Source organism: Mixophyes fleayi, chromosome 5 (assembly GCF_038048845.1).
Source record: "Mixophyes fleayi isolate aMixFle1 chromosome 5, aMixFle1.hap1, whole genome shotgun sequence".
NCBI classification, from domain to species: Eukaryota; Metazoa; Chordata; class Amphibia; order Anura; family Limnodynastidae; genus Mixophyes; species Mixophyes fleayi.
In genome coordinates this window covers 233,513,012-233,648,120 of record NC_134406.1, presented here as the reverse complement: position 1 = coordinate 233,648,120, position 135,109 = coordinate 233,513,012, and the positions used below count along the sequence as shown (strand labels likewise).

The following is a 135,109-nucleotide window of genomic DNA, read 5'->3' as shown; positions in this document are numbered from 1 at the left end:
CACAGAGGGGTTAAAAAATGGGAAAGCAGCATGTCAGAGGGGTTAAAAATTGAGGGGGGAGCACAGAGGGGTTAAAAAACGGGAAAGCAGCATGTCAGAGGGGTTAAAAAATGAGAGGGGCACAGATGGGTTAAAAAAATGGGAAAGCAGCATGTCAGAGGGGTTAAAAATTGAGGGGGGAGCACAGAGGGGTTAAAAAATGGGAAAGCAGCATGACAGAGGGGGTGAAAAAATGAGAGGGGCACAGATGGGTTAAAAAACGGGGCAGTATGGCACAGTGGGGTTAATAAACAGGGGTCAGCATGGCACAGTGGGGGTTAAAAAATGGTGGGCAGCATGACACAGTGGGGTTACAAAGGGGGGGGGGGAGGCATGGCACAGTGGGATTGAAAAAGGGGGGGAGCAGCATAGTATAGTCTGATGAAGGGGAGCCAGATGAAGGGGGCAAAAACAGCATGGAGGGCACAGTGTGATCATAGGGCATGGCGATGATGAAGGGGCACATTATTGTAATATTGGAGCTGGAGGAAGGCCTAATTATTAATCGTGGGTGCTATTGATTTAACGCTGGGGCTGGCTGTAATTTTCTAAATGTAGCCATTTTTTTTTCAAAATAGGTCCTTCAACATTTCTGGATCCGGACAAGCCACAACTAAAGAAAGCAGCAGCCACAGGTGGAGAAAGTGAGAAGAACAGGTAGGAGAGAGCAGCACAGTGTGTGAAATGTTGTGATTCTAGTAGGGACAATACCAATTTTTGGTGAATGTTGTGTCCAATGTAAGGTGTAGGCCAAGACTGAACTGTTTGTGTACACACTGCATTGTTTGTATACTACCCTGTGGTGGTAGATGTCCTGAAAGTCAGGAGTGCTTAAACATATGTGACGCTCCGGCGAATTGAGAGCCTAGTGGTTTTTATGTTAGCCACGCCCCAATGGCACGTTTGCCACGCCCCCAAATGCATGACCGCACCTCCCAAAATTTTTGCACTGCCGTTTGGCTAGCCACGCCCCTGAATATATGACCATATACCTAATCTTGGCGGCGCAAAAAAATTTTGGGGCTTACTTCACTATGAGGGGGGCCCCATGAATTTGTTGTACCCGGGCCCTGAATTCTTCTTGGCAGCCCTGGTTGCAGGATAGAAAACAGAGAGTTATAGTAAATGGAGTACATTCACAGGAGGGGAAGGTTACCAGTGGAGTACCCAAAGGATCTGTACTTGGACCAGTGCCTTTTAATATCTTTACTGTTTGCATTGCAAATGGTATTGAAGGGAAAGTATACATTTTTGCAGATGACACAAAGATTTGCAATAGGGTAGACACACCGGAAGGGGTAAAACTAATGATTGATGATCTAGGTCAAGAGAGTGGCAACTACTGCCAAAAAATGCAAAATCATGCACTTGGGTCTCAAAAACCCAAAGGCTAAATATAGAATTATTGGCACTATAATGGAAACTACTGAGGAGGAAAGGGGTCACTATTTCAGGTGCCCTAAATGCAGGTAAGCAATGTAACAAAGCAATGAGAAAGGCAAGTCAGATGCTTGGTTGCATAGGGAAAGGAATCAGGACATTTTATATAGCAGGCAGGGCCTGATTAAGGGTTTCTGGCCGCCCTAGGCTAATACGGCGGCAGCGCCCCCCCCTCCTCCGAATATATAGGTGTATAGGAACACTCCTGAATATGAATGTTCAGGTGTATTCTCCAGCATTCAAATTTAGACAGATTGTGCCATTGTCTCTTACCTGTTCTTGCTCTTCTCTCTTGCAACTTTGTTATCCTCTCGCTGGCTTCTGGAAAGTTGGTGTCCTGTTTTGAAAATGCAAAAATGTATTATAATGCAAACCCTGAATGATTAGGCCCTTTAGTTAAAACAAAACACTCTATTATGGCCAGCTTAAAGTACCCCATTGGACAGGCATATATAAGCAATATCTGAATATTTGTTGTCAATCAAATACAAACCTCTACCAGCCCCATCTCACTAATATTTAGTATTCTAGTGATTGCTGAGACCAACCCATGTGACCACCGACACAATCATGAGATTCTGCCCCCCAAAGCTGCTCTATTTTTTAAATACCCCCTGCAGCCATTTTCCTTAACCACAACCCCCCCACAGCCATTTTCTTTACCTCCCACCCTGCATCCACCCCCCTTGCAGCTATTTTCCTTACCTCCACTCTGTAGCTATCCCCCCCCCCCGTCACATCAAAACTCCCCCAGTCACATATATCAGCCCCCCTCCTCTGCCCTCCTTCATACATATCAACCTCTCTCCCTCCCTATAGATTTTCATGGCAGCACCCCCCCCCCCCCTCCCACCCTATAGATTTGTATGACAGTCCCCCTCTCCCTCCCTATACATATGCATAACAGTCCCCCCTCTCCCTCCCTATAGATATGCATAACAGTCCCCCCTCTCCCTCCCTATAGATATACAGGGTAGTCCCCCCTCCCTATAGATATGCAGGGTAGTCCCCCCCTATAGATATGCAGGGTAGTTCCCCCCCTCCCTATAGATATGCAGTGTAGTTCCCCCCCTTCCTATAGATATGCAGGGCAGTTCCCCCTCCCTATAGATATGCAGGGCAGTTCCCCCCCTCCCTATAGATATGCAGGGCAGTCCCCCCCCTCCCTATAGATATGCAGGGCAGTTCCCCCCCTCCCTATAGATATGCAGGGCAGTTCCCCCCTCCATATAGATATGCAGGGCAGTTCCCCCCCCTCCCTATAGATATGCAGGGCAGTTCCCCCCCTCCCTATATATATGCAGGGCAGTTCCCCCCCTCCCTATAGATATGCAGGGCAGTTCCCCCCCTCCCTATAGATATGCAGGGCAGTTCCCCCCCCTCCCTATAGATATGCAGGGCAGTTCCCCCCCTCCCTATAGATATGCAGGGCAGTTCCCCCCCTCCCTATAGACATGCAGGGCAGTTCCCCCCTCCCTATAGATATGCAGGGCAGTTCCCCCCCTCCCTATAGATATGCAGGGCAGTTCCCCCCCTCCCTATAGATATGCAGGGCAGTTCCCCCCCTCCCTATAGATATGCAGGGCAGTTCCCCCCCTCCCCATAGATATGCAGGGCAGTTCCCCCCCCCCTCCCTATAGATATGCAGGGCAGTTCCCCCCCTCCCTATAGATATGCAGGGCAGTTTCCCCCCCCTCCCTATAGATATGCAGGGCAGTTTCCCCCCTCCCTATAGATATGCAGGGCAGTTCCCCCCCTCCCTATAGATATGCAGGGCAGTTCCCCCCCTCCCTATAGATATGCAGGACAGTTCCCCCCTTCACTTACCTGTAGTTGTGCCGGCCAGCGTCGCTCCTCTCCTCAGATCAGCAGATAGGAAGTGAAGACGTCCTGCTTCCTGTCTGCTGCACAGCAACAGGCAGCCTGGCGACTGGCTGTGTGTTGCTAACCACTGACCACCAATGCTTTTGATCGTCGAGCCCTCCACCCCCCCGCGGCTACCCCCCCCCCCAGCGGCGACCCCCCCTCCCCCACCCCGAAAGAAAAAATGAATGAAGAAGAAAAAAAAAAAGAATGAAAAAAGTAAATAAATACCCGCAGAGCCGCGCCCCCCGGGACCCAGCGCCCCAGGCTGCAGCCTGGTCAGCCTAGTGGTTGATCAGGCCCTGATAGCAGGAGAATGTATGCTCAGAAGGCTAGAGAATTGGTCTCGGCAAAGTAAGCAACTGTGATGCTGGTGCTTATCTAATTAGGAAACTGCTATTTCATTTAACAAATTGCTTTAGGTTAATTATAAGAATACCAGACAGAATGCAGATTTCAGGAAAGCTCTGTTGAAAAACTTCATGTATGAAGGATCAGTAATCGCTTTGCCTAAAAGCATCTACTGCTCACACAGCAGCAATTAAAATACATCAACAGCAAATCTACAATGGTTTCGTTAGGTCTAGATTTTTAATACCTGATATGGGAACAGTGCATTACATTTTCTTTTTATCAGAAGCAAAAGATCTCGTGGAACAAGTTTGTTTTCTTTCCAAATGACTTTATCCCATGTAAATATTTATAAATGTGCAAATATTATTTGCAGTGAAAACAAGCAGAAATAACAGAAGTGGGTGTTAATGTATACAAATAGAAAAAAAACCATTTAATATCCCTTAACCATGACTACCAGTTCAACTTGGGACCCGTTCCTGGGACCACCCATGCTCACAAGAAGAAGTTTCCCCTTCTCCTCCCTGAATAATACTCACTATCAGCAATAATTGGAATCTGCATCCCTGGTCTTGAAAGGTTGTACCTGTCTGCTACTGTGATATGTAGAAAAATAGTTCTATTCTAGTTTCTGAAAATCATATTCTATTTTGACCTTGGTGCAAGTTCTACAACGGTATAAAGAATAATTGTGTGCTATCAAAGAATAAGTGAACCAATCTGGCATCAATATAGTAAACATCATAACATGGACACATATATTTGTAAGCCTCATTATTGTAAAATGCACTCAATGTCCATTCTATTAGGTACACTTACCCACCTGAATAAAATGTAGTGCAAACCTTATGGCACTAAAGTGGATAGCACACAATATTCCTGCTATGTGAAAAAATAAATATGAAAACAATTACAAATAAACCATACAGTTAGGCTGCTTCTTTCTTAAATACCTTTTTCAAGTGTATATCTAGAAGAAATAATTTAGATAGCAATAAGTGAATCCAATTTATATCCACATACCAAAACAAAGCAAAAGTGTAGCTTATCTGAGAATTAAGAGTTCAGGGGGTAAATGTATTAAAGTGCAGATTTTGCAAGATAGGGACTTTGCAGGTGAAATTTAAAATGGCAATGGCTTGTTAAATTTCCCCTGCAGAGTGATCGAACATCTGCGACGTGCAAAATCCGCACTCTAATACATTTATCCCCAGGTGTCCTCTTCAGAAACCCATATAGAACTTGGTCTTTAAAGCAATCATGGTGCTGTTCAGCTTAAAAAGAATAAGGTATAGCACAGTTTAATAAGTATGAAGGGGTGCATAAGAATCATGAACATATGCGTACCAAAACGAGCATGTGATAAAGCTTGAAGGAAAACTTCTCATATAAAAACAAAAAATGTAATATCCACATAAAAAGATTAGCAGATTATGCGTACATTCAATGTGAAACATCAATGCTTATCTGTATGGAGTTCACAGTGAAGATGTTAAAAGCAGGGAAACATCCCTAGCCAGAAAGAAGGATCCCGAAATCACTATAAAGAGATCCAGACACCAAATAACATTAAGTCCAGAGTGTTGCTCCTATGCGTTTCGTCTGGACGACTTCCGCGGGGGGTGTAATCCAAGTTCATGAAAATCTCCAATATAATTAAAGTGCATAGTGTTAATGTATTTTATTTCCTTCACATTAAATGACCCTTGTGTGTATATGTGTCACTGTAAATTAACCCAAAATAAATACACGGACACGTTAATAACTTTAAGTAACTTTAAGAGGCTGACTTTAGGTTACGTCCTGGACTGGACCTCATCTCCCCAATAATGGGCAGGTGAAAGCCGTGAAGGAAACCATGGCAGGACAAGACAGAGAAAGAAAGTTGGAGAGGGGGTATGGAGGAAAAGATGGATAAAAGGAGTGAAAGGAAAAATATAAAAATATAGGAGAGAAAAAAAACAAAAACAAAAAAACAGTGGGAAAATCAGAGAAAGGAGAAATCTGACAGAAAAATTGAAGGATATAAAGAGAGGGAACAGATATGAGAAGCAAAAGACACTAAAATGGTAAAGAACCACTATAAATATAGAGATACTACTCCTGCAGCTACTTTCTATCAGAAACTGTACAGGAATCCAAAAGACCCATATTCCCCTTCAGGGATAATATAATAGAAGTTCTAGGACACATCCCAGAGGATTTCTATTGGCTGGCCGTGCAGACGAATTTTTAACCCCAAATGGGTAAGTGCCTGACAGAATACATAAACACATTGATTGAATATTTTTCTGTGCGCTCCTATGGAACTTTATGTTCCATGTATGTATTGGACGTGTTCTGCAGTGTATACACACACAGACAGATAGACAGACAGAGAGACTAGGGTCAATTTGATAGCAGTCAATTAACTTACCAGTATGTTTTTAGAGTGTGGGAGGAAACCAGATTACCCGGAGGAAACCTAAACACGGGGAGAACATACAAACTCCACACAGATAAGGCCATGGTCGGGAATTGAACTCATGACCCCAGTGCTGTGAGGCAGAAGTGCTAAGCACTTAGCCACCGTGCTGCCCCATTGCTGACATTCTCGAAAGTTTCAGAATCACGTGCCTGTAGAAAACATATAAGCCACAAGTACAGATGTGTTTTAAATTAAACTAATTATGCTATGAAACCTAACTGCTGCTGGACTTTACATGCTGACCACTAAGGTACTGTAATAGGAAATATTTTAGAGCATGATTTAGCATTAGAAATAATACATTAGCTGGTCCCTCCATCAAGATTCAATAACAACAACACACAATCTTGTTGAATTTTAAACATCCATGTGGTTTGCAAACTATTAGTAAACATTTCTGTTTCCTTCTTATTTGTTAAACATCTTATTATCATTAACTGTTTATACCTGTGAGCTTTGTAATAACATGTATTCAACATTTACAGGGCTGAAAAAGGTAATGGGAAGAAGAAGATCTGGAATAAAATCAAACTATACCATAGGTTATAAGTCTGGAGGCCACCTCCTCCATCTTCTCCACTGATTATACCAGTTCTTTTCCATCATGATTATACCATCCATGCACAATTTACACAGACCCTACTTCCAAGTTACTTGCACCTGTCCTAATGCACATAAATGCCAAAGTTAGGTAGGGATGGTGAAATATGGAACACAAAATGCAGAATGTGCATTGCAGCAGGGAGGCACAGAGTGACTGCGGAAGGAGATGGCCTAGCAGTTATGGGAAAAGGTTCAATAAGCTTGTCTGCTAGCTTAGGAGAAGGACGCCTAAAATTAAGGTTTGCTGTAGCTAGCCAAACTTAGTGTCTAATATTATAAAGAATAGTTGAGTATCAATATTAGCTTGTGTTTTAAAACTGTCTTTGGAACTTGAGAAGAGTGGTCTTAATCAGGGCCGGTGCTAGGGTCCATGGCGCCCTAGGCATTTTTACAAAATCGGCGCCCCCCCCCCCACAAAATTCGGCGCCCTCCTCCTCCCTCCTCCCCCCTCACCCCGTCTTTCCTTACCTTGTCTCACCACCGCCGCCTCTCTGCTCCGTCTCCTCCCCTCCACTCACTGACACTAGTAAGTGGAGGGGAGGAGACGGAGCAGAGAGGCGGCGGTGGTGAGCAATAGCCTCTTCCCCCCCTCCCCGTGCATCTGAATGCTGTGTGGCGGCCGTGACAGGTATGGTCAGCGGTCGCCGCACAGTTTTAAAGTCATTTACCATTCTGTGGCGCCCTCCAGAGCCCGGCGCCCTAGGCAAGTGCCTAACCTTGCCTAATGGGAGCGCCGGGCCTGGTCTTAATATGCCTAAAAGTATATTAAAGGTTTTTTATGAAGATCTCCTACAGCTGGAGGAAAACATCCAGACATCAAACAAAGAATGGATTGTTGATGATAACCATAATTAGTGAAAACAGACTTTGTTTGGTAGAGTGTTATAATATGTTGTTATAAGCAAATTCTGCAGTAGGGAATAGATCTTAGATATTATTATTATTATTACCATTTATTTATATAGCGCCACTAATTCCGCAGCACTGGTACTCACATCAGTCCCTGCCACATTGGAGCTTACAGTCTAAATTCCCTAACACACACACACACACACACACACTCTAGGGTCAATTTGTTAGCAGCCAATTAACCCACCAGTATGTTTTTGGAGTGTGGGAGGAAACCGGAGCACCCGCAGGAAACCCACACAAAGACGGGGAGAACATACAAACTCCTCACAGATAAGGCCATGGTCAGGAATTGAACTCATGACCCCAGTGCTGTGAGGGAGAAGTGCTAACCACTTAGCCACAGTTACAAACATTTCTTACCTTCTCAGTCTGAACATTTCACAGCTGGTGGAAGGCAGAGGCTCGTGCAGAGGGCTTTCCAGAAATGGGGCATAAACTGAGTGCCCTTTTCTGACATTGTACTTTCCGTGCATCCATGAAAGTGCTAAAAGTGTGTTAAGAACAGTTGAGCCCTCTGTGGTGCCGTAGGAAATTTAGTCTCAGAACAAAATGAAGTCACAGAACCACCACAAATATAGTGTTGAACCCTTATGAATATGGCGACTATTATAAAATCCACTAATATAGCCTGCCAGGGATCGAGGGACACTGGCTGTAGAAGGCCTGACTGCCTGTTTTAGTTTTTTTATGAAGTCGTAGAACTTGAAATTGCAGGGATTGTGTAGAAAATAAAGGTGGAAGTGCCAGGTCAAACATGTGTCTGCTTGAATCTAAAGTTCAGGATATTGGGTGCGTTCCATAGGTAAAAATTGAGCTTGGTAGGTTGCTTGGGCGACTTTGGCCTTGAATGCCTGAGGACCTTTCTTTCTGACACAATAAATTAATTTTGGGTGAACGGTACTCCAGAGTTCTCAAATTGATGAGAAAGGGCATCCACTTTGGATTTTATCTACAGACCGTGATTCTGGTCTATAGGTAAAAATAAAGGTGAATCATATGCAGAAGAAGGCCCATCTCACCTGACGGGATTTTAGCCTTTGTACAGCCCTAAAATATTTTAGATTGCGATAATCTCTGTAAATAGTTTGTACACCTTCTAGTATATATCACCACTCCTTGAATGCTAAGCAGACGGCTAGTAATTCTTTGTCGCCTACTAAATAATTGTGCTCTTCAGGCAGAGCTGCTTAGAAAAGAATGCATATGGGTGCTTAGATATCTTCTCTCTCTGTCAGAGATTGAATGGCCCTTACAGCAATTTTCAAGGCATCTACCTCTAGAATAATAGGCTGAGCGAGATCAGATTGGGCAAGCATCGTCCATGATAACCAAATGCCTTAATGGGTTTGGGCCGTGATAGACTCAACGGGCCTGATTCATTAAGGATCTTAAATGAAGAGGATCCTTATTTCAGTCTCCTGGACAAAACCATGTTACAATGCAAGGGGTGCAAATGAGTGTTTTGTTTTGCACATAAGGTAAATACTGACTGTTTTGTCATGTAACACACAAATACTTGATAGCTTTTTTGTACACTGAAATTTAAAGTTGATATGTGTGTGTTACATGAAAAAACAGTCAGTATTTAACTTATGTGCAAAACAAAACACTCATTTGCACCCCTTGCATTGTAACATGGTTTTGTCCAGGAGACTGAAATAAGAATCCTCTTCATTTAAGATCCTTAATGAATTAGGTCCAACTATCTTAGAGAAGATCCATATAAGCTATTAATGATAATTAGCAAAACCGATGAATCGCTGGACTGCTTTTACATCTGTAGGGCTTGGCTAGTCTCCTTCGGGTGAAATAATGTGCTCAAAATATTCTATAGTATTGACCTCAAATTTGTATTTTCCAGGTTTGCTTACAGCCTATGTCTTCTTAGATATTCAAACACTGATCTAATGTGCATTCTGAATTCCAAAAGTGTGAATAGATGAGAATATCATCCAACTAGACTTAGATATCATGGAACACATCGTTTAAAAAATGTTGGAAAGTTGCTGGTGCATTCCTAGTCTAAAAGGCATGATTAGGTGTTTGGTGTGCCCATATTGGGGGCAAAATTATGTTTTCCAATTGTCTCACAGAAGAATTGGACCAAGTTATAGACACACCTCAGATCCAGCTTAATATAACCTATTATAACATGGAGCTTTTCAAATAATTTTGCAATAAGTGGCAATGGGTAAAAGTTTGAACTGCTATAGACATGGCAAACCATCACAGCAACTGATTATCTCTGCACTTATTTTGCTCGGCTTATACATTATGACATTGCCTGAGCATGAGACCTCCATCCCTCTTGTCCATGAATAATATAGATGTTCCTGTTGGTGAGGTAGGAGAGTGAATAAATTATTTGCTAAGGCTGTCAGGCTGGTATGTTAATAGGAATCAGCAGGATAGCTAGAATATTCCCAGAATCACTGGTTCTCTGTTTCCTGGGTCCTAACACAATTTGTGGTCACAGATAGGAAGGTGGACAGGGTTGTCTGGAAGCATCGTCGAGCGTTATGGCTTGTCAATTGGTTGGTCCCCTCGGTCTTTGGAAATGGTTCAATGATCTTGTTTTACTGGTGTCTTTTGGTAGGCACTGTTGGGTGCAGTAAACTGATGTGAAGGACATTGTTTTCTGAGTCCATCTTATGGCAGGGTAATGCGTGGCCAACCATGTCATTCCAAGAATTATCGGGAATTTTGGCTAATGTTCCACATCCATTCCAATTAATTATTTATTTATGTACAGATCTCTAAAGGAATTGGAACCTTTATAGCAACTACAAAAGGTAGGTGGCATTGTACCGTCAACAATGGCAACTGCAAATTCTTTTTCACGCACTGTAATCAGTCACTTAGGACTAAGATACCTGACCTGTATGCAGCCTTTATATGGCCCTCACTCCTACCAATCTTTGCATTAACAAAGTTGGAATTTTGTTTCTCTGCTGATGCTTCAAAGAATTTTGTTGTGATTGCCTGTTTATCAACATTGGCTTTATCTCTTACAATTCTACATTGTCAACCAATTAACTTTGGCTTCATTCCCTACGATTCTACCTTCTCCAACAAATCAACTTCATTTCTTTTCCTAACGATCCATTCTCTCACGACTAAATGGCGGGTGGCCATAGTGTGTTTTTGGTAACTATCTCAGCCAAGTAGTTTTCTCTTGGGAGCAATCAGCAGAGTGACAAATTGTCTAAACAGGCACAGTTCCTGATGCAATAGAAGAGTTATAAATTGTTTCCAGTGGAATAGATTCAATCTTTGTCCTTGTGGGAATTTGATGCCATTGAATGAATTCCTTATTGAAACACAGGGATTGATATTTGACAAGTTCCAGGCCCCTCGCATTTAAAGAGTCTGGGTCACAGTGTTTCTATCTTCTACTTAGCCGTTCTTCATGTGGGTCAGTCGAACAAGAAATGCTTTGGGATAGTGCTGTAAAGGTTATGATTCCGTTTTCCTTCTGCCCTTTCTTGGTTAGTCAGTGCACCTTCTGTACCCCAAATATGTATTAGTTCTGGCTCTGATACTTCTATTCCAGACCTTTGTTATTTGGAGGTGACATGGGAGATGCCTTAGATTGCTGCTCTCTGCACTTCTTCCTACACTATTCTTTAAGATGAGAGTCTATGGTTATGCATAGACCCATGAACTTTTCCAGTTCCTTGGGGGAAGGCTAGTTCATCTTTTATGTAATCATTGAGCCTTTACTGGCCTTTGAGCCTTTACTGATACTGGTGATGCCTAGTTAGTATATTGCATTTTTCGTCCTACATCCAATTTCTGAATCCTATGGTCTACTTCCGGACAGAGCATTGCTCTTAGTGGAAATTGGAAAAACTGCTTCAGCTTGTGGTTGCCCTACAGGAATCACTAACGGACCAACCGAAGGCCTTCAAAAACTGTGATAGTGAATTCAGAACTGACTCTTGTCATTTTGATAATAGGGTAGCCCAGGACAAGGCATTCCCCTTCATCAGGGTAAACATCTTTTGCACCTGAGTGTATTCATAGTGTAAATATGTGGCTTTAGTTAAAGTATTGTGTCACACATTGAATATATTGGCATGATCCCCTCTATATCAACTTAGGCTTAGATTCACTAGAGTCACTGGTAGAGTCATTGCTGGTAGTGCAGGAGTTGCAGCAGTTACAGCCTGCGCAGCTTGCAATCTATATGGGTTTGTATGGTGGTACACTGTGACTACAGAATTTGAATAGTTTGCACCAAGATCATTTCAGGAAAAGCTGCAGATGTTTTTTGAAGCAAAACTTCTTTGCTGGAGCATAACGATTTCCCCGGTACACCAGTGGGCCAGTCTGATGCTGCTCCCTCTTACATATACTCTGGAAAGCTCCAGCGGCCATTGCCGCATCCTCCTGATGGCGGGCGCCATCTTGCTTTCGGGTCTGTACATGCGCAGATCCGTTCTTCTGTTTCACACCTCCCCACTCGCCTTCTATTGGTCCCATTTACACACCATTGCCCGCCCCTAAATTGTGCACCTACCCCTGACTTATGCACCCATACAACTGTGCCCATCCTTGACTTGTATACCCATACCCCTTTGCCCTCCCCTGACTTGTTCTCCCATACATCTGTGCCCACTCCTGACTTGGGTACTCGCATACCTGTGCCCTGCCCTGACTTAAGCACCCACACAACTGTGCCCACCCCTGACTTGCATAACCATACACCTGTGCCCTCCCCTGACTTGTGCTCTCATATATCTGTGCCCTTATCTGACTTGGGTACCCACATACCTGTGCCCTGCTCTGACTTAAGCACCTACACATCTGTGCCCTCTCCTGACATGTGGGACCTGCACACCTGTGCTCTGTCCTGACTTAAGCACCCACACAACTGTGCCCACTAATGACTTGTACACCCATACACCTGTGCCCTCCTCTGACTTGTGCTCCCATACATCTGTGCCCTTATCTGACTTGGGTACCCGCATACCTGTGCCTTCCTCTGACTTGTAAGAAAAGTATCACTTAAAATGCGTGTGTGCTTGGCACACACAGACACAAAATTGCTGGCTAATGCTTAGCAGGAATGGATTCCATGAGCTCTAGACAGATGGACAATCCGAAAGCGTATGTGGAGATGAAGCCAAATAGTCAGAACCAGATCAGGTGTCATACATGCCAAGAGGATCAGATTCCAGAGGATCTTCATACAAAGCCGAACTCAATGTACAGCGGTTTAAGCAGACTGAGCTTTCAGGAGCGCTGAAATCTGTCAGTCTGTGCAGGGCATGGGCTGCAAACAGGAAGTGGCTGATAGGATAAACTGAGTATGCTCCAGGCAAATTCATAAGGTACAAGCTTTCCAGGATAAGAGCTGGGATAAGCTGCTGCTGCGGTGGCTTGCCAGAAAGTAGCACAATCCCTAAATCTGGAAGACACAGGGTTCAACTCTAGTGGAATCCTTCTGTGTTTTCTGGCATAAATCTCTTCATGTGCATATACACAGAGGATCTCATTAAAGGTGAGATGTACTCCTGTTTGCATAGTGATGCCTTGCACTGTACATGGTCATAATCTATACGTATGTAACTATGGCTATTCATACCTGTAACTTTATGATTCCTTACAGCTGAAGAGGTGTGACGTGACAAGGGAGGTTTGTGCTAACGCTGGCAGTAAGGGTACATTTGAGCAATTGCGTACGGATTCAGATAAGATTGACAAAAATAGAATGATTGCTGCATTTTTAGACAATTATCTCACATAGCATAAATAATAAAAAGAAAATATCCTTCTTAAGTGACTCTCGCACAAATACTTTATGCATTATCCCATTAAAAGAATTTGCACAGTGTCTCGTATTTTAAAAAGAACATCTAAAAGTCATTATGGAAATGGATCATTTGCTCCCAAGATAGTTAACGTGCCTCCTTTTATACACTTACTCCTCCCATCTTGTGTGTAAAACAGGCATCTCAAACACTGGGGAGAAATATTGACACAAATGATTCACACTGTGACACAATCAATGACTCTGCAAGATGTACTACCTATATAAGAGGAAGATCTCTGTGAAACCTAATCTTTCATTTCTGGAGTTCTAAAACAGCTGGAGAACGGGACATTAACCAGATACTACTTCACACAGTAAGTTTCCTTTTCACTAATATTTACAAAATAATGAGAATTTCTTCTAAAATATTCATATTTAAACCTATATGCTGTATGTCTGAAGGATACAGATACTAAAAACTAAGTGGAAAATTTTAAATGTCAATATTATCCAGTTAATACAGGTATTGTATTTGACATGTGGGTTAATTTAACTAATTAAACATTGTAAGTGCTTTTCAGAACTACAGTATAGATAACGAGTACAGATAATCTACAGATAGTAAATAGTAGTGCAACTTTCAACCATGTTCTAATTTGGTCTCCAGTAAACACTGAAGAAAATCTTTATTATTTAATATTCACTCATCTTAAACAATATTTCCTAAGTATCACTCAGAAAATAGAAAATATATAGTCGGAATATATTCATTGCCTGGATTATATGTTTTGTATTAAAATCATTGAAAAGCATTTCCAGAAAATATTAAAATGAGATCAAAGGAATAAAAAAAGTGCCTGCAAAATATAAACAACTCTCTCTGCAATGTTATTAGGTATGTATGTACAGTATATATGTAAGTATATATGTATAGAGGTGAAAAAAATGTTCTAAAGAAAAATTGTTTATTGTTAAATAAACAAAACATTTCTATGTATACAAGTTAAATAGGATAACAAAGTCCAATTATATTTTGATACAATCACTTAAAGTGTATTTTTGAATATGAAAACAGTTCCTACTCCAAATGGTATTCATTTTTTAAATCTACTAAAATGTTCATTATTTGAACATTATAAAATTAACTCTAACAGACACTTTGATATAAGTTTACTCTATCCGTCTTTTTATTTTCACTTGTGTACAATTGTTTTATACTCTGTTCTTATGACTTCAGTGATAATTATGTTTTTTTCCAGTGGAGAACAAACATTCATGCCTATTAGTGTTATGACTACAAGCTGCTGAAACGGCACAGATTTAGTGACATAATGTAGTGTGACATGTAAGATTCACAGTGTTCTACTCTGACTTTGTGATGAATGCAAAAAAGAAAAGTTAAACACACGTTGTAGCCATACAAAATGTGTGATAAACTGACTATAATTTCTGCTTAAAGGCAAAGACGATTTGCTGGTACCTGGTACCGATCAGGCTCGATAAAAACTTCCCTAGTTCTTCTCCCCTTTGTGGGAGGGGATGTCAGGATCCAGGCTCATCCTCTCATATTTGGTGTACCTGCCCGGTCTTGCAGAGATTCTGGTGACATGTCCACTCTTTAGCTAACACTCTCAAAGCCACTATCAGGGGAGGACTGACAAACTTTAGCCCAGGGGGGAACAAGACCCAGCTCAGCAGCCTATTAGGAATATTTTAAAGGAAAAAAAATACAGGTGGCCCAGTGACCCAGCCCGGGGGGGGGGGGGGGAGATGCCACTATTCTCCTGTGTCTACAACAATATGTTTTACTTCCACTCCCAGACCTTCCGAAACAACTTATCTATCTATTACTTGTCTATTAGCTAGTTCTTAGAAAGACCAAAACTATGCAAAACCACTATGCAAGCCCTTAGGACAAAGATTTTGCTCAGCTATGAAATGGAGCATATGACTAGTATCCAAAGAAACTTGACTGTTACTTTTCTTAATACTTGGACTCCTTGGTCTCAATTTTATATCATGTCTTCCCTTTACCCTTAGTTTTGTTATGATCATTGGTTTATCAGCTCTACTCTTTTGCTTTTTTACTAATTCTGTTTCACCAGAGGGATCCCCTGCCTCCCTATCTTTCTTTTCTTACCTTTCTTCATCTTTCCTTCCCTTCTACTTTGACAAAAAGCGAAAACCTTGCTCATTTTTTTCTCTTCCCTCATTTTGGTTCTTCTTTCTTGATTGAGCAGTGTTTGTTGCTGATTATTGATAGTCATTGTTCCTAGCAACTCTGCTATTATTGTTACTATATGTTGTGCCATCACCTTTTTGTTTTTGCTTGAAGTTCTCAATAAAATATTTATTTTAAAAAAAAAGGGACAAGACGATACAGTCTTCAAGATAAATATTTGTTTCCTGAATGTGTAGTGCGGCTCTGGCTGCTGAGATAAACAAGGGTACGGTAAACGGATGCGAAAATAAATATCATTATGCCAAATTAGACTACATGTATTTGCGTAACTTGAGCTAAGCCACGGTGTGTTTTTTTAAACACATCTCGTCCATTTACATGTGTCTGACACTCATCTATGCAGAGGAAATGTTACTTTTATATATACAAACACATACACAAATGGATATCAAAAACATATCACGTGCATAAATAAATGCAATATGTTTTTTATGTGCTTTAAAATGAGCATTTGAAAAAATGCATTTCAAACACCAGTGAGTAGATATCTTAAGCCAGTGGATTCCAAACTGTTTCAGTTCAAGGCACCCTTAGGGTCTCCAAAATTTTTTCAAGGCACCCCTAAGCCAAAATAATTACCAAGTAGTCCCCTGCCTTGCTTACCACTGGCCCTGGCTGAGGCACCCCTGTGAGATCTCCAAGGCACCCCAGGGAACCTAGGTGCACAGTTTGGGAACCACTGTCTTAAGCCATGCAGTCTGCTATGTCATAGTTTGGCCAATGGGGGCACTGGTTCATTACAGTATATGCATATTATACCATTTTACATGCTGCATGGCAACTTCAGCTAATGTTGATGCATACAGGTATGACTATTATAATTAATGATAAAATGTTTTACTGCGTTTTCATGTATAAAAAGTCAAATTATTTTTACCTATGAAAATGGTATGAAAGGCTATGATATGTTTTACAATCATACTCTAATGTTTTAGAAACACACTGTACAAAAGTATTTGTAAAACCAAGAAAAATGTAACTAAGCCGGTGCAGAGGGTGGAGAGTAATCAAATATACAATCAAATATATAAAAATATCAGTACCATACATTTAAAACATTAGTTTTAAAAAGTCAAGGCTGCTGCTACTTAAGAGGCTGCCATTAACCTCTCTCTAAAAATCAATAAGAGACCAACACAATAATAGCAACGCTCTAGACCCAATAAATTCTGTCAAATACAGATGGCAAAACACAAAACAGTGAACGAACTGCAAACGGTAAATAAAACAGATCATTAATTTATTGATAACCCATAAAATATCATATATTATCTTATAAAACAGAAAAGAGATGCAATCACCATATATTTTCTTATCAGAGAATCTAATAGTTCATAACCGTATAGCAATAGTATTAGTACGGAAAATCTCTTAATCAAAAGATTCCTTTTAGCTCCAGGTGTTAAATTGAAATCAGATCAATAGTCCGTTGGAATAGCTTATAAGCGGCAATAGAAATATCTTCACTGAAGCATAGATGTATTAAAATAATGTGGTCAAAAACTGAAGCATGCACAAATAGAGGAGAGTGAGTTACTTTGTATTTACCCAGATCATGGGATGATTCGAATAGTACTCATAATTCTGGCCAGCGGTCTCACCCACATGTGGCCACCTGAATTACTGTTTCTCATCTGCTTCCTGTATTGCAAGCTTTAGCCATATAAAGGAACAAAACTCCTGTCATGGAACTACAAACAGAGCCTGGCTAAGTGTGGTATATCAGATTCCTTCTTAATACAAATTACAGCTTTCTCTCATCGGTTCCAATATACTCTTCTGACGCGTTTTGTTCTAAGTGAACTTTTTCAAAGCATATAGAGTATGTGAGCAAACCTCCTAATATTTAGGTCTCCAACCAATAGAAATTCCTTTTGATCCAAGTTTTAGGCAACATCTGTGCTCTCCCTTTGCAAATAAGCCATTTTTTTGCAGATAAGCAGTTTTTTCAAACATCATATTCTTTGATTTCATTGTTGGTGATTCTAAGACATATTACATATACATAGGTTCGCTAACATAAACTATATGCTTTAAAAAAAGTATACAAGTCAGCTCAGGTAGCATCTTGGATGTGTTTCAAAAAATCAGTTGTAAGATATATGAAAGCATTGTTGTACTTTACAGCACAGCCAAACTGTACTAAGAGTGAAAATATGGCATAAGACCGGCTTAAAACAATAAAAAGATTATCTGAAAAATCAGATAAGGATGAAAAACATTACATTGTTGTGTTTTGACATTTATTAAATAAATGTGAAGCCTCCACATCCGTTGTTTAACCCTTAAAAAACCCAATATTCTTTGCTGCAGTAGTTGAAATGGAATTTACTAAAATAGTAATATGAATAGATGGCCTCGACTTGATATAATATAGGTGCAACACTAATGAATTAAGTATACCGGCTGAAGAGATCAATATCCAAGTGGCCAATCAAAGGTGGTTACATAGTTCTGCTGATGGTCTTATCATCACATATCTCCGTATCCTTATATCTCCGTATCTCCAGTAGGACACACAATACTATATAAGGTCCCATATATTCTATCCCTGAAAATGTCTCTGCTACAATTACTATTCTCTTTTCACTGTTAGCCCATTGAGAGATAAAATCAACGGGAATTCCTCTTCTCAAAATACACTTACCCTCTGCTTTTTTCCCTTTTGCACAGGGTAGCAGCACCATTGAAATTTTTATCCTAATTTGGCACTTTCATGCTTATTGAAATGTATTTCTTGCAATTAGAGAATCTACCCTTTGGGCCTTCACAGATGTTGCATAAGCTTATATCTTTCTATAAGGAAATGCACCCCTTAAAATTTCAGGATACAATACAAAAAAAAAAAACAGAGGAAAGTATTTAATAGGTTACAAAGAAATTGTAGTGCCCATCTGGAAACGTAACCATATATTTCCTTAGGTGAACAGTTAGACAATGCACACATTAAGATTTAGGATGCATTTTCATTTTTGTTTTTAACGGCACATATCTTGCGATACGTGTAATTCAAAATTTGATCGCATGAAGATACATTTAAATTGCATTAAGATGTGCTTTAAATGTATCACAATGCAGCAGTATACTTGATGAACTTAATTCAAGAGCCTTGTTTTGTTAGCAGGTTTATCGACTTTGGCATCGTCCCTCACAATTCTATATTTAACAATCTATCTCATTCAGCTTCATCCCTCATGATGCTACCTTCTCCAACCCATTAACTTTATCTTTGTCCATCACAGCCCTTCAATCCCCTCAGGACTAAGCAGTTTGGCCGGTTGTGTTGTATCTCTGATAGTTACCCCAGCCAGGTGATTCTTTCCTGGGAGCATTCAGCACCATAACATTTTGAGCACTTTGATGAGGCTATGCAGCTAGGGAGATTTTCTTTGCCTGATAACGAGAGACCTCATCACCAAAAGACATGAGGAAGTCTATATTGTGGCCACTGAGTCCACTGGAAGAAAGAGTGCCCACAATTGGAAAAAACCTGAGTCATCGGGAAGCAGTTCTGCTCACTGAAACAGGAAGCATGCCTGGTGAGCATTGGGGCAATTCTTCCTTTTATGTTTTTCAATTTAGGATGCCAACTCCTTCTCCTGGGGGAATTTGCTCCGTAGACACTGAAGCCTTCTTGGATTCTAGAGTCATGAAAAATATCACAATTGGTACTGTACCTGCAAAATGAAACTACCATTGGTTCTGAAGACCAGCCTTATGGTCATAGAAGCTGTGGATGGATGACCCATAACATCAGCATTGTTAACCCACAAGACTATGTGGGTGCTAATATGTGTTGATTTCAGTCACTGATAGCTGATCTCATTCAGCACCATCCACATCATGTAGAGCCCAATCTTCCTGGTTTACCATTGGTTCTACACATACAGTGACTGTGACTACTAAGTGACTGATTGGAGGGTTAAAAGATAGACAATGCGGTCTGACGGTAGCCAGGGTATGGTCTAAAATTGAGGCTGAGGGTCTGGGATTGCTCTCTTTATCTTCTCTCCTGTGGCTCTCAAGAGCTCATCGCTCTAAAAGATTGTTGCTCCATCCAATAATCGCACACTCTCTATCCATTTGGGACTCATCCCAGAAATCTGCCTTGTCTCCCCATCCCTCCCTGGTTATTCCACTATTCAATTCTCCGGAATTTCCTCCAGGACTTCATCATAGCGTATTCCAGCCGTGGTATTCACGGGGAGTCATTTACCTTAATCATCTAACCACCTCTGCAACTTTTCCTCAGTTTTCTGAAATTCAATCACATATCCACATCTCCTCAAAGCACTTCTACCAGTTTTTGCAGCTTCGCCACTTTCATAGTGTTGTTAAAGATCGCCTTTTATCCCGACCTCTCTCCACATTTGAAGCCCTCTGTCTATGCCAATCTTCAACCAAAGGTCTAATTTCAACACTTTACTACAAACTTGCCCCCTCTTCTTCAACTTTTAGAGCTCCCCATGAACTGGCTTGGGAACGGGACTTTGGTGAGGAGCTCTCGGAAGAGGAATGGTCTGAGATATACGAGAATGCCGCCTCTAGTTCCATCTCCGTTAGAATCAAAGAGAACGTCTAGAAACTGCTATACCGATGGTACTATGTGCCTTTGTGGCTTTGCAGAATTCTCCAAGACTCATCTGATCGATGCTGGCGAGGGTGTTCCCAAGAAGGCACATTCCTCCACATATGGTGGTCGTGCCCAAAACTATCAGGCTTCTGGGCTGAGATCAAAAGCCTGATTAATTCAATTCTTTAGGTAGACATTCCACTGGAGCACAAATTCTTTCTACTCCCTTTGGGGGCTCCCTCGGCATCCCGACACAAGAACAAATTGATTAAGCACATTGTTTCGGCAGCTACTTGCCAAATAGCGGCAGATTGGCGTAAGCAATCTCCTCCCTCCTTGCAGTCCATAATTAATAGAATATGGCAGACTCAACGGATGGAGTATATGACAAGTATAATTCGGAACTCTTCGAGAGCTTTCACCAAGGTTTGGGACCCATGGTTAGCCTCCTTTCAAGCATGCCCACCGTTTACATAACCCAGTTCTAACACCTTATTTATTTATTTATTTTTTCTTGGACCTCTTTCCCCTTACACTGGATCTAGTTACTTCTCTTCTCCTTCCTTTTCCCTTTCTTCTTTCGTTCCTTTCTTCCTCTATACCCTCTCTTTCCTTCTTTCAACAAAAACTACGGGTCACTCGCTATTGTTAAATTTAAAGGTTCGGTTGACTTAGCGTTTCAAATGTTCTACACTGGTAGTTGATTTGGTTACTTCTTATTTATTTTTGATAACTGTATTCACTTTGTCAATAGTTCTTTGTTGTTATCTTGACCTTGCAAAATAAAACTTTAAAAAAAAAAAAAAAAAAAAAGATAGACAAGTGGGATGAGTCATGCCAAACCACTTACCAACAACTAGTAAAAGCAGCAATGGTATATGCTACTACCAAAAGACTCCTTGACTAAGTCCAGACCAGAATGACTGTTCCTGGAGTACTTTCACGGTCACTAGGAGTCTTGACCCAGAATTTACCAGATGTAGCTTAACTCAACCAGAGGCACGGAGTCTAACACAGTGGCTGGTCTTCTCCAGGAACTCCCGCAAGGAAGTATGGGTTTTAGCGGCTTCCACTGTGCAGGTCGCGGCCCCCTGGAGAGTATGGTAAATAGACTGATACAGCTATACACAATGAGAGCAAGGACCCCCTTGCGCTGGATTGGAAGAGGAATGCCAGAAGATAGGTAGTCTCTGAGTAGTAGGAATAGTAACGACACAGCGAGAATCATGCCCAGTAGTACTTGGGAATGAGAGGTTCTGAAGTGCCTAGAATGCAGATAACTGTAACAGACGGATACTTCACCACTGAAGGCAAGACTATACAAGCAGCCAAATACAAAGTAGCAGGGAAGTCAGCGACTAGCAGGTATACTACAAAAGCAAAGTAGAAACTTAGTCCCGGTAATAAATAATATACATGGTAGCGTGGAACAGTCTGCGGCTGGCAGGTATTACCACTGGCATGGAGTAGATTTGTCCAGGTGCAGGTAAGATACGAGGTAGCGTGGAGCGGTCTGCGGCTGACAGGTTTTACCACTGGCGTGGAGTAGAGACTTGTCCAGGTGCAGGTAAGATACGAGGTAGCGTGGAGTGGTCTGCGGCTGACAGGTATTACCATTGACGTGGAGTAGAGACTTCATGGAAGGAATCCTCAGGCAGGAATGAGGACCAAGAACAGGCAAAGGCAATAGGGCAGCAGGTGTGTTATATAGTGAGGAGAAATTAATTATCCAATGAGTAGAGGAACAAGGTTTTAACAGTCTGTAGGTCTGCACATGCGCAGACCCCTGGTCAAGATGGCGGACGGCCGCGGCGCAAGACAGGCGCCGGCAAGTCAGGGAGAGACCTAAGTGTTGAGCCAGAGGAACTAACAGTCCGGTGAGTGACAAGTACCAAGGTTTCGGCAGGGTCTCTGGCAAAAGGCAGAGACAATATCGCCCCGCAGAGAATGGAACTACCCATTGAGGTTCATCATGGAGTCCCTGAGAAGTGTAGCTTTCTTTTTAATGGCAAGGAAAGATAGTGCCATATTAGCCTGAGTTGTTAGCCATAAAACTGCCTTGACCAAACAGGCAACTCTTAAGGGCACCTAGGCTCCCCATGCACAACAGTGACACCTTAAACTGTCTCTTCATCTCTGCACCCAGACTCCCGACCCCAGTTTGGCCTATACACACAAAGTTGGTGCATTAGAAAGTGGAACAGGAGCAAGGCTCTCGCAGACTGACAACAAGGATGTCCTTCACACATGTGCTTCCATTTTTTGGTTGAATTGGATTCAATTTTAGAGGGGTTAATGGAAGCAATAAACTCACATTTCCCATTTTAGAATATGTTTAGAATACTAGGTGAGCACCAGTGATTTTTTAAAATATTTTTTACTTCCTATATCCTCACCAACCACAAGAACCTGCAGTATATTCAGGGGGTGAAGAGGTTAAACTCTTGGCGAAACTGTCCCAGCAGTTCTCTTCTAAACGATCTAAAGCCATCATACCTATAGTCTTGTTTCTTGAAATGACTGTCTCTTATGAGTTACTGGACTGGATCCAGGTAGGAGTGGAGCACCTGAAGGCAAGATTTTGTCCTTGCTGGCTGCCAGCAAGAGTTACTGTAATGGGGATGCTACTTACAATTGGCAGAAAAAAAGTGGATTTGGTCCTCCGGTAATTCTGGTGGTTGACTGTAAGGAAGGATGTTGCCTTCATCATCCAGTCCTCTAGACCCCTGATGCCCTTGCCCATTTCATCAAGGCCTTGTCTCTATGGACTTAATCACTAACCTACAGAGCTCCCAAGGTAACACCACCATCCTTGTGGTAGTGTATCACTTCTACAAGCAAGTCCACTTTATGGCCTTGGAAAAACTGCCATCAGCACTCCAACCCCCCTAAATCTTCACCATATATATCTTCCTGCGGCACATGCTTCTTTTGAAGATTGACTACTACTGAGGTCTCCATTTCATGGCTAAGTTTTACAGGGACTTTTCCAACTGGCCGGGAATTTCACTCCACTTCTCGTCCAGGAACCACCCCCAGTCAAGTGGACAGATGGCGTGTGCTAACCAATCTCTCAATCAGTTTCTTCAGTGATGTGTCTCAGATGCCAGGACAGCTTGTACCTACTGCTTGTGTGGGCAAAGTTCTAACAGAACTACCTGGTGCAATACCCATTCTACATTAAGCATGGTTGCCACCCTCTGTTCTTCTGTTTTTCTCATGCCCCCTCTGGGGTTCCAAAGACAATGATGTGCAAGATCTTCATGGACTTTGAGAGAGGTTGAAGATGGTAGTAGCTAGCCAAACATATTTTGCTAACCAGAGGAGACAGAATGGGCCAGAACCTCAGTGGGCAATAAAGTGTGGCTCTTCAGATGCAACATTACTCTGAAGATGCCTTGAAGGACCTGAAACGATGGTTCTTCCTCTTTAGAAGAGGTATGCATCATCCAGAGCTTTTGAGCAGTTCATCATTCTAATATGATTTTTTTTATTTTATTCCAAGTATGGATTACATTGGATTAAAAACAGAAGAAGAGTACAATTAATTGTTCTTTGGGGAAACATCTTTAGTTATAAAATTTTATACAAGGGGTACCACAATTAATTATAAAACTTTACATTCTTTATGGACAAGTGGTTAGCACTTCTGCCTCACAGCACTGGGGTCATGAGTTCGATTCCCGACCATGGCCTTATCTGTGTGGATTTTGTATGTTCTCCCTGTGTTTCGTGGGTTTCCTCTGAGTGCTCTGGTTTCCTCCCACACTCCAAAAGCATACTAGTAGGTTAATTGGCTGCTATCAAAATTAACCCAAGTCTGTGTGTGTGTGTGTGTGTATGTTAGGGAATTTAGATTGTAAGCTCCAATGGGGCAGGGACTGATGTGAATGAGTTCTCTGTACAGTGCTGCGGAAATGGTGGCGCTATATAAATAACTGATGATGATGAAACTAGCAGGGGCAATATGTATTCTTTGAAACTAACAAGGGCCATATATTTAACTATTTAAGTAACAGGGGCCATATTATTTTATTATATAAGCAATGGGATCATATTATTCCTTTATAGAACTTACAGGAGCCATATTATTCATTTATTTAACAAGGGAGTAATATTATTAATTTATTTAAGAAGTGGACCATTATAGTTGAACATATTTACCCTGGTACCCACCTGCAAGGGGTACCAGGATTGGCCCAGTGCTCCTTAACATTTCGTCAGGGCTCGATCATTTGTTTGGTCTCCCCCTAGAGAACTGGCTTGATGCTGAGTGGACTGGGATGCAAAATAGTTTAGGTGGTAAACCCACATTGTTTTCCATCCGCTTTTACTAGGTTGTTAGCCCTAACCATCATGTAGTTTGGCCTAAATATCATGTAGTTTAGGGCTTTAAAAATGGCCACACATTGTCACTTCCAGTCTCTACTGTCATATCATAAAGTATATAGCCTCTTTGTGTGTCTGTGGGGGGAGAGTGCAGGGAGTAATTATAGACATTCCTGAGAGTGCATACAGCATTCATTAGCCTATGGCATAGGCTAATGAATGCTGTATGCATAGGCCCTATGCCATACAGTATATCAGGTAGTAATTGTATGACTGACAGCAATATGTTTATTCAGATTTGTAGTAATCGGTTGCTTATGTTTTAGTAGTATAGCAAATAATAAAAGTTATAATAAGCTAGGCCCCTCATATATCTTACTTAGAGATGTGAGCAAATATTTGATTTGCTGCTGGAAAATTACTTGTGTTATATGAATATTCTACCAAGGGATTAGGGACTCTTGTATCAAAATAGAGAATAAATGTTTACTCACTAAGAACTGATAAGAGAAGGAAAGAGTACAACCTTTGACCTTGTGAACTAAGTGTGATTGGAAAGCAACAGCTGTTAATGATGTTGATAGCTGCTGGCTTGTGCTACCGATATAACTATTTCACTAGTTCTCTTCAGCAAACAGACAAACTAGACCTATCCAATCTCTCCCTTTGGCTCTGTGACTTTTACCATCAGTCTTCACCTGTCCTGTAGTTTGCCTAATAAAACTGTTTTAAGTTGATTCTTTACTGTTTTTTATTTGATTAATCAGCTTAATCTGTTGTATAACTCCCTAGTTGCTCGATTGGTTTGAAAGACAGTGCGCCACAAGCCTATTTTTAAGTCGTTTCGCAGAAACACAAAATTTGTTGGCAGAAAAGAATCTACAGGTCCATCTATCTTTTTTGTGTGTTTGTTTTTTATTTTTTTTTGTTTGTTTTGGGTGTTTTTTTTTGGGGGGGGGGGCGTTTTATTTTAATACTTTCAATGTAAGTATATTGCTGTACATTTGTTCTCTCTGTATGAAAAGCTATAACATGGGGGATAGGAGGACCAGCTCTGTGATTAAGCACATTAAGCCTGATTCATTAAGGAAAGCAAAAAAAAAGTAGTAACTTTGCTGCTGGAGAAACCATGTTACAATGCAAGCTGTGAAAATTAGTTTATTATTTTTGCACACACTGGCTGCTTTATCATGTAGCACACAAATACTTGATAGCTTTATTTTTCACACTGAAATTTAAAGATGATCTAGGACATACCGTACCCCAACTATAAATCTGTTCCAACATTGTAAATTTACCTCCACCTCCAAAGCAACATAATTTTGCCAAGGTGCAAAGTTACTCCTTTTTTTGCTTTCCTTTCTTTAATGAATCAGACCCATTGTCTGTATAAAATTAAACAGAAAAACAACCTCAGAATCCTGATTTGAGTCCAGCTTCAGCTCTTTGTGATGTTGGACTAGTCACTTGGGGCCTGATCTTGAGTTAGGAGCAAAGCAAAAAAAAGGAGTAACTTTGCACCTGGGCAAAACCATGCTGCATTAGAGGGGGAGGTGAATTTAAAATGTAGGGATAGATTTATATGTTGGGAAACGGAATGTCATAGATCAACTTTAATTTCACTATAAAAATAAAGCTATCAAGTATTTGTCTGCTACATGAAAAAACAGTCAATTTGTACCCCTTGCATTGTAACATGGTTTGTCCAGGTGCAAAGTTGCTCCTTTTCTTTCCTTTGCTCCTAACTCAAATTCAGGCCCTTGGTCTGCTTGTGTCACATGTACCAACAATAGATGGTAAGTTTTTATAGGCAAGAAAACTGTGACAGTGACTCTATTTAAAATGTTACAAAATAATACTGTACCTATAAAATGTATTAATTTTAAAATAAGTAATGTTTAAGGACACAGAGAAGTGATACTATGCAAACTGAAGTTAAATATACGCTAATGTATGAAGTGCAAATATATTAGGTTGGAATTACAATAGATCACTATTTTATATAATGTCACTAGTGGATATTTCAGAGAGATTGACAGTAAATCACACATTTAACAATAGAACTATTTATTTCCCCAGACTTCTCACAGTATCATAAAACAAACTGACAACACAATTATGTAACTCACTGTATCGGGAAGTGAAGTGGAATGCCTGTAACACAGTATTATTGCAATATCCAATAATAAACAATGGCGCTATTATAACACACATATATTTCCACTTATCACCCTGCTCTAGTTCTTTGGTCTAGGCATATTTATCTTCTAGTTAATATGTAATGTGTTCAAGTTACTCATAGTGATTTCCTTCAGGGGGTGTATGGTGCATATTAAATAAAACAATAAACATAATCCAGGTGTAAACTATGATAATGGGAGACACGTATGAAAACTAGTACATATAAGTGTGCAAAAGTTTGCTGTAACCAAAAACAACCAATCAGATCTTTGCCTTTATTTTATCAGCTATACTAGAGAAACTATGCAGTGTAATTGGTATAGGTTACATTACATTTTTGCTTCTTTGCCCCGGTGGACCAGTTGACCCTAATTATAAATATATTTTCTGCACCCTTACAAACTCAGACACTTCTAAACTGTTTTGGTGACTGGGAAACATGTCATCATATTTGAAGAAAACCTTCCCACAATCCGGCCAAAATCAAGAAGAGTAAATATGGTAAATATAGCTCAGCATGTCAATGCTTAAGACCAGGTAGGAGGATTACGCTACCCATCCACTTGGCAAAGTCTGCCTTTTCTGAGCTGAACATTTTCACATGCATCATATAAAATGATGCACATTGCTTTTTGTTAAATGACCTTTATTGCCTTGTAAACAAAAATCAATGCTGACCATTTAAAGAAAAAACATTTGAACAGATAGAGTTACTTTTCATTTAAGTTTAATAGTCAATGGTCATCAATGTGAAAGTTCTATTGGTTATTATACCTGTGGAGAGGAAATTGTATATGTTTCTTTCAGCAATGCCCACCAATTAAAAGAAGCTGGGTTGCAATGAACTATGAAAGAAATGAACATTTCGGTTATGTGACTGAGAAGTACAAATGATCCAATCACATTTGGGAAGTAATATCCCCAATAGTTTTTGAACTTATACTAGAATTAAATTTATAAGACTATCCAAATGTTGCAGACTAACACATTTTATACCCAGACCCTTAATGGCTGTCCTTCCTCTGGATGTTAAAGTCTTAGCAGTGTAACCTCACTAACACTTACAATGAGGAAATTGCTTCTGCTTCTCACACCCCAAGAGGATTTACTGGATTCACATATACCTATTTTCCAATAATTACATTTAACAGCAGGAAACTGGCCAGTCGGTGTGCTAATTGGCTATTATTTCTCTATATTTTTCTTTTACATCCTGCATGTTTATAAATGTTTAAAATAACATCATGCAAGAAATATTTAACATGTTGGTTCTACATAATCCAGTCCATATCTTGCTTGGTAATAATTAAAGTGAATGTCATGTCAGTAAAATATCTGTGTATTAAATCAGATTGGATTTATCTTAAGTTACTTCATTAATATATAACAGTATAGATCAGTGTTGGCTAACCTGTGACACTCCAGGTGTTGTGAAACTACAAGTTCCAGCATACCCTTTCAGCAATAAACTGCTATATATTGGCAAAGCATGCTGGGACTTGTAGTTTCACAACACCTGGAGTGTCAGAGGTTAGCCAACACTGGTATAGATCTTCATTGCAGGACTACGCTTCTTTTGTCTCAACTTATACATGTAAGTTCTTATCTAAAGCTGAATCAGACATAAATAAGACCATAAATGGATGAACACTGTGTTTATTCCACATAAAGTAATATCACATAACTATTCTTATGCAACCATGTCCAGCAATAAGGCATAAAGAGGTCTTTTTTAATTAATATATGTCAATAGGACTAAATTTCTATCGTCAGATATTGCAGTAATAGAAAATCACAGATAGCTATAATTTACTATTAAATCCGGAGCGATACTCAGTTCCTTGGAAATACTGACCTGGAGGAGTAGGAGTTAACTTACTGCTTCCCCGGGCTAGTATGAGGGAATATGCGCATACATGACCTAATGAAAGCAAAGTACTAAAAATTTAATTTGTAATATATATATATATATATTTCTGAGAATAAAGCAGTACTTCATTCATTTTCTTCTGTTATCACTATTCTGAGATACTTGCGGTGATGATCCCTCGATGTAGAGGGCTTTTCGTCCTATAATAAATAGACTCAAAGGGCTAGATTTACTAGACTGCGGGTTTGAGAAACTGGAGATGTTGCCTATAGCAACCAATCAGATTCTAGCTTTCATTTATTTAGTATATTCTGCAAAATGACAGCTAGAATCTGATTGGTTGCTATAGGCAACATCTCCACATTTTCAAACCCGCAGTTTAGTAAATATTCCCCAAAATGTTTGATTTGAGGATTTGGGTTTATTTTGAGGAGTGCTTAATAAATACATTGTTACTCATCAACTGTTTTCCCCACTGACATATATTTATTTTTCATGGTGTAGCAAATAATGCAGTTTGGTTGTTATTGTGGATGGAATTGATCTCTTGTGCACCTGTATGTAAACTATTTGTTACTTCAATTGGTATAAGAATACATGATCCATTCAAATTCAAACAGTGTACTATGTATCAAGTGTTGCTCTCCAGCTGCCTGAAGTTTGTCGTTTCACAACAGTTGTTGAGGACCTCTGGTGTGTATTATCCATTAAGGATTTATAGATGGATTTATACATATATTTTGACCTAGTCTGATTTATATTAGCTAATAGAATATTTGCCACACTGCTTGTTTTATATTGTATTAGACTGAATCAGCAGTAAACCTGATTTATGAAGGCTATGGGATGTGCAGGGTAAAACACTTTTGTTTGGCTCCTAGCTGGTTTAAACACAATAAGGTGCACACCTAGGGGTATATTTACTAAAGTGCTGGTTTGAAAAAGTGGAGATGTTGTCTATAGCAACTAATCAGATTCTAGCTTTCATTTATTTAGTGCATTCTACAAAATGACAGCTAGAATCTGATTGGTTGCTATAGGCAACATCTCCACTTTTTCAAACCCGCAGTTTAGTAACTCTAGCCCCTAGTCTACGCTAATGGGAGACACTTCTGTAAACTAGAAGTGGGCCTGGGTTTTGTAGAGAGGCGGAAAAAGTATACTCTGTAAAAGTATGAAAAGTCATTCCAGCCTCCTACCACTTTAGAACCAACCATTTTATTTAATAAAAGTTTTCTATGTTCCTCCTAAAATACTGCCTAATCTTGAGAGTGAATTGGGGGAGTCAGTCTTTATTACATGTGAATCTTCTGTTCATTTAAAGTTTTATTTTGCATTGAGGAAAGTAACATAGTAACATAGTAACATAGTTGAAAAAAGACACCAGTCCATCAAGTTCAACCTATTTTGCATCTCCTACGATCTCTCTCTTATATTTGAAATTGATCCAGATGAAGCAACTGCCAATTTGTTTGAATCAGGAAAGTTAAAAAAATCCCTACTGATCCAATATTGCAGTCCTATTTTTCCCTGGATTCACTACTATCGTTCATTTTAATTAACGGTCATAACACCGGATACCCTTTTCCGCTAAAATTTTGTCTAACTCTTTCTTAAACATATGAATTGAATCTGCCATCACAACCTTCCCTGGCAGTGAATTCAATATCTTGACTGCCCTTACTGTAAAGAACCCCTTCCTTTGCTGGTTGTGAAACTTCCCCTTCTCTAACCTTATGGATGTGACCCCGTGTCCTGTGTACAGTTCTTGGGGTAAAAAGTTACCATGAAAGTAATCTGTATTGATTGTGATCTCTTTCCCTTTTTAAACAATAGCACCACATCTGCTATTCGCCATTCCCTTAGTAATGAGCCTGATGAAATTGAATCCATAAAAATTAAGACTAGCGGTCTAGCTATTTCAGGGTTTAGCTCCCTAAAAACCCTTGGGTGTATGCCATCTGGACCTGGAGCTTTATATAGCTTAATTTTATTCCGTTGCCTTTGAACTTCTTCCATAGTCAGCCAAGTATTAATTAATGGTACATTTGCATTTCCATTTTTATGTATTATTTCTATCATTTGTTCCTCTCTAGTAAATATTGAAGAAAAGAAAGTGTTTAATACCTCTGCTTTTTTCTTATTATCTTTAATCAATCCATCCATCTCACTTCTTAGGGGTCCTATATTGTCTTTTTCAATCCTTTTGTCATTTATATACTTAAAAATCTTTTTAGGGTTTGTCTTACTTTCTTTTGCAATTTCTTTTTAATTTTCTAATTTAGCCAATCTAATTCCCTATTTGCATGATTGATTACATTCTTTGTAGATACGAAAGGACTCCTCAGTCAATTCAGACTTCCTTTCTATTTCTTCCCTTACCTTTTTATTTAGCCACATTGGTTTAGACTTAATTCTTTTACATTTGTTTGCCATAGGAATGAACTTATACGTGTATATTTCCAGCAACATTTTAAAGACAGCCCACTTTTCTTCTGTATTTTTTTCCTTTAAAAATTACGTCCCAGTCTATGCACTTTATAGACTTCTTTAACATATTATAATTTGCCTTTCTAAAGTTTAAAGTCCAAGCTGATCCCTCATACTGTTACTTTCTGGAAACTAATTTCAAATAAGACCATATTATGATCACTGTTTCCCAAGTGCTCCCTTACTTGTATATTTGATATTATGTCTACATTATTTGTTATTACTAGGTCCAGTATAGTCCAGTTTCTAGTTGTTTCCTCTACTATTTGGGATATGTAATGGTCTTTTAGCGTGCTCAGAAACCTGTTGTCCCTAGCTGTATCAGAAGTCTCAGTACTCTAATCAATGTCCGGATAATTAAAATCCCCCATAATTAAAACTTGACATAGTTGTGTAGCCTTTTTAATTTTCTGTAGAAGTTGGGCTTCCTCACTCATACTAATATCTGGCGATTTATATCAGCAACTTCTCTGAACCTTTTCCTCCACTGGATATTTCCACCCACAATGCCTCTATATTATCGCCAATACTCTTGTAAATAACTTCCTGTTTTAACACTGGCTTAATATAAAGACATACTCCTCCTCCTCTCTTATTTACCCTATGCCTCCTGAAGAGAGTGATGCCCTCCATGATCACTGCCTAGTCATGTGTATCATCCCACCATGTCTCAGTAATACCTATAATATCATATTTCTTGTTCATTGCTACTAGTTCTAACTCCCCCATTTACCTGTCAGGCTTCTTGCATTTGCAAGCTTACACTTAAGTCTATTGCCTCCCTTCTGTATTCATTTTTGCTTTGATATGACTGTTTTTCTTATTGATCTCCTTATCGGCTATGCTTCTGTTTTCCCCCTCTCCACCCCCTTGACTCTTGTTAAATTCCCCCTTACTACTCTCAACATCTATCTCATAAATACTTGCTTGTGCCTAGACATTCTTGCACGGATTAAAGCACACAGCAGCACCACAGAGGTTTTTGCACTGTATCTTGGCCATTATAGATATGTTTGAATGATAAGATATTACAGTATATAATGGATAACTTTTCAAGATTGCAGCCATTCGTCAGTGACACATTTGCTAGGTGCAACATATGGGTCTCCACCAGGAAACTCAGAAACTAGCTTTAATCGGCTTAAACTAAAATGGACTAGTTGCAGTAAAACAACACATACATAGCCCCCATTCAGGACACTCCCTCACTTCTTGGCTCCTCTTTGTGAAATGTTCTGATGCATAGTCCACAGTCTATGAAGTGTTTCCTCAGCCAGTCACTGGGATTGCTCTGTGTGGTTCCATTTATGCAGGAACAAGACTCCCTCCTGTCTCTAACTGGTCACTACAGCAGTTTTGTTTCTTTGGAATCCACACCTTCCAGAGCGCCTGTCTGGCAAATTTCAACTCTTGGGGAACAGACCACTTGCCTGTTTCCCACCAACTTGTCTCAGGCTTTGGCCTACAACTCCTCTCATCTGTATCCTGCATTACACACCACAGCTCCTTCATGTGGCTGCTTCCTGAGCACTATATCAAGCTCCTGATGGTGGAATCGAGTTTTACTGGGACAGACATCTTGTCCATCTTCAACTGGTCCTCTGTCTCAGCTTTCCTGCCTCTTGCTGTACAAGCCAGAGGTCCTCTACTAAGTAGACACTGCTGGGTGTGGTGACACACATTTCATTCCTGCGAGGTACTGTTCAGGTGGCGAATTAGCGCCAGCTATCCTTGTAATGACCTCAATACATATGACTGAATGCATTTCTAATTTAAATAAAAAAGGTTTCACCCTGTAGTGACTGTGAATGCAGGAAAGATTTATTTAGTAGAAAACAGTAATTACACAGATATATATATATATATGTATGTATATATTTTTGGAATTGATTCAAAATGACAGATAAAGTTTGTGTCTCATATACACCCTTAATAAAAAAAAGGGTTACAATAATCAATATTATTAATATTATATCAATCCTCTATGAAGCATTAATTACTGAGGAGATATTATATTTTCTTACTGCAAAATGCATACATCACAAAAGCTTTTGAAAATATAGGTAAAAATGTACAGCTAAATCAGTAAGTAACTTGTTTCTATATTCAATATATATCATACTTGCCAACTCTCCCTGAATGTCAGGGAGACTCCCTGAAATACGGGTGATCTCCCTCATTCCCTGAAGAGTCTGGCATTCTCCCTGATGCTGAGCCAGTACAAGATGTGGTTTGGCTTCGCCATCTGTGGTATGATGACACAGTTCAGAAATTGTGTCCTATGTCCATGTATTGATGCCTATAGAGCTGGCCATTTTCATGGAGACCACGATTTAATCAAAGACTGACAGGTAAGACAACCTGATTTCAGTAATGGAGACAGATATGTAAAAGACAAATGTAGAAGACACTTCAGTCTCCAGAGATTCATTAACTGCTTTTCTTTAACGCATAGTTGCCTACTCTCCCGGAATGTTCAGGAGACTCCCGCATTTCTGGGAGACCTCCCGGTTCTCGCCCCGCAATAGGTAAGTTGGGGACTGGGCTTAATGACACAAATATCATGCCATATTAGCCCCGCCCCCTGCTGTAATTGATCAGAACTGTGACAATCGTTTATGTAGCATGACAAAAAGGGTGTGATTTGTCAAGCCCCGCACGCCCACCTACCCCGGGATCTCCCTGAAGCCAATGAGGAAAAGTTGGCAAGTATGATATATATATATATTTTTTTTTACAAGTCTTAGCAAGGCTGTAAAAGTAAACCACTTCCTGAATTATTGCACATTTGAAAGCATAGTAATATGTGCAAATACAATGCTTAAAACAGGGTATAATATAATTAGCTAAGTGGAGCTAACAAATTTTGTTGTTGGTAGATCTGATAGATAGATAGATAGACAGAGATAGATTGATAGTTAAATAGATATGTGGTAGATAGATAGATAGATAGACAGATAGATAGATAGATAGATAGATAGATAGATAGATAGATAGATAGATAGATAGATAGATAGATAGACCACTAGATTGCTTTTATGAGCAGGGACTTCCTCAACATTTGCTTTTTACTTCTGCACTTCTTTTTTCTGTGTTGTATGTTCCTGTTTTATTTATGTTCTATTTCCCCCACTGTCCACATCTACGGAGCTTTACAAATCAATAATAATAATAATAATAATAATAATATAACTATGTAGTCATTGCTGTACAGAGTGAAATGTACATTGCAATATGGCAGACCACACTTAGGAGTCTGTACAGTGCAGTACAGATTACTCTGCTTTTAATGTAGTAGCACTTGCAATGAGGACCGCAGACATAGTATAAGAGTCTTAGCACACAGCATGCAGAGCCTGTCTGTACTCGCTTCCGAAGTAGCTCACAGGCTGATGTGTTTTTTTTCTCTCTCTTTTCACATCTTGCCATCTAGGCGGGGATATTGCAAGGAGTGTTTCTGTAACGCAACCTCCCATTTCAGCCACATTAGAATATATACAATAGCATGTATTGTACGTTTTATATCCAAACAGAAACCACATGGCCGTTTAAATAGCTTTCGTCATTTTTCCCTGCTGGCAGCATCCTCAGGACTCAGAAGTTGGAGGTCAAGTAGAAAAACACTAAGGAATATAAATAAACTATTGGTGTCAGTTCAGGCTGACTGCAGACACACGCCAAGAGTGCAGGACATCATTTTATACATTTGGTTAAAGTAGAGAACCTGCTTCTTTTCTTGCAGAAAGAATAAAATAACATTTTCTGAACTGGGCCCACCTACAGTGCCAATATGAAGAAGTCTATTAGACGAATGTTTCAACCAGCAGGAGAAAAGGATGACGGCCCATATGATGGGGTGATCCTGCGGAGTGACAGTTGCACCTCAGTGCAGGAAGACCCACAGTTGATATTTAAGGTATGTGATTGGAAGGTGACACTGACATGTGTGTGTGGAGTCTAACATGATAATGTATGTACATAAAAGCTGCTCTGTACTAATAACATTCACAAATATAAGAGTTTGAGAGCTAAAGATCTTAGTGATAAGACTTAAATCATGGAGAAGATTTTCACTATTTAAATCAGACTCACTGTTTTTAAATCTAATGAATGACATTGCAAAACGAATTTATTGTGCTGAGGCAGATATAACACTTAACTCATTTTATAAAAATAAATTATTTACATGTAGTGAATGTTACAATTTTCTTTCGTACTGAAACAGTTTGTGTTGTAAATTTAGTTGCTTGGATATTAGTGTACCATACTACAGAGATGGGCCCCAATATCATGCTATACTCCAAGGTTCTACTTTGTTTTGTTCTCCCTCTACTTTCAGTTTGCAGTTTTGAAAGTATTCCAGTAAAATTCTGTTACTTGTCGTACAGGCTGCAGTACTGTACATTGCCAAAAGTGGGCTAATTTTTTTTTTTACTTTTATGTCATTATTTCTTCTAGTTATGTGCAGTATATTTGCACAACTACAAATGCACATCATTTTTCAAAAACAGATGTCATATACAACTGTCTAAATATAATTATTACATAATATCTGTATTGCTCAATGTTACTGATTATGCAATCGTAATATGTTAAAGGTCTGCATTTCATTGTAAATTGATTGTTTTTGCTCAGTTCTTATTAAAATTGAACAGTAAAACCAAATATTTCTAAGACTAATGCAGATCTCCACTCAAAATGGAACATTGGAGAGTTTATTTAGCCATTAATAATAATATTTGGATGTTTTGTATAAATTATTGCTGAAAAGTGCGGTTTTATAATTAGTGTTTTTCATCGATGAAAACAGGATTGTACAGCAGGCTGCACTTTAATCGGAGCTGTCTGCAAATTGGAGACAACTTTAATGTACTATTTAAATGTGTTCAAAAATGTAATTAAAATGTATCATTTATATATATTAATAAAGAACTGTGATTACAAATATGGAAAACTATTATGTAATAGTAATAGTAGTACATTGTTATTCTTGGTTATGAGAAATAACTGCTCTGTGTATACAACTGTAACCAATACATATAAGAAATCCAGAAAAGATGAAGCAATGTGTTTCTTAGAAGCTTCAGACCCGCAGACCACCTGGCTGGGATCTGGTGCACTTACCTCTGTGCCCCTGCCTTCCCTCTCTCCGGCACTGAGCTGTACATAAGACAAGGCCAAGTATATGAAGAAAAATCTTCAGCTGGGATTTAATAGACCTTCATCTTCACCTGCCAGTGATGATTTTTTCTTTGTGCAGAAGAAGGATAGCTCCTTACGATCTTGCATTGATTACCGTGGGCTGAACTCTATTACCATCAAGAACTGGTTTCACATTCCTCTGATGACTGACCTTTTTTCGACCGCATCAAAGGCACCCAGATATTCTCTAAATTTGACCACCAGGGGTTTACAATCTAATCCGAATCCGTGAGATGAGTAGAAGAATGCGTTCAGTACTGGAGATGATCACTATGAATATCTTGTCATACCTTTCAGGCTTTGTAATACACCCGCAGTCTTTCAGAGCTTTGTGAATGAGATCTTCAGAGACCTGCTCTACTCCTGTGTGTTCGTTTACATAGATATTTTCATTCTCATCTTCTCTAAGGATCTCTATTATCATTATTTCCAGATTTCCAAGGTTCTCTCTAGACATTGTACGAATCAACTGTTCTGCAAGATGGAGAAATGTTTGTTTGAATCCACCCACATGCCCTTTCTCGGGTATATTGTCTCTGGTTCAGGGTCATGAATGGACCCGGAAAAAGTCTGCACTATATTAGAGTGGCCTTCTGACCCTAAAGCCATCCAGTGATTCCTCGGGTTTGCCAACTATTGCAGACAGTTTATTCAATGCTACTGCACCCTGGTTGCCCTGATAGTGGTGCTTATCTGAAAAGGAGCTAATACTAAAGCCTGGTCCTCGGAGGTTTTAGAGGGCTTAGACTTCCTCAAAAAAACCCTTTTCCTTGGCTCCTATTATCAGGCAACCTGACACCTCTTCTCCATTCTTTCTGGAAGTAGATGCCTCAGCAGTAGGAGTAGGGGCAGTTCTCAAAGGTCTTCTTCAAAGAAGCTACATATCTGTGCCTTTTTCTCACTCAAATTCCTTCTGGCAGAGAAAAATTACCCCTTTAGAGATAAGGAACTTTTGGCATTCTTTTTGGTACTCTTAAAATGGAGATATCTTTGGAAGGTTCCCTGTTCCCAGCTACCATTTTCACCAACCATAAATAATTTGTTGTATCTCTAAACCACCAAGTGTCTCAATCTCTGCCAATCCTTGTTCTTTTCCTGTTTTGACCTTCACATGACCTTCAAACCCAGATGCAAGAAGAAGAAGACGGATGTCCTCTCCCAGGCTTTCTTCAATGAACAAGACCTGGGGGAGTCTAAAAATCATCCCATTCTAGACCCCAAATGCTTTCTGCCTCAGTGACCTCCTCTCTCGTTCCACCTCCAGGCAAGGCCCTTGTTCCTCAGAATCTCAGGAAGACGCTACTTTGTTGGTGCCACTCCTCTCATTTCGGCAGTCATGTAGGGTGCTCAAGACCACAGAACTCGTTTCCCGAAACTGCTGGTAGTCTACTCTCCACTTCAATAACAAGTAGTTCATCTTGGCTTGTAATATCTGCACCCAGTACAAGACTTCCCATTAATCCACCTGCGGTCTTCTACCACTACTACTCCCTGCTGGACCTTGGTCCCATATCACTATGGACTTTATAACTGACTTTCCTCCTAGAAAGAAGTTTGATACTGTTTGGGTGGCTTTCCTTCTGCTTCTGTTTTGGTTCAAACCTTCATTAAATAAATCTTCCAACTCCATTTCTGTTCGGTTGAAATTGTCTCCAATCGAGAAGTCCAATTTGTCTCTAAATTCTAGTGAGCCCTTTGCAAACTCTTTAGCATTTCTCTCAGTTTCTCCTCTGCCTATCAACAGGCAAATGGAGAGGGTCAATCAGGATCTTGAAATGTTCATTAGGTTGTATTCTTCTGCTACTTAAGATAACTGGTCCAACCTTCTGTCCTGGGCCAATTTTGCCCACACCACAACGCTCTTTTCCATGGGTCTACTTCTGCAACACCCTTCTCTATTGTCTATGGTCTCCATCCCACCCTCCCCAAATTCTCTGCTCTCCTCACCACCCAGGTTCCTGCTGTTGATGCCCTACATTTTGATTTCATCACCATACGGACTAGTTTTTAAATGTCTCAAAAGTTAATTTGACCGATACAAATTCTTTGTGGACAAGATGCGCCGAGCCTCTCCTGCACTAAAGGTACCACCTTAAAAAGGGGGGAACTGTCATGCACTGGACCCACAGACCACCTGGTTAAGGTCCAGAAAGCCTACCACTGTGCTCCTGTCATCCTTCTCTTTGGCACTGAGCACCATAACTCACTCATGGCGCCCGACATATTGGAAACCTTTTAACTCCTTCTCCTCCCAGCCATTGGTTTAGGCTTAACTTAAGGCACCTGAATCCTTTCAATGGTACCAGATTTTTGAGTATCTCTGTCAGCACAGATGTGGCTCGATGTGGTTCCCTTCATCCTGTGCCTACAGACTATGCACCACCTGTGATCCAGCTCCAAAGCTTCACAGCTTACTTGTACCTCAGTTTGCTTCTGTGCCTGCAAACTATCTAACCACCTGTGATCCAGCCTCAAAGCTTCCCAACTTACCTGAATCTCTGTTCAGTTTTGTGCTTGCAGACTATTGCCCCTTGTGGTCTCCAGCTCATAGGCCTTCCAGCTTTACCTGGACATCCAGATGTCTCCTCCTGCAGATCACTTTAACCGTCTGACATCCAGTTTGCGGGATTCATAGCTTCACCTGACTTTGACTCGGCTCCGATCTGAAGACCTTCTCATTCTCCACCATACTTGCTTGTCTCCAGTATTCTCCAACTGGTCTCACTTTGGGACCCGCTCGGAGAACTGCAACCTGTTGGGGTCGAAGCCGCAAAGTTCATACATCCTTGTGGGGGTAGCTGGCAACCACCTTTTGTTTTGTTAGACTCTGCGCCTCCCAGTGGCGTAGTGTTAACCCAAGCAGACCACAAGGGTCTGTCAGATTCCCTGAATTTGTGACACCAATAAATTACCATGGGTGGAAATCCATTTTATTTTGTCGATATTTGCTCTTTACAGGCACACCAGAAACAAGTTTGAAAAAAGATAAGTTTGAATTTCAGATCAATTAAACTGTTCTCCTGTCAGTTGATCTACTTATATACTACTTTCTTACTGATGTATTACAGAGGATGTGTGATTTCCCAGATAAGGATGTTTTACATATTGCCTTGCACCCTATCTATGATCTAATAAGAATGAAGACCCACACTGCTCCCTTCATCACAGAGAAACATGAAATATATCTGCAAGCTGTGTGCAGATGGCGATTGGCTCCTATGGAGATGGAGTCTTGCTTGCTCCAAGGTCAGACACAGTGCACAGGGTGCTATGGAAAATGGCCTTTATGGAAAATGGATGGAAAATCACAGGTGCTATTCATGCCTGTGAAAATGTAATCATAGTGTTGTATGTAAAAATAAAGGTGTTGTATTAATTATATGTATGCATACATACAAACAAGCATTACATTATAGTCAATCTTCAGTGTTAACCGATCCAATGGTGGCACACATTAAAATGCAAACGGCTGTACAATATTTTTCATTATTGTCTTTTTTTTGCAATGGATAACTATGAAATGCAGTGTGTCCCTATGTTTTGTGTAAATGTTTCCTTACAAAGCAGAAAAAAAAGATAAATCTATGGCCTATCCCAAGCCGGATCATCCATTAGCAACCTAGACTCCTGCACAGAATGCGAGCCTTGATGGAATCAGGCCCTTAGAAGTACCATGTTGGATAAGCCCTCCAGCACTTATCTCATCATTCTTTCAGAAAATATGACATTTATTATATTTGTATTTAGCTTTATATCTCTGTTTTAGTCAACTAAGCATAATGTAAATAAAAAACTTTGGCAAAAATAAATAAGTTCATCTTTGCAGAAAGATATCAGAAACCAGGCGTTTAAATATTAACAGTAAAGATGACATAACAGTTATAGGAATATTCATCTTATTGCAATAAATATACACATCCAAATTAAAGCATTACTTCCATCTACTTCAAATTACTGCATTTGTCTTGTACAGATAATATAAATAAAAACGTTGACAGAAACAAATAAAGTTAATCTTTGCAGAAATATATCAGCAACCTGGCTTTGTAATATAAACAATAAAGATGGCACAACAGTTATAGGACTTATCATCTTAGTACTACTTCCATCTACTTAAAATTAATAAAGGAATAAGGAGGCATTAATTATCTCAGATGTCAAACCCTAAATAGTATGAACAGCAAAACATCTATATGAATGTGACTTGGTGACAGCTTTCCCAAAAGGAGCTCTGTATCTCCTCAAAAATACGGTAACAGTAAAGGTAAACAGCACAAGAGAAAGTGGTTTAGAATAGCAATAATAAGAATTTATTAAAATGTTAATACAATTAAAGAAAAAGAGATTGCAACATTCATAGACACAACCTCTGAATAAATACACTGCTATAATCAAATGCAGCTAAAGATGGGTAAGGCTTTCTGTATTATCCCTGAGTAGTCCCATATACGGCCATTAGGTCTGGCTATATTGGGATAGACTGTTCTCTTTGTGTTATACCAGCTTTGTTGGTGCATTAATATATCCTGAAGGATTCAAAGTTTGATAAACTTATACAGTTAGTGCCAATCATTTCTTTTGCCAATCATTTCTTTTGTCTCCTTTTATTTAACTATATAAACATTTTAATAAATTCTTATTATTGTTATTCTAATTCTTATTATTGTTTGTGACAAGGTGCTTCTCATTTCCTTTACTGTTACTTAAAATGAATGCATAATCTAGTACAGTAACACGTTTTCTTTCCTATTTTGGGAAAATTGATTTGTAAACTTGGAACTATATACAACAGTTGGTCAATATGACAGTAATTGTATATGCATCTTACATTGTATATAAACATAACGAGCATTGTTACTGTAACCCAGATTATTCAAGAGGGTAATGTGTGCCGTGTCCGGAGTTTCATATTGAAGTTTCCTGCAAGTCTGACAGCTAAAGATGAAATAGAGGGGACCCCACTTCATTATGCTTCAAAACATGGCAATTTGGAGCTGATGTTGATGATTATCAATGAAGCTTCTGATGAAGGTAATATATTTATAATACCTTATATAATGATATAACTATTCATATTGTTATTCATTTATGTGAAGAATAATTCTAATACGTGTTAGGCAATAAACATAAGTTTTCTGTGCAAAATAAATGCCAATGCTAAGCTGTGACGTTGGAACACACTAGTAAAGTTATTGTATATGTCAATTGTTGCACACAGTTGCCAAGATTCTCCTCAAATCTGGGGTAGTGTAAATCCATCTACATGTGCGGCCCTCTAACCTTCAAAAGGGCAGCACATTACTTTCAATCGAAGTAATAAATAAAACAAAACATGTAATCAAAGAAAACATATGCACTATAAAACACTCACTTTTCCCACATGCAGCTCAAGCCCACTACTCACCTCTGATAGCCCTCACAATGCTCACTCACCCAAACGACCCCATATACCCTTTAGAGCCCAATTTAGCCCAAATCACCTCTCATACCTCTAACTTGCCCAAAAACACCCATCATCCTTCACACTCACTTTTAATAAGAGTTGGGGCTGCAGGTGAAGCTCAGGGGAGCATAAGTCACAGAATAAGAGCTGGGGCCAATGGGACATAAAACAGAGAAATGGGCCCACGAGTCAAAAAGCTGAAAGGAGCTGCGGACTGAAGATCAAGGCTTGGGCCGCCTGTTGCCCATCACTGCTTTATTGGCTTTGCTCCTAACACTAAATAAGGTCCTCTGTTGTGCAATGTGGAAAGCATAGGGGCTATTAATTTGATAATATATAAAATATATATAATATAATACATATAATATAATATAATTATATAATACATATAATAATATTATAACATATCCTATATAATTTAGAATATACAATATTGAATATATAATTCTTGGAGTTCCATGACCTGTATAAAGGTGACAGGTCTGCTGATTACCTTATAATCTAGAGTACAGGATTAATTATGCCCTATATGTTTGTGCCCAAACTGACAGTCTAAGCCATGTCTCTCAAGAGTCAAATGTCTTTATGTAATTGTTCAGCAGAACTAAAAAATCTTGTTCAGCTATGGAACGACGTCCTTCGAATCTTGCAGTGTGTATGCGCTCGCTCATGGCTGTCTGCCCAGAGAGAGAGAGAGTTAGCAACCTGTCACTGTGTCTGTGCAGCAGAATTATGTTTTATCTATTCTACATTTAAATGTTATTTCATATAGGTATAAATATCTATATTTTACAGTTCTATTTTATTGACACTTTAAAAGTTCTGCTGGGGGATCAGCTCCATAGACACAGACCACTATCCAGCTACATGAGTTTGCCCCGCTAATAGAGTGTAGCTGTCACATTTATCTGAAGTTCCTTATCTCATATTACCATCTGCGTTGAAATTAATACACTATATAAGGAAGACATTGGCAATTATTGAAAACACTGAAAGACACAGGCTCTGCCTGATGCCATGTACCCAGCTGTAATAAACATAAAAGAGTTTTCAGTCTCTTTGCATTGTTTGTTCTTTGCTATTGTAGGCTAAACGTCTCTTGCTAACTAGGCTTAGGTATAAGCCAGTATCTAGATTCTACTGTAGACCACAGACACTACAGCCCCAGAAGTAATTCTGTATATACTGCATACACCTTCTATATGTGCAGGCCAGCTATAGATACTAACAACAGATATAGCCAATAATAACATTTATCCGTCTTCTGTTTCTTGTTTTCAGTCCTCGATGTTTTGGATTGCAAAGGTCGTACGCCGCTACATTATGCTGTGATGAAAAACCAGACGGACAGTGTCAAAGTACTTCTAAGCAGAGGAGCGGACCCGAACATACTGAACTACTACAGAATGTCTCCTCTGCATTTGGCCATTCAATTGCATTACAACAGTGTTGTTGAGGTAGTAAATATAGCCAGGCTTCTTCTAGGAAATACACATTTTCTAAACTGGTTTTAATAATTGAAAACTGCTTTCATCAGTCATGTCCATATTGATTCATATATCTATGCAGCTGCAAATGGTTAAGAACTAAGGGCCTGATTCATTAAGGATCTTAACTTGAGAAACTTCTTATTTCAGTCTCCTGGACAAAACCATGTTACTATGCAAGGGGTGCAAATTAGTATTCTGTTTTGCACATAAGTTAAATACTGACTGTTTTTTGATGTAGCAAATAGGGATAGTGGCTGCCAAAATATTTAAGAACCTTTGCGCTGTTACATGGCTTATTTGCCAAGCCAATGCATACTTAGTTGTTGTTATGCCAAATCCCAGTTAAAAAAAAATTATATGATCTTTTGCCAACTTGTTATGTAGCTCTTGGTTTAGGAATCTGAATCACAGGTAAACAAATATTCTAACTGTAAAATGTTTAGTGCCAAAAACCTCCGAACTTTCTTGAAAATTTTAAAACACAGACATGACCCATATTTCATAACAAATAATGGGAACGATAAATAGAAAAAAAAATACTATGGGTAGGACAAAATAAAGCTTTTCCTCATTTAGCGGAACATTGCAAAGCGTTTTCATCATATAAAAGGACATGTTTTTAATGCTACCTAAGAATGTGTGTTATATGCTACTTTCAATGGAGTTCCATCTGCTTGACCTAGACACACAAGAGATCACAAGGACAAAAGGTGCACCAAACGATCAGCATTATCTCAAATCCAAATTTAACAGTGTTAAACAATATGCTCAGATTTAAATTGTGCAGTCAAGTTTTAAGTGGGCCACACTGCTGACTCATTGATGTCTATATGTATAACAATAATTATATGTTCTCTTTTAGGTACTAGTCAATCATAGTACTACGAATGTTAATCTGGAAGGCGAGCTTGGGAATACACCAATTATGCAAGCGTGCTCTAGAGATAATTCCGAAGCCCTAATAATGCTGGTAAGTTTATACAGTTCATAGTAACTGTACTATGTATTCAATCATACGAGCCACTGGACTGTAATAAAGTGTAAAATATCTATAATATTTCTGCCTGTAGATTCAGAGGAGATGTAGCACAACATACATAAACATATATTTATATATTAAAAAAATAATAATACACTAATAATCAATCACTATGCACATTAGTAATAACAAACACACAGAACTGCAATTTATTTTTATTATTAACCTTTATTTATATAGCACCAACATATTACACAGTACATTGCAGAGCATGTTTAATCAGTCACATATTGCTGTGAGTCAAACACGTCCACACTAACATTAAGAGAGCTGTATGAATGTAGAGTCTGGGAGGAACTTGGAGCATGCAAAGGAAATCCACACCAAAATGGGGAGAACATACAAACTCTATAGAGATACTGCCCTGGTAACAATGGAGCTCCAGCACTCTGAGGCAACTATGCAATACAATACAGAAGTAATCTGCCTTAATTTACTTAGTGGTAGTTTCACATCTTTGACTTTTCTTGGCTGTTTTTGGAAAATACCAGCAATTTGGTAAATTAAGGAGATTGTGATTAACTGAGAGACAGCCATCCATACTTGCTAACTCTCCCGGAATGTCCGGGAGACTCCCGAATTCTGGGTGAGTCTCACGGACTCCCGGGAGAGTATGACAGTCTCCCGCATCTGCCCACTTCCTAGTGAAGTGGGCAGAATTAAATACAAAATGCCGCGATTCACCAGGAATCGCACCCCATGATGTCATACGCCAAAATGATGCGATTTTCGGAGCCCCGCCCCCTGCACGATTTACATGGCAGACTCTATCCTTTACCCACATTAAGATCTATATTCAGATCTTAATACAGGCAAAACTGAGACAGAATATTGTCACAAAATATTCATCTCTGGTTGGGGTTCATCAGTTTAGGATAGAGGTGAAGTCAAGTGCTATAGAGACGACTTCACTGAGGAGCTGAAAAAGGGGCACATTGTAAATGTCGCCCTAATTTTATTTAAGCGAGGTTGTCCTACTACTATCTAATCTTTTAGAATTAAGTCTGATCTTTCTATGACATGGAAATAAGTTATATTTCCAGCAAGACATTATAAAAAGGGAGGGATACACAGCAGTTAGCAGGATATTGTGTTATGTTTATGGGTGTATTGCCAATAGAGTTATTTTGCTAACTTACCAACATAAAAATGTATCTCGTTCCTGGGCAGAAGTTACCAAAAAAAGTTCTGCCACACCCCAAGGAAAGACAAGTCTGTAGGTGCATGAAGATAGCAAGTTCATAAAATCAGGCAGCACGGTGAGAAAAATCTGGGAAAGGGGGTCACGTACATAGAGCCAACATTAGGATTCTAACTAAGATGCTATAACCGGAGAACTAACCAGATAGACAGAAATGGATACATAGGCAAAGCTCAGAATGGCTCAGTAGGACGGTACATCACTATCTATATTCCAGACAACACTAGTGTAATGATGTGACTGAATGGCATGTTTTTATATGGGATGTAGTGAAGCAACTGTCATCAGTAAGGAAAGAATAGTCTTAAGGATCAATGTGGATGGCATAACACAGAATGCTACTTTGGTATCCCCAAGCATCAAAATAAACTTTATGGGCCTGATTCATGCTAATCAACCCAGCTACATGCTAAGCAGCTTGGTCAGCATGCTCATTCTCCCACTGCTGCTACTGGTTGGTATGGAGAGACAGTTTGATGCTCGTTATGCCATTATTGAGCTGTCTCTCCCCTGGGTGAAGTGTGGAAGTGGAGAGGACAACAGTTCTTTACAGATTTGTAATAGACTTTATTAAACACAGATATGACAGTTCCTCTTTGATAACTACCACATCTCAGATTTATACTGTATATAGGACAGAGTATTTTTTCATTCACTTAATATAATTCATGTACAAAGTACCCTCAGTACATTAGTGTTTGTGTTTGTCTTGCAGTTTAATCATGGGGGAAAGCTGTGCAAAAGAAATAAGATAGGATGCTTTCCAATCCACATGACTGCATTTGCAGGGTCTTTAAGGTGCATGGACCTGGTTCTAAAGAAAGGTATTTAATAATGGCCATTGACTCTGTATTATCTGTAGTTGGCAAAATTGGTTATGTATTTTCTTACCATTGTACCGTTTACGTTTCAGGAGAAGAATATGGATTTAGCATTGAAGACCACATCAATTTCACAGATAATGAAAAAAGCAGCCCCCTCCATGTGGCAGTTCAAAACGGACGCTTGGAAATTGTGAAAGCTTGCATAGGATATGGAGCAAAAATCGATCTCAAACAGGTAGTTGATATTTCTCCTAAAACAAACGTAAAGGGTTAAATAAAATATGATTACTGTAAATTGAACTGAATAGTTTAGTTTTAATAAACATCAGCAACAGTGTTTGTCAGGTCCTGAGTAGTAGTCATTTATGAAATATGAACTGACAGTCTGTTGTTACGACAACCAGTGCGGGATAAACTCATAGAACAGGTAGAAGAGGTCTTCTTCCCCTTTAGCAGCCGCCTTTCCCGTAGAGACTGGTTATGCTCCCAGGTACTCAGATGCCCCCAGGACTTAAACTAAAAAGAGTAGTACAAGCTTATGGTCACACGGCTGCGCACAGGTACAGGAGGTTACACATGGAACCGAGGCAGGCCAGCAATCTGCAGACTGGACTGAGAACCGGAGGAGATGTCAGGTACCAGCAGGGTCAGGGTCACAAGCAATGGTTCAGAATCCGGGTACAGGCAATGGTTCAGGATAACAGGTAATGGTTCAAAGTCCGGGTACAGGCAATAGGTCAGGGTCACAGGCAATGGTTCAGAATCAGGGTACAGGCAATGGATCAGGATCACAGGCAATGGTTCAGAATCCGGGGACAGAATCCGGGGACAGACAATAAATCAGGGCTTTTCCCTGTAACAAAACACCAGCCTGATAATTAATGCCTAATTAAAATAATTAATTAGCCCACAGGCTGACACTAACGCACGCGCCTGGCTGCTCTGTGTTGCCGGGCCTTGCTCACAGGACATTTGGCGTCCGGCCATTGCCCTGGCAACGCCCTGGCAATGCCCGGGGCCGAGAAACCGGAAGTGACGTCCTGGTCATCATGGAGACGGCCGGGATGGCAGCAGCAGGGGACTGAGAGCCGCGGCCGGTAACATCTGTCAGCAAATCATAATAAAAAAAAGTAATACTACAGATGGAACAGGGTTTGTTTTAGTGAACGGTGGTCCAATTCTGTCTTGTACTCCTATATATGTATGGACTGACTCGTGATAATGCTGTCAGGCAGGGCACATAGATAATTCTGAAAACTAGAGAGATTAGTCCTGATATCACCTGATTTTCCAAATATTGTCACTGTTCAGCTCTATTTGAGTACATGAATTAAGCTAAGTGCCATACTTAATACTTTGCCCAGCCCAGGAAAGTGAATAGTTAACCAGGGAGGCTCTCCGAGTTATTGGTTATTGTAGATGTCATATGCAACTAAGCAGATATAAGCCCATACGGCATTTTGGGGTCCCAGCAGGACCCCCAGGCCCTTTAGGCCCCAGAGTGATTGCTACTTCTGCTACCTCTATTGTTATGACACTAAGTTTAGAATAAAAGAACCTGTATTTTGTTTTGGTTACCACGCGTTTTACTTTGCAGAATGATAACGCAACAGCTCTTCATTTTGCCGCTACACAAGGAGCAACTGAAATTGTCAAATTTATGGTCTCGTCCTACACTGGTGAGAAGACAATTGTGGATTTGCCAGATGGAAATAATGAAACTCCACTTCATAAGTAAGGAAGCATGATTTACAAATTGGATATTACAGACATAAATTGCTAATCAAAAAGAGATGCTCTTAATCTGTAACAGAACCAAATGATCTTCTACCATTTCTTATAAAATATTTACAGAAAGTATTGCAGCTGTTACCCATTATCATTCCTGTTTTTCTTCAGTAATATAAAAGTAAATTAAAAGTCTGGTAAACAAATCTAATAACTGTTGGACTGCAAAACATTAGATGGAGAGTTGCAATAAATTAATAAATAAAATGTATCAAAGGGTAGATTTATATATGTACTTTGAGCATTTACTCAAAGTACCTATATGTTATGTGTACTTTGAGCAAATGCAATTCCAAATCCTTAGCCGCTCACCTGACCCGTTTCATTTATCCACCTGGTTTCCAACACTGTAAAAATTGTTTGTTAATTTCAACCCACCAAATATTAACTTTATTAACCTTGCTTAGAAAGAGCTGAGTGTAGCTTAAATTAAGTAATTAACTTTATGGTCTAACTTGTCATAAATTGCATCTCCCTGTTAGCCATCTGTTTCTTTCTCCCCCAGTCATTTTATGATTATATGTGGAAATACTAACTCGGTAGCACAACAGCATTGTTCTTCAAATAAATTGAATGAGTTATTGCATTTTGTATTTCCTACAAAGACTTAAATAATATGAATGTAGGGCCTGATTCATTAAGGAACTTAGGCAAGAAATTTCTTACTTAAGTCTCCTAGACAAAACCATGTTACAATGCAAGGGGTGAAAATTAGTTTTCTATTTTGTACATAAGTTAAATACTGTCTGTTTTTTCATGTAGTACACAAATTCTTGATAACTTATTTGTACACTGAGATTTAATGTTGATATTTGTGTGATACTTGAATAAAAACAGACAGTATTTAAGTTATGTGCAAAATCGAAAACTCTTTTTCACCCCTTGCATTGTAACATGATTTTGTCCAGGAGTCTTACGTAAGAAATTTCTTGCCTAAGTTCCTTAATGAATCAGGCCCGTAGACTTCATTGAGTTTATTAAAATGAACCTGTCACCTACAGACAGTGGAAGCATCCTGCTGAATAATATTCATGAAATCTGGCTAGTATTTGTGAGGTACGGCTTCCTAGTGAATTCATAGATTGCATTCTCATGAATATTAGGCAACAATATACAAGTTTCTTCTGTTGTACGAACACATCAATATGTGTTGAAATAGAACATGAAAATACTAGGTCAATATCTTAATGGGTAGAGAACTAGTTGAAGAATATAATGGGTAGTTATAAATGGAGCATATTCACACTAGGCTAGCGTAGTATTCCGCAATGATCATTATTGGGCCCTGTCACTTTTAATCTTCATATTAATGACCTTGCAGAGAGCCTAGAATGGAAGTTGAACATATTTGCTGATGACACCAAGCTATGTAGGGTTATTAAGACAGAGCGGGATAGTAACTGGCTACAGAAAGGTTAAGACAAATTAGTTAAACTTGCCACAACATGGCAGATGATATTTAGTGTAAATAAATGCACATAGGCTATGGCAATAACTATACTACATACACAATTAATGGATACAGTTAGAGAAACCTGAGATGGAGAAGGCCTTAGGCACAAAGGGGGTTAGCAGCACACAGTACTAGACAGTTGGCTGGTGAATAAAATCCAGGGATGCATAAAATGGGATAAATGCACCTTATGCAAACATTGTATTACCATCATCATCATCACCATTTATTTACATAGCGCCACTTATTCTGCAGTGCTGTACAGAGAACTCACTCACATTAGTCCCTGCTCCATTGGAGCTTACAGTCTAAATTCCCTAATACACACACAGACCCAGACTAGGGCCAATTTGTTAGCAGCCAATTGTTGGAGTGTGGGAGGAAACCGGAGCACCCGGAGGAAACCCAAGCAAACACGGGGAGAACATACAAACTCCTCACAGATAAGGCCATGGTCGGGAATTGAACTCATGACCCCAGTGCTGTAAGGCAGAAATGCTAACCACTTAGCCACCGTGCTGCCCCATATTACCAATGTATAAGTCACTAGTAAGACCACATCTTGAATATGAAGCACAATAACGGGCATCTCACTGTAAGGTGTGTTTACTAAATTGGCACCTGTCACATTAGAGGTTGTGTTTTGCCTTTCTCTAAATACACAGTTGGAAGGTATGAAAGGTTGAACTTGAGGACCTGCGTCTTTTGCCAACTTTACTAACTGTGTAATCGCGCTGCACCCATCATTAAATGAATGAAGTGTACATGGGAGGTAGATTTTATTGGAACTTCCCCATTCCTGGTGCAAGATTAACATTGACCAACACATCGACTAACACTGATGTCCATTTGCCACAGCCATCATGCTTTACTTGGACTAAAAAGTGGTCATCTTTATAGTAGAGGAATGTACTATATCTATTACTTATGAAAAAAGTTTGGAGGATAAAAAATAAAAATATTTAGAATAGGATGTGACTTGGAAGAGAGATGCAAAAACTATGCTTTGCCCGAATATTAAAGGATTGAGAGACATATTTTTAATTAAATCAATCCAAATATTGGGATTATTGACTGGTGAATAATAGGTGGATATATACATCCACCCCCACATATTCTCAGTCATCTTATTCTACAATATGAGGATGCCTGGTTACAGCCGTATACCTGGGCGGTTGCTGCAATCCTCTGCAGATGAAGGGTTGTTCTGCAGTGTTGGACACGGGGGTAAATAGGACATATGAAAAAACAGGGACATACAAAGCAGACAAAATAAATGCAGATATGAAAACAAAGGATAGGGCTTGCCCTGCTCCTAAGAGAGCTTACATTCTAATTGGAAGAGGGCCCAGCTGAAACAAGAAAAGTGAGTGTGGCTCAGAGTGGAGACTAGAACATTTGTGAGGGTGCATTAGTGTGGGTAATGTAGGTAGGAGTAAGCTATCCATTTCATGTTATTCAGTACCTGTAAATTATTACTCAGAGGATGATACCAGTTTACATAAACTATTAAATAAAATTTAAAAGCCCATCACCTACACGGGGTGGAGACAGCCATTTTGTCAGCTGGGCCAGTAATCAAGCGCTACAGAATATGTTGGCGCTATATAAATAAATGATGATGATGACGATAATCATGGGAATGCAACCTGTTAATTTACTGGGAATTCATGGACTAAGCCAGGAGGCCCTTTGTGATGTCACTAGATCCTATCCTACCGGCTCCACAGTGATCATTACTTTCTGTCTTCTTCCTATTAAGATGCCTCATTTTTTTCGTCCAGAATATTAACCAATCAAGTATTTTGTTAAACTGACAATTTAAAAGTTTATGTTGCATTGTTTAAAAGCAAAATTATTAATCAAAGTCAATAGAGCGCATAATAAATATTGGTTTAATTACTTTCCTAGGGAGGGATACCCTGTATTATTACAGCACTTGAGTTTTGGGAGAGAGCGCGGTCCTAGCATTGTCAACTTTTACCTGCAGTAATCAATTGTTAATATTCTTTGTATACTCTGTAAAGTTTACTCTGTTTCTCTCTTTCCATCAGATCATCATTGTTTGACCATGTAGACCTGGCAGAGTATTTAATATCAATGGTAAATATACTTTTTAATCATTGTAGAAACTGTTTAAATGTTGGTATGGCAACTGCTCAAAAAATGTTAATAAGTAGCTTGATTTTACTACAGTAAATTGCCAGGATTAATTTGCCAAACAACAAGACATGGGTTATTAATGTTATTAATATAGCTTAATATATTAAACCCTTTAAGGGAACTAAAGCTGTCATTTTAAATATTATAGATGATGCATTCACATTTCTCAATATTTTTTATATGAACAGGTCTGTTCTCTCAGGGAATGTTTTTGTCTTATATACGTGTTATAATGTTTTATCTTGTTCTTTAAGGCCTATTTATAACATTGAAATCACGTTTATTATTTAAATAAAATAAAGTCAAAGGAGACACTGGGATAACAACAAGGATGCTAGATATTTAAATTAAGGGGTATATTTAAACTGCGGGTTTGAAAAATTGGAGATGTTCTATATAGCAGCCAATCAGATTCTAGCTGTCATTCTGTAGCATATGCTATATAAATAACAGCTTGAATCTGATTGATTGTTATAGGCAACATCATCACTTTTTCAGCAGTTTAGTAAATATAACCCTAAGACTGGGTCCATGACCACAAATGTCCTAGGTCCTCACAGAGGTTGATTAAGTGTTCTCTGGAGGAAGCAAACAATCATCTCTAAAGGAGAATATACTTGAGGGTAATGGAATTTAGAGTGCTGGCTTTGGAGTGAATGTGTTACTCACTAGGATACTAGAGCATGTTACTGACCAGTACTGAGACAGAATCTCATCAACAGACAGGTTGTCTTTCTCTGTTTGGGGTTCATCGGTTTAGGATGTGGGCAATAGAATATAATCTCCAATGGGGCAGGGGGTAATGTGAATGACTACATTTTCTCTTTACAGTGCTGCGTAATATCACTGGCACTATATAGACAATAATGATACTATAAAATACTTGATCCATAATATCCACAAATAGTAAAAGTTTTATGGATTGTTAATCTGGCAAATTAACAACTGCTACCTACCAAATGTAATCTAGACACTGCTTGAAAAGGACACAAAGTTAATACATGTGTGCAATTTGGTTTATGAAAGCTCTAAAGCTTGCAATATAACAGCATTTCAAAGTTTATGACATAGCGAATCGAAGACTGATACCAATATTGCAAGTGTGGGAGAGGGGTGAAAATTGAACCCAGCTGAGTAAATCTGACAGTGGTTTTGTAATTTCATGTATGTCATTCACCCTCTCCACCAGGGATGGTCTGTACTTTCAATGGGACGCATTTTGCACTCAACAGACAAATGTTATTTACAGGAAAGCATAGTATTATGTGCAGCAAAAGCAATGTAATAAAATTATTAACATGTACAAATGTGACATCTGTAATGAAACAGCCCCATTGTCCCCTAACAATGAATTAAAAAAGTTGTAATTAAGGGAACAATGTAAATGGGGGTTGTGTGTTTTCTTCTAAAGTGATTGCAGACCGCCAAGCAAGAGATAAAGTGTTCGGGCTAGAATAACATATGGGCAAGTAAAGCGTTCACATTTTAACAGGGCTACAGAGAATGTCAGCTCAGCCAAATCCTGTATGGCCATTAGGTTTGAATGGGGAAGGTCCTAGGCCAATGTGTAGTAAAATTGATCATCCAACCCTTAGTTACAGCACAGATCTGATGTGAGGTTTCTATCAATGTCGTTTGGGAAGATTGTTATGTGAAATCCTGTACAACTTTTTCAAATGAAGTTCACACTTTCAACTTGCCAACATTCTCTACACATTGCAGTTTTTTCCTGCTTTGCTGGTTCTATAACCTTGGGCAGTAGACTGGGGTCCAATGTAATAAGGCAGCCCAGATTGTACACAATCAAACTCAATGGTACAAGAGAAAAAAATGTCCTTGAAGTGCTCGCTGCATACTCCAGTGACCTGTAGAGGGTCTCGCTGCTTCTTGTAATTACTAGGAATATGAAGCTAGAGATTAGAGTGCTTCTGTGAGTGTCCAGGCACTGGCCTGACAACATACAGTTTTCATGGTAGTTTTAATTTACTGCTGTTAACTAACACTCTATATTATTCAAACTCCAATGTGGCTGCATTATTTCCATAAGTGATAACATAAAAGTAATACCTGATCAGTTAAGTAGTTCTGGCTGTATTAGGTGTCCATATTTCCCTGTGAATCTTATTAATATTTTGCATTGTTCATATTTGCCATGCAAATTTTTATATTTTCATTTGACATGCAAGAATCATTCAACAGCACCTAGTGTACAGCTGCCATTTGCAAAATGTCTTACCTGCCCCAGCTTCATAAAATGACAAAGAGGATTACAGGAAAGTACCAGCATATTAGCTCTCTATTCCATCTTCTCTAATGGAGAAGGCAGATATATTGCACTAAATGTGAACTTATCTTAAGTAAAATTAAATAACTTATTTGTTTTTTTATATTTTGTTAGACTAAACTATGTGAAAGTGCCTCATATCAATGTCAGCAATGTCACCAGTATTTAGTGAACTAAGAGTTTGAATATTGGTTCAGCCCATAAAATGGTTGCATGTCACTCTTACCTGCACACCTATGCAGTAGCTTACAATACTCAAATTTCTCAACCAAATATGGACTTAATGGTGAAATAATATTAAGCATTGTCTCATTCCATTTTCTAACACCCAATCCTTTATAAGATGTACTCATTGACTGCACACAGTGGATGAGAATGTAGCCTATGATATGACTAGGAACTGATGGCATCATCGAGCTTGCCTTGATTGGTTGTTATGGCCTTCTGCAAATTTATACTTTTGCAGCTAAGTTAGTAAACATCTCTAATTAATTATTTTCATTTTTCCAGATAAAGTGGCAGATACAAATAAATACAATTTTAAAAACCTCTATCTCTATAATATGTAGGTTAAATCGCACTGTATACTATAATTTTGTCACACATATGTTCTCCACCTGTATATCTTTAACTAGGTGCACTCTGTACAAATGTGTAACCCTCTCTGCTGCCTTGTCCAGCAGAATGTCAGCTGAATACCTAACTCCTCTCTTAGATGCCTGTGGGAAACCACTCCCACTGTCACAGTGTATCATTACAATTCCATTGAGTTTATATTCTGGATAAACTTCATGTGCACTCAAAAATGTGTTAATATTTATGGCTAGAGATTCCTGAATGTTCTGGTTGGATAGATAACTTAGCAAATAACTAAGCACTATCACAATCATACTACTCTAACACTGAACCCATTAAGGGAAATCTAATGGAAATTGATAAGCAGTATCTATGTTCCAGAAATGTATTCTTGTTTCCACATGATCTGTAGTAATTTAATGTTACCATGTGCACCCGCAAACAAAAATTATACAGTATGGATCTCAATCCATTTTAGCACAAGAAACCCTAATAAAGCCACATTATTTACAGAGGAACACCTACCTGTCCATGTCCAATCTCATCCAGGGAATACCAAACAAACCCGCTACCTGCAAAAGTGCTCTTGTATTGCTGAGCACTGGAGGACGTCTCACTCCTATGCTGACTTCCTCTGTTAAAATAAAACCTTTCATCTTACAGCTCTGTCCTTTCACTTGCCAAGCAAACAGACTTAGTTTCTCTAATATTCACTCAGTCTTCTAACCCCCTTTACCTCTTTGTCAACGTCAGTTTGCTTCTCTGCCCATCTGCATCTAGTCCCCCTTCCTCCCACATAGCCCATGATTTTGCCACCTAATTTAATAACAATTTCAACATTTGTAGCACACCTCTTGAACATGTCTCTCTCCACTGCCAATCCTAAATAAACCATCTCTCTCCAACAATCTGTCCTATTTACCTCACTCCTTTGCCTCCAAACTACTTGATCAACATGTGTACAACAACTTTCGCTCCTCTCACTCCAAACTCGACTCTCTGCAATCAGGCTTTTACCCCCAACAGTCCACTGAGTCTGCACTCATACAGGTAATCATTTATATACGTACAGTAAGTCTAAGGATCACTTTTCCCTTCTCACCCTCTTGGACCTCTCTACTGATTTTGATACTGATGATCACCATCTCTCTTCTCCTGCTCATCCTTTACTGCATTGGCCTTCATGATGCAGTTTTTTTACTGGTTCACTTTCTACCTATTGAACTGCTCCTTTAGTGACTCTATCACTGGCACATCTTACACTTCACCGCCACTATCTGTTGGGGTCCCATAGGCTCATTTCTTGGCCATCTGCTTTCCTCACTGTGCACCTCTTGTCTTGGGGAACCAATTTGATTTGGACTTTGGCTTCCAGTACCACCTCTATGCTGACAACATGCAAATCTACCTCTCCTTTCTTGACTGCCCCCATTCTGTTATCTTTTGTGTAACCAACCGTCTCTCTGATATCTCCACATGGATGTCCCAATGCTTCCTAAAGCAAAACATTTCCAAAACAGAGCTTACTGTCATTCTTCCACCCAAAGTCCCCACTTCCCGTCTGACCTCCCTCATCATCCATCACACCACAATTTCCTCAGTGTGAAACAGCTGCCTTGATGTCAAACTGGACTCTGCTTTAATCCTCACATCAAGTCTCTTTCCTGTCAAATCCACGTTAGAAATATTACCAGAATTTCCATTTTGCTTACCACAGATGCTACCAAAACTCTTATCCGCTTTCTTATCATACCTACCTTGACTACTGCAATCTCCTCTTATCTGGCATATTACATGCTACAGCAAAGCTGATCTTCCCCTCGCAGCTCTACATTTGCAATGTTGCAAATCCCTAGACTGTCTTCCACAGAAGTGCTCCTGAATCCAATTCAAATTATTCACACTTATCTACAAAGCCTACCAAAAGGAAGAGAAAAAGGCAGGTGACTGAGGGGCACTCAGAACAATGGATGAGTATATTTATTTAAATAAAATTCAATTTTATTGGTATACATTAAAATTTGTTTGATAATTCATCCTATACCCAAAAGCTGGCAAAATATTAAAACCAAAAAACAAAAACAAAAATGAGTAAAATTGCAGATCCACTGCAAACTTAGCTCGGTGGTCCTATAATGGTTAATAGGTTCTAAATAGAAAGTATCGCTAATGTAGGTTAATATATAAATATATTGGTAACAGGGAAAATGATATGTAGGTTTCCTTTCTAGGGGTTCCCTAATAGCGTATAAATCTCCTATATTGTCTATAATGATACATTAGGTCTCTAACAAGATGTCTATATAATTGAGAGAAACCCCTAGTGGTGACTTATAATTAGCTATCTAATGAGCTATGGGGTTAATATATCTTCTGAGAGAGTATGGTATATGTACATAAATTGTATCAAGGAGTTGCGTAGACACCCTAATATAAGAACGCTAGATAGACCAATATGAATCTCCCTATAATAACCTCTATTTCTGTGAAGAGAAATCTCTAATTTATGGTGTAGGGGAGATGGTCTAAGCGTTTATTAAACAAATTGAAGTAACAAGGAAAATAGTATATAAGTTTATTTCCTAAGGGTTCCCTAGTAGCAAATAAATCTCCTATAATGTCTTCAATGATGAATTAACTCTAACAAGATATCTGTATGATTAGAAGAAGCCCCTAGTGGTAACTTGTAAATAGCTATCTAATGAGCTATAGGGTTAATATATCTCTAAGATGTATGAACATAGAAGGAGTTGCGTGGACACCCTGATATGAAAGCGCTGAATAAACCAATATAAGTCTCCCTAAATACCCTCTATTTCTTGTAAAGAGAGATCCCTATATCGTGGGGTAGGGGAGATAGTCTTAGCATTTCCTACTTAAATTAGCATGTTGACACACAGAGCTAAGAAACGCCAACGCGTGTTTCGCTTATCAGCTTTATCAAGGCGGATACCTCTTTCTCTCTACAAATTATCTACAAAGCCCTCAACAACATTACCCCTTAATGCATCTCAAAGCTCCTCTCAAAATTCTCTCCCTCTCGCTCTCACCTGTCCCTTGCATCACCTCTGGTAATCGCCTCTCACTTCTGCCTGCAGGTATCCACTTAAAGAATTATCTACCATGCCTGACTCTCTCATAGCTTTCAACTCTTCAAACTTTCTCTGAAAACCCATCTCTTTATTAGAACCTATCCTGTACCCACTGATACTACTCACACTAATGCACCCTCACAAATGTCCCAATCTCCACTCTGAGCCAGACTCGCTCCTCTTGATTCAGCTGAGCCCTCTTCCAATTGGAATGCAATCTCTTTCATGAGCAGGGCCCTCTATATTATATGTTCTCATGTCTGCATTTAATCTACCTTGCATGTTCCTGTTTTTCATATGTACTGTTTTCCCTACTTTCTGGTGCGGCAGTGACTTACAAATCAATGATAATAATAATAATAATAATAATAAATATGAACCTATCGTTAATCTGATCACTTCTCTATAAAAGTATTAGGTTCATTCTTAAAAACAATTCCACATGCAGGTTTGGTAGTCTGAGTTGAGCACTTAAGTACTACTGCCTGCCAGTGTTCTTCTGAACACTATTATAATAGTCATTGATTTTTTTAAGGCGCCACAGTGCTCTGTTCCTGTCTATAAGCTATAGTGAGAGTAGATAAGAAATATAGGTGGTTGACTCCCCCTTAAGAACTCATAGACTAGCAATGCTGGAAGGTAGTTTCATACATTAACTACCCTCTCAATAAAGTATTTCTCCCTAATGCTACTTACCACTTCTATTTCTTTGAACTATACTTCTATTTTTTAACTTTTATAATTATCTGTAATGATCTTTATAGTGAATATTAGAAACTAAAAGCAACTGGAAACAACTGTTTTGTGTTTTGCATAGCATTACGTGGTTTAGTTGAATGCATAAATGTGAACTAGTAATGCAATTTCTTCTGCTGAAACTACTAACCAAACAGCACTAGAAAGTGCAACATCTTGCCGTGAATCAATGATTCTGCGTTTGACAGATATGGTAATATGCAGTAATCAGGATGGTAAAATCTATTACAAGTAATGATACAAACATACAGCAATAGAAATGTGCTTATAAGAAGTAATGGTGTAAAAAATAACTCTGTTAATGCATTTTTTGTGGCTATAATTGTATAAACCTGTAATTGAATCCTTCAAGGACCGGGCAATTCTTAATGCATTTTCTGTTGAAGTTCAATGTTCTGTTCAGTGAAGGCAGTAGTGATACATATGTACACTGGTTCTCAATTCGCCTAACTGTTAAAGTCCTTTAGTGATAAGGATTTTTGTATTTTTGCTATATTATTTATTATTTTTGATAGGAACTCTTACCCTAAGCATACGAAAAATGACTACTTAATGATCAATATAAGACATGAATAAAATAAACACCAACATATCGTGCTTGCATCTTGTCAGCATTTTAATATTGGCTCCATGTGTATATTACTAAAGCATGCTTATGAATTACTAAGGCATATGTTTAATCTCTGTGATGTCATTGGCAACTTTATCATAAATGTTACATATTGAACAAAACCAAGTCCCACCTTATGTGCTGTATTCAATTACACCTGTCTTTAATTGCTTTAGTAATTAATTAGTCTTATTTTACTGGCCATTAAATCTGCTTTCTCACAGATTAATTATGTTTTAATGTCACTACCAAATATATTTAATCTTAATTTTCATATTCAGTTATAAAGATCCAAAGCATTTTTTATTTATTTATTTTTTTTTAAATTCTTTATTTTCATTGCGAGTGAGCAAGAATTATAACAAACTTAACCAAAAGAATGATCCATTAGGAAGAGATACTGTCAGTACATAACATTTGTAACACATGAACCATCAATAGCTCGTAACATTGGCGTAACTCACTACGCAAAAGTTTTAAATTGGCAATAGAACACAGACTTAGAAGGAAAAAAAAAAACACTCCCCGAAGGAAGGGGAGACAAAGACTGACAGCAAGAAAGGAAAGGGGAAATAAAGTGGAGGGGGGAGCAGAAGACACATATGGAAGGGGGAGAGAGGGGAGGGGAGCTAACAAGCGCAGACAGGTAAAGAACAAACTATCTTGAAATCTTCTGAGTTTTTAAATTCAATCCAGGAAAACCATGTGGCTAAGAATTCTGTGGATTTATCATTGGCTGAAAGGATAATGTCTTCCATGGACATATAATAGTCAATTCTATTGAACCAGTCCATAATCAGGGGGGGGTGTTCGGGATTTCCAGCGTGTAGGTAGAACTGCCCTGGCCGCGTTGTTGAGGTGTTTCAGTAGAGATTTTTTACATTTTGAGGATTGAATAGGGGAGTATGAAAGTAGCCAGAAGCCAGGATCCTTGGGAACCTCGTGTCCCACAATAGTACTGGATAATCTAATGACCTCGTTCCAGAATGGGGTAATGAGTGGGCATTCCCACCAAATATGGAATAAAGAACCCAGGGAACTGGAGCATCTCCAGCAAGAAGAAGATAACTGGGGATTAAATTTATGTAACAGAGTAGGGCATCTGTACCACCTGGTCAGGAGCTTATAGTGAGTTTCTATTACTGAGATGCTTAGTGAACAGGAGTGTGTATTTGTGAAAATTTTTTGCCAGGATGCCGAGGTTATATGTGGCGCTAGGTCCCGTTCCTATAATCTGACAAAAGGAGGCGGGGAACTGAACTGGTCCTCCAACAAAATTTTGTAAATTTCAGAGATAATATGGACTGGAGCAGATTTGGATAAGCATAAGTTTTCGAATGGAGTTGGAGGTCTGTTAAGAGTTCCGGTTCCTCTAATAGAATTAATGTAATGGAAGATTTGAACATATTTCCAATGTTCAGAGGAGGGAAGCGAGAAAGCTGACTGTAGGTCCGCAAAAGAGAGGGGTCTACCATTCGTCACCAGCTGGCCGAGGCCCTTGATTCCCGCCCGAGACCACCTTCTGAAGTCAGAACCCGATTGGCCCGGTGGAAAGTCTGGATTGAACACGAAGGGGGTGATAGGTGAAGGAAAGGTTAAGATGCTTTTTCCAAAACGGATTTTCTTCCAAACCTTTAAGGTTGGGCCGATGGTTGGGTGAAGGATTCTGGGTATCTTAGATAACCAAGGTACCACATTTAGCGGAGTTGTGTTAAATTCATTCTCAATAACCACCCATTGTTTGAGGTCACCCCCTCTGGTCCAGTCCACTATCCTGCTAAGGAAAACTGCCTGAAGATAACCCTGGAGCATTGGCAATTGCGCCCCTCCTTGATGTTTTCGCCTATAAAGAAGAGCATGCTTAAATCGGGGTCTCCTACCTCCCCAGACAAAGTCGCGTATCAGACGCTGGAGACTATCAAGGAATCTTTGAGGGATTATGATCGGAAGTGCTTGCATCAGGTAGAGTACTTTGGGAAGAACATTCATTTTTATGATGTTCATTTTGCCAAACCATGAGAATTTGGAGGACGACCAGGCTGCCAAGTCTTTTTTAATTTTATTTATGAGAGGGGGGAAATTCCATTGGAATAGCTGGTCATTGGACCTTGCGATAGAAACCCCAAGATAACAAAAATGTGAAGGCTGCCATTTAAATGGGAATGCTGATTTGAGGCCCTTTATTGATTGTTCTGGGGCTGAGATGTTAAGGGCATTTGACTTAGAGAAATTTATTTTGAAGTTGGAGAGGGTACCAAATTTAGAGAATTCTAACATCAGGTTAGGTAATGATGTAATGGGGTTTGTGATGATCGCAAGCAAGTCATCTGCAAATAGGGCCAATCGGTAGTTTTCTTTACCAATCTGCAGACCCGTGATGTTTGGGTTAGATCGAATCGCCCTGGCCAGGGCTTCCATACAGAGTACAAATATCAGAGGGGATAATGGGCAGCCTTGACGAGTGCCGTTATAGATGGTAAAGGAGTCAGATAAAATGCCGTTTGCTCTAACTTTAGCAGAAGGGAATTTGTACAGGGCTAAAATTTTATGTAAACAAGAGGGGCCAAGTCCCATATTTAGAAGTACCCCCTTCATGAAGCCCCAGTCCACTCTATCGAATGCCTTCTCAGCGTCGGTTGACAAGAGAATTGTGGGCAGGTTAACAGAAGAGGCGTAATGTATTAGATTAATAATTTTAGTAGTATTCTCTTTTGCTTCTCTGCCTGGTACAAATCCTACTTGGTCGTTTGTAATTAATTCCGGGAGGAGATTCTTTAACCTGTTTGAAAGAATCTTCGCATAAAGTTTAATGTCTACGTTTAGAAGGGAGATTGGGCGGTAGCTAGGGCATAAAGCTGGGTCTTTACCCTCTTTAGGGATGACTGTAATATGCGCTTCCAGCGACTGTGGTGAAAAACCTTTTGTGTCCGACACTTCATTGAAAGCATCTAGCAGAATGGGACATAGCTTATCCAAAAATGTTTTGTAATATGATATGGAGAACCCATCGGGGCCAGGACTTTTTCCAAGGGGGGGAGATTTTATAGCTCCCATTAGTTCTGTAAGAGAAAAGGGAGAGTCTAAAAGATCTTTTGCCTCCTGGGATATTTTTGGAAAATCAATACCCCGAAGATATTCTCCTATAGCTTCCTCAGCCCGGGCATTATCGTTATCAGATACCTGGGATCTAATGTGATATAGCTTTGCATAATAGGAACTGAAGGCTTCAGCGATGGACTTATCTGTGTGCTTAGTGGTGCCTCCAGAGTCTTGTATGCTATGTATGTAGGAGCGGTTACGTTGGGCTCGAAGGGCTCTAGCAAGAAAGCGGCTCGGCTTATCCCCCCATTGATAATATTTGTTTCTACAGCACCGCCAGGCCTTTTTCATGCGGTCATTTAGTAGAGAATTTAAAGTTGATCGCTTATTATGGAGTTCAACTAAGGTCTCAGGGGACAAAGTGTTTTTGTGTTTAGTTTCTAAATCCCTGATATCTGACAGGAGTGCTTTGCGAACCTCGTCCTTCTGCTTCTTGAGAAATGAACCTAATTGAATACACTTCCCCCTCAGAACACATTTGTGAGCTTCCCAGACTGACAACTTGGACGTCTCTTCATTATCGTTAATATCCAAATACTCCCCGATAGCATCATTCAATTGTGATTTACAGTATGGGTCCTGCATCAGCAATTCGTTGAGTCTCCAAGACCACTGTCTGGGGGGAGGAGAAACCAATTTGATAGACAAATATATCGGGGCATGGTCAGAGTCCGTTATTTGTCCTATCCAGGAGTCGACTACCAGGTCTAGACTTCTGTGATCTATAAATAGATAATCTATGCGAGAGTAAGAGGAGTGAGGGTATGAGAAAAAGGTGTAGTCTCTATCTGCGAGATGAAATATTCTCCACGCGTCGGCCAGCTGGTGATCGTGAAACTCCCTCCTAACCTTACGGGCATCTCGAAGAGAGGTCCTGGGAGCACCAGACGAGGAGTCAACTTGGGGGAGAAAGGACCAATTCAGATCCCCGCCTAGGACCACCACACCTTCTAAATGGTCTTCAATCTTTGTCAGAATTTTGGTAAAGAACGTAACCTGGGAAGTATTGGGAGCGTATATATTTACTAGAGAACATTGCTGGTCAAAGATCTTTACTTTAACAAGCAGGACTCTACCTTCTACTATCTCCGTAATGGATATATCGGAGAGGCGTAGGTGTTTCGCGAAAAGAATTGCGACACCTCTAGATTTGGATAACGAGTAATTGTTAAAAAAACCTGTGGGGTAGTAGTGGTTGGCGAGTGTGGGGGCATGGCTTTTTTTAAAGTGGGTTTCCTGGACAAATGCGACATCTACTTTATCTATATGTAATGTGTGTAAAAGGCGTGAACGTTTCTGGGGTATATTCAGACCTCTAACATTAGTAGAAATAAATTTCAACTTATCCATTGAAGAGGAGGTCGGCAGTCGAGATCCCAACTATGACATCTGGAAATCCAGGTATACACCATGAGGAAGGATTCGCCCCAGCAAATTTGTAGACACTAGAGAAGCTCCCGGAGGGGGGAAGGAAGAGGAAGCACAAAGGGGAGGGGGAGAAGAGCAAGAGAGAACGAAAATAGAATACATACAAACAACATATCATTAATAATTGAAACATAGAAGAAGACATTGTAAACAACCGTCACATAGACCAGGGGGCAATAAGACCCCTGGACAAGTCTAACAGGACGGAAAAATCAGGGGTTAGCAGGGGACGTCAGGAGTCTACCGACCAGAAATGAGAAATGAGACTATATTTGTAATTATGGGTTAATATCAAGATATCAAAATAAACTCAAGGGGGATGTATGTGGAATGGCTCGCCTGGGATAACCCCGGTTCAGACCATTCAGATTTCAATAGTATTATTGGTACTAGTGTAAATAATTGTAACTAAGATCAATGGGGAGAGAACGATTAACAGAAAACTTATTATTGAACGTTGCTAATAATAGAGAAGCAACTAACAACCTATGTGGGAGGTATGCAACTATACAATCCTAGTCAGGATCAATGATCCAAGACTGGGACAAGTAGTAGTGGTAAATAGACAAGGTAACTAAAACAAACACAACTTCGATGTCAAGTCCCACTCCGAGAACCAACTGGAACCATTGGGCGAGATCTTCTGTTATTTCTTGAGACCTTCTGCCAGCCTCCTCCATTAGAGGCATGGAGGGGGACTTGCGCCATCCCTAGATTGTCCCAATCAGGAATCTGGATTTTAGGCAGATTCAGGTTTTCACAGAAAGATCCAACATCCGAGTGGTTATGGAGGGTCACCGTTTTCCCATCGTGGTTAACCTGGATACTCAACGGGAATCCCCATCGGAACCGGATGGAACGTTGTTTAAGTTCATCAGTAAGGGGTTTTAAAGCCCGTCTTTGTTGCAATGTATACCAGGACAAGTCCTGAAATATTTGAATTTCGTGACCGTTGAAGTCTATACTAGACACACCTCTTGCTTTCCTGAGGATAGCTTCTTTGACTGAAAAGTAGTGCAACCTGCAGATGATATCACGTGGGTTGTCAACCTGAGAACTCTTAGGGCGTAACGCTCTGTGAGCTCTATCAAAGATAATTTGATTATCTGGGTCTGCTTCCAAAAGCTCATTAAATATTTTGGTGAGAGCATCCGTAATCCCAAGAGGGGGGATATCTTCTGGGACACCTCTTATTCTCAAATTGTTGCGACGGCCTCTATTGTCGAGGTCGTCTAATCTTCTACGAAATTCACCGAATTGTTGAGTGACCATACTCTGGAGGTTGTCAATTCGTGTATCAACCGTTTCTGAGTGGTCCTCTATGGAAACAATCTTTTCAGCCATCTGAGAAAGATCCGACTTGATTGAAGCAATTTGTGATTGCAGGGCCTCTTGTATCCGGGACTCTAGGGCTTGAAAGTCCATTTTAGTTGGAAGAGATTTCAGATGGGTTAAAATCTCCCCTAAGTCTCCTTTCTCTGACATGATGGTAGAAGATACCGACGAAGTAGATTGAGGAGAATCTGCAGGATCCCGTGAGGGTGTTTGAGGTGTTGTTTGTGGGGGTGTTGAAGAGGCGTTGGAAGTGAAGAGTTGTTGAAAAGCACCACGAGGTGTAGAATCTCTAGTTTTCTTCGGTGCTTTTTGAGCAGGAGTTTTTTTGTCTCTCCCCATTTATACAAAGACTATATATACATCGACATCCCCGAGTACAGGTGGATACCCATGTGGGTGGTACTGATCAGGAGACAGCCGAGTCCCCTCCCCAGGGGGGCGCTCGCTAGTCGGCCATAGTCAGGGCTACATTGGCATGTGGGAGCTTGTAGAGAAAGATAAGTTCCTGGCTGACCTCAACGTGATGGGATATCAGGAGGTTCAGAAGTAGGAAAGGTCTAAGGGTTTCCAGCAGGGTGTACTGCTTGAAATGATGGGTAACCAGGTTGCCTTCAGTGATGCTGGTTTAACTAGAAGTGAATTCTCAGGGATTTGCTGAATAATAATAATAATAACACTTGTAGTTTGGACTTTTCACCACAAGATGGCGCCTAAGATTCACTGAACATGAGCGTCATATATATGATCCTCCTTACCTTCACCTCCCAGAAGGCTCTGCTCCAAGCTAGTCGGAAGAGAAGGAGATAATGGTGGCCTCAACTTCCGGTCCGTCGCTGCTGATGGAGGACTCGAGGGGGGGGTCGCCTACGAGGGCGCATCCACCAGGGATCTCTCAGGAGTTGATCAGCTGGGCTCCCACCCCAGTACACAGCAGGTTGGCGCCAGAGCTGCAGGGGAACACAGCGCGGCTCAAGGCAGAGTTCCTCCACACACGGAGATCAGCGGGAGAGTCGGCGGCAAGGCAGACGGGCACCGGAGGATGCTGTCCGGGTAAGTGCTAATCCGGGGGGGATGCAGAGATCCCAGGAGTTGCGGCAAGCTGGTACTGGCTAGCGATTCCACCGCTAGCTGCTGCTCGCCGATGTCTGTGGCCAGAAGATGGAACAGAAGTGTCCCGGGAGTATGGGGACCAGGTAGAAGTCATCAAGAGGGTGATTAGAGCAGGGGGAAGCCCGGGGAATATAAATTTGGCCACCGGTTTGCGGGAGCTCACATACCATGCGACTGCACGAGATGGCGTCCAAACCACGCCCCCTCAAAGCATTTTTTATTTTAATGCAATATCCTCTATTACAGCCTTTAGAACTAAAAAAAAATCTTTATTTGTACAAAAAAACTTGTCATTAATTTAAACTAGAATTCCACAAAATCCAGAATTGAGTTTGGAATTTAGATTAATCTTAATTTTTTTTAGTTCATTTTAGATTTGTCTCAAATCCAAATTTTAATTGCAAGGCAAAGCATTAATGCTTTCAAAGTAAAAAAAAAAGATGTGATTTTGTCATTTAGACTCATATCCAAATTTGGTTTCAGATTCAATTTGTGACTTGGCATGATTCTCTATTTGGATGTATCTTAACATATAGATCTGGTAAACTCTTGCTTCTGTACACAAGCACATTTTGTTTGAATGGATGTTGAACCTTAATTGCAGATCAGTAAATGGAGTGTTCAAGATAGAATAAAGTTTTGAAAAATATGATTCTTTTTGAACTTTAAACCTTTAATATATTTAACTTTCAATAAATTGCCTAAAGAGTACATGATCTCTTCACGTAGTTATTAGATGATCCCGATGTTTTCAGTCTCACATAAAACTGACTTATTTCATACACTATATCCTGTACTTTTTTAGGATAATGTGCAGCCATTAGTGATCACAGATCATAGCTTTACCTTTGAGATGCTGGAAACTGGTTACTGGTTCCGTGTGTTTATCTGGTAATATCTCCATTGTATGCTCACCTAGTTATTCTATTTACAGGGAGCAAATATTGACAGTGTGGATAAGGAGTTGCGTACGCCTCTTCTGTTAGCCACTTCATGTTCTGCTTGGAAAACTGTAAATTTACTTCTGGAAAAAGGTACGGTTCACTACTTCACCCTCCAGCATTGTGCTAAGCCTGAGTTTTGTAAAATGTAAATTAAATCCCTTTTTATGTGTTGTTTTAGCAAATGGTGTACTGTGTAATTCCTCTCACCAGTCCAATTATCTTGAATCAACAACATTTCATGAAAGTCAATATATTTAATTCATTTTTCAACTCACATAGACTTTATTGAATGGGGTGGAGATGTAGCATTGTTCAAATCTAACATCCCAATAGCTAATCGTTAAAGAAGCACTAACATACTATGCAATTTTTTATATGCCTATTGCAGCGTACTGTAAACTAAATGTCTTTTGAACATTTTGTAGAAGACCAAATAAGTTTTGTTAAGGCCTAACGATTAGCAAATCGAATCGTCTGATTCTGAAACTTGACCAAATATTAGTGATTTACAAAACAATTAGTGAGTTGGTCAAGATCCACCCAAAAATATTTTACGCCGCCTGGTGAATCAAACCAGTTATAATGTATTGAGCAGAAAGAAGCCAATCAACAAGGATCAGCAAATGTCACATGGCTGAGGCCTTACAGCCGCTTTGACACTTATTCTTCCTAGATTGTGTTAGGGGAAAAACATCTGTGAATGCTACTATTTGTGATTGTAAGTTGTGACGTGAGCTGTGGCCTGGCCTCTGACTATTGTAATCTTCATCTTCCTTTCTATTCTGTGCATGATTGGAATTTATGCTGATCGGGAGTTTCAGTCGTTGATAAAATCGTTAATGATATCGCATTGGGAGACATTTTCTGTAGTGTGTACCCAGCCTTAGCCCTGTAGTGATTCACAATCTATTGAAGTCCAATAGATTTGTGTAGGTCTATGTTCCAATAACCCATATTGTCACATACCCCCCTTTTTATCTCATTCAATACTTTAATAATACATTGCTTACTATCTTGACATTTTGACTGGAACCCATAAACTAATTTACCTCACACTTTATTAAATAATTAATACCATTAGCTATTTAAATGTATATACCACTGGTGTATTTTTTTACAACTCACTGATTATATGACTCACTGGTATAAAAGTCCTATGGGCATATTTACTAAACTGAAGGTTTGAAAAAGTGCAGATCTTGCCTATAGCAACCAATCAGATTCTAGCTGACATTTTGTAGAATGCAGTAAATAAATTAAAGCTAGAATCTGATTGGTTGCTATAGGCAACATCTCCACTTTTCCAAACCCGCAGTTTAGTAAATCTAACCCCTATAGTTTCTGCACTTGACATGGCATTTGCTATTTAGGTGTTCAAACCCAGGCAGTAGATTGGCATCTCAAGTGCCCTATTTTTTTTTTCCACGTCATTCTGCATAGGTGCCTATGTGTGCATCTACTTTCTGGGCATGTGCAGAGTCATTTAACACAAGTTACAATATGCAAACTTGCGTATGTCCACTCTACAGTGTCCACTCTTGGGCAAACCAAGCTGGTTGGTACAGGGCCAAACATGAAGACACCGTAGAATGGACATACTCTATAGGCCCCTTACTTGTACCCTTCCCCAGGCCAAAATTCACCAACCCTCCACTGGTAAAGAAAACTATACTGGTTATAAATAAAAGTAACAAGTGTAACAAAATCAGTGTGAGTTTTTATTTTATATATTTATTTTTGTCAAGAGCGCTTCATTAAAGTATATCTTAAAACATTTTGTAATGTATACGCTTTTGTATACATGTTATACAATACCGTTCACTCTTGTTCACAAGCTACAGTACAGTATTTATTTCCTGTGGAAGCTACACAGTAACTGCTTATAACAGCATATGACATGTTTCAATAATCATTTATTCATTTACCTTTCTGTGAAATGACACTTTGCAAACATGATTTGATTGTGCTGAGTTACTGCTTCCTGCACAGCATGCTGTAGTATTGTTCTGTAGCTGCATCAGTCTTTGTGGACATGTATTTACTCTCTATATAGATAGCATAATGTACAGTGTTGTCGTTTGACTGCCAGGCTACCTAATGTCTATATTCACAAACTCTATTAATTCTACTAATAAACATTTTAGGACATTTCAGCTATTTTTTATACATCCCTTTATATTACCACCCTTATTTACCAACAGGTATATTCTCTGCACAAAAATGCATTAAAATGTATTAATTCCTTTATATGTCACCCTCATTGTAAAAACGCCATACTTGCTATAACATCAATTTTTTGCCTGTGTTTCAAGTTAGCACTATAAAGAGGGAACACTGTAGAACCATTTGTGCATAACACACAGAGCCATAGCTAAAAATGTCAGCTCCTGGGTCAAAAAGGAAAATTGACAACCCCTAACCCTCAACTGTAACCAAATTAACTTAAAATATTCATTATCCTGCTCCCTCTTTCAGCTTTGTGCCTTGGGTGGATGTCCCTCTCGCGTAGCCTGAATTTCATTCTACATTTGGCTGAATAAACTCACTTTATAATAAATGTCACATTTTAGGAGCTGATGTGACGCTGACGGATAACTTTGGCCGGAATTTTCTTCATCTCATAGTACTGCAGGCTGGAGGCTTAAAAAATATCAAAGATGACTTTCTGCAGGTATGTTACATTAACACATGACATCCGGTAACACGCATGTTTTGACATTTGAAATGACATTTAGTTGTATCCCAATTTTATGTGTTAGCGGGAGGACATCAAGCAACTTGTAAGCGATGAAGACTCAGATGGCTGCACCCCTCTACATTATGCCTGTCGCCATGGAGTCCCAAATTCTGTGAACAACTTGCTTGGGCTCAATGTGTCTCTGTATTCCAAGAGCAAGGATAAAAGATCAGCTCTACATTTTGCTGCTTGGTAAGTTTTTTGGAAATAAACCTAACATCGGCATGTAATGGGTGAAATTGTGCAGTTACACTGGTAAAAAGGACTATTTACAAACCACAAAATATACGGGCTGCAAGCACATTGATGTGCCTATTTTTGTGCCTAATGGCTAACAAGGAGCTGACCCATATTCCATTTTCTGTTAAATGCCCCATAAAAATGCTCATTTGTCGGTTTGCAGGTTCGGCTGGAAATGTATATGGTGGAAAAAGTTAAAACGTCACTTCAAGGTCTAGCCTATTTCCACATTAGAACCATCCTCTTTATTAATTGAAACTTTTAGTTTTTTCTCCTAAGATTCTGCTCTGGTAAGTCTTACTGATGTCCTAAATAAATCACGAGTGAGAGAATATCAGAACTGTCTTTATTAAATGTATCCACTTTGTACATTTCAATGTCTTCATTACATTAGTAGTAGCACCTTTAAATGCACTTTCTCATAGACCATACTGTGGCACTGCGGCTGCCCACAATCCAAGCAATGCCCACAGAAACGTACCTTCCACCCCTTGAATCTTTTTTCATCTGCTAAACTCCTGTGGCTGATCCATGACACAATTTTTCCCAGGGCTTCATCGTTCGTCTCATAACCCGTCCAAAAACCAGTGCTGTGACGGTGCAGAGGGGAAGGTATGTGAGCAGGAGGACCAATCAGAAGACACAATCTCAGTGATTGGTTGTCCCAGTCACACACTATCCCCAAGAGTAATTTTTAAAATGGAGAACTTAAGTGTTTCACTATCTTTCTTACAGTAAAGGAGGATCCCCTAGAAAAAAGAGCTATTTCAAGCATTCTCTGGGGTCCCAGGAGAGGAAGGGGCAGGCCAATAACACTATTAGGGAATAATGAAGCTTTAAAATGAAGTGTTTCTGTTTGCACCTAGCCCACATTTAGTTGTAAATGCCACAGTTTCATCCAGTTCCTCTCATAAGAACATTCATAATGTTCCACATCTTTATTGATTGTGATCAAATGATCAGGTTAGGTGGTGATTGTAGGCTGTTACTTGCAGCAATTAGGTCAAAAAGGAATCATGAAGTACATGGCTCTTTTCAATACTTATTAATTATCCTACAGTGGTCCAGACTGATGCGGGTTTCCATCAAAAACTACCTATGCATCATTTATGTCTCCACTGTCATCTTTGCTGGCAATCACTCCCTAATGCCAGTGGCATTACACAAAAGTGGGGTTGCAGGTTCAGCAGCCACATTATGAAATTATTATTATCTTGCTAAATATTTGGCATAAAACCATTTCCATTGCCAGGAGTTACCTGAAAACCTGTGACTACATACTGGAGGAGAGCAAACGTTTGCACTAGCTGATGGGAGGAGATTGGCCTATAAGAGTGGCCCCAGCTGAAAATGGATCGGGAGAATGAGTATACCTACTTTTGCAGCAACACCCAAACAAAAGATATTGGGCCTGATTCATTAAGGAACTTAAATTAAGAAGTTTCTTATTTAAGTCTCCTGGACAAAACCATGTTACAGTGCAAAGGGTGAAAATTAGTTTTCTGTTTTGCACATAAGTTAAATACTGACTGTTTTTTCATGTAGCACACAAATATTAACTTTAGATGTCAGTGTACAAATAAGCTATCAAGTATTTGTGTACTACATGAAAAAACAGTCAGTGTTTAACTTATGTGCAAAACAGAAAACTAATTTGCACCCCTTGCATTGTAACATGGTTTTGTCCAGGAGACTTAAATAAGAAACTTCTTAATTTAAGTTCCTTAATGAATCAGGCCCATTGTTTTGAGGGACAACAATATTTTAGATAAAGATGAAAGATTATGGACAGTGCAATTACAGGCGTGTTCCTTGATTTGGGAAAGGCGCACCATGGTCTCATCCTTATAGTTATAATTGATCATATTTTGCATCTTCCAGTCTTACTTCTGCAGGAAAGCAGAGTTGCAGGTGAACTTCAACCAATATTATAAAATCCTTAATTAAGCCCCAATGTCTCCTCTCATAATTAATTTAAGACATCAAGGAAGCCAAGCAGTATGTTAGAAGAAAAAAAGGCCCTAAAGTAGTAAAAGTGGTAATAGTTTGGACTAATATAGGTGCAGATCATGTTTTAGCAGAATGATTCCAAAGACCGTGAAGAGTGTGTGCACCTCGAGATGCATTTATCAGACAACCAGACGCACTTGTACACATAAAGAAGCATTGAGTGTCTGCACATCTTTGCTGTTCGTACATGGGCCTTATTTATTACTTATTTATTGGGATGCCAATGCAGTTTACATGTAAGCTGCAACGATATCTAGATTATACTGTATCCAATATTGTTGGTGTCAAGAAAGAACTGGTCTAGTGCATCATGTAAAATAGTGTGAATCAATATTGTCTATTAGAACTTTATATTTACAGACGATTGGTTACAATGTTTTTAAGCTGACTTTGGTTTTGGAAGAATAATAATGCTTTGCATACAATGTAATGCAGACTGTGTTGCCAAAGTTTAGCTTTGATGATTAAAACTTTCATTGTTCCTTTTTACGTTTATGTACCAGCTGCTGTTTGTAATAAACAAAACATGGAACACTAGACATGGCTGTGTTAGTATTTTCATATTTGAAAGCACTGAGATCGGGTTTGGACATCCATGGTGATGCCATAGTGATGCCACTGTGTATCCTAGCAACCACCTGGCACTGAATACAGACTTGTTTGGGCAGTTCTGCACTTTGAGCACAGTGCCCAAAGTAAGCCAAGTAATAATAACAACATTATTGCTAAATTTGGTAATTACCTTTTGTGATATATTTTGGTGGAGAAATAAGATATTATTTAACTTATGTGTAACTTCTGATTGAGCTGGACAGTAAGTAGGCTGAGATCTCATATCTCCCCTTCCTCTATTCACTGCAATATACTGTGGCAGTAAAGACAACTGCAAGCTTTTCTGTTCCTACTAGAGATGGGCGGGTCCGGTTCCCCGAGAACCGAATCCATCCGAATATCGCCTATCTGAGTACCGAGCTGAGTAGCTCGGTACTCTCCCGCCCGCTCCGAATCCAAATCGAGGCCGAACGTCATTGTGACGTCGTCGGATCTCGTGGCTCGGTTCTCGCGATACTTCAAGATTATAAATACACGCCTCCACAGCAATCCCTCGACATTTGACAGAGGGAGAGAGCAGGGTGTAGTCACAGGCTGATTAGAGCAGGGACAGAGAATACAATATTCTTATTCCAATTGCTGTAGCAAATATCGCTAGAGAAGAGAGGAGGATAAAGATTTATTTTATTTTTGTAATATTTGGCACTCTCCAGTGCTTTTGGGGTGTCCCCCATAATTGTGCATAAATATTTCTGGCTGTCAAAAGTCATATCTGTCAGCAGTATCTACCAAATAATTTTTAGCACTCCCCAGTGCTTTTGGGGGTGTCCCCCATAATTGTGCATACATATTTCTGGCTGTCAAAAGTCATATCTGTCAGCAGTATCTACCAAATAATTTTTAGCTCTCCTCAGTGCTTTTGGGGTGTCCCCCATAATTGTGCATAAATATTTCTGGCTGTCAAAAGTCATATCTGTCAGCAGTATCTACCAAATAATTTTTAGCACTCCTCAGTGCTTTTGGGGTGTCCCCCATAATTGTGCATAAATATTTCTGGCTGTCAAAAGTCATATTTGTCAGCAGTATCTTACCAAATAATTTTTACCACTACAAGTGCTTTGCGCTCAGAATGGATTCAAAGCAGTCCACATATGATCAGAATGAGCAACCAGGTTCTGTCACCAGTCCTGATGTTATTGTTCCCAGTACGTTATCTGGGCAAGGTGATGTCAAACTACACAGTGTTTCGAAATCAGTCCAAAAAACAAAAATCCCCCAAAAATTTACTGTGTTGAAGCGAAAAAGAAGTGTTACTGAGCAAAAGTTAAGTGCCGATAAAAAAAAATTGCCAACATGCCATTCTACACACGCAGTGGCAAAGAGAGAATGAGGCCTTCACCTTTGCCTATTAGTGGCAGATCCCAAAAAGTTACCGAGCCTACAATTGGTGCACAACTACTGTTACGCGTCAAAGCCGAGCTGCAAGATAACAGTAAGGCATTAGAGGATAATGTTTGCTCTGATTCACAAATGACACCAATCCCTGTGGAGAGTCCATCCAACAGTGAGATGTCTAATCGTGAGCATTCTGTTAGTGTACCCATAAAGAAGGGCCCTTTCAGCAGTTCTGCTGATGTGTACCTGAACAGCCCGAATGTAGCCGCTGATACACAAATTGGGGATGCCACTTTGGAAATAGAAGAGGATGAGGGGGAGATTTGTGGAGGTGACGAGGGCGCTAATGAGGATGTTGATGATTATGATGCAGACAGATACCAAATTGCCTTTCTCAATTTCTATTTATATTCTAGATTATATAACGGCTGAATTGTTTTCTATTTTACTCCTAGTGGAGAGGGGATCTGATGCAGACAGATACCAAACTGCCTTTGTCCATTTCTTTGTATATTCGAATTTCTAGTTCTATAGTCTATGCAGGCTGCTTTTTTTTTCTATTTTACTACAAGTGGATGGGGGGGGGGGGGGTCTGATGCAGACAGATACCAAACTGCCTTTTGTCCATTTCTTTGTATATTCGAATTTCTAGTTCCACAGTCCGTGCAGGCTGCTTTTTTTCTATTTTACTACAAGTGGAGGGAGGGCGGCGGGGACATAGATTGCTACCAAACTACCGTGGTCCATTTAATTTTACTTTCTAGTTCCACGGTCTGTGCAGGCTGCTTTTTTTAATATTCAACTACAAGTGTAGGGTGTAATATACACCCAAAGACGATTGCTACATTGCAAATTATATAGACAAACCTGGTTGTCTACCTCCTCCATCTTTGATTATTGGCAGACAAGTGTTTGAATTAAGGACGGTCTACCAGGGATTAAACTGTTTTTTTCATAATTTATTAGCTTTAGAATTACCTCACTTATCTAAGAAACTGGTGGAGCACTAAATTAGGTTATTTTAGACCAAAAAAATTGAATTTTTTTCGAAAATAGCAAAACAAAACCAAACAAAACCAAAATCAAAACTAAAACATGCAAGAGCGGTTTTGCAAAACCAAAACCAAAACCAAAACACTAAGGTAATCCAGATCCAAAACCAAATCCAAAACCAAAACACGGGGGTCAGTGACCATCTCTAGTTCCTACAATGTTGCCGCTCTCTGCAAATCTGTTACTTAGAAAGAAGGATAAATTATTTTATTTCAACCATTAATCTACATAGACACCGGCACCAATAAGAGGCTGATAAGGCTCCCGTGGTGTATCATGTGGAGAGTGCGTTGAAGGTACTGCGGACACTGAGACAATTAGAGTTCGTTGAGCCCCTTTGCTACCACTCACTCAGTACGCAGAGACATTTGCCGTGCACTTGAGACTTACAAAGAGCGCTGCCTCATGTTCAGAAACTACCCCATGTTCTCACTGAAGGCCTCATTGAGAGTCGGACGCAATTTACACTGAATTCGAAAGTGTAAATTGCATCCAGTAATTTACACAGTATTTAGAGTGGCACAGATCTTTAGTTCCATGCGACTTAGAATACTGTGCAAATTGCACAAACACACCTCTTATCTGCCTTAATGGCTGGCGTGCAAGTGTTTAATGCACAGCGCCCTGTAAAGCAGATAATTAAATAAAAGAAAAAAATGGAACAAAAAAAATAAATAAATTGTTCTTTCCCCCAAAAAACAGCACAGTGGTTGGCTATGCTGTTTGGAAGGGGGTGCACACCTTTTTTTAAAAAAAATATTATTTTTTTTACTTTGTTTTTTAATACAACACGGTCTCTTGCATCAGCTGAAAGCACCTGCAAAAGATATGTCTCCTAGAGACCTATCTGCTGTTGCTTTCAACTCAAAATAGCATGCAAAAAGCGTTAATACGCCTTTACATTGCTAGGCTCGCCCACTACCTCTTCCGTTCTACCTCTCTAAGTGCAGAGAGGTACAACGGGGAGATCCATTGCAGTCAGAGTGCAAACTGAGATGGTTCTTTGGCCAAAAGTGCCTTTTGCTCTGATCAGAAGGACTTGTGCTCGACTCTAAATCAGGCCCTGAGTATTTGGGCATACAGGGTAAGTGTTGGCCATAAAGCTCAAGAAACCCTAATTATTTTTGCATTCAAGGAGCATTAAAAGCACCCTCAGTGTAACGTTTTAAGGACATACTATATACGCCTTAATTTAGCCTGTGTTTATAAGAAGAAAAATTAATAACAATGGTTGAAAATTATCTCACTATCAGTTGAGGGTTTAAAAGTTTTTATTTTTGCTTTCTGTCTGCTCCTCTTAAATGATACACCTGTGTTGTGTGCTTTGATATCAGCATCATGCAACAGGGAAGTTAACCAATTCTTATCCAAGTGTATAATCAGCCGATATATAAAAATAACGTCTAATGCTAGCACATACTGTTTAAATCTAATTGTTTGGAGATCAAGCTGAGGTCAATGGACCTATACACTGTGGTTGGCTTGTAATCACATACACAAGCTAATGTGATGATCAGTCATCTTCAATTTTTGTCAGAATACAATGATCATTTGGGGGAGTCACACACTATTATGGGACCAAAGTGGCTGACCAGACTGTACCTTTAAAATTTACCACAATCCCAATGTTATTACTTTATCGCTTAACAATTTTCTATATAACCTGTGGTTCTCTGGATAGGAATTTTGGCTTATTTTGAAGTTACCAATAGATAGCGTTTTAATAGCATATTTTCATGTAGAGCATGCACCTAAATAAAAAAGAATCTACAATCCTATTTATTTTTGTTAATAAAGCTATGGACGTTTCAACACCTGTGAGCGACTCCTGAGGTTTGTGCCGGAGGCCAGACTTCTCAATGATGGAGATGATAATGGACTAACTCCTCTGCACTTGGCTGCAGAAAATGGACATGACAAAATTGTTTTCCTTCTGCTGAGAAAGGGAGCCCTTCTTTTAAGGTAAAAAAAAAACAATCTGCTTCAAATAAAACACTTACTTCAATGTTGCATTTACAGTTTTGAGGAGTGCAAAAATGTGATTGACTCTAGTTACACAGGAACAAATTAATGTAAGACACTGTAGCCCGACACAGGGGCGCACGGAGGATTGTCGGGGGGGAGGGGGTTTCTCCCCGCCGACCCAGAAAAAAAAAAAAAACCCCGAGAGAGCGCAGCAGCTCCGTTTCGCCAGCGCTGTCCTAAACAGCAGCCACGGCGCTGTCTAAGAAGCGTCTGCGGCGGTGCTGTATACAATACAGCACCGCCGCGGACGCTTCTTTGACAGCGCCGCAGCTGCTGTATAGGACAGTGGCCACTTAGTTAGCGCAGGGGGGGTTTCTAGAGACTCAGAAACCCCCCCCCCTGCGTGCGCCACTGCGACAACATGTAATCTAGAAAACAACTGATCCAGAATACGTAAAATGAAAGTATGTTGACAAATTGCTATGTGCAGTTAGTATTTGTGGTCTTATAGAATTCAATAACATATCATAGCTTTGTGGCAGACAGGAGTCTTACTGTGTTCTTATATCTTTAATTCTCCTTTGTTCATATTCCCAGAGGTTTTATTTGCCCTGGTAAAATCAGTAAATTATGTGCTGTTCAGAAGAGCTGTGCTTCAATGTATGGTTTAATAGAGTTTATTAGGAATCTTAGCACCACTGGCACCTGTTCCCTACTCCAAACCACCAGTAGCATACTTTATAAATTGACTTTTTCAGTTTTGTCAGTGGTCTGTGTTTCCAAATCTGACAAAGTTAATAACTGTATGGGTCAGCAGTGTAAATGGTGCCAGCAGCATGAAATTGGATAAAAGTAACATCCTGCCCTGACCAGCTCCACAGGTGCCTACATTTAAACACAAGCTTTGTAACATCTTTAAGTTTTAACTAAATTGTGTCTTTCAGCATAAATAGCTGCCAAATTTTCTTTAAGTTACAGACCTGATTATAGGTTATATTTTAGGGAAAGGCTTATATTGAGAATGGGTTGCAAGAACTGTCTTGGGGTTGCTTTGGTGCAATGGTATTATTTTACATATAAAAACAGTGGACCTGATGTTGAATTGGAGGCATTTGATTAAAAAAGTATAGATACAAAACGCGTTCACACAAAAAAATTTCCATGTACGCTGAGAATGCTTGAAGCATGATTATACACTATTAAGTCATCATCATCTTCTTGATGAATTTCTTAGGGAAATCATCTTCCCTGGAAGAAAACAACCCTGTGCTGAAAGCACTAGGACTCCTTCCAACACCCCTACATGGTAGAGGTTGGGGTAATAAAATAGATTTTAGCATGTTTGCTGGTGCACTTCTGGTCCCTTTAAGTCCTGCCAGCCTAAACTGTTGTAGGACTAGAAGTGACAGCATAACCATAGCTGCGAGAGCATGCTGGCACTAGAACTAAATGCATCAGCGTGTCCTGATATCAAAGGCCTGTTGGAATCTGTAGTGCACCTGCACAAAAATACTGGAGAATAAATTCTAAATATATTCATTGAATGTATCAATGTAATTCATAGTCGTTACACCCCATGTAGGAGGATAGAGTGACATTACCAGACCACTGCCCAAACTTTGCTCCCAGTTCCAGAGGGTATGTGTCTCCCGAAAAGTAAGGGGGGTGGGTCACACATTGGACCCCTGTCATTCTGCTAATTATTAACCTTTATTTATATAGCACCAACATACAATGCAGCACTGTACAGAGAATACCAATCATTCATACCAGTCCCTGCCTCAGTGCAGGTTACAGCCTGGATTCTCTATCAAACACACATTAGGATTAGTTGTGTGAAGCTATTTAACCTACTTTTTTGGACTGTGGGGGAGAAACCAGGGCGTGTAAACACGTAGAGAACATACAAACTCCATACAGAATAGAACCCATGGTCCAAGCCATGGGTTATTATATTTACCCATTTTGCTACAATGCAAAATTATTGAGGTTTATTGTTATAAATCTACTATAGTGGAGTTGTTCTTACCAGTTCATATTATTACCATATTTTGAATATTGGATGATTTTTAATTTTAGGTCGAGTGACCATTTAACATTGTAATTTTTATATTTGTTATACTAATGCCTTCTTTGGTTCATTTATTAAAAGTGACCATCGTGGATGGACAGGTTTACACTATGCTGCTTTTGGTGGCTATACTCGTACAATCAAGGTTCTTTTGGATACCTCTACTTCCCTTATGGATAAACCAGACAAGGAAAAGGTAAAGTTCTAAATAATGATTATTATTGAATTAATAAATAATGATTCTGTGCAATTTCTGTGATGTCAGGGTATCGGGGTGTTAGGCCAGGAGCCCACTGAGGTAGCCCTTGTTACGAAGGGTACTAGATCACACAGGCAAATACAGAGAGAGATGATAAAACAATATCTTTACTACAGCAGACAAACACACTGTAACCAATATCAAAAGAAGGAGAAGTATTTAAACAAAAACAACACCCAGATTATTACCAAATTTCAACAACAACCCCACACCCTTCCAGAGTCCATTTGAAGGCAACCAAAATAGCTTTACATGGGAATAATTCCTGACCTGGCCAAATTGTAGAGAACAGTTCTCATGGGAAGTTGTAGGGCCCATGTTGCATTGGAGGGGGGTGGTAAATTTAAAATATGCGGACATATTTATAGTTGGGGTAGGGCGTATCCTAGATCAACTTTAAATTTCAATTTAAAAATAAAGCTATCAAGTATCTGTGTGCTACATGAAAAGCAGCCAGTATTTTCCTTACATGCAAAATAATAAACTAATTTGCACCCCTTGCATTGTAACATGATTTGTCCAGGATCAGATTTACTCCTTTTTTTGCCTTGCTCTTCTTAATGACTCCTGTAAGGCCTGTAGTGTCCAGCTGGTCCTGAAGCAATTACCTTGATCCCATACACACCAGTGTACAACCAATCAAATCTAATTCTAATTCCTGTCAATTTGCTTTGGTGGGCAATTGGCCTGTCACAGCTCTCTATCTAGATGGTAGGGATCTGTACTTCCAGTCACTCTACTCCAGTAGGTACACCAGGCGGACAGACCCATGAGCAGCTAGCAAGGGAGCAGATCTTCTTCTATGTAACAGGTTTGCCCTGATCACGCTTTAGATCAGTTTGGAAACAAGACTACAAATCCAGACTCAGGAAAAACACAAACAACCCATTGGTCACTTGCAGGGCATTATTAAACAATCCATCTTTCCCACTGTTGAAGGGCCACAGAACATGGTTAATCCAAGTTCATACAATATGCTATTGGCTCATACAGCTTTAGGAATTGGAGATGGGAGTGGGAAGATATCATCCCCAGGTGGGAGAGAAATAGCTGCTCAAACCAGTTGCTCATTGCTTTAATTCTGGTTAAGTAAGAGAGCCTCCCTGTTTTAATCCCTCCCATGCTTTTTAAAGGGGATTTAGATGGTCAAGACTTCCTGTTTGCAAGAGGGGAGGAATAGGCTAAGACATTATGATGTTATTTGATGCTATGTCCAGATGAGTATGTGTAACCCATCTGGCTTTATTTAAGAATAAGGTGGTTGTATTTAAGTCCATGCTGATAAGGTTTTGTCCACACTCAGAGCTTATAACTTAATATAGTTCAAACAAAGTGCTGTCCAACTAGTCACTTCACACAAGTATCATGCATTTTAAATTTTCAAAGTGACAGATTGGGATGATGGTGCATGCCCGACCCATCAGCTATTATAGTGACCTGAGAGATAACATTTGGAGATACATCTGTGAATCCCATTATCTTTTTTTAGACTATTAGTAAAAACAGCATGTCAGGACATCACAGCACTTTGTGTATTTATTGTGGCAATAAAATACATCTCCCAAAATCCTGTTTAGTGGATGTCTACATCATACAGATCCGCTGCCACCGACGAGAACCTTGTCTTGGGTGACACCATCCCATGAGCGGCAGAAAAAAGTTTCTGACCAGCGAGTGGGCAGTGAATTGAGTGCCGGGGGTAGGACAGCAGTGCACAGTGTTCTGTCAAGAGATAGAACAAGTTGGAACACAGAACACCATTTATTTTTAAGCATGCATTGGCGAAATCATTAAAAATATGTATAAATGAAATGAGAAAAAAAATAGCAAATATATATATATATATATATATATATATATATATATACATGGGCATATTTTTTATTCTCTTTATTTTAGCAGTATCAATGATATACAATGTCATTATAGATTGATAGTTCAGCAGAGACATTGACAATCGTCTGATCTGAAACAGGTAATATATGATAACAGACAACCAAGCGTTACTTTTGTGATGCTTGAAATATTGACGGCTGTGCCTTAAGTTGTTTCATTTCTTGCTCCCACCCGACCAGCCATCCCATGGGCCATGTGGTCCAAGCCAGCCTACCATCCCATGTGCCACATGCCCCCAGGCTCTGTCACATTTTGTGATAGAGGAACCTTAACAATGAGAATATTGGCGGGTGATGTTTGGATAGGAGACCTAGAGTGGGGACATATACATGGCTTACGTATGACCATACATATCTATGGTTTTATATTGTTCTTAAAATTACTGCATTCCTACCCAAGGTGTAACCATGAAGCTGAGCAAACTACTTAAAGATTATGAAGTACACTGTATTAGTTGACTTTACCTGTACTAACCAAATATATTATCCATTGTCCAATGAAGAACACAGGTCTTCATTTAGCCGCCCGAGAGGGACAAGCCAAAGCAGTTGGTCTTCTGCTGGAAAATGGGGCAGCCATCACATTAAATGCAAACGAAGCTTCTTTCATTCATGAGGCAATACGAGCTGGAAGAAAAGATGTTGTTTTTACTGCAATTCAGAGTGAACGGTAAAAGATATATGAAATTCTATATATGAAATTCTTCTATTCTTCATAACTGTCAACACAACATGTGAATTATCTCATATCACAAATAATCCCATAGTCCGAGCTTAAGTTATCTATAGCTCTGCAGCTGTGGTCTCTGATAGCGTCTGGGTGACATTTTATGTTGTGAAGTGTAATTCATCAACAGTTGGAGAGCCATAGGTTTACAGTCTCTTTAATAGTAAAACTGAGCGAACCGGTAAGTCTGGACTTGAAATTCTCAAAAATTTCTTAAGTTTAGGTCCCCTGAATCATTTTGTGAATTATATTATGTGAATTTCGTTAATAACTAGCAGGAGCAGTGATGGGGTCTTCACACAGTGCCTGACCTAAAAGGAGAGCATAACACTCAGTATATAAACTGTCTTTCTCCAAGTATTACTAGCCACCACCTCTGGAAAGCTAAGAATGCTCTGCAGGACCAGGGCCAAATGCGAGACTCAACGCTGACATGGGAGGCTGCGCTGCCACCACTGCTCCAGTGTGCTTCAGTAAACTGGCCTAATGATGTTGCTGTCTCACCTGCTTCCTTCCTTCTCCTTGATAACATGATCTGGGAGTGCATTAGAATGAAGAGCAGTGCGACCAGTATCCAGTCTCCTCCTCATTCTTGTTAAGACAAAAATGTAATAAAATATAACTTAACTAAGCATAACTAAAATAAAATGTATCTTAACTAATTTTATTTTACTATAATAACTAAGAATTAAATATTTAAATTGGACAAATTAAGTACTGTATGTAAAAATAAGAGCAAGTTTGGTTAGCAAGAACTGAAAACAATGATAACAATTATCCTTCCCAGGGAAATTAAGATGGCTTTAAATGGGAAGACACCTAGATGAATAGTCACATCCTGTATGAAATGTCATTTTAACCTCCAGATTTACAAATCAATTTCTGGGTTTACAAGTTTCATGATTGAATTTACAAATTGGTCACAAACTAAATTTGCCAAAATTTGCTCAACTGTATTCACTAGGCAGTGATATGTCTTAGCTTATCTTTAATTCAAGGAATATTTTTTATTTTGTGGGAGGTAAATATGGAAACAATGCAGCAGTTTATTACAATGTAAGCTTTCTAAAATATGACTTCATAGCAAATGATGGTTACAAAGATAAATTCTCTGAAAGTCTTGTTGTGTTATATAATAACACTGTATTGATGTGCTTTGTTATACTTCCGGTTTTGTTTTATTCTAGATGGGAAGAAGTGCTAGTAACATTCTCAGATGCGTCTGGCTACAAGTGCCCTATTCTTGAGTTGGTATATTATCTTCCAGAATGCTTGAAGGTAAACTTTATACAACTTGCAAATTAAAAGGAACTCCAGGGAAATACCTGACTCAAAAAACAACACATAACGGCATGTGTATAGGAACTATTGTACAATACACCAGTGAACAATATTGTGTCTATTTGGCATGCACTATTGATGGCTTTCACTCTGTTAGTGTGTAGGTTCTTACTATTAATTTAATTGGCCATAGTAATGTTCCCTCTTCTAAAAATAATTATCTTTCCCACATTGAAATCTGCAGAGGCTCTTCCTGCCTGCCCTAGGGCTATGATGATTGGGGTAATATTGCTAGCTATTCCAGATGTGGCAAGTCTTGTTACCCCTGGGGTCTCTCTATAATGAACAAGAGATTCATAAGACCTCTCATTTATACTACAGTTTAGTTTTAATCTCAAGGAACACAGAATGGTCTACCCACATATTACAAAAGAGCCAATAAAAACAATGACTTTGATGTTTTATAGCCAGACAGGGTGTGGAGTGGGTGGGGGATTTTATCTTTAGCTGATTTTTCTACTTTTTACTTTATTATGTTGGAGTATGCTTCAAAAATAGAAGATTAAAGCCGAGCACATTGACATCTAGGGCTAGATTTACTAAACTGCGGGTTTTAAAAAGTAGAGATGTTGCCTATAGCAACAAATCAGATTCTAGTTGTCATTTGTTTAGTACATTCTACAAAATGATAGCTAGAATCTAATTGGTTGCTATAGGTAACATCTCCACTTTTTCAAACCCGCAGTTTAGTAAATATACCCCTTAGTTTCTTTACATTGATAAGTGGGGAGCAGTGTATTCTGTTCAGTTAAAAGTTCATTCTAAACCATGTGTGTTTTCATTCAGTTTACTTTACTTTAGGATAATGGATATGGGTTCTGCAGCCATAACTTGATTTAGTTGCAGTTCTATTTTAGTAGGTTGTTGGTGCTAAGATGTCAATGGGTAACATTGAATGTTAGTGCAACATGATTATTTTCTATTTTTTTCCCTTAGAGTCTTTTGGACAGATGTATGAATGAATCACCTGGAGACAGGAAGAGCATAGATTTCTTTGTGAGTTGAATATATAGAACACATATTGTGCTAGTTATTTAAAAGTCATATTAGGCAGTTTATGTCTCCCAAACAGATGTAAGAAGTATTGTTCTTATGAATGCTGCAAGCTGTTTATAAAAATAATGCACCAAGGTCACAGTATATTTCAGACCACATTTAAGTGTAATATAAGTGTAATATAATAAACGACTGCACCCCTTGCAGTAAGCCATTACAGGTATTAGAAGTCACCTTGGATTTCTGTGACCTGAGTAAAAACACTCGAGCTGAGGTCTTGTGTCTGTATATGGTCATGGAACTCTTGGATGTCTACTAATATCCTTTCAATTTAAAAGAGGGAGTAGAATATTTCAGATTTAAGCTATCTGTACTTGAGGCTATTTCCATACATGCCATAATATTGTGCAAAAACACTATATTTTTTTAAATGTTTCTTAGTGACTATTTACTAAGAAACATAAAACAAGGGCATTTTAGTAAACATTTTTTTTATTTTTCAAGTGCACTTGAGGTCAGTGAATAGTGGAGGCAGCCATTATGTAAGCTCAATCAATATTCATCATGAGTATGCAGCCTATCAATTCATAAGGAACTGTGATCAGACTGGTTCTCAATTGGATTCAATAAGTTGTGTTCTTGAGTACTAGCTCAACCCACATATCGCTGCCTTGACTATATATAGGCAACAGATTGTAATGGTTTCTATCAAAAATTAAATCCTGGATCCAAGTGAAAACCCCCAAGTACACACCAGACAGAAATACTCAACACCAGCATGCAATAAGGTAAATAATTTTACCAGAGATTTTTATAAAGAGGTATACAATAGCAGAAAGGGCAACACAGTGCAAGGTCTAGAGTACAAACTGAATGACCAATAATACTAGGTTAGATATATGACTGAAGGCAGGTTACAACAATGATAAAACAGTCCAGGATTTAGCAGAGGCGAGGGGGGCTGAACAGTACATTGCTGGGCTTCATAGCAATATGTCTGTAAGGACCCAATGATGCTGCTTTTGTCTCCTAACTGAGTGCCAGAGCCATTCTTAGAAGAGGCCCCTGCTCTTCTCTAAAGAGAGCACCATAGTGATGGCACCTCCTGCAGTGACAGTAGTGCTACCATTGAAGGGAAATCTCAGTCAGTTAAGAAGCAATTGGGATAATCAGTAAATTGTGATAAAGTGTTGACTATACACAGCATATCAGAAAAAAGCAGACTACGGGGCCTATATCAAAGAATAAAAAGACCATTTGCTGGTATAAATTGCCCAAAATCTGGGCTTTTAGTTCCTTTGTCTATATGTTAACCAGCAAGTCAGGTCACGTAAACAAGGACTGGTCATCGAGGCACTTCTTGCTCCCGGCCAGTATCACCATGAGAATTGTATCACCATCAGTTGCCTCCATGAATGGTGAGAAGGCCGGATTTGATGCTAGGGTGGTGATGAGGTTGTAAAAGTTGTAAGATGGCTAGTGAGAATTCTGGAAAGTGGATAGTCGGAGTATAGATGGTGCCTTGTGTGATGATGGAGAGCAAAGTATATGTATGGTTGACCTTTTTCACCTTGTTGAGGCAAATATTGCTAAGTACATTTCAGACAGAGACAAGACTGGTGCATACTGGAGAGCCAGAAAAGAAGCATGTAGCCCATGCAGTTAGACACAAGATATAGTTCAGTGGGTTGGTGTACTTGATCATTAGCTAAGTTTTCCAGCAGAGATAGTGAGCCTTCTGCTGGAGACACAGGATGGTAGGATACCGAGGAACTGATGCCACATATTATCAGGATAGAATTGGGGAATTCTTACACAAGAGCAACGGAATGCATATTATAAAATGTATCCAGTTAAGATTCTTATGAAATCTGTAGCATAGCAAATTTTTACCAATTATTTATTTTATCCATTAGATTGAATACAACTTTCGGTATCTACAATGTCCACTAAGCTTTAAGAAGAAGACACAAACAAAGAGCACAGTCTACTATGAACCTCTAACCACGATGAATGTAACATAATTTGCTTATCATTTCATTGTCATGCACAAAGTTATTACTAATTACAGAATGGGGTCATTTATGATGTCTGGGTACTGTCCAAAAATATTCCAACAATTCAAGATTGCTATGGACTGCTTTATAAAGATCACACCCTTATCACAAAGTGGGTGCACATTTACTTTGCCAATACTTTTACATGTAATTACTTCCTGCCTCAGAAGGTTTGTGAACCCCATTGAGAAGATGACTCAAATTCATTCCAAAGCACTGACTTCCATTGTCTCTTTAGCCAACCCTCCTTTTTAAACCAACATCACCTAAGTACTAATGTTCTCCTGCTTATGTGTCCCTCATTTTAGATCTGACGATTGTCAAGTGAAATTCACTTTTAAGGAGATGCAAACATTTTATAATTATCTGTATTCTTTCACCTATTTGGCCTAAAACATCGGCCAACTGATTAATTTTCGGACATAAGTCCCTTTGCGTACTATATTACAATGATCTACTTACTACAAAGTATAAGGGTCATTTCTCCATAATCATTCTCCTGGTCCTCTCTGCTGCTTTTGACACTGTTGATTACCCCCTTCTCCTACACACCTTCACTCTGTTGGCCTTCGTGACACAGTTCTTTCCTGGTTCACTTCCCACCTATCGAACTGCTCCTTTAGTGTTTCTAGCTCTGGCACATCACATCCTCCACTCTACTCCCATTATCTGTTGGGATCCCACAATGCTCTGTTCTTAGCCCTTTACTTTTTTCTCTTCTCTGGGGCACTAATTCGCTCATTCGGCCTCCAATACCACCTCTACAGTGATGATACCCAAATCTATATCTCTTCCCTTGACCTCTCTTCTTCTGTACTATCTTGTGTAACCAACTGACTTTCTGCTATCTCCACATGGATGTCCCAATGCTACCTAAAGCTCAACATGTCCAAAACATAGCTTATTACCTTCCCTCCTGTCAGTGACCACCTGCCCTCAAATCTCTCTGTCAATAACACCACAATTTCCTCAGTCTCCCAAGCCCCCTGCCTTGGTGTCACACTTGACTCCGCTCTCTGCCTTATTCCTCACATCCAGACTCTCTCCCAGTCCTGTCGACTCAACCTTAAAAATATTGCCAGAAATACGCCCTTCTTTTACTCAACATGCTACCAAAACCCATTCTCTCATCATCTCCCATCTTGACTATTGCAAACTCCTGCTATCTCGCATTTCTGACACCCATATATCCACACTTCAATCCATCCTAAATGCTGCTGCAAGACTGATCTTCTTCTCTCACCGCTACATATCTGATACACTACTTTGCAAATCCCAAAACTGGTTCCCTGTGTCCTCCAGAATCAATTCAAATAACTCACTCACCCTTACCTACAAAGCCCTCAACAACACTACCCCTGTATACATCTCAAATCTCATATCAAAATACTCTCCCTCCCGCCCTCTTAGATCTATCTCTGACTTCTGCATTGTCTCATCTCTGGTAACCACCTCTCACTCCCGCCTACAAGACTTCTCCTGTGCTTACCACTTATGGAATTCCATACCATGCCCAATCAGACTTTCCCACAGCCTTCAAATGATACCGTTACTGAATGTTAAAGATCACACTTTTTCCAGCATGAATCAATTATGTTGACTCAATTTATGTGTTAAAAAAAAAACTTATTGAAAAGTTGCGTTCTTCAATCAAATTCCCTGATTTAAAGGTCAGACTGTATTTGTATTTTAGTATGAATTAAAGGCAGAAAGCACAAAATTCTAACAAGTTATTTTCTTTCACTGTGATTGTATTTTAAATAGATTCTCTTTCCGTTTACTGAAATAGGCCATGGTACAACACAAGCGTGTGGAGCTCCTTTCTCATCCAGTTTGTAAAGAATATTTGCTTATGAAATGGTATGTATGGGAAATGTATGATGCTGCTTTAGTTGGTGTTCTGTAGTGTGTTGGGAGATGCCATCATTGATGTAGAGTTTACTAACTAAGAACCACACTGAAAGTGGAAAGCAGAAAGCCCCCCGCTCCTCCCGCGGTAGAAGCACATAGTCAATTCTGAATATAGAAATCTCCTAGAGGTTTCGGTAGTGTTTCTGGGTCCTCAGTTAATGAATAGTCAAAAAATGAATTCTGTGCTAAATTGTTATATAAATATAGTGAAAAATAAACTATTATTAATGTATCCCATGTGAAAAATATTGGATGTAAACTAGGTAAATCTATAACGTTGGCCTTTAATATTGAGTATCAAACTTTTCCAGGAATTGAAATATTTACAAATTAAGCACTCAAAGGAGAGTTTAAATATTCTAAATGGTGCTGAAAAGCTCACACTTTACCACAGTAGTCAAAATGTAAATTCCAGAGTGGCAGGGAGATTATTATTTATTTATATAGAGCCAACATCCTGTAGAGGGCTTTACAATTGGGAACAAATGCAGTCATAAACGATTTTTTTAAGATACAAGGTTTTGAAGAAGAAATGACAGTTAGTAATATGCACGGGAATAAAATGTGGTCTTGTACGAGGATTGTTATTAAGGCTTGAGAGATCTCCTTTGGGGATCACAGACATAAAAAATTGTCACTAATGTTCCCATTTTTAAATGTCTCCTTGTATTTTAGGATGGCTTATGGATTTAAGGCACACCTTCTTAACCTTGCAGTTTACTCATTCGGTCTTATTCCTCTAACTCTCTTGATAATGACTGCTGTGAGACCCGAGTCCCTCAATTCAACTATAAAGCCTGAACCATTACAACTTGAGGTATTTTGGGGTGCTAGCCCAATACTTCAATTTTACATGATCTTTACATTGTGATAGATATATATTTTTTTAACAAATGTGAACATTTTTGTTATAACATTTAAAATACTTTTAATTACTATTTACCCACAGTTTTACATTTTCTGTTGACATAGAGACGTCTGGCAAGTATTTATTTTGTAAGATCAAAACTACACAGAGGGCATTAGATGCAACAAAGAGAGAAAATATCCCAACACATCAAAGTGTGTTTAATAACAATGGGAACTATTAAGTATTGTGTTAACAAGCATGTGTCGATATATGTCGAGACACTGTGCTGTCTCTCACCACACATCGCGACAAAGACCAATCCCTTGTGATCAAGTCACACAGCTACACATGTACAAATACTGATTTCTACTACAGGCTGTTCAGGACATGGCTGTGTTTCCTATAGAAGAAATCAGTATTTCAAGACATGTAACTGGTTGACATGGTCTCTTGGGTTGACCCTTGACCTGACGGTGATGTGTGATGAGAGACAACACACAGTGTCTCAATGCCATTGTATTGGCACATGTTTGTAAGTCCAATACATATTGCTTTACATTATTATTATTAACAACACTTTGATCTATTGGAATCTTCTCTTGTTGGTTTTAACGCATTTCGCAATGTTTAGATTAAAAGATTATCGCACCTGCAGTTTGTGGAACTTCCCTGCTTATAGTGCTGGTGATTCTCTATTAAGGGAGAGCAGCAGACTCGACTGGACATGGCCAGTGACTTAATATTTATTGATCATGTTTTGATCCTTTACACTGGTTTGTAATGGCACTGTGCCTGTATAAGAATTTATTTTATGTGGGCACATTTGCACAAAGGTCTTAATTTTCTTCTGTGTCCAATGTGTTTTTTGGCACTTTAGTGTAGGGACATAAAATAATTGTGCTTGCATTATTTTCTTTACTCTTTCTTGCTCCAACATGACTGACACACCCAAGAAATATATAGCCAAAATGTACATCAGAGCAAAACACCAAATAATAACACATGTACAATTTTATGGCATTTTAGTCCGGCCAGTGGTGTGAACATAAAACCCTTGCAGGAAAAAGGGTCAAATAGGATCAAATATTGCCTTTCCTGTAGGGCTGTGAGAGCATTTTTCATGTGTTGCCTTCTACACATAGCATGAGAAGCATTCAAAAAGTACCTGTACGAATTAAACCACACATTGCTAGAATAAAGTTGACCACATAGTTTAAGATCTGACTTTGTGGACTCATTGCCGAATGTCCGAATCTGTGCAAAATGTTGCCACATATGACAGATACAGCCATGCAATGAAATAGTCAAATGGTCAACTCTTGTTCGGCTCCATAAGTGCAGTTAGCTGGTGACCATATACATGGTAATAGTGGGGATTGGCTGACTGCATGTTTGTATTGGAATATTAATACCCAGATGGATTTTAATCATTCTCAGCTATCTTTGGTACCCAATGAAGCCACACACATGTAACAATTTTAGACTTTAAATATTACCTATGTAAAGTTTCTGCTCAATCAGAATGACTTCTCAGTTTTAGCTATGCCCTGCTGTGAACATTAGGCAGCTGTATTATCACTGAATGGCTGATAGTGTTCTCTAAGCCAGGCAAATTGATTGGATAGGATAGCAGATATTAGTAGCTGATAAAAAAGCAACAGACACAGTGGCCTTGCACATCTAGCAATTTAAATGAAAACAAGATAAAAGTCAGATACAATATATTACCAAGCATCTAATCATGTACTGTTCTGGCAATCTGTCAATATTCCATAGGTAAAGAATGCATTAACCTGCTTTTATATTAGGATTTATATTAGTCAGATACTGCATGATGACTGGCCCAATTTATTGTAGTACCTAAATTATATATAATCATATCCTAAATATACACATGCTTTTTATTTGCTGTCCCTGTATGATGTAGAATGATGACCCTACTATTAATAAACTGGTCTATGTATTAATATCTGGCTATAGGGCTGACTTTCTACCAAGGGCTGACTTTCTATCACCTCTTATAGAAAATCCTATTGCCATAAATTATCAATAAAATCTCACCAATGTAGTGTGAGGGATACTCAGATGCTTTGCCGATACTGACCTACCTTGAGCGGTAAGGGCTATCTACCACTTTGACTGGTCTGTCTGAGGAGAAATGCGTTTGCACAATCCAGCTAGAAGAATCACACAAGCACAATGGAACTGGAAACCAAGACTTTGGCTTTTAGTTCCACTAATTAAAGGTAAAAAATAAATATTAAATTCTGCAAGAAGATTAAAATCTTTTTTTAAAATATATATATATATATAGATATATTTAAAAAATATTAAATTTATTCTAAGTATAAAGCATTTTTTTCTATCATTTTCTTCTTTTGTCACCATCCTGAGGTGGCAATAACAGAAGAAGAATTGAAGAAGTACATGTACTTCCACAATCCTTGTTAAATAGACTTTCGCATGCATGAGACTAGGCAAATCTTACTGCAGGCAGGGACCTCTTGATGGATAGGACAAAGCCCTACCTCAGGATGCTTTGGCCTGAGATAGGGCTTTTTTATGCTTTGGCCTGAGATAGGGCTTTTTGACCATTAATAAATAGACCCTTAAGTCTAGTAACTTAATCCTCTACATATGTTTTTACTTGCAGGATACGTATTTCACACGCACGTGTATGGGCATTGTGATGTTTATGAGTATTCTTGGGATGCTGAAAGAACTTGTACAGATGGGTCAACAGGTAATGTAAACAATGAAATGATATCTATATAAATTCATGCATAAAAAATAACTGCTAATAGTGAAGAATGTTTTGGGGTAAAGCCACTAATTCCCTCACTACTTGGAGATGACATTGTCTCAAACCAAAATGAGTTGAAGCTTCTTCAGGATATAAAAAACATTTTCACCACACTGGTTAATTGGATATTTCTTGCTCGCTGATTGAGTTGACCGGACATGATCTTTTAGAGTGGCTGGTAGATTACTTCAAAGGCAGTCTTACAGTGGGCATCTGCAGTTCATATTTATAGGCATTGCTAAGACTGGGTACACACTACTGTGTTTTCAGATGATTATCGGGCCAAACCAACGATAAACGTCTGATTGGCCCAATATCACAGTAATGTGTACCCTGGAAAGATAACTGATTATTGTTCCAAAGCACAGGTCATCGTTTGAACTGATTGGTCATACTGTTTAAATATGTCATTCAGCTATGGAACAATGTTGGTCCAATTCTGCAGTCTGTATGCACTCTAACAGTTATTCAACTTTCATTTGAGGCAAACAGAATGAGAATAGGTAATGGACAGAGCAGGGCCTTCCAGCAGTTGCACACCTTGTATCAGTCCCTATTTGGCAGGACTGTCCTAATTCACAGACTCCAGAGGGACATAGCGTTGTGATAATGTGGGCATGATTTTGTGGATCTGGATGGATTATGGGATTTTTGTCTCATTTTTGCTTTTTGAAATGTTGGGAGGTATGGAGTAGTGACATGTGGCTCCTGTCAAATTAATGCAGGAATAGGTATCAAACACACCTCTATAAGAAGTCATATATCCAACATGTTCCATTGTGTTTTTATGAACATAATATTATAGTATTTTATATAATGTGTATGGTAGTAGAGATGGGAGTGCCATAGTTCCTGCGCTATTGCTGTAAAATGTGTTTTTAAAAAAAACAAAAAAAAAAACATCAATACACATCCATTGTATTCATCTGATGGAATTTTGGAATTATGTCTGTCAACGGGTATCTATGGGTCCTTAGAGCCTACTAGGTTCAGCACCATCTACAGGGAGGCACGGAGTCTAACAGGACAGAAGGTTTTCACCAGTGACCCCGCAAGGGAGTTTGGACTTAGCAGCTTCTGACCACCAGGTAGCGACCCTGGGTGGCCCTGTGGAGAGTGCAGGATGGAAGATCTGCAGCAAATATACATGGAGGTCCGAGTAGCAGCTAGCATGAGACTGGATCAGGCGGGTAGATATTGTGCAGCAGATATACACCAAGGTCCAAGTAGCTTGGGAGATGGAGACTGGAGCAAAATGGATTGGAAGGCACAATGTACTGCGACAGGTATACACCAGGGTCCAGGTAGTGGCTGCAGGAGAGTGGATCAGAAAGTGCGATGTATTGATACATGTATACACCAGGGTCCAGGTAGTGGCTGCAGGAGAGTGGATCAGAAGGTGCGATGTATTGATACATGTATACACCAGGGTCCAGGTAGTGGCAGCAGGAGACTGGATCAGAAGGTGCAAGGTTCTGCGGCAGATATACACCAGGGTCCAAGTAGTGGCAGCAGGTAATGAAAACAGGAGCCAGGGAAAGTCACGTCCACACAGGGGGAAATAGACACAAAAAAGTCTTGCTGAGAAAGAGAGCAGCCAGGTGTAATATATATCCTGCCCATTAGAGGGCACCGTCCTATGGGAAGGAATGGGAACAGATAAAAGATGGATCAGCACATGTGCAGGCCCAAATCGATGATGTTGCCCATAAGCGGCTGCAACAGCAGACTGGGCAGGGGAAGACCCAGGTAAGTGCACTGGGACCCGCCTGAATGATCTGCGGGTCCCGTGTGTGATAATGTCCTTACAATTGTTTAAATGGCATAGGCGGAAGTGAGCATGTGACTGTCATAGACTTTTTAAAAGCCATTTTTAAACTTACTATTTGGTGGAACAATACTAAATCTATCATTGGTTAATTATGTTCTGATTTTTACATTAAGTGGCAATATGGTATACTAAAGTAATATTGTTTTGTATGTATTATTACATTTTAGAAACTGAAGTACCTAATAGATGGTAGTAATGCTCTTGACTGGACAATTCATATTTCGAGCATCCTCTTTGTATCCTCTGTGTATGACCGGCATCTTTCCATGTCCTACTGGCAATGGCAAGCTGGCTCGTTTGCAGTGTTCTCATCCTGGGTCAACTTTTTGATTTACCTTCAAAGGTAACATTTTCATATACCATACAGTCATTGGTGTAATTATAACTACTAGGTCAATTGATATAAATATAATTATGTCACTGTACTACATCCCCAGATATTCTTTACAAACCAGTATAGAGTGTTACAGACAGTATGTGTCTGTGTAATCAGTGGGTGTATTATAATTGCTGCACAGGACATGTTCCAGGTGAACACTAAAACATCTGCTCCACCTGTACATATGGCAGTCACAACCAAGATAGCAGATCAGTTGTCACTATATTACCCTCAATGCACAAGAAAAACATTTCTGGAGAAAGTACATAAAATCACTGGTCAGAAGCACTTGGACTCAGAACTCTATACAATAGTAAATGATTGACTTTAGCCCTTTTGTTAAGTCTGCTTAACCATATGCAGGGAAAAGAGAGGAACTCACATAAACTTCTTAAAGAGGATTCTCACCTAGCATGTCAGAACTGAGCAGAAAAGTTGTTTAGCTATAGTATCTATATTTTTAACTATATATTATTAAATATATTGTGTTGAGGAACTAAACAAGTTTGGAATGCATAAAGACATGAATTGTGGGTAACGATGTTCACTTGTTCAAAAATTCTTTTAGGTTTGAAACATATGGAATCTATATTGTAATGTTTTGGGAAATTCTGAGAACTCTGGTGCGAATCGTTGTTCTCTTCTTTTTTCTGCTTTTGGCATTTGGACTGAGCTTCTACGTACTTCTGTACCCTCAGGTATGCTGGATTTATATGTTACGTTGTTTACATATTGATAATGAGTCAAATAGTCTGCATTTGCCTTTTTCTGACATCGGGGAAATAATTATAAAGAGTTCAAACAACTGACAGTATTTGTGGAGAAGCAGAAGTTTGCACAGCCCGAGGGAAGGACTAGGGAGAAATGAGGGCATAGCATTCTGTCATGCTGCCTGGGCACCTCCAGGCTATTGAACCATGCCAACAGGCAAAGAGTGTACCTTGAGATAACCGGTGTTGTGCCCCCGCACCAAGTCAGTACTTTCCCTTAACCTTTCAGCCTATTATTTTTAGGGTAATTTCTATCTTATGTGTCCATCATCATTTCCTCATGCAAATTAATTTAATTTTGCACCTGGTCAGAGCTGTTGTACTTATAATATCTGTGTGTTTGCTTTAAGATACATGAGGTTCACTTGCTGACGTCTCAAGTATTGCTGATTGCGGAATTAGAACTGAGTAATAGATTAAAAGCTGAGATTTGGGTACATAACTAGTTGGCCTGACTAATGGTTAACAAAGCACAGGAAGGTGTGGTGATGCCTATGTAAGTGTCCTCTTGAATCCAGGAAACTTGCCCTCCCTCCCATTTCCGGCTGCTGGATCTGGTGTTCATTGGCTAGTTCTCGAGTTCACCTTCCTGCTGGTTTACACTGCAATTGTGGAGGTGTTCTCCATGTCTTTGCCCAGGTTCTGGTGCAGACCTGTGGGTGTGTGAGCTGCATGGTGCACAAGCCTTAAGGTATCTGGTGCGGGTGCTGGTGCAGCCCCGGAGGTATGAGGAGTCACGTACTGCACAAGCTATGTTATTTGGTACAAGTGCTGGTGCAGCCCAGGACATATGGGGAGCCACCTGGTACACGGACTCAATGCCAGTAGCATGATCCTGCAGCTGGTACAGCCTTTGGCGTAGCAGGAGAACACTGTACAGTCGCTATGCAAGGTTGGTGAAGCGTACATTGATGGTAGTGAAGAGTTTGTAACCCAATCCCTTCGAAGAGTTGGCTTAGATTCGGTGCAAGTACCTGGGGGCTGGCTTGTGGTGCGTTATAATTAGCCCAGAACGGTGCGGGTTCTGGAATTCCTGAGAATACTGTCTCAGTTTAAGGATAAATTACAAGGATGCGCTCAGGCAAAATGTTAGATAAGTACTGATGTCCTGAGGGTGGGTGACAAGTGAGGGACATTCGGATTGCTATTGGGCATTTGCCGAAGCTTCATACAGTGTCCTCCTTCCACCATATTAGTGTGTGGTTATTTAAAAAAACAAGTTAATTTGCCAACAAGTCAGCGTGGTTTCTTTATTATATGTGATAAGTGTTAAGGTTAAGATTAAAGGTTTGCAGTCATGCTATTAACCGCTAAGCATTTTAAATTTACCTCCGCCTCCAATGCTACATGGTTTTGTCAAGGTGCAAAGTTACTTCTTTTTTTGCTCTACTTTACTTAATGAATCAGGCACAATGTGCCTAAATAGTCCACCGGTTGCACATTGCGATGTACGCCTCGTCTTCACTCCAAGGAGATTCCTCTGCAAGCTCAGAGTGCACACAGATGTTTTCAAAAGTTACAATTCTGAAGAGGCGAACTGTGCAAAAAAGTAAACATCACATCAATGGGTAGATTTACTAAAACTTCCAAAAAGGAAAAGTGGAGGTGTTGCCGATAGCTACCAATTAGATTCTAGTTATCCTTTTCTAGAATGTAGTAGATAAATGATAGATAAAATCTGGTTTAAATTTATCATGAGAGTGAGGGGACTGTCTTTATTATATAAGGCACTTTGGTGTAGTTAGAGCAATGTTTTACATTAGGCAAATTGTGCCTAGAAAACTGCTTCTCTGCTGAAAAGAGGAAGATGCATCCCAAATAAACGTATAGAACGAGGACCAACTCCACCAGCTCAGAGGTGCACTGGAATCAAATCCTTTTATAGAGTATTAATGGCTGTGCACCCTTCCACACTGCAAGAAATTCCCACTAAAAATGTGCTCTTTCCACCCCTTTGTCTCAGTTCAATAATCTCACTCCGGAAACTGAAATCTTGCTTTTGTACCATTTAGCAAAACTAGGAGCGCCTACTCTGTACTTTGCAAGGAATGCTCTCACTCTAACTCCTTTACAAACACCACCAGTTTGCTCCATAAACTTAAGCTCCTATCTGAAAATCTTGGTTCACGCCACCTCCGTAGATGATTGTGCAATGCAAGGCTATGATGTTCATAGACTTGTATTGCTCTCCACTGGAGATGTGGCTTAAAGCGGTGGCGGTCATAATTGCGACACTGTAAATGTCAGCACTTAACATAAAAATGTCTGCAGGCTAAATGCTGACACTTACATTATGCTGACACGTTGACAATGTGTACATTGTGATTGCACAGTCTGTAAGTCATACCTCATTTCAATTGTATTCATTTATTTTTAATTCCAAACACATTGAAGATCGTTTGCAAAAGCGCAGAAGTAAGGCCTCATGTCCCAAATGATATGTGTGCCTATCTTTACGTGAATACGTTGAATTTTATCTGTTGCATATGGAGCTTGCAGGTCAAAATGGTGGCATCTGTGGTGGTGCAAAATTTTGCATATTCTGCTGCGAGGAGAGTATGGGAAAGTGCATTTCTAGGTGAATTTTGACCAATATAATCAAAATATTCAGAAACACAAATGTCTCACATAATAAAAATAGTCTGAACAATATTAACAAAGTAATACTGAAATATTGAAAGAAATAATTGAGGTAGTCCTACGGTGGTCATAGAGGAGAAGTTTTTATTCTTTCCATCCTGCTTATTTCCAACCACATCAACAATCCTGCACAAGATTGCACAGAGCATTTTGATAGAGGTAGTTCCAAAATTCGGAATGTGGGCGTGCTCATTGCTGTGCACGAGGTGGAAAATTAGGCGCATTTTTGCAACATGAAATGCGTTGTGTGCCCTCATGTTTAGTGTATCATAAATGACCATTACTGTCATGTAACTGTGGAGTATGTTGGCATTGTGAATAATGAATTGAATATTCTATGCGTGTGGTATATCTCTAGTTTATTGGAGCTACAACACTGGATTATTTGGTTCAATTCTGCTTTTTTTTCTCTTTTCCAGACAACATTTAGCAACCCTTACCTTGCCTTAATGCAGACGTTTACTATGATGCTTGGAGATATTAACTATCAAGATGGTTTCCTTCATCCTCTGCTCGGAGATCAAATAGAATACCCATTTTTAACTTTTGCTCATCTAATTATATTCACCCTGTTAATTCCGATATTACTGATGAACTTGCTTGTAAGTTATTTCGAATATATTAGATCATTAAGAAATGAGCAGCTTTAATCACCAATATTTTGTTTGAACAAAATTACATTGGTTCCTCAGAACTGCAATGTGCAGTGACGTGAGTGGAGGTTATACTAAGTTTACCTTATTGACAGACAGCAACAAATGTCTGCCTGTAGTGTATTGCTAGTCTATGTGCATTATTTACTGTACTCTCATCTGCAAGTAGACATTAGGTCTTATTTTCTAACATTGTATTTAGGTACAAAATGTCAACGAAACCATAGCAACTAATTAGATACTTTTATTGTCTAATGGTTCCCATACATTTTGCAATTTCACAGCTAATTAGGCTGTTTTAGACCTAAGTGGCTTCATATATGGGCTCAAAAAGAACTCTGGTCTCTATCCACATCTGGGGGTAAATGTATCATACTCCGGTTTCCTCAACTCGCGGGAGTTCGGTGAGATGACAGCTAAAATTTAAAGCGGCGCTGCCTTATAAAGGGAAACTTGCCTTTAAGCTATAAGATTTTAGTCAAGATGGATGTAAAATGTGGTTGGCCAAGTCTGACAAATGTGATGAGCATCCGAATTGACTAGCAAATGGCCAGTTTTGCTTGCAGTTGACCAATAAAAACTGATTGTCAATTGGTTGTTTTGCACCTAAATGGAATCTTACTAAATGAGCCCTGTTTTTAGAAGCAAATGCCTATTTGGTTGCCATGGTTTTAGTGCAAATACAGTATGTACCTTTGAGTAAAATCCCTACATGAGAAAATTCTAAAACTTGTATTATTTTTAGTATACATTTTTATTTATTGATAACTATATTATCTTTTACTTAAACTGTAGATTGGTCTGGCAGTTGGTGACATAGCAGAAGTACAGCGAAATGCATCACTCAAAAGGATTGCAATGCAGGTGAATAACACATATTGGGACAATTACTCTGTACTTTGAGGTATAACTATACTAAAAACTAATTTTATAACACGATGTAAGACGGATTTACATGACTTGTACACTGCCATAGTGATGTCTGTAAAAGTAGATGGTAGTGTGCTAAAAATGCAAAGAAAATTCCATGGCAATAGAACTACTCAATACTAATTGTCTATTAAAAAAATATTTTAATGAGTTTGAACATTTTAACAATGCACTCTATATATAGATGTAACCATCTTTATGTTAGTGTTTAACCTTTTATAACTTAATTTAATCCATTAGGAAATGTATCCTTGACCAGTGCTTCAGTGCTGCCATTATGCTGAAATGCGCAGTAATTGTAACCGCAGAATGAATAGGAGTTCAGTGGCAAGATGGATGGAGGGCCACACAAGGATTTATAATAAAGAATGGTGAAAAGTAGCCGTTTTCAGTACACAGTAAGGCAATAAGGCAAAAGGTTCAGGCAGAGGTGTAGTTGAGGACAATCCGAGGTCGGTACATGAGTAGTAGATAACTAGAGGCAGAATACAAGAACAGGAACAGGAACTAGATTACTGTCAGGAGCACAATAATCTGACAAGGAGGACAGGAACAGGCCAGGTTGTATAGGAAGTGAAGGGGAGGAGCTAGAACATGCTGGAACATTAGGAGATCATTGAAACTGAGCTAGAACACAGAGTAAAGGTAAAGAGTTGTCCTGCAGGCCGAATAGCTTAGTTAGCAGGGCAGAAATATAAGCCCTGGGTTCAAATCCTGACAGTACTCCCTTCCTTCCATTACATTCTCCGGACATTTCAGGAGAAGGCTTGTTAGGATGTCTGAGGTGAACAGTCTGGTTAATCTAGAAGCATGAACATTTTCTGCAGGCTCCCAAGAATTTCACCAAATATTGTAATCTATTTCTGGGGATTCTGGAGTCCAGGATCTCTTCAACAATAAATTTGTCATTTCCTTCCTGCGACCAGGAAAGGGGTTGCCATGAAACAGTTTAAGCAATGAAACATTTAATACGGGATGTATTTTCATAAAGGCTGGAAGTTCTAAGCATAAAGCAACTTGGTTAATTTGGGACAGGATCTTAAACAGTGCAATCATTTTTTGACCCAATTTCAATGAAAGTATGCACTCTTTAAAGCTTTTAGTGGATAGCCAAACTTTGTCTCCAATCTGAAAATTGGGTACAGCTCTATGGTGTCTGTCTACACCTTGTTTGTAATGCTCTTGAGCTTCTCTCAAATTTTCAATAAGCCTCTTTTAAACTTCTTGTAAAATTATGCTTCTATCAGTCACACTTGGAATCTGGGAGATTCAGAATAAACGCTGGATGGAATCCAAAGTTGGCAAAGAAAGGACTTTGGGAAATTGAACTGTGTTCAGAGTTATTGTAAGAATATTCAGCAGTGGGTAGAATATCCATTCAATCATCTTGAAGGTAACTGAAAAACATTGTAGTATCAAGCATCTGATTAGCCCTTGCAGTTTGTCCTTTATACTGTGGGTGGAAAGCAGAGGACAGATTAACCTTTTCCTTCAGGCCAGTGCAAAAACTCTTCCAAGGCTTGGAAGTGAACTGAACATCTCCCTCAGAAACTATATTATCGGTGATGCCATGAAGCCTGAATATTTTCTGAATTGTAAGTTCTGCTGTCTGTTCAGCAGTGGGTACTCCTTTAATGGGATAAAATGAGCCCTTTTAATAAGACAGTCCACTACCGCTAGAATTTTTCTCATTTCTTTCGAAGGAGGTAGATTGACTATGAAATCCATAGAGATAGAGTTCCAGGGATGAGATGGAATAGGAAGAGGTTGGAGTAAACCTAGTGGTGAGGTGCAAGGAGTCTTGTTTTGGGCACATGTCAGGCATGATGAAACATATCTTTTAGCATCTCTTTTAAAATTTAGCCACCAGAAGAAATGTGCTAGAAATTCTTAGGGGTATATTTACTAAACTGCGGGTTTGAAAAAGTAGAGAAGTTGCCTATAGCAACCAATCAGAATCTAGCTATAATTTATTTAGCACATTCTACAAAATGACAGCTGGAATGTAATTGGTTGCTATAGGCAACATTGTCACTTTTTCAAAACTGCAGTTTAGTAAATATACCCCTTAGTCTTATATGCTCCTAAATGTCCAGCTGTTTGGACTAATTTCAAGACTTCTACTCGTACTGACTCAGGTATATAAAGGTCATGAAATTGAGTCCAGTAGCCATTATGAAATGTTAAATGAACATCTGTAGAAAGTTTTCTGAGGAAAATATCAGCATCATAACCATTCTTCAAAAGAGAGAATAAATCCGTAGAAACAATAGCCCCTAAGGAGTTGTGCGCAGGTAGAATCGTTTTTCAGAGTTTTCTTCTAGATGAGGCTCGGAAAACATTCTAGAGAGTGCATCTGCTTTGCAATTTCTGGATCGAAGTCGATAAGAAATGATGAAGTTAAAACAAGTGAGAAATAAAGTCCATCTGACCTGTCTAGGGAACAATTGTTTAGCAGTGTGTTAAAATTCCAGCTTTCTGTGATCGGTGAGAACTGTCACTGGATGGACAGAACCCTCAAGAAGGTGTCTCCTTTCTGAAAAAGCACACTTAATTTGGATGTATCAAAATTGGTGCTGATGTGAAAAGAGTCTTAAGTTGGGTAATGTCACGCTCTGGCCCCGCATACTGGCACCAGCGTCTGTACCTTCTTCTCACAGGCTGTGATACCGGCATATCCTGGCACATCAATTCCATAAACGGGCACCATCTTGCGGTCGGACCTGCGAATGTGCAGAAGCGCAGTCCTCCTTTGAAACCTCCTCTTTTCCCTCATTGGCCGCAGGATCATGGAGCGCTTTTTAAACCACCTGTGTTCACCTGTCTGGCACCTGTTCTTCAAGCTCACTTCCTGCAGCAGTAGAATCTGGCTCCTGCTTCCTCCGTGACCTGCTTACTGTTGTGTCAGCCTGCTCTCATCTCCGTGGCAAGCATTGAAATACTGCTTTCCAGTGACTCTACTACTACCTCCTGAGTTACTCATATTGTGTCAGCTTCAGTTCTCTCTCCGCTGCCTCTCTGAGCTACCGCTGTTCCTGTGACCAGTGTTCCCTCTAAGCTGAGCAATCTGGAAATGATAGAGTTAAACCTGTATCTTACTAGGAAACATCCTGCAGATTGTGAATGTAAACCTTTCGGGTGGAGCACTCATTAGAGTGACCTTTTAACTCTTTCCTTTCCAGATTGCTCAGCTTAGAGGGAACACTGCCTGTGACTCCTCAGCTGTTGTCCTGAGTTACCACCGTTGTGTCAGCCTGCTCTCATCTCCATGGCCAGCATTGAACTACCGCTGTTCCAGTGACTCTACTACTACCTCCTGAGTTACTCATATTGTGTCAGCTTTGGCTCTCTCCGCTGCCTCTCTGAGCTACCGCTGTTTCTGTGACTCCTCAGTTGTTGTCCTGAGTTACCACCATTGTGTCAGCCTGCTCTCATCTCCGTGGCCAGCATTGAACTACCGCTGTTCCAGTGACTCTACTACTACCTCCTGAGTTACTTATATTGTGTCAGCTTCGGTTTTCTCTCCGCTGCCTCTCTGAGCTACCGCTTTTCTTGTGACTCCTCAGCTGTTGTCCTTAGTTACCACCGTTGTGTCAGCCTGCTCTCCTCTCCGTGGCTAGCATTGAACTACCGCTGTTCTGGTGACTCCATTGCTTCTCCTGACTTACCTCCTTGTGTCAGTGTCTGTCTTCCATCATTTCCTGGCTCCTCCATACCTCTCACGGGGCTGCCACCTGAGGGATAGGTGCCTTTAAGACCATAATCCCTTGCGGGGGTTCTTGATGACTACCACCTACCCATTAGACTCCGCACCCGTGAGTGAGCCTTGTCATATCCAGCAGAGTCTGGGGATCCACAGCTCTGCCAAGACAACCGTGACAGGTAAAAGCTTCTTGCGCTTCAGGGGACCATTCAAAAGGAACGCCCCTTTTTGGTAAGAGTCAGCAGAGCAGCAGTCTACAGAAGCAGAAGCTCTGGATTCGAATTATGACTGTAATGGAATGGAATGCACAGCCTTCTTGTTTGCTACAGCTCAGGTGTATTATTCTAGCATTACAATGCGATCAGACAAGCATTTTCCAGTTGGTTAAAACAACTTAATATGGTTTAAAGGCTAAAGTAAAAATGACTGCATTTGTATGCAACATAAGACACAAAATGAAATAGACATGCCACAAACAAGATCAATCAAAAAGCTGCCAAAGGTTAACACATCAAACCACTGATAGATAATAATATTAATAATAATACAATTCAATGTTGAACTTATTACAATATTGGACATGTCAAAATAACCTAGTGCTAATGAATAGTTTAGTAGTAGTAACTAATTGTCCAATATTGTAATTGGTTCACCCAAAAAAATACATGGTTATTATAAAAAACTGTAAAAACTAAACAAAAATGCTAAGTCAAATAGGAAAAACACAAGCAAAATGAGTAGCTACTTGGTGGCCGAGTTATCCTCACATTCTAATAACATTAAAAGACTAATGGAATACAATTTAGCAACACAAATGCTTGCGTTTTAAAACACATTTTTAGTATAGTTCCACCTGAAGTGGAAAAATGTGCTCTTAAAATGTTTTAATGCAGGCTAGCATTAGTCTAGAAATATATAGAAAACTTCTGAAATGTGTGCATGGGAAGACATAATGAAATAATAATACTCATCCTACCTTCTGTTCAAACACTGCTGCCTATCTACAGGCCTGACACCTGTGTTCTCCTTGCACCTTAGTGTCCAGAAATTTGCACAGGGAAGTAAAATTACTTACCATGCCCCCTTTATATACAGCTTTGAAATTTCCCATAATTCCATTTTCTTCTTAAAGGTAATTTGCAGCAAATTCACAGGTTTTCCTTACATTAATTTAATTATTAACTGTTATTTATATACCACCTTCATATTACAAATTACTTTACAGAGTATATTTGATTGTTCAAATCAGTGTTTGCCACAGTGGAACATACAATCTATATTCCCTACCACACATTAGGATTAATTTTGTCAGAAGCCAGTTAACCTAGCAGTAAGTATTTGGAATGTGGAAGCAAACCCATGCGAACACGGGGAGAATGTGCAAACTCCGCACAGATGGATCGAATTGCAAACACCAGCCTTGTGTTTGCAAACATTTATTGTTGCTTCACATTAATGCTTTGGTGGTGATGCCACCTTCACCAGGACAGGATTACAGCAAAATCAAAAAGTACACTTTATAAAAGAATAAATTGTCTCAGGATCCAATCAAATTGAAGGTGTGTTCAGGAGGTGTGTCATTATGAAAAGTAGAGATGCTCAGACTCGGTTCAAAAACCGAACCCCCCCCCAGAACACCGCCAATCCGAGTAACAAGCCGAGTTGGCTCAGTACTTTCCCACTTCCTCGGATCTGAATCGAGGAAAAACGTCATTGTTGCGTCATCAGATCTCGTGAGTTTTGGATTCCATAAGTACCTCCCTCCCCAGGAGAAAGGTACCAGTGCCATTTCTCACACAGAAACAAGAGTAGAAGTGTTCTCGTCACTCTCCATTCTCCATTGCTTAGTGCCATTGCTCATACAGAAACAGGAGGGGTAGCAGTGTTCTTGTCACTTGACAAAAATTGACTGGAAGTGACTGGAAATTAATGTTTTTGAGGTTAATAATAATGCAGGAACAAAAAAAGAACCAAATTATGTGATTTTAGCATTTTTTAGCAATTTAAAAAAAAAATATATAAATCCAAAACCAAAACATGTGAGGTCGGTTTTGCCAAAGCCAAAACCAAAACCAAGACACAAAGTTAATAGAGATCCAAAGCCAAAACACGGGGGTCAGTGAACATCTTCAATGAAAAGTCTTTGCCATTCCTAGACACATTGTGGGATTGATGTGAAGTTGAACATATGCCTGTTTGATTAGCTGAATGCTTTATTATTTCTGATGTTTGTTATTAGGTGAATCTCCACACAAACTTAGAGAAAAAACTGCCATACTGGTTCTTGAAGCGGGTGGATCAAGTTGTTTTTGTTGTGTACCCCAATCGTCCAAGAATATGGGGTCTGCCTATCAATACAGTGAGTATTCTGCTGATCTATTTTTATCATCTATTGTTTTCTGAGAAACAAACTATTAAATGTTTTGTGACCATGATTGCACATGTTGCAGAATTAAGAGCTGTATATGGCATATGAGCACAACTCTCAATTCAGCTTTAAAATATTGTCTGCCAATAAAATTGAAAGTGTGTCTATATTTCATATGAGTTATACGGAACTGGAATGGGTATGTTCAGGCCAAACAGATAAATAGCGGCACACAGTGTCGGACTAGGGCATGAAGGGCCCACAGGGGAAATACAATGGTAGAGGCCCACCAGAGGGGGTGTGGCCAGTCCACTAGAGAGGCGTACCCAAACCAATAGGAAAGCTAGCACCGTAGTGTAGTATATAAAGAATGCAGTGTGTATTTAAAGAGAGCTGCTCCTTAGATTGGGTGGAACAGTCATCAAAAATCAGGATTGTCCCACTAGAATCAGAACATTTGATAGACTGTCCTGCTCTCTCCTATCTGTTCTTTTCACTTTTACCACCTGTGACAGCTGGTTTCTTTAGTTGTGGCTTGTCTGGATCCTGGAATGTTGGTGGCAATATTTGGGAAAAAAATGGTTACATTTAGAAAATTACAACCAGCTCCAGCGTTAAATCAATAGTACCCATGATTAATACTTAGGGCTTCCTCGAGCCCCAACATTAAAATAATAATATTCCCATTTAATAAGTAGATCTGTATCCCTCCAACCAACCCCAACATTAAAGTAATAGTATTCTCATTTAATAAATAAACCCTCCCTCCAAACAGCTCCAGCAATAAATTAACAGCATTTACGTATAATATATATACCTATTTCTTGCAACCGTCACTATCATTAAATAATTCATATTCACATTTAATAAATGGAACTCATGCTCCTCAAACTCAACCCCACATTCAATTAATGATTAGCATATTATTCAAACCCATGTTCAGCATATTATACAGCTCCCAATTATCTAGCAAGTTCTATAGACCCCAGTTGTGCAGCATATTATATATCATATTATTTATACACCAATCTAGCACCGATGTCCATATTCTAACTGACCTAGACCAGGTGCATGCATAGGAACTAATAACAAGGAAATGTAATTGATTACTAACAGTATGGTTACTTCTCCTACAGTATACCTGATTCAGAGCTCATTTCAGCTATAACACCAGTAACTAATGTCAGTGCTTGTTACTTGCTAATAGTGTGGCTGTAACAATAATACAAGCAATATATCTATTCAGTATCAGAGTTGACCATATCATGAGCTCATCAATAACCAGGCGATTTTTTTGTTACTGTGTACAAAATGCATGTCCTATAGAGGGACAGTGTTAGGCCGATTCAATTAAGAGCGAAGTCTTTTAGGAACCTTGAGTGAAGTGATTCCTCGCACTGTAGTAGCAATTACAGTACATAAATATTTGCTCATGTTTGTTTCCATCTCTATGAGGTGTGAAAATTTTAACCAGTGACATCCTGTGGAGGAACAACGTGTGATAACTACTCTCTTAATTGAATCTGCCCCATGAGTTGGCAGGTTTATGAATGTTTATTCAAAATTATTTCAATTATAATATTCTCAGTTTACAATGGCTATGTACAAACAGTTGTATATAAAAGATCCATGAGGTAACTTCCTTGATGGTATACATTCCATGTTGTGAATATTTGATATATAAAATTGAACGTAAGCATATATATTTTACTTTTTTTTTTTTAGAACTTCCTTACTTATTTTATTTCTTGTGACGACTTCAAAGCTGAAATCCCCACCAATGATACAACAATGGAAGTGGAACTTTGGAAGCAGAAGAACAGGTTTGTATTTGCCACCTGCAGCCATTATTTTCCAATGGTCATGATTATGACAATTGTCAGAAAAGCGCATTGTGTACCTTCCCCCTGCAATGATATGCAAAATAACCTAAATAATTTGACACCTGGAACCTCCAAGGAAGGGGTAGGTTATGTTCTTGAGGATGTTTCTTCTCAATCAGTAAAGCTTACCTCCTACATCTTGCTACAATATAGTGGCCAACTGGAACCAGTGTAAACGTCCCCCAGTTACTTTATTTAAAAGCCTAGTCTGGCATGTTACATACCAGGAAAACATTTCCTATTACCTACCGGATAAACGAGTCAATTTTACACAAATATACTCAATATTCTGTTATATACTTATTGTATATCAGTCGTCTATTAAAAATAAAAATAGTAAAGGGAAAAGTGGAGGTGTTTCCTTTAGAAACCAATCAGATTCTAGCTATCATTTATTTAGTACATTCTTGAAAATGATAGTAACAATCTGTTTGTTTGTTATGAGCCTCCTCCTTTGCTTTTTAGAAGCTTTACTAAATCTAACCCTAACACTTTAAAAATTAAAGATAAACGTTCTTGGAATGGATCTATAGAATTAAAGTAGGATATGAAGGGGGGAGCAGCATGGCACATGGCACTTCCGTACACATGTTCTGAGCTAGCCAGTGGCATGCATAAGTGCAGTTTTTAAAACAAAGACTATGCTGTGTCAGTCATCAATATCAATTGGCACTTACACCTGCCCTGTAGCTGGAGAAAATGATATGGCTGAAACCAACTGTACTTACGAGAAACCAAGGACTTGAATCGTGCGCATCTGCATTGGAACGCCCTCAGCATGCCCTTACTGTACATTGCCTACGTTAGTTGGCCCTTTCTATCCCCAGTTCCACCTCACATGTAAGAGGCAGTAGTAAGTGTAGTTTGCGTCCAGACATGAATTGAATGCAATTGTGTTTATTCGAGTAAGGTCCATTTTTGAGCATGCGCAGAGATTTTCATGCAAGATGCTCTACACAAATGGACCTATGAATATGAATCAAGCCCAAGTTAATTTTGGGCAGTCTTACCAAACATGATGAAAAGTACCCACTGATACATAGTCCACCCAACAATTATCAGAGGACTGAAGAAACATGCAATGTAGCCTGGATGGGTCTAGATACCATCTAGAATATACTTTGTATGGGTTTTCTCTGATAACTACATTCATTTTTTTCATAAATTTTAATTGTAAACATTTTAACCTAAAATACTGGTGCTACATTAATGTTTTAAGTGAGTCAAGAGAATAAAAGCACATATAATGTAATTTCATGTATAACATTTGTACTGTTTAATATTAATGTAGATTTGAGCTTTCGTATACGGCAACAGCAGGTAGATTTTTTAACTCTGTTAGGAAAAGCTTCTCAAAGTATGTTTCACAGCAGACTAATTAAGATTTACACCTGTTTGGGGTCTGAAAAGGGTTGCAGCCCTGATCACTCTGTCTCTCAGACCTGGGGAGGAGGCTGGCTGCCTCCTGAGAGAAGCTGCTGAGGGTGAGCAAATAACCTTTGTTTGTCATTCGAGTCTGGGACACAAGATCTCAGACTTGAGAGAGAGGGCCTCTAAGGAATCTTTAGTTAGTGCCAGACAGGCAAGGCCTTTGTTCATGTTTTGCTTATTTGCAAATGCTCAATAAAACTGTCTGAGGTCAGTTGTACCAGAAGTCCTGCACTTCCTTGATTTATTGCTGCTGTTCAAAGCCATCTACCTCAGAGGTGATGGTACCTGTGCCCCTTAATATATCACTATATTTATATATAAATACATATATATATATATATATATATATATATATATATATATTTGCCTTTCGGAAGTAGCGTGAAATTATATAATATTACAGCTTTTCGTTAGATGTGCTAGAATATAAATGTATGGCATTCATTTATAAAATTTTCTGTCCGTATGTATAATTTGTACTTTCATGCTCATCATTAACGGGATTTCCCATCATCGACAGTGGGCAGGTCACAACAACAAGCAATACTCCAAAAACGCAGGAATAATATTTAAGTTGGAAATGAATCTAAATAACATTTATTCCAGAAGAGGATGACCTGTATTTTATTGTCTTTCCTTTATTGGTTCAAGTTGATCACTGAACACTTTTCTTGTTTAATGAAAGTCCGTTTCTGCGTCATAGATCAAATGCAGAAATAAAATCCTTGTTTCTTAATCTGTTATAGTCCAAACTAAGAGCAAAAACAACACCTGAAAAATACATTTCTGTTTTTTAAATATGTTTTTTTTTTACTTTTTATTAGTGCAATTGGCTGGAGCTTTAGGGACTCCTGCTCATCATACTGTGACCACTAGGGTGGCAAAGTTGCCACTCCAAGCGTCTAAGTCATTAAGGAAAGCATGGAGTAATTTTGATCCTGGACAGACCATGTTACAATGCAAGGGGTGCAAATTAGATTATTATTTTGCATGTAAGGAAAATACTGGCTGCTTTTCATGTAGCACACAAATAGTTGATAGCTTTATTTTTTTTAAAGTTGATCTAGCACATGCCCTACCTTATAAATATGTCCCCACGTTTTAAATTTACCTCCCCCTCCAATGCCACATGGTTTTGTCAATTTACAAAGTTACTTCTTTTTTTGCTTTGCTCTCCTTAGTGACTCAGGCCCCAGATGTCCAAATCTTGTTAACTCTCCCAGTCACCTAGTACAGAGGGGTCAGGAAGAGTTGTAGCGCTTTGCAGCCATTGAGACACCAGCCTGAGAATGGTTTTCACTATTGTTGGGGAACTCCACACCTGTGGTCTCTCGGTTATAGTGGAAACCAGCCCACACTGTGCAGCGCTGGGCTGGGTAAGGACTTATGAAGTGGGCGTACTGCTCCTTCTTTAAATACTTATTTATTTTTACAATATGCACTGTACATGGGAACTGTTTTAGTAAAAGTGTAGAAAGAGAGTTGATCGCAGCCAGTTCTCAGCTGGTGCAGCATTCAAGTCCTTTTGTAGAGGGGGAATAGCTGAGCATGGCAAGGAAGACCCCTCAAAATGCGCCCACTGCTACATCTGCAATAATTTTGCTCCACAAAATTAAATGTCATTTCTGGACTGCTGTGCAAAGGCAGATGTACTAGTGCACTTGCTCATTACTTTTGCTAGGTTCCCCTTCACCATGTCCAACCCTTCCCCTCTGCCTGTGAAAACTACTTCTCTCCCGCAAATGCGGCCCTCTTGCTCTGCAAACTGATGTGTCCAGAAATGTAGGTTCTCTCGGGCAAATCGAGGCTCACCAAATTCTTATAACCAAATTCTTTGTTTTATCTATATATTTTTAGGCTTAAGGATCTGTCCTCAGTTATGCAGAAGCAACATGAACTTATCAAGTTGATAATTCAGAAAATGGAAATTGTATCTGAGGCGGAAGATGAAGACAATCAGGATCGATCTCAGCATAACAAGCCAAAGAAACATATGGAACGAAAAGAAAGCAAATGGGATTGTGTAATGAAAGCCGTGAAGCACAACAATGTAAATTAGTACAATAGTATTTATTTGCATGTAGAAACACAGGCCTGTTGGCTTCCCAAATATCCAAATGCATTGAGTACTCAAATGTTTAATCGTGATCCACAGCATATCTTGACTGGTGATGTGTCCAGATTTTTTGCAAAAAACATGGGTTGCCTAGAAGTGAAATAATGGTCTTATTTCTCCAAATCCACTCTTACGAAGGATTTGTGAAAATAATGAACAATAATTTTAAGACCAAGCAATTTATCAATTATATTGTTTTGCTAAATGTAAAATATATTTTGTCTTTTGCAAGTTTGTGTGTAGAACATTTTAATTTAAAATTATATAATATTACAGAAGAGTATGTTTTTTTTGTTAGATGTGATAGAACATAGATGTGTGGTATTTATTGCGTTTCTATGTCTGTATGCTCATCATTAAAGGGATTTCCCATCTTTGATAGTGGAGGGGTCAAGATAATATACAATTACTCCAAACTAGTACACATTGGTGAAAGCCACTCCCTTGCTCTCCCAGCTCGATCATGGATGTTTTCAAACAGAGGCTGTATGTATATTTACGTTACTAGAGACAACTATATTGTGAAAACGAGCATAACTACATAAGTGGAACCCCTATTTGTTACTAGTCTGAGGTGCAGGTGGGGTTGTGTAACCATCTGTAAAACTGGAAAACCCTTTAAAATCAAAATTATATCTATGTGATTTCTTTCATGGTTCTCAGTGAAACATCTTCCAGATGTCTACTTAAGAAATCATTGCACTTTGAGTCTTTGGTACAAGATGAACTTTATTTCCAAAATGTTTCTTGGTTTTCTGCATCAATTCTATTTTACACAATGACAATAATGTTTGGTTTTTTTTGCACATAAAAAAAATATTCTTGTAGTACAAGTAGCTGTTACCATGCTCTCGGCATTACTCAACGTTTACCATTTTAATAACTGGATATGTATCTTTCCATTATTTGCTGGTCTGGAATAAGAAGTAAGCAGTTTCATCATATATAATGAAAAGAGCACCATACACATAAACAATGCTTTGAAATGAATAAAAATGTAGGAATGATATGTAAATTGGAAATTTGACAGACCTTGTCTTCTGCACTCTGAAGCCTCTCTGGGCGAGTGGCCAGATCTCATAGGTTCTGTTAGGGTTGTTGGCAAATGTTTGCACACACAGTCTGATGGAGGACATCTTCCTACCTGATTTGTAGACATACCTGAATACAATACGATTGAGTTTGATAGTCCATTTTCCAATGTCTTCAGCAATGTGACCAGTCTTATGTATTTTAAGACCATAACTTCCAAATTACGTACTCTAATAGTTTTTACAAGTTAATATTAATTTTAAAAAAAAGTACAAAAAATAACTTTTTAACTAGGGATAAGCTAAATTTTCAAGACAGCCAAATATTTGCCTCACTCCATATTTGGGTGTGGAATTTGGTCTTAAGTATTCCACGCACCATGGTCATCCCAGATTTATTTGTTGACAGTACATTCTGCGTAATGTTGAATTTACAAATGCAGTGCTGAATGGACCTTCTATAGAATGGCAAATCAAGAGTAGAACTCAAAGATTGTGTTGTCTGTTCTACTGTGAAATTTGTATTGCATAAAATTCCGCAGCAAATCCGCTCATCTCTAATCATTGCAGTGATCAGTTAATATGTCATGCTAGTGCAGGTAGTGCACCAAGTTCCACACTGCATGTACATGGCTTCAGTTCACCTGCTCAGCAGCAACACTTTCCTGGAAATTATTTTAAAATATTGGCAACTATGAATCTTCTCTGTGATTAACACTAACAGCATTGCCATTAGTACCCATAACACAGCTGCATTGAAACAAAAGGCAAGAAGGCATCAGACACTGCTTTCCATTTACTGAATTAAAATATTCCTATTAGACACTTAGGCCCCATGTAACATCTTTTTTTCTTCTCCTTTTCTTTTACACATATAAACACCCTTCGGGCATATCTTTAACTTTGACATTCCCAGAAGCCTCAGCGCAAGTTAGTCTTGCACTGGGGAATTCTCATGCCTTTATCCAGCACTGTTTAGCACTAATTACATATTAATTAAAGCAACCATGGTCAGTTATTTACATTTTTATAAAATCTTTACTTCTTGTTTCCAGGTAACTCTGTTGACATATAAGTCAGACTTAATATGTCAACAAATATTTATATGTATCATCAATGAAATTATATATTTTGTAATCTATGATTGTAATGTCCAAATTGTAATTTATTGTGTTTTTTCTTTCCAGAGCTATAGCATTAATGTAAGGCAGCTGACATAACATATCAAATCAAAGTATTGTGAAAAGTTATGTTAAAGGCAAATAAAAAGTGAGTTTTGGCACAAATATTTGTCTTTCATCTGTAAAAATACATCTTTATAAATTATATTTGTCAATAGTTTCTATGTAAGACACTTCAGTGGATTGGACATGTGAGCGTCAAAATATTTTCTACAAATAAAACATATATTATCTCTAACTTTATTTGAAACAGGTAAGGTACCATTCCAAAAACAACTGTGTATTTTCATGCCAACAATACGACTTTATTTATTTATTCATGTGTGAACTCCATTTCTTCACCTCATCTGACCTTCCCTCAAATATAGACAAATAGGGGATCAAGGAATCATTTAGAGCTGGACATTCTAGAGGAGAGGGGGAAATAGAGACAAATGGGACAAGAGTAACACAAAGTGGATGATGCTGGTGGAGCGTGTAGAGGAGGGAGTAGCCTCAGGTGGGGGTAGGAAATGCTACAGTGAATCAATGTGTTTTGAGGGAGCAATTGAAAGATTGGAGGTTGGGAGAGAGTCTGGTAAGTGAGAGTAGGGAGTTGCATAGGTGAGAAGCAGTGTAGAGAATTCTTGGAGGCGGAGTAAGAGGTAATTATGAAAGGTTAGGAGTGGCTTAGGTCAGGGGCAGCATAGAAAGGTCTAGCTGGAGTGTGAGGGCTTTGTAGGCGAGTTAGTGTAGTGATTGGAAAATTGGTGCTGCAGATGAGGAGCTTCCGGGGAAGATTAGTCTCACCTCTGCATCCATGAGGAGCTGTAGATGAGAAAAATGGTTGAGGGGAAAGCCAGAAAGGAGGATGTTGCTGTAGTCAACATGGGGTATGAGGAGAAAGTGGTTAATGTTTTTGGTAATGTCCTGAGGGAAGAAGGGTCAGATTCTGGCAATGTTACAAAGGATGAGGGGACAAGACTGTATGAGGTACTGGATGAGAGGAGCTGATGGCAGAGTTGATGATGACACCAGGACAGTGTAGGGAGTTAGGAAGAGTGTGATATTGTCAGCCATGAGAGAGATAACGGGGGGGAGTAATGATGCTAGGAGGGCGGAAGATGATGAGCTCCATTTTTTAAATATTGAATTTGAGGTAGCATTGGACATCCAAGTAGAGTTGGCAGAAAGACAATTGACACACAGGATAGGAGAGAAGGAAAGAGGTAAAGGGAGGAGATGTAGATTTGAGTGTCATTTGCACCTGGTGGTAGTGGAGGCCAAAGGAGTGTATGAGCTTGCTGAGAGAAGAGGTGTAAAGAGAGAAGTGGAGAGGACCTAGAATAGAGCCTTGAGCGCAGCTATAGATTGATGAAGAGGAGTGTGGTTGGATCACGTATAAATAACTTATTGTAATAATATATTTACATTATTTGCACAATGTGGCAATTTATATTGTTGCAAATGTACTGATGCTTGATACTGTGTATTGAAAATGTACTTATTTTATTATATCGTGTGGCACTTTGTATAGGAAATGCCTTCATTTCTGAGGTATTGATTTGTAACTTCTGAGGCAGGATGTCATGATTGGATTTGTATAACTTTTCTCATGTTAATTAGACCTTTTCCTCTCAGTGGCCAATACGTTCAGCCTGTATACAGAGCAAGGGGGGCCATACCCTCACTGACTGTGTGGCTTGTATCATGCATCTCAGATCCTGTCCGAATATAGGAAACAGAAGGATTTGGGATATAGCAGTTTAGTGTAGATTTTGTTAACTTTGCATTGCATTTAAATCCATGTTTTGGAGAAATATATTGCATCCTGATAATAAAAATAACTCAGACTTCTTGGGGCCAGCAAAGAGTGCAGGGGGCTGGCTTACCCCCTGCTAGGCTGCTTCCAAAACTGTATAAAACAGCACTAGTTTGTACTGAAATATATCATTATTGTTCTATCTGACTTTCTGATCGCTGTTACCTTCAACCAGTGTGAACTGTCCTTATCAGGACACTTGAGCGAATAAACATCACTTGCTTCAAGATCCTGCTTTGACAACTTCTTTCCTGCTGTATTTCCTGTCATCTACAGATTAAACCCAAATCGAATCCGTTTCCGTCTGTTCTGAGGTTTGGACACGGCTTTCCAGTACCACCTCTCTACTCGCTACCCAGCAGCTCTGGACAGTGTAATAGGCCAGGGGGGATCCATTCACAGCAACCCTGTTCTATAGGAAGTGGTCAGGGGTACCAGCCCCGGTACACCAGCAAGGGGGTATACTAGCAGCGACAGTTACTCAGAAGGAACATGGTTCTGTATGCCGTTAAGAAGTCCAGTGGTGGCAGCAGCTTAAGCCTTTCCTACTGCTGTTAGAGGGTACAATTGGGATAAAGAAAGGGAACACTGGCAAAGTAAGCCCAGGCGGATCAGGGTGGCATAGGCGGTCCGTTCTGTCACAAAGAGCATGAGCTAGAAGTAGAAATTCTGAAGGATCAATAAGAAAGGTAGAAGGTAAACCAGGAGAGGACAATGCTGCAAAGGCCAAGGAAAAATTATGTCAATGAGAAGGGGGTGTTCAATTGCATCAAAAGCGGCAGAGAGGTCAAGGAGTATGAGCAAGTAGTAGTTACCCTTTGACTTGGCCAAGACTAGCTCATTGGCCCCTTTGAGTACAGTCTCAGTGGAGTGTAGAGGATAGTAGAGATTTCAGAGGGTTGAGAAGAGAATGAGTGGCAAGAAAGTGAATAAAGCAATTGCGGACAAGCCATTCAAGTAGTTTGGAAGGGGACCAGAAAGATAGAATGGTAAATGGATAGATAGTATAGTAGGATCTAGAGATTATTTTTTGAAAATAGGAGAGATGAGTGTATGTTTGAAAGTGAACAAGAAGACTTCTGTGGAGAGGGACAGATGACCTAAGTGCAGGCAAGCATTAAGAGGGAGGGAGTGGAGGAGTTCGGAGGGAACCTGGTCAAGGTGACAGATTTGGGGGAAGAGGAAGAAAGGAGTGTGAAGTCATCAAAGCGTAGGAGAGAAAGAACGAACTGAGGGTTGCATAGGTGAGGAAGAGAGGGTGGGTAGGGGTTGATGGTCAATTTTGGCTTTAAAATTGCAAAAGTGATATAGTGGTAGATAGTAGGTGGTGGAGGGGACAGAGAGACAAGTTGATGATAGCAAAGAGGAGGCAGGGTTGTTGGACAAGGAGCAGATAGAAGAGGCAGGGTTGTTGGACAAGGAGCAGATAGAGGAGGCAGGGTTGTTGGACAAGGAGCAGATTAAAGACCTAAAGTAGGTTTACTTGGCAAGAGAGAGGGCAGTAAATTAAGAAGGGAGGATGAATTTGAAGATCTTCAATGTCTTTGATGTCACTTGGATGATTATGAACTTTGCAGATTTACAACCAGAAAATTGGGCAGTGACATCTAAAAGTAACTTGGAGGCATGGTTTCTTCCTAAAAATCACTTTAAAGAAATTTAGCTGTCAAAACATCAAACGCATTTCTCATTTACCTGCAGCTTTTTAAAAACTCTGTACTTCTGTTCAGAAGGGAAAATTCTTTTGCTATTCACTGCTATGTATCCATATCACTATATATCACTATAGAAGCTTGATAACACTCTGTTTTCTTGTTTTAAAATTGTGTCACCTACCGTATGTACATGAGCATTGTGTATAATGTGTACTTAATTCTTAGCATTCAAACTTCTCATACTCATTCAGAGTACAGGGGGTGGTCTATTAGATGAGGATTATATGAAGATTTGTCCCTTCACAGAATGTTTAATAATATGCGTTATTCGGATAGAGCAAGATTTTCTGTGGCAAATCATCCGATCTAGTGCCATCCAAACTGCAGTGTGTAAGTCAGAGTGCACTGTAATGACCCTGCACACTCTGCAGATAAACTATGGAGTCCTGCACGGTTCGAGGCAAACAACGTAATTGACATAGACAGTCGTAGGTGCTGAATTGTGCTGTTTGCCCCAGGAATCTTGCTTTATCTGTGTGTATAATGATTGTGCACATTTCTGGCCATTTATGCTGTTTAATAAACTACATATTCTTAAAGGGTAGTGCTAGGTGAATCTTGTACCATGGATTATGGGCAAGTCATATATCACTGTAAATGTAAAAGTAGAAAATTAAAGTTTGTGTCATATCATTTTAGTTTTCCCTAGTAAATCAAGCACTACAAAATAAACAATCGTCTTCTGTTCAAAATTACTATGAATGAAAAAGGAATAGACATTAATGTAATACAGCAATCTGAATATGTTCAGAGCAAATATCTACAAATAGAAGTAAGTTTCTTCTGATAATTAGCTTGCTTTATCCCTACAAGTACCAGACAATCATTCAGAACATAACACTAGGTGGCAGTGCTACACACAACTGTTCTGTTAATATTTTTTTGCAATTATTTGTATTACAGTGAAATCAATTCCAAAGGTTGTAAAAAGATGTCAATGCTAAAACTTTCCATAAAATTGAAACTGAATGGACCCAGTGATATTTGACAAACTCAACCTGTTTTTGGCACATGCCTTTTATCTGCTTTTAATAAAATCATTATCCATTTCTGCCAATTATTCTTTCCTCTAAGCTGAGTTGAAAATAAAACAAATATATTCTGCAGAGTTGCTCTGAATAGTAGCTGCAGCTAGTGCAAATTTAAAAAATTAATTATCCCAATATCATATTAGTGCAGGGTTTTCCAAATGCAGTCATCATGGTCCCTTAACAGTGCAGGTTTCCACGTAACAAGCAAAATAATTAGTACAACCTGTAGATCTGTTACAATGTGTCACTCAGTAATGGATACACCTGTTCTCCTGCACTGTTAGTGGACCGTGAGGACTGGATTTGGGAAACCCTGTATTGGTGTTTCCTTTACCCTCGGAAATAGGAAGAAGGAAAGGGTGGAATCCGTAGATGACTGAATCAATTTTGAGAAACTTGTGCATCAGTCCAGATTGGCCCAAAATTCTCAGAATAAATTACACCCTTAAGAACCAGGCCAATCAGAATGCATGGAATGTAACAAAGCCAATCAGGAAGAATTAACAAATGTCACATGTCTACATCCTTATTAAAGGAAGTCCCAGCCTCTCGGCACTCATTTCTCGTGAATAATTCTAAGGGAAAACCAATGACAATAAGCACTCTTACTGCTACTATTTGTGATTATGACTTGTGATGTGAGCTGTGGTTTATCAGTGGTCTGACTTCTTCATGTTCACTTCTGTTCTGTGCACATTTGGTAGATTTACATCCTACTCAGTTAGCCATATCGGGACAAAACTGATAGCATTAGAAATGATGCATTTTCAAGTTTGTTAAATCTGCACAATTTTGGGAATGGCTTGTGCAAAACCAAAATGACAAGTACCCAGTCGATATGGTTATTCAAGCAAAGGTGTAACCTGCTTGATACACAGACAAAAAGCCCACTCAATTTTAATGGTCTTTTGCTTTCATTTGCTGTGTTGTGCTCCACAGAGGAGGTCATTTAGGAAGCACAAAATGGGCACTGCAGCACAAATACAAAATTTTGGACCCACTGTGTTCTGCAATTTACGGAAATGTGACAAGATTTTCACCAAGGTGCATAGGTCTATGAAGCAAGTTGGCTTCACTTTCAGAAGAGCAGCAGTTTGCACAGGCAGAAGGAAGGAGTTTGGTAGATTTGCAGGGAGTGGAGGTGTTCCTAGTAAAGTGTAGGTACAATGGTGTTCCTCATTTTGCACAGCAGTGCAGAAACAATATTTAATTTTGCGGAGCAGGAGTAAAGCAGTGTGACAAAGGCGTGGAGAGAGTTGCTCCTTGCCTTGCACAACAAATCCCACTATACAAACTTGAATTATGTGCAGGCTCAGAGCTGACTTACATTTGGTATTGTCCTATACCTTTAATGAGAACAAATAGTTCCCATGCATAGAGCACTGCCTAAAAAAAAGTAAAATAATATAAATATTTTGAAAACAAACTGCATGAACCCATCCCCATGTGGGGATTGGAATAATTAACAATGACACCCTGGTGTGGTCTCAGTATAATGGACACTATAGTATAATGGACACTATAGTATAATGGACACTAACGCTAAGGCCACTGACCTTTATACCAAAAGAGTAGAAAAAAATGCACAACTTAACTTTAATAAAAGACTCCCCATTCTTTTATTACGTCTTTCTTTTTTGTTGATAGATAAGAGGTGGTCCAATGGGAAAAAATAGAAAATCTCCATTAAAAAAGATGACTCACATACCCCCAGTACAAAATGATTAGGGTTGGCATCCCTGGGAATCACCTTCACCTGCCAGACAGTAACAAGCGTTTTCCCACTCTGACAGCTTGTGATTGCCTGGCTGGTGAATGGAAATTCACCTGAATCATGGCAAACACAGTTTCTGTAATTATATACAACCCCAATGGAAACATACTAGGGGGCCTATTTAAGTAGGAATGCATAATATGAAAAATCTTTCATATTTATCAAAAAACCTCCACAGGAACAGCCATTCTGAAAAATGGCTGTTCTTGTGAAGTGTAACACTTACTTTTCACGGGCCCCTCACTGCCTCTTCTATCCAAAGAAAATTGCGATGATTGAATCTTCCTGCAAATTCTAGTGCGCATGCGCCGACCGAAAGTATCGGACATGCGCACAGAGAGCACTGAAAAGGAACAATTAGCATGTGACAGGGAGGGATCACATGATCTCTCCACACATGCACTGTCCAGCTCTGCTCTTTGGAGCAGAACTGACAGCACTGAAACTTTTCAGTTATGATAATTTTTTAATCTTCGGCTATTGTTAAATTGCGTTACTGCTCGGTCCCCATATACTGTTATGGGGACTGCTTGGTAAAACGAACACTGATGCAAAGCAGCAGATATCTATGATATCTGCTGCAATGCAATAATAATAAATGACATTTTTGTGGTTAATCCCTGAAAACGTCAGTTTTTGGGGATTTAACAGGGGAATGTTATTATTATTATTATTATTATTGTTTATTTGTAGGGCGCCACAAGGTTTCTGCAGCGCCGCACATAGTACAAACAGTAGACTATACAGTAGACTATACAGGGTAGAACAGTACAGAACAATAAACACACAGTACCAGTACTGCAGAAACTCCGGGAGGGCAGATACAGTAGAGACGGAGCAGAAGAACAGGTATGGAGACCGGAGGGAAGAGGGCCCTGCTCATTCGATCTTACATCCTAAGGGAGGGTAAACAAAGTCAGGCACAAAAGGGAGCCAGTGAATCAAAGGGGAGAGAGATGAGGGGTCAAGGGAGGATGAGCAGAAGAGATGAGAGGTTAAATGGATGGTCGGTAGGCCTTGAGGAACAGGTGAGTTTTAAGTGCCCGTTTGAAGGAGCACAGATTGGGAGAGAGACGGATGGAGTGAGGGAGGTCGTTCCAGTGAAGGGGGGCAGCATGGGAGAAGTCTTGGATTCGAGAGTGGGAAGAGGTGATCAGTGTGGAGGAGAGGCGGCGATCATTGGCTGAGCGCAGGGAGCAGACAGGAGTGTGAATGGAGAGGAGGTTAGAGATATAAGGGGCAGTAGACTGGGAGAGAGCCTTGGAAGTGGTGGTAAGGAGTTTAAAAAGGATTCTGTAGGGGAAGGGGAGCCAGTGTAAGGCGAGACAGAGTGGAGAGGCGGAGGAGGAGCGGCGTGAGAGGAAGATGAGTCTTGCAGCCGCATTGAGTATAGAGCGGAGGGGGGCAAGGTGGGAGTGGGGGAGGCCAGTAAGGAGAAGGTTGCAGTAATCGAGGCGGGAGATGATGAGAGCATGGATGATAGTTTTGGTGGCATCCTGAGAGAGAAAGTGACGGATGCGGGCAATGTTGTTTGATAAATAGGCCCCTAAGTATCTAAGTGCTGGTTTACCCTGCCTCCTTTGTCAGACCTACCATGGTGGTTGCACACAGTTAGAGCTCTCATTTCCTGAAGTACAAAATTGTGTGAGGGGGGTTTCATTAGTGTAACTAAGGACGAGCAAAAAGGAATCCTACATTTTGTTTTTCATAAAATTTGTTGCATAAACTAAGTTTTCCTAATAAATTTTTTTTTTAATTTGAAAAGCTCAAAGAATGAACTCCTCAAGCCCAAATAAAATCACAATGTTTAACTTTAACTTGTATTTTCACAGACAAGCAAACAATATATAAAAGTGTACCTGTATGTAACCACCTGTATCTCCACAAGATGGCAGACAAAGATATATATTTAAAAAAATATCTATGTCTATAATTTGAATTGCAATGCGTGTTAAACAGTAGCATAAGCATGTGGCAAGGATGACCCACTATATATGCATTTGTATCTATATTGGCAAGCAGACAGAAATAGGACAACGTGGTTCTGTACAGGTGAAACAGTAAAGATCAAATAAGCTGTATTTCATAAACTGTAACTCAAGATCACTTGATCTGCAAAGGAAAGCCGTTTGAATCTCTCTATAAGTGTTTTTAGGAATAGCAACCCCTGCTTGAAAACAGGACATACAACACAGATTTTGGATTGCAGGTGGCTGAATAAAAATCAACAGATGAAGGTTTGATGATCATCTCAGAGTGATAGGAAGCTGGCTAGTGCTACCAATATTACTTCCTTGCTTGGTCTGTTTAGCAATGCTTACGAGCAGATAGACTAGCCATTTTCACTCTTACCCTCCATATACTGGTCCTGTTTCTTTCTTCTCAGCTTTCACAGTGTGCTTAGTCTGTGTGGTAAAATTATACTAGGTTTGAACAGCATAAGCTCCTCACTCTGTCACTACAGTACACTGTAATGCCCAGAGAGCAGAAAGGAGAAGTTATTGAAATCTGAATCCGTGTCACTATTTAATTTATTTAGCTCATCATTTGCAAACTGATTTGCTGGTCATGAAATGCTGAAGTTAGTAGAAATATGGAATGGGAAGGTTTGTCATTTCATGATGTAAACAGAGGTAATTTTCACTGATGGGCAATGCAGAATTAATAAATGAACATTCTTTAAATATAAATGCAATTACAAGGCAAACTGATGTATTCTCAGCATGTAGTTGCAAAATTATCATGAATCAATCGTTTATTTATCACATTCAGCCACGGAAACACCATTGTATTCTAAGAAGTCAGTTCAAACTCGTTTACATTACATTATCATTACATTACTACAATCAGCCACTAATAATTACGTACGATAGCCAAGTTTTAGTTCACTATTGGATAGGTCTGATTTTTTTTTTTGTCTTGTAAGTTTAACTCCAGAAACAGTGAAGATCTTCAATGATTGTATAAGCTAATCTTGTTTCCTTACAAAGAAGCTAAGATAACTTTACTGTCTTTAACTCTGACCTACAAATGATAGTTTATAGCTTTGCTTTCGTAACCTTATTTCTGAGTTCTCTGGGTTTCCCATTCTCTCCCACACACTCTGTTGCAATAGCTACACCAGAATTTATCATATATTAATTCACTTACTGGGATAATGTCCTACTAAAATAACAGAAAATTAATGACATAGCAGTGGTGAAGTTGCAGAAAATAATAAAGGCTAAAGTGACCCCAAGATGTATTGTAGACTGTTGGTTTAACATCTTCCCGTCATAGCTAAGCATAAAGATAACAATAAATGTATTGCATCAGGTTTGCAATAAATATGAACTAGAGTGAGAAACCCAGTAAGTTCCATGGAAAAACAAATACCCAATCACAAACTGCGCCATTCTTTCCTAACACCCAACCATCGATTACAACATGATTTTTTTTATACATGATTTGGTTATGTAAACATATGTGTAAAAAACGGATTACCAGGTAACTGGGGTGGTAGCACCTAAAAAGCTAGTTAAGCATTGTAAGGTGTTTAGTAGTAATGGATATAAAAAACTTGTACTTCCATCTGCATAGTTACTGAAAAGCAATTAATGACGTGTATAAGAATCTTCCATTGTGCAGCCTGGCCCTTGGCAACAACTTGTGTGTATTTGTCACGTTTTGAGCCTTATTTTTCATTGAAAACATCTTTCTTACATCTGATTGTGTTAGGTGGTGGACCTCATACTGGCCATGGGAAGATAGGAAAGGACAGTGCTCTAAAATATTTATACTCAGTAGTCAAAGTGGGGGTGTATTTGGCGGTGGTAGTCAGCATATAGATGCTGACTACCTCAACAATACTTACCCCATGGCAGCGACCCCGAGTGGCTACTTCACGACTTGGCTCCAGGATGACTGCTGTGACTGGCGCCTGCCAGGGATCGAGAATAATGAAGAATCCAGCCACTCTGCATGACGTCACTGCCGACCGCGACGCTCTTCTCCTTGCTGTTAAGGTGGAAATGTAAGTATGCGCCATAGACAATGTACTTTGCTTAGCCTTGTACATTGTGTATGGGGTAAGTATTGTCGGAATAATGGTAGCCATTATTCCGTACCACACCCATATATGGAGGTATGTCATACAGCCACTTCTCCTACTGCCATCATTGTAAAACTATTAAATTCCATTCACTTACATTCCCAGTACATTTTCCATTCCGCCACTTCGAAATTTCCACTTCAGCCACTGTTTGTACTATAAAATGGCAAATGACACCTTTCTGAAAACTGAAATCTGCCCAGATTATAATGCACAGTGAGATTATTAAATGCTGCACTTCATTAGCGTCAAAACACAGTATAATAAAGTCCACTTTTATTTGGATGATAAGGTTATCTGAGTATCCTCTTAATATGAAAGTTGGATCCAGATCCCATAATAGTGGAGAAATCATTAAGATCCTGAAAATCCGGGTCCGAGGTTACAGGAGCTCTGTCCTGGACCTGATCTAGCCAGACTTGGTGATGGGCATCAAAAATAATTTTGTGGAAGTCAATTTACCAGCCCACACCTCATAAAATACATTAAAACTATTGAATCATTAAAAAAATGTTCATGAATTGCATAATAATAAGATAAGAGGAGGCTCAGACAACCTATCAATAAGAATTACACAACGCATGTAAAGTACATGATATTGTGAACTGTGGATGCTCACTTCATGTACATTTAATGCAAATAACAGGACTCCTGTCACTTGTGAACTTGATGCATAGGAATCTCGTGCACAGCACTAATTAAACACATGCTGAGAAATAATTAGGTGTCACTGCGTTCCATTATAGTGGAATTAAACTAAAATAATAACATTTTAGTGAAATATCTTCAACAAAACACTGATAAGATTGTGCATATCTGTCCATGAATGTTAGAGGCTGGGTACACACTACAGAACATTTCTACCTATGTCATATCAGTAAATATTTTACAAATGACTGGAAAAAAAAGTCCCGATCAGCATGCTGATTCATGTGTACACACTATACATGTTTTGAAAGATTTACCCACAGATCTGTGCACTTCATATGTCAGCCATCGGCTGAAAAGATTATGTGGTATATATACTAAACTTCAGGTTTGAAAAAGTGGAGATGTTACAGATAGCAGCCAATCAGATTCTAGGGCCTGATTCATTAAGGATCTTAACTTAAGAAACTTCTTATTTCAGTCTCCTGGACAAAACCATGTTACAATGCAAGGGGTGCAAATTAGTATTCTATTTTGCACATAAGTTAAATACTGACTGTTTTTCCATGTAGCACACAAATACTTGATAGCTTATTTGTACACTGAAATTTAAAGTTGATATTAGTGGACTGCGATAGGTAATGACTGTGATAGGTATGAATCGCAGCATAGCACTGTGATTTATAATGTTGCATATCAGATATTTACCAACACTTACCTTGAATGCGATGTAATACGAATGTCCCCCTCCTCTGTGATAGAGGACGGGGCATTGTATTGCTCCTTATACAGACATGATGGTCCTACAAGATGTTTCTTCTTTCTTCTTACTCCCTGTTGATCTTCTGCACATGCACCAGTAAAATATCTGGACATGTGCAGTTCATGGGTGGGAAAGGCTCCGACTGGATAAAGGTAAATGTATAGGGGTCTGTGCACGATCGGCTGGCTAGCGCCATCCTGAGATGGCCTTAGGGGTTTGACCTTAGAATTGCATAGTTTCACTGTCCCTATATTTATGACATTGTAATGGGTTATGGCATTATAAATAATGTGATAAGATGCAATGTCCATTTTAATGAGAAAACTGTTGTCTGGTCTGGCTCATTACTTCTATTTAATTAGATCCTTGTATATTTTATTAAACCACCAACCTACTACTGATCTGGGGCAGTTCTGCCAGTCAGTTTATTTTACGTCCAAAGCGTCCTAGTAGTAAAAAGACATAACACTCCCTTGAGTTTAGAAATATGGGGCCAGAAACTATATCAATGAACACAAATACAGCCAATTACTCTTGGAATGCAAAGAACACTTCTGACAACCTCCGATTTCATGGGTGGAACGAGGGAAGGCCCTAGGCACCTAGTTAATGTGTCTAGGGCGTGCCAACGTTTAGCAATCCGATTCAAGCTTTGGGCATCTCTAGGGTACGTGTTTTTCATTCGTATCCCTTGCACCAGCTACAGGTCTGGTGTAAGTGCTGATTACTAGTGAAGATGGTCATGTATGCTAGACCATGTGTTTGTAATCAAGAGCAACTGTAAATATGCATTTTATGTGCAGTAGGCATTAATAATATTCTGATAAATGTATTTCATGAGGAAAATAAATATGAAATAATGTTTTTTTTTAATGTATTTTCATTAATGACTATTTTTTTTCCTGTGGAATCTGCTGGGAATTAGTATAGCATTTATATTGTATGTATCCTGCAGTGTGTTGTGTCTGTCTGAATACGGCAAGTGTCGTGTATGCAGAGCGCACTCAACAAGAGAAGGTTCCTCATATCCGTTGTATTTGAATATGGACGTTAGTATGCCTGAGTCATGGGTCAATGCATCATCATTTTAATATCAGCGAATATGCTATTAAATAATTATATTTTCATATGTGTGAATTATGGCCACTGAGTCCATACTATCCTGTTCTTTTCCTCTCAGCTCACAGCTATCACCAAATTCAAAGCAATAAATAACATTCCCTTGTCTGTGTACTATAAACCTCAGTGGCTGAAATAGTTGGCGCAGCCAATCCACGTATTTCAGCAAGAGACCACTTAATATATACAGCCAGACACAGAAAACAACTGCAAAGCCAATGGCTTATCTTGCTAATTAAACATTGTTCCTAGTAAACATCTCCAATTACCCCTGAGAAATGAGCAGTTTACTGTATGTATTGTGACAGCTAAAATAATATTATTATTAATTTTTGACAAATATTTTTTTACATGGATACTTCAATTTTGTACATTATATAATATACTAAAATTGCATTATTCTACAGTTACACTGCAAACTATCGGGTAAATAACTATGTTTTTAATGTTGAAATCATCTGTCTTTCAGCGACCGCCCTTCTATCGTGTATGTTTACAAGTGACTGGGAAGCCCCTGTAACGGCTTTAGCTCTGGTTCCATTGTCTCATTTATCTATGGTACCATTAATAGACAATTGTAACCAGGAACCTGGGTTTATTAAATGTACACTTATCTAATGACTTACAATCGCCACTAGAAAACTTACCAAATTCTAAATATGTGTATATTACTTGTATAAAACACCTGTACTATTTAGTTTATATCCCAAGGAAAGCTTTCAAAATGGATCAAGAGTATGCTTACATATAGATTATATTGAATTGTGTAAGGAATGTAGCAATATTTCTTGTTCTGCAACATCTTACCATTAATAGCATAGAATATTAAAATCTTACATACTTTATTTCAAGCAAGTCGATTACACAGAGATGATCATATTATTAATCTTGCGATGCTGATTGGGTGTTTCCTGTTTCCGTTATGTCCAGCACTTTTACTCCCCCTAGAGGTAAGCGGTAAGAATAAAAAAAAACACATTTCTCATCCTAACTGCCCTCCTGCGGCCCTTTATGACTGTTCTGTGGATCTATGCTGGAGAATGTTCACATACTCTGCATTAAGATATCATTTTACATGCTGTTTTTTTCCCAAGAAGATGTTGAAATGTACAGTATATGGATAATTTAGCTCTACCCTGTAAACTCTTAAACATCACCAATGTACTTAGTGAGATGTCATTTTAAAGCCGTTAAAACCCAGCCTCCAAGTTGGCAACCTCTTTTCAGCAAATAATATTTTAGCTGACACTGAGTTCAAAAATGTGTCTCCGCTCACATCCCTGCAGAAAGTACTTCCTGCTCTCAATAGCGCACACTCTTCAGTTTAGCTCTCTAAGGAACAGTTATGAGCTCACAGTACATAATATCTTAGCAGTAACCCAGTACTGAATTCATGCAGATCAACATTAAAAATACACAATTTTTCTTTATAAGTTTCATTGTACCTAGGAGACATATTAAATACTTGTATACATTATTAACTATTGTATTTCCACTTTCTCTAATTAAAATGCTGTTACGTGCATTTACCTACAGTTTCTATTACTTCTCATCGAACTTGTGATAGGATTGCATGCACCTTACTCATTTTTTGTATGGACTAGATTACACCTAGGAATATAAGTTTTTTTTAAGAGATCATTTTGAATGTTTCATGTAGTACATCTTATACAAGGAACTCTATCCAAAGCACACAATCTAGTACTGAGTTACGTTCACTATGTAAGGATAAAATCCAGAGTTTTTCTTACCAAGGGTGTCGTGATCATATCCACCAGGGTACCCAATGCCTTCAATGGTCCAGAGCTGATCTACTCTATACAAATATTTCTGGTCTGTGCAAATTAGGCAGCGGTGTTGTCGATGCCCCTCCTCTGTATACTGTCCAGTGCATGTGAATGGGAAATTCTCTTGGGAGTGACATTGAAAACACTGCTGCCTTTTTGAAAGTAAGCAGTATTAGTATTGAGCAGAACAGTGCTGGGCTGTTGAAAGCATAACTTAGCATAAACAACTAACAATGCAACAAAGTCCTAAAATATATAGTAGTATAAATACCTAACATAACTTGGAACCATTCGGATAATTTTGGGAGCCAATAGAGACCTTATCCTTACAAATATATATGCCAGACACAAAAATGGGACAATGTATAAAGAGAGGTGGATGGAGGATTGAGGTTCAAAGGAATTGAGCGGTCTGTCTAGAGGGCACCTCTATCCTTAGGGAACCAGACCATGTGCAGTTATTCTTTTTTTCTACCATTCTATGTTTCTCTGTCGACAGTGGTATTGCAGTATTATACAACTCTATATACCTTTTAATGCAATGTGGTTTAGCTTGTACAGGCCAAGGTTCAGCACTTTGATTTAGCCAGTGGGATCATGCAGAGGCATGAGATTTTCTGGATTGGAGATGGCAGAGAAATTGTAAACTATTACATTACTATGTACTCCCTGTTACATTTCTTTAACTGAAGGGCAATAACTGTAACATGTTGTACCAACAAATGACTCTTTATGTCAGTTATAAGTGTGAAACCACGCAGTGTCATTTTTGGATTCATGTGAATAAAGCAGAGGCGCACTCTCGTAATCCATCGTTCTATTTGCATAATTTGACATTTCAATGTTTCTTTGATCTACAGTTGAATTTATTTTTCTTGTGGGTTTGTTTAACATGTTTTTTTGTGCTGTGTGTATTTATGTTAACAAGAACATGGTTACATAAGCCAGGCAAGGTATTCTTAAATGACGCGGAGTGAAATGTAAATCAGGGATAAGTGAGGATGAGATGTCTGGGTTAAACAATTGGTGTACCCATAGATATTGTTTTCAAATCTCTCCTGTTTAGTCAACCAGGTCATTGTTATGCTAGTATCCCTGGATTAGACTCCTAGGCACCTTCTCCACAGGGAGCCAACATTCCCCAATCACCATGGGGACTACCCACAGGGTTATGCCTGATCCCTGGCCCACTTATCATAACCTAGCTACTGCCCCTAGTTCCACCATTGAAGGGGACATAACCTGTGTTTTGACTGTATTAAGGGTGTTCGTGGATTGGAGAATAGGAACTGCGCTTCCTTCACATGTATATTCTGTACCTGCGAAGAATCACATCTGTCTGGTGATTGTATTTCCGCATGTCTATATTTCTATCTGTGGAACAAACTGAGTTTTGATTGCAACAATCTGCCTAGGTGATATTAAAGAACGCACTAGGACGTGTAATCTAGTAATACCAATCTGCATCATCAGCACATCATTTTTCTCCCTACCCAGGGCCTGATTATCCAATAGGTGCAAAATTGTGACAGAGAGAAGTTTAAACTGAAAATAATTGTAAAATATATTAGAATAGTTGTAGTAAGGTTTTAAAGTTGATGTATGTCCATGATAAAGGTGAAGACAATGAGTCATCCTTGGGCAGGCGCTTGAGGATAAACGAGTAGGAGAGACAACAATGGCGACAGGCGCAGTGGTGACGACACCTCCCCTCTTCACTTGTTCACCCTCAGTAGCGCTCGTTCACACCTCCGTTCTGCTGTATAGTTCTAATATTAATTAAATCAAAATGAGTGACAAAGATTGCTGTGAGCCTTTTAAAAAGCCAAGTGGATCGGAGTTTTGAAAACATGGGAATATAAACATTGGTAAAGGGGGGGGTGAAGGTAGCCATATTTCAAATTAATTTTGAGTGTGTTTTTACTTATTGCATATTAGCCCGGCATGGAAGGCAAGAGGGCACTACAAGTATGTTAGCCTAGGGCAGCCTGAACCTTGAATCAGGGCCTGTAGCTACCCAAATCCTTGGTGACATAATTGCATTACTAATGTTTTTATTATATCCAACGGGCAATAGAATAATGGTATTGTTATACATTTATGTAATATTTCCATTACTCATATACAAAGACAAAATAAAAAAGCGTTAGTATGCCTTTAAATTAGAGATGCTCAGGCTCCGTTCCTAGAGAACCGAACACACCCGAACTTAGGGTATCCGAGTACCGAGCCGAGCAGGCTCGGTACTATTGCGCGCCCTCGGAATCGAAAACGAGGCAAAACATCTTTGCAACGTTGTCGGATCTCAGATCTTGCGAGTTTTGAATTCCTTTTTAAGATCCAAAATAGCGAGGGGTGGGAGGGAGGGCGGATCCCCATTTTTCTTTTCTACCACTGCTGTGTGCCAATGTGCCCTAGATGTACTAGGAACTGCCGTGTGTTTGAGTAATTGCTCTGTCACTTAGCATCCAGTCAGGTCGCTGCAGTATTTGTCCAAAAGTGTATGAAAATAATATTGTGACCTGTGAGGTGGTCTAAATTGACTGCAAATGACTTGAAATTAGTGTTATTGAGGTTGATAATAATGTAGGAACAAAATAAGAGCAAAATGATGTGATTGTAGCCTATTTTAGGATTTTTTCTAAAAAATCCAAATCCAAAACTAAAACTAAAACACACAAGGGTGGTTTTGCCAAAACCAAAACCAAAACCAAAACACAAAGCTAATCCAGATCCAAAACCAAAACCAGTTCACGAGGGTCAGTGAGCATCTCTACTTTAAATATTTAAATAATTAATACAATGTCATTATCATTCTAGAATTGTTCACAGCCTCATTTATAGGTCACATTAGTACACTTTTACTTTCAGAGGGATGTAAAAAAATATTTTCAAATCTTTCTTCTACGCTGCCTGAAATAATGATATTTCAGTCCAATAAGTTAACTGCTGTTCACAAGAAGTTAAAGTTGTCTGCTCCTCATTTCTGATGTCAGCAAGAACTGTTGATTGAAATATTGTCTTAAAAGTTTCACCCCCTCTCTATTACTTGCAGCACATGTTATTATTCTGAATTTCAAGACAGCTGTGTGAATTAATGAACTGATGTGTGAATCAGGTTTGGCCCAGTGCCCCATTTAAAAGTCACTCCGATGACCTCATAAAAACAGTGAAGAATTATTTCACTATGCTTATAAAATAGATGCATGTTATGCTATAGTAACTCAGAATGCCTGGATAATACATTCTGAAGCAAAATCAAATGTTAAATAACAGAGTGAAAACTTCCCATGAAAAGGACACTGAACCAGCACAGGCAACTATAAATTTTAATTGATATTTCACAGTAAGAACAATTTAACTCTCCCGGGAGTGTAGAATATCATTTCTGCACCTGCAATCTAAGTCCTCTGTTATAGTATTTCAGCCATTAAAAAAATCTTTCACCAAATAGTTTGCACTGCATTAGTGTCAATTATTGCTAAGAAATCATTGCATTATCTCTATATAGTATTTCATATAGCAACATATATTCAGTAAATATATATACGTATATATATATATATATATATATATATATATATATATACACAAGTTAACCCGTGCATGATACTCATGCATTCTAGTCAAATCAAGCTACTTAAGGTGTTAAAAAGGTTCTTGTCATGCATTTGGGCCATAGCCCAGGCCTCAACCACCAACCACTCCCCACTGTCACCCCCGGCAACCACCAACCACTCCCAACTGTCACTTCTCCTTCAAGAAATATATATATATTTTTTTTTAAATCTTTATAAACACTTTTAACAATTAACAAATTAAATTAACAATTTAAAAACATCTTAGTATACCAAATTTCAGCCCTTTCTGAATTTTTTTTTCCACACACACTAAGAATTTAGTAGGTCAGTGTATAACTCCGCCCAGCAGGTGGCGCTGCAGCTTGGTTTTATTTTTTCCACACACACACAGACAGACTAACACACGCCACTAGACATTTATATATTAGATATATATATATATATATATATATATATATATATATATATATATATATATGTATACAATCCAAAATAAATTAAGTATTATTATTCATTGCAAACGATAAACTCAATGCCTCATCTTTGTAGTATGATAGCATACTAACCAAAATAGTAATTGTATTTAAATTGCTTTTAAATACGATATACATAGTCATGGGTAAAATAGAAAGAGCATCCACTTTCAACTGTTTTTGCATGTCAGGACATACTTAACAATCATCAACTTCTAACCAAATCCTTAAATTTGCTAAATCCAATAATATAACCTTCCCAATGTAAGAGATAACAATAACAACAGCAGTATACATTCAATCAGGCCCGGCGCTCCCATTAGGCAAGGTTAGGCACTTGCCTAGGGAGCCGGGCTCTGGAGGGCGCTTGGAGGGCGCCACAGAATGGTAAATGACTTTAAAACTGTGCGGCGACCGCTGACCATACCTGTCACGGCCGCCGCACAGCATTCAGATGCACGGGGATGGGGGAAGAGGCTATTGCTCACCACCGCCGCCTCTCTGCTCGGTCTCCTCCCCTCCACTCACTAGTGTCAGTGAGTGGAGGGGAGAAGACGGAGCAGAGAGGCGGCGGTGGTGAGACAAGGTAAGGAAAGACGCGCCGATTTTGTAAAAATGCCTAGAGCGCCATGGAATCTAGCACCGGCCCTGCATTCAATAAATAATAAGTTAACATGAAGAAGTCACATATGACAAGTAATAAATCTCTACTACTTCCATATAGAAGGTCATTAGATCCAGGTGCTGCTAATGAAGTGCACTTCATTATTTCATTGAGGCTAACCTACGCATTCACTGTCTGTTCCCTGACCTATGCCTCGACTTGACCATTGATGTTCTGCTGCCTGCCCTGACCACAGCCTGGTATTAGTCTGCCCTATCTGGTGTCGGTATCTCTGGCTTTGAAGCACACCAATTCCCAGTGCTGATCTCAACCCTGGATGCATCATTCTTTCTGAGCTCCTGCAGATCACCTTCTCCAGCTGCACAGAATGTAGAGTAAGTTGTACCACTTACATTTGCTTGGGTCTTCGTCCTTGATTTATTGCTGTTCTTGGCTCTTTTATCATCTCCTTCTAGTGCCTGCAAAGAGTCTAAAATGTTGTGCTGAAGTCCTGGGAGCAACTGAGAACCGATGACCATTCTCATCTCTGAGAGAAACAAGGACTGCTAAAGGTGAAGAACACAAGCAGATTGGTTTGGGGCATTTATCCTGGGGTACAACATCTGAATTTAACTGGTCCAAAAGTAATATGGAGACAAATCCCACACAAAGAAATTCAGATTCTTACCCAGATAGGTGCAGGGATTATCCACTAGAGTAGCAGCTCAGAGCTGTATGGAGCTGAAGCTGTTCCAAATGGAGAGAATCAGCCTATAGTTAATTTACCCGACTGATTTTGTGGAAAACACAAATGGTTCCAGAATTTTTCTAAGACTTGATAACATTTATTTTAACTTAACAAACTTAATGTAACTGTAATTTCCTTATTTCAAGGGGATTCTTTTTCCGTGGCATTGTGCAATAGAGCCACAGATTCCCTTACCCTCCTCTGTGGATGCCTTTTATGAGACTCTGGGCCTCCTCTATCATGACCCTGAAAGAATCTCCTGTGTGGAGTCAAACCTTTCTTCCCTTTGACAACTCCACTGGTCTGTAGAGTACTGCATTGAATTTCATTACTGGGCTAAGGATTGTGAGCATCCCCCATAATACTGGCTACAGACAAGTGGCAGTGCGCTGTAAACACTAACAACTGCAGCATCATCACCTTACACAACAAAAGCATACTAGATAATATAACAATTACTGCCTACTCGGCACTCCTGCTAAGGGTCAAGACAATCAGAACTAAGAGATCTCAACTGTATGCAGCAATTATAAAGCACTAACTCCTACCAAGCTTTACATGAGCAAAGTTTGGATATGCCTTTCCTTGTTGGTGCATCAGAGTTTTTTTTGATTGCCAGATCATCAACTTCGGCATCACCCCTCAGCATTATACCTTCTCCAACCCATTGACTTGAGCGTTGTCCCCTATAACCCGTCCTTTCATGTTTAAGTGGCTTGTCAGGACGTGCTGGGTCCTGGTAAGTGCCCAGCCAAGTGGATTTCTTCTGGGAGTATCTAGCATGGTGATGCAGATAAATGAATTGCTAACTTTGCAGCTAGTTCAGACTAGGCACATCTAAACAGTTAAAATACTATTTGGTTTAATATCCAGTTCCTGAATCTTTTGAGACTGTTATGCAATTATAAATTAAAATTGTCAAAAATATAAAGGAGTGACTACTGGATCAGGGTTGTCTCACAACAGCTTCTTCCACACGCTTTATTCCTATGGCTACCAACCAACTAGAACTCATGCAGATTGGAGATTCCAGATTAGTATCTGAGAAGAAGCATCAGTAAAGCAATGCTGAGGATTCAGGAGAGATTAATTTGATACATTCTGTCCAAAACATTAGGAAATGACCAGAGCAAGATGAGTCGACGAAGCTCATCTAGACCTACAACAGTTTGGTTCTAGAAACAATATTCTCATGTTACCAATTAAGATTTCCTATGGCTCTCTTTCTTGTACTAATTTGGATAGTGGGGCTACTGGGAACTCTCTAGATTTGTCTTTAACCTAAAGTCTAAACTTACCATCTATTTCCCTAATGTATAAGAATCTGTAGTTTGGATGCCAGTTCCTTATCTGGAAATCCCCGTTGGGTCCCAGTATTGAGGACCCTGCCCCTTACCCTAGAGAACACACATTCCCTTGAGAAAGTCGGCCAGACCAAAGAAACATTGATAATTACAGGATTCCATTGCAAGAAGTACTATGATTACTATATAGTGGTTCCTGTACAGTGTGAAGCAAATAGTTTGCATGTATTTTATTTACTGTTATTTATTGTATGTAACATTGTTTATGAGAATGAATACGACTTTAAAAAAACGTAAATAAAAGTTTTAAGATAAGAGTTCGACTTTTCATTAATGATTAATATTAATATGTAGGCTGTATAATATCTAGGTTCAATGTGGTTAAATATCATAAACAGATAGTTTTGCAGAAATTGAAAGAAAAACAATTATTTGCTAAATTAAAAAACAATGAACTTATGGTTAGTGAAATATCTTTTCTGAGTTTCATTATTTACAAGACTTAATTTCACATTGGTCAAATCAAAGATCTGAGTGCAAATTATTACAGGCTGTTCATTAAGAGATTCTCCATTATAGTAGCCCCATTGCAGTCTTCATTAAGAAGGGTGCTAACACTAACAAATTTAACAAAGTAACAAAGCTAACAAAATAAATGCTTAAGACAGTGGCAGAACTACCCCCTCTCCAGGGACAGTGGGTGCTATGGTGGCAGGAAGGTCACCATCCCAGTCTACTGCTTACAGGAGAGCAGAGTGAGGAGCTTCTTCTAAGCCTGCACTGGTCCAACTAATGCAGTGTAGCCCCATGGTCTGCTGCTTGCTACAGGTTCCAGCCGAAGAAATTCTTTCTCAAAGCTTTGGTGATTAAAGGAGGTTACTTCCTTGTGGCTTTGTTTCCAGGAAATTCACCGCAGTAGAGATAATTATGATGTT

At 39.2% G+C, this 135,109-nt stretch overlaps 1 protein-coding gene across 2 annotated transcripts; it reads left to right on the top strand.

Annotated features, from left to right (window-relative positions):
- The first annotated feature begins 13,751 nt into the window (after positions 1-13,751).
- On the top strand, positions 13,752-112,830 carry TRPA1 (transient receptor potential cation channel subfamily A member 1). Of its 2 annotated transcripts, XM_075213643.1 has the most exons (28): positions 13,752-13,810; positions 34,864-35,037; positions 41,192-41,354; positions 43,048-43,223; positions 44,119-44,226; positions 46,212-46,320; positions 46,410-46,558; positions 47,918-48,054; positions 51,616-51,664; positions 66,949-67,048; positions 69,529-69,629; positions 69,718-69,887; positions 76,743-76,907; positions 79,063-79,177; positions 81,639-81,805; positions 83,050-83,140; positions 84,140-84,199; positions 86,116-86,214; positions 88,046-88,116; positions 88,843-88,984; positions 91,671-91,760; positions 93,819-93,994; positions 94,599-94,728; positions 97,860-98,042; positions 98,889-98,957; positions 104,966-105,085; positions 106,820-106,917; positions 110,266-112,830. In XM_075213643.1, exons 2-28 carry the CDS (start codon positions 34,912-34,914, stop codon positions 110,465-110,467), a joined length of 3,366 nt encoding a protein of 1,121 aa, XP_075069744.1. In that variant the 5' UTR covers positions 13,752-13,810; positions 34,864-34,911; the 3' UTR covers positions 110,468-112,830. The 2 variants fall into 2 exon arrangements, with proteins under 2 accessions (XP_075069744.1, XP_075069745.1); XM_075213644.1 differs by lacking the exon at positions 13,752-13,810 and having other exon boundaries at positions 34,634-35,037; positions 46,410-46,555.
- Positions 112,831-135,109: the final 22,279 nt, after the last annotated feature.

Excerpts from the sequence above, each read along its gene's own strand:
- TRPA1 (XM_075213643.1), top strand. The coding sequence starts at position 34,912 with ATGAAGAAGTCTATTAGACGAATGTTTCAACCAGCAGGAGAAAAGGAT. Across the intron at positions 46,321-46,409 it reads GGACCTGGTTCTAAAGAAAG|GAGAAGAATATGGATTTAGC; the intron begins GTATTTAATAAT and ends TTTACGTTTCAG. Across the intron at positions 48,055-51,615 it reads AATGAAACTCCACTTCATAA|ATCATCATTGTTTGACCATG; the intron begins GTAAGGAAGCAT and ends TCTTTCCATCAG.